Raw genomic sequence first — 118,231 nt, 5'->3', positions numbered from 1 at the left:
TTATTATTATTATTATTATTATTATTATTATTATTATTATTATTATTATTATTATTATTATTATTATTATTATTATTATTATTATTATTATTATTATTATTATTATTATTATTATTATTATTATTATAATAATAAGAGTATATAAATAATAAATTTAATTAAATATATAATTATATAATAAGCTAATAATTTATTAAATAATAAAAATATTTTCTTCTTTTATTATTTACTAATTAATTTATATTTATAAATATTATAGAAATTAGAAAGATAGAAATATTTAAAAAATATTTAAAATATATTAGGGAAATATTTAAGACATATTAAGGAAATATTTAAGATATATTAAGGAAATATTTAAGATATTTATAAGAAATATTTAAGAAAATTTTAGGAAATTTTAAGGAAATCTTAAGGAAATTTTAAGGAAATTTTAAAGAAATTTTAAGGAAATTTTAAAGAAATCTTAAGGAAATTTTAAGGAAATCTTAAGGAAATCTTAAGGCAATTTTTAAGAAATTTTTAGGAAATTTTAAAGCAATTTTTAGGAAATTTTAAGGTAATTTTTAAGAAATCTTAAAGCAATTTTTAGGAAATTTTAAAGTAATTTTTAAGAAATTTTTAGGAAATATTTACGATTAATATATTATTTACTTAGTATTTATAGCTTTAATTTCTATTTATATATTTATTACGAATATTTATTTATAATACTACGGCATTTTTAATTTATATAGTACTATTTTAAAGAGGTAAGTAAAATACTTCTATTTTAATAAACTCTTTACTTATAGACTTCCCTAGACTAATTATTCCCTATTATCCCTTAACTCTTAATTATACTTTTTATTTATTTATATTTTTAATAAAGATTTAAATAAAAATAGCGGGGTTTATTTAAAAATCCGTTTTATTATTATTAAAATTATTAGCGGGGGTAAGCTAGACCGGCTTACCCTTAACTACCTTACTATTCCGGCCTATTTACTTAGGGGTTTTAAAAATTTCTAAAAATAATTAATATTAAGTATAACGATATATAAATATTAATAAAGTAACTTACTAAAAATATCCTCGTTTAGTACGAAGTTAGGGTAATAATACTTATAAAATACTAAGTAAGTTAGTTTATATACGTCGGGAGGAGGGTAAACTATAAAATCTAATTAAGAGGAGCGTTAATTAAGGAATAAGTTATACTTATTATAGCTAATAACGTCCTACGATATATAGACCTTATAGCTCTCCTTGGGGCTAAGCTTAACGTTTATCTTTATCTAAATAACGTCCTATTAAAAATAGTTAATTTTATAAACTAAAAATATTTTAAAAATATTTTTACTTATAGTACCGTCTTTTTTAAGAAAAATAGTAAATAACGTCTTATTATTTATAATAGCCTTAGGCTTTTAGGGGGTATCTAGGGGCATATCTTAGCCCTTTATAAGTAATATTATTTTAATATAGTATCTTATAAAAAACTATTAATAAGGCTAAAAATATTAATATAAAATAAGAAATAACTTATAAATAACCTTAAAGTTAATAATAGTAAAAAGGGATCTTTTATAAAAAATCGTAGAGTTAATACGATAACCCTTTTTAAAATACTTCTTAAGTATACTAAGAAACGACTAGTAATAGTTATTAAGGTAAAAGCTATTAGCCTCTAAGTAACGGTAATAAAGTTCTCTTAATAATAAAATTACTTAACCTTATTATTATAAAAATAAATAAATAAATCGCATATTTAATTATAATAATAAGGATAAAACTTATACTATCGGTTTTAAATATAAAGAGATTCTAAAGCCGGCCCTACTTATTATTAATATAGGACTTAAAACTATTACTATTATAATAGTAAAAAGGTATTATAAAATTAATTTAAAAATGTTTTTAATTAATTATTAATAAATTTCGAGTACGATAGTAAGTTTCGTAATAAAAATTTTTAATAAAAGTTGCGATAAAAAGTAAAAATTTAGAAAAAGGGATACGACTTAGTTAAGGTAAAAAAAAGGTATAGGTCGGAATTATTTTTTATAAAACGGATTATAATTAGGTAGTAATACTCTAATTAGCTATAATTTATTTTTAAAATATTTCTAAAATATTTCTAGCCCGAGTACCCTAAAAAAAAAACTAATAAAGTCTAATTAGTTAAATTTAGCCGGGATCTATTAATAACTAAGTACTTACTACTATATACGGGACTCCTACCTTAACTAGGGGGGGTTATTATTAGTTTATGTGTAGACTCGTTATATCTCCCGCTATACTACCTAGTGCCCCGTTCGGACGAGAGAGCCGAGTAGCTGGGCCGTATTGAGGGGGGTGTCTCGCAGCCCGCGCGCACCGCTGCCAGGGCCGACCTTGTCCAGAGCTGGCCCCACGTGGCCGGCATATGGAACTCTACAATCGTTTTATCAATCAGCTCAAATACTCCATATTCATTTTTGCAAATAAGATATGGCTTGTATGTCAGCAGTCGCGGAGCGTTGCTCTCTAATTCCGTGGCAATTATATTGGTCCGGAGAGACCCAAAGTCGCGCAATTTATTACTCAACTTGTCCTGCCAAGTTGTTGAAGAGTAGACAATGTCGGAGGATGTTTTCTGTCAGCGAGATTGATTAAACCTCATATCTTGTACTTACTGTCGCGCGCCTCAGTCGAGGTACCTTCGCGGGATCGGCTCTCAAGGTAAGCTACTCCGTAAGGTATCTCGAGCTCGCATGTATATTTAGCCTTGACCTGAATGAGCGCCTGCGAGATCTAATGCGGATAGATGAGTAAGATCCAGTCATGTGACGGATTGGCCTTGGAAGCGGGGCCAAGTTCTACCTCACATTGGTTTGCAGCCTGACGATAACCTAATTAATTCCAGTATGCCTTTGAAGAACATGGGCTGTTACTTCATGACATATCCGCTAACGGAACGTACACTTGACTGTGACTCGAACATGTCTACGGACACGACGTTTCTATGCTCTATTTGCAAGCAGGTAGTTCAGCCAACATCGAGCCACTCCACCTACAGTCCTTTGATCACGCCACCAGGCCAAACTCTCGACGCCTTTCGAAAGGCAGTATTACGAGACTGCTTCATCTGCTCAAAGTTATGGAACTTAAGTGAGCTGCACAGGATAGGGTGGGAGTCCTTAGATCCCCAATTATGGTGGCCATTGAGGTTCAGAGTCGAGAAAGAATATTATAAGGGCCAACTCCACCAGATCAGAGTGATGGTCATATACCGAGACCCCACGCAGATCCACAGTGAACATGTTACAGTCTCACGATTTAGGTTGATTCCTTCATCTGGTATGGTCGCCCACTCGTCAATGCCCAAGTTTAGCCCTCTACGTTAGGCACACAGCACCAGCTAACATTATTGATAGAGAGCGAACACTCGGAGCTCTTCTCGTTCGACAACATTGACAAAAGCACTGGCTCCCCAGAAACTCTAGACTTAGCTCGTTCTTGGTTCCAAGCGTGTCTCCAAGGTCATGATCAATGCAAGCGCCTACCTACCTCGGCCGTCAACTGGCTGCCAACTCGGCTTGTCGACATAGGTTCCAAGGGAGAGACAAGCTGGAGACTTGTTATCACCTCAGAAGATCCAGAAGTGAAGCGCTGTCAACCGCCCCCTCATTATATGACCTTGAGCTACCGATGGGGCACCGAAGCTCAAAAGGTGCTTTTGTCATCGCACAACCTGGAATTTCTGCGTCGTGGGAGTCTCATTGTGCAACTACCACAAACATTTCAGGACTTGGTTGTAGTCGCACATCGTCTCGACATTCGGTATGTCTGGATAGACTGTCTATGCATCATACAGGACTCGCGGAGTGATTGGGAAAAGGAAGCGCTTACGATGGGAGATGTATACACCAATGCAGCTGGCAACATTGCAGCATCTGCGTCGAGTAGCCCTGCTGGTGGGTTATTCCGATCTCGTGTCACAAAGGACATCCGGCCGGGCATCGTAAAGTCAAACCTCGCTTCCCAAGAACCCGAGGAGTTCTACATATTTGATAAAGGATATTGGGACCGCCACCTTCTGTATGGTGCTCTGCACAACAGGGGATGGGTGTTCCAGGAGCGGTTCTTATCACCGCGACAAATCTACTTCACAAGAAGCCAGGTTATGTGGGAATGCTTAGAGGAACACAAATGCGAGGGATTTCCACGAGGAATTCCACTTCATGAATCCTCGAAAAGCATCAAACGCCTCCTTTCACCACAAAGGAATGACAATGAGACCAAAGTTGAAGGCCTCATGCCACTTGATGCTTTGGATCTCTGGCTTGATATCGTCGCTACCTACTCCAGGTGCGAATTCAGCGTGAAAGAGGACAAGCTTTACGCCCTAGGGGGCATTGCCAAGCTCTTCCAGGAAGTTACAGGTGACACCTATCTTGCTGGCTTGTGGCGCTCACGTCTTCTGCATCAGCTAGATTGGTTTACATTGATGCCACAGCCGAGGGTTATGAGCAAATACAGAGCCCCATCTTGGTCATGGGCATCTGTTGATGGGCCAGTACAGCCTACAAACCCTTCTCAACGACATCACTTTCTAGCAGAGGTAATGGACGCAAGTGTGACAACGACAAGCGTGGGAAACGACTTGGTCAATGTAATCGGTGGTAGCATAACACTTCGAGCCAAGGTGTATGACACAACTTATGAGCGAGAACATTCACCTATAAACAACGGATTTACTCATTTCGACTCTACGGACAAAGCTTTCCCTCCATTTGCGACATGGCCTTACCTTGATGCACTTCAAGACAGTCTGGTAAAGAGCGGTCAGACATCATTACTGCCCTTAACAAACGAGGAAGTCAATTGGAAGGATCTTGATAGGGACCAGTCTGGTCATAACAATGACGTTACTTGTCTTATCCTGGAGAAAGTTGGCGCTTCCAAAAACACGTATCGTAAGATCGGATGGATGAAACTTCAGGGAGAAAGGGCTCATGGTAAAAAACACCAGGATGTCATAGACGCTATTATTTCAGCCCATGAAAGTGATCGAGGGTGGACAGAGATCATTTTGGTTTGAAGGGTGAACTGAAGCAGAAAATTCCTGGAGCTTTTTCGAAAATACCTGCGCCGCTTTCTACTGAAGGATATTTATTAATGCAAAGCAGAGGCAGCCCATGCCGCGATTTTACATGATGAACCTGAAGCAACAAGGTGGCATAACATCCAGTATGAAACTGTGACACGACATGTTCCTAGTCGTTGGCCGTTCTCTCCATAACTCAGTGTCCCACAACCAGGATGTGCTCGCCTGACGGCATCTAACATAAGTAATGTGTTGTTCTCATGTACGAGGTCAAAAGGCCATTATAGATGCATCGTTGCCGTCTCTGAACACATTGCATCGAGATCACACCATTATCCGTTTGCTTCGCTTGTAAGTCTTACTTTGAAGGCAAATTTCGACCCCAATAATAAATATTATCTCTGGATTTCAGAAATTAGATGTGTGAAATCAGATATTTCCATCGCGTGGGGCTTGTTTCGACAAAGTTCGATGCCATTTCTTTTTTCGTTGCCGTAATCCCAGGTTCTCGTGCTCTGCGAATGATTATGGTATACAAATGGATGCGATGATGATTGTCGTCATATCAGAATTCGAGACATGATTCAACACGCATACCGAAATCGAAAATCTATGGTCTTGTTCTCTGCAAATACCATGTTCCACTTCATCGCAGCTCTGATCTGAAAACGTGGTATTTGAAGCCGTCGAAAAACGGAGCTTAGGGGCCAATATCATACGATGCCTTGTAAGAATCTGCAAGCATACTTTTGATCTAAAGTCTATTTTCAGCTTTGCTTTGACGATGAAGTACCGATTCAACATTGCAGATGCAGTTGAGAGTGCCTTGTCTCACTATACTACCTAGGTTTATGATCAACCATAGAAGACATTAGTCCTTAAGAAAACATACATGTAATGTGGAGGTTCGATGTCGTATTGAAAATTGATTCTACATAACAGAGTCCCCGTAGCACTCTCCTATCTCGCATCTTTATCACTCGGGATAAAAGAGGCGTAGTGTTCTATCGGATTCGCGCAAGCAAATACAAAACCAGGGAAGCCTACACCGTAGCCGCGTCATGGACACGTTCATAGCATACTCAAACAGCTATAGCAATGAAAAGTGATTGAAACTAAAATAGCTTTCAGCCAAGTCATGCCCTGTCACTATTAGTGACAAACAGAAAGCGATGGACTCACCAGCATATAACGGCTGGTTCAGTAATCCTCAAGACCTATCCCATGCCCGGTGAAGCGTGTATCCCCAGCATATATCATCCATTGACGAGTCGATTTTTAATGTAAAGTGCATAACTCATAATCAACTATTTACACTGAAAAGGCAAGAAATGCATGCATTGAAAGTTAATTGACTTGAGGTCAGTTCCTGTTAAATGCTGTGGGTCAAGGACTCACCTCTGTTTCAACTCAACCTTCTTTCATTCTATAAAGTACCTACTTTAATTACTTTGAAACCTCAAGGACAGCTACATATCTTTTTAATTGCACAGGGCAAAAAATCATAAAATTGGTAGATACTGAGGTTCAAGTTCCAGTTTACTGTTGTTTCTTCCATCCACCACTTAATCTGTGGAACACTGACGGGACTGGAGCCTCTCTGCCGAAACCAAGTCAGGAACTATGACCAACTCCTGGCTTAGCCGTACCCCTGACTTGTCAGAAACAATCCGTGATCCGCCGGCCTAGACCGCGGGAAAAAGACGATCAGAGTTCCTTAGTTATTGTAGATACCCCAGTCGGGCGAAAATAAGCTTACTGCCAAAGCAGATTTGAACGCCGTTGCGAGTTAACGCCCCGACATGGAGTTCCGGAAGGAATGACTCGGCCCAGGGGTCAGTCACGAATCGCCGTTCCTTGTTCCGTTGGTTGATCGAAGCTTCCTGGGGACACCCTTCAGACATGAACTTACTCCGAATTGGACATTCGGCATCTTGGCCATTGGAGAGCATTCAATTATTGATCCCGGGATTCGGCAACTGAGTAAGGTACACATGTCTCTGAAGCCTGCCATCGACCCGAGGCCAAGCTCGACCACCCCCGCCTTCTATTTTCTTACAGCGATCGAATCGGTTCTTCCCCCCTTCACCCTCGATTTCCAGCTGATATATCACCCGATGATTAATCATTTCAATTCCTCTTCCTCGCATTCCGTGACAGATGGTTGGGCTGAGCACACCGGTAGGCTGGGAGCAGCCCCGGATAGTGACGGAATGGAGACCGACAACAGTAACTGCCAACTGATCACCCGACATACCTGCGTCAGGAGACTTGCCGTCAATCATTCAGTCCGATTAGCAAATTCTGGTCATTTCGTCACAGATCTAGACTTCTAGGGTATTCGAGTAGCCCGCAAGTCAGATTTTCCCGTTCGGGAACATTGTGTACCGAACCCCTGGTGAGCTTATTAGTCGGCCGTGCCGGGCTATCCTGTGTCGTGGCACTGCATCGACTGCAACACTTAGGCAAACGTCCGAACTGTCAAAAGGGCAACCCTTGAATCCGAAGTATTGGTGGTGGTCTGAGACGGAGCGTGTACCAGACCCTCCTCTGTGCACAGGCACACGGCACCGTGGCCGGAATGGGGGGCACGACAGGGAATCGCTCTCGCGTTCTGTTTCTCGTTGACCGTTGGTCGCACACACAGATTTATGGCGATCTTAATGAGTGTTTAATAGATCGTCGAGATCATGTTTGCCTCGGACTGATCTACTGCATAGTATACCACATGCACATCGTCGACCCTGGCGACGAGAAGTATGAGCAAGATGGCATCCATGAATTTCCAACACCATTGTCCGCACGGAATAGTCGCTCGGTATGGAATTGAAATTGCTCGTATTAGTTGCCAGTGAGAAGTGACATATAGAGATGTGAAAGATTTCCCAATCGGGCCGGCGATATTCCCCTCTGTTGTCGAGAGGTCGGAAGACCATTCTGTGCTCGGCAAGGGGCTCATCGTCTGATGTTCTCCAACGCCTCATACTAGCGTCATCGGCTACTGTACGAGAGTTCCCGGACTTATCTGAAGAAGCCGAGAAGAAGTAGGTACGGCCATTAAAGGAGCCCGATAGTGGATTTCACAAGTGGGGGCTCTCTCGTCATGACGCGACCAAGCCAGATTAGGATTGAGGGGTGCAGATTTGACGGATTAGTAGCCATTTGACGTGATGGACCGTCAAGCAACCTCGTAGTCCTTGGAATTGCCATTAAAAGCAATTCATTGTTCCAGCATCATATTCCTAGGCGACGCCGCGTCCAAGATATGACCCTGAGTGAAGAGCGAATTCACATTCATCTTTCCAAGATGATGGATGGAGAGACTGGAGTACATGTAAGGTAAGGTAGTCATGGCGAGTGGTTTAGGATGTGAACCTGAGATATGAACGCTTGAAAGTAAATTGCTAGTCTATGCTGTATTATTTGAACGCCAAAAAAACGCCTTAGCTTGGGATATCTTCCAGATCTTCTACACAACGCTCGCCAACATGCCACACCATTTATACAATTACAACTCTACAGGCTGCGACCCTTTATTTGTTGACTTGGATCAATCCGGGACCTGCCAGGGTTGCCTTGGGAATGTCGTCAGGGTTGGTGAACTTGCCCTCGTACGTAAGTGCAGCAATAGACAGGCCAAACATGCTGTTCTTATCGAAGGGAAATTCGGCCTGGAAGGCGATTCTCGCGCCGTCCCACTGTGGGTTCATGACTGGGACGCTCAGGGGAACGTTGAGTCCACTCAGGTAGGTCACGAACAAAGGTGCCTTGTCCTTGCCGAGGAAACGGCCTGCCGTGACGATCTCCCGCAAGTCGACTTCGAAGTTGAGCATCTGGTTCTTAGCCTCAATTTCTCCTCCTGCCATCTGCATAACATTCAGTGGCGCAAAGACGGGGATGTCGATCTGGTTCATCTTGAACGGGCAAGAGTCTTTGACAACGAAAGACTGGAGCGCAGAGAAGGCGAATGGCGCGATAGAGGTCGTAAGGAAAGGCTGCGACGACGGCGGGCGCGAGAGAATGCTGCGATAGAATCCATTTTGCTCGCCCTCTTGGCCGATGACGGCACTAACGGCTCGGACGGGTCCGGCGTCGCCATTCTTTGCCAGCAGCTGGTTTGCATCTTGCAGAGTGCCGAGCACCACAGAGGTAAAGGTTTCGGCGAGGGCCACGGCTGATTTCAAGTCGTTTGTCGGGAACTGATACTTGCAAGGCGGAGGTGAAAAAGCCTTGAAGTGGTCCAAGACACCCTTAGCGTCGAGCGCATGGAGCTTTTCTTGCTGTCATAGCTGTCAGTGCCAGTTCCACGAATCCCGATGACAACCTTCTTTTGCTTCTTCGCTGACCAAAGGTAAGAGAAACTCACAGCAACAACAACCTTAAGCGCGTCGACCATCTTATCCTTCTCGGTTGTTTCCCAGCCAGGTCCTCCATTGGTGACGTTTTCCAGCATGGATGAGAAGAAGGCGACCTCGAATTGTTCGTTGAACTGAATGAGCTGGAAAGCTGTCAAACTGCTCGGCTCCAACTTGGGCGGTGGTGCAGAGTTGGGGAGCGATCCTCGCGCCTCTTCCTCCACAACTTTGATCTGCTCCGGGCTGATCGGGAGTTCGGCACTGAAGGCCCGGCGTTCGAGTGGGGCCGCTGCCGAGAAGCCGGCGAGCATCACCGCGGCGGTCGCGAGAGTTGTTGTGAGCTGCATCTTGACGTTTTCTGTTTGTGTACCACCGAGTTCAAGTTTGTGCAGAGAAATATCCTTCAGTATCGGAAAAGGTGTGTTAAATACCCAATAATTTACACGAAGAAAAAGAGGTGAACGATAGACAGGGGAAGCGAATTGAAGTAGGCGGGTTAAAACGAAACAGGTCAACTTGGCATGAGATTCGAGAGCTACAGTGACATGGTTGGAGCGACCGGGACGAACTATTATACTCTCGAGGAGTTTGTTTCGATACATGATCTTGAAACCTGTTTGTTGCTTGGCGCACGTGGACTTGCAACTCTCTTAGGTGGGTAGAGGAGAAGAGCACCGCACATACTCTTCCACGACATAGGTACATACATCGCGACACACCATCCACACACTTACACACAGGCACACCAGACTTTTTGGAGAAGAATACCCAAGCGCTCTTACGGAAAGATCCTGGGCCGACAGAAATGGACCACACCAAGGCACCCACAGGAATCGCAGGTAGGGCTGGTTTCGGAACGAAGTTGCACCGCTCAACTTGCTCAAACTGGCACGTTACAGGGGGGTGGCTGGATGACGTCTCTGGGAACGGACAGACTGTTGGGTCTTCGATTTCGAAGGATCGTCTACCAAGACAGGGAATCAACAAGGACGATGCCAGCTCTAAGGCGAGCCTTTAACGCCCTGTCAGCCAAGCCGAGTCCTCAAACAAGACATCATTTTTCTTTCTCGTCTGTCTCTCGCAATCTCTCACTTGTCTTTCCCCGCGGTCCACCACCAGTCAGTGGCTTTCACTCTCGATTGAACGAACCTGACACGTGCTCGAGCTTTTCTCTCTTCTAGGCGCTGTATTCGAATTTTGCCGTCCCCGTCCGACAGGTATCCATACGTCAAACGTTGTCTCCCTCCAAGCCTCCCAATGTGTTTCTCTTCGCTACCCTATTCAGGTAACATGGACCAACCTTAGCGGTATGTCACTGCCGAAGCGAAACCCCAGTCCCCGTATGGAGTCACACCAAACATCGATTAAGGTAAACGTCGAACGTATCTGTGTCTGAATCAGGCCCAGCTCGTGCCTCTCCTTGCCATTTTGAAGCTCTGGTCCCGTTCAAAGTCGGAGGCCTTAACCATTTTCCGCTTAGCAGCAGCCATAGCCGCAGCAGATCGTAACGGGGCCTCCCCATGCGCTCCCGAGCCGTCAGAAGCGGCGGCGGCAGTAACGGTAGCATCGGGAGCGTTACCACGGCTCGCACCCGAGCCACCACCACCAACAAGACTGGGCCCCCATCCGCCTTCGCCTATCTGTCTATTAGTCCAGATTGGTGGTGGTTCCTGATGAAAAGGCCCCGGCGTCATCGCTTGGTCCCTCTTCTCCACAAAATGCGCGACGCCCGTCCGCGAGCGCCTCATCCCTTTGTTGCCGAACTCCGCCAAGGCCTCCCCTTCAAAGTCGAGCTGCGCGTGCGCCCATACGAGCGACTCATTGTAGTTCTCCTGCGCGTACGTGTGGAAGGCCTGACAATAGGCCCGTAATGGTCGATGTTCCCGATTGCCGAACTCCAGGAACCCACGCGTGGCATGCAGCATCTCTTCGAGGCTGCGATGAGGCACATGAACCCATGTCGTTGTTTCTGGCCTCTTGGGTGCCGTATAATTCTTGTGAGACTTCACTGACGATGATACCGTCGGAGTTGAATTTTCTCTCTTGGCGGAAGCTCGAGCGGAGGCCTTGGCAGCTCGATGAAGGACTTTCTCTACGATCTCATACGCTACACCATCTGGCGAAAAATCATAATGCGCGACGGCGGCAATCGCCTTCAAGCCGAGGTCTCTCTGCGCAAGCGGCTGCTCCTCGATGCGTCGAATGCCAGCGTCAAAGAAGGAGACGACATTCGCAGGCAGTTTATCTGCCTGAACGGCAACGGCGTCGAGAGATTGGGTTCGGTGGAGGTCGTCCAGTCGCAGACGAGCGAGACTGATGTTACCGCTGGCCTGACTTTCAATTTGATGTCGCAAGTCGGCAAAGACCTCATGGTTTCGGGGGTCGACCAGCCGTCTGCCAAACGCGGATAGTGGTGGTAGCTCGTCGGGCTTGTTCTCCCTGCTGTTGTTGCTGCGGCTGCCCAGGCCAAGGTCTCCGTGCTCTGTCTCCAGGTCCCAATCGATGAATCGTGAGACCGGTTCCATGGCGGAATGGACTTGAAGCTCAATATGATCAAAAGGTTGGACGAAGTCTGCGGCGTCTCCGCTTCGCATTCGCCTCGGATGTTAGCCTTATTCCACTCGATAGTCTCAACTTCAACTTGGTTCGAAAGGAGCCGCATGTCTTCCCGTAATAGAAGAAAGTTCATTTCATGAAGTGAGAAAGCAACACAACAATGGGTGAAGTATGCAAAGAGAGTGTTTAGTTTGGCACGGCCATGGCAAACTTACCAGTTGGTGCATGTCTTCTCATTGTCTCTGCATTCTTGGCAGAGAATGTATGAATCCAGTTTCACCTTTCCCTTCTTACAGCTCTCACATCGCCAGTAGACATAGAGGAACTTTGACGTCTCATCGTCGCAAGAGTCGCAATATTGCCAAGTAGGTATCGTCTTGAGACATGAGACGCGGGAGGTGATGAGTACCTTGAGCCTTGAGTCGTTCGCCAAGATGGCCAGCTCGTTCTCGAGAAACAGGTCAACAGCCGGACTACACCTGTCAAAGTCGTCGACAACAAGGAACGCGCGATCGAGCATGCCAAGTCGCGACTGCAACGCCTCTCGCATAAGCTTAATCCGGAAGATGTCGCGATGACCGTGCTTCCTAGCGTCGAGGTAAAGTCGATACTTTGCGACGTACGCTTCGTCCTCGTCGACCTGTGTGTGGTTGACGCACAGTTGGTGGAATATGCTCGTCAGAACATCTTCCACAAAGGCGGTACCGCCCGAGGCCACGTCCGTCCGCACAAAGACTGAGGCGACGGCTTCCCTCTCCCCATGGTACTGTTCTCTCAACCTCTTGGTCGCCAGCGCGGACAAGGTCGTCTGAAATGGCACGAATTGTAAGTAAGCAAGTAGGTAATCAGCGCATGAATTCTATCAGTGTGATGCATCACCAACCAGCGTCTTGGCATCCGAACAACCCTTGGGACGATCTGGAGGCCCATGACCTTCATGCAAACTGCAAACTGCGACCTGCAAAACAAAGGAAGGAGATGCAAAGGAAAATGCCAGGGAAAACGTAAAACAAGAAACAACTTGTACGCACCTTGCCTGACCCTGGTCTACCAACACAGCGCAGCATCCACTTGTTGTCATCCCGTTGCCAGCATTGAAAGATGTCGTTCATGAACACCCAGTCCCACAGTGGCTGCCAGATATCCGCGCCCGGTTCGTGCGACTCGCTCAATGCGGGGTGCATTTCTGACCTGCTCTCGAACAGTTCACTCACCGCGGGATGGTGCACTTCTTCTGCTTCAACGGCGTCCATGTTTTAGGGTCTCCGTTTCGGTACTAGTATTGAAAGGCTCAGGGTCGAAACGGCGCAACGGCTGTATCTTGGCCCCAGCAGAGCAGCAGAGTTCAAATCTTCAACGGAGCCGGCGGGCTTCCGACATTCAAGAAACGTTGGTTAAGTTTCTTTCGTTCACCGTGCCACCGGACGCTACGGATAGGGCTCCTCAACGGGAAAGAAATATCGGATCAGCGTGAGTCGCGAAAAGGCCACCCGTTCAAGAAACTCAATTAGTTCCACCTCTAGAAAATCGCCGTGCTCGAAGATGCACGTGGTGAGCAGAACCATCGACTTCATCACACCCACTTCCGGGTCTGCAAGCGCCTTGTGTCACCAAAAAAACGGGTGCAGAGATTTGACGGTTGCCTAGCAGGGCCTTACCAGCAGGCGTACAATCTTACCGTTTCTGGCGGTTCGTAAAATCGAGTGTGTTGATACTACCGGGGCTGTAGAGGGGAAAATCAAGCTACTCATGCAGCTGCAGGGGCTGCGCCTCACAGAGTTGCTGGAATCTCACGCAAAATCATCTTCCCTTACTTACCAAACTAATCAAACCAATATGCTTAAGTGCTGACTTACATCTCAGCCGTGAATCCTACGGGACCCAGACAAGCCACATGTCTTATTGACTGAACTTATCGCGTGATAAGCAGCCCAGCCCTAGAAGCAGGTCCCACTCATGCTACAACGACGGGCCGCAGCCACAAGCCGTTGGCACATCCCTTGGAGCTATTCTTTTCTATCGACATTGACGCATCGTGAGCTCATTTTCAGATACAGAGGGTTGACGGTGTACTTCGAAGTTCTTTGAAGCGACTTACACATAATTTGATGTAGATAGGAGAATACCTGGCCTCGTCGATGTGCACTGGTCAAATAGTTGTGACTTCATGGCTGTTGAGTGCCTCAAGTTGGGAATGGTGTTGCCTAGTCTCGCGTAGCCTTGGAGGACTGGTCAATGACGGGCTCTACGTCTGGTATTCCACATTCGAAGAAGCAATGGTTACATCGGGCCGCACTATATGCAGCCTCGATGCAGCCCAGCAGTCTGGTCCCCAGGCTCTGGATTTACGATTGCCTAGCAGGGTCATGGTGGCCGAATGTCTAATCTCAGATGGGAAATGGCGCCCGCAGGTGCAGACCTTTGCTTTTTGCCTCACTGATGGAACCTGATTAATAAGAGGATTGCAGCCATCGCTCGCCATTGTTGAATTTTGTGTTCAAGAGCTTTTTGCAAGTCAAATCTACCACCGTTTGGTTGAAATCAAGTCAAAATGCTGTTCAAAGTCCCTTTATTGCTGCTGAGCCACTGCTTAAGTGCCGTGGTTGCTCGCCCGTCTGAGGCTCCGAAGAGTTTGCCACGACGACAGGATGAGCCTGTTCCACCACAATCGATATGTGGCGAGATTATTGAGGCTGTCAATGATGGTAAGTATCGTTTATGCAGAGTTGATTTCTCCTTGGTGTTGATCAAAACGCAGGATATCGGATCTTCTATGCCTCGGACGTATATCTTTGCTTGACTAGCGTTCCTTTCAACGATGCCGTGGCACTTCGCTTTATCGAATATTACAACACGACTATGCAGTTTCAAAGTACATTGGCATACCTCAAGAACCCTCCCGAAGGTTATCAACAACCCGCGTTTGACCTTAACCAAGGGTTGGAATATTTGAAGGCGAACGTAACCTCAGGTGTCTATAAGAACCAGTACCAGTTTGAGGCCGACCTACAGCTTTTGGTCTACTCAGTTCATGATGCTCATGTGGATCTTGCTGCTGGAATTCTCTCGGCCTTCTCCTTTTCCAGCCCCTGGTCACTCGTCACTGCATCAATCGATGGCAAGGAAACCCCGAAGGTGTACTTTGAATGTGAGTGGCTCTGGCCCGGAATCTTGTGTAAGTATTACTAACTTTGAACTCAAGCTCAGGTCCGCGATTATCGAGACAATGGAACCAAGATTTCCGCCATCTCTCACATTAACGACGAACCCATTGTCGACTTCCTAACTCGCTACGCTGCTCTGAACTCAGTCGGCATGCTTGAACCCCACGCCGACTGGAACCAGATTATGGGCAATCCTGTACAGGATATCATAGGGGCGTTGAACATTTTTGCCGGAAGCGGCACCTTCTACCCAGGGGACTCGCTGAATTTCACCTACGAAGATCCTAATCTGAACGAAGTCGCTGTGGAAGAGACCTACTGGGTTGCAATCTACAACAACCCAGATTTCACTGGTCCTCTGACAACCGGCGGTGACTTCTACAACTACTTCGTTCTCGGATTGTTGCCAGCATCCTATAGTGAAGTTCCGCTTCCGCCAGCTTTTGGAGGCGGTGAACCGTTAAGCGGCACCCTCAACCCAGTGCCGCAGCAACAACGCCGAAGCTTCTATAACGAGAGTCAGGGAGCATTCCCGCCTAACCCGGATGTCGTGCAGAATAACTTGGACGCGACTGGAAACGGTGGTGTCGTGACCGGATACTTCTACGAGGACATCTCTACCGCCGTGCTCAGTATTCCGCACTTTGACCAATACGGATGGGACATTGGCAACTTCAGCTTGGCTGTCGACACCTTTCTCGAGGGTGCCCAGAACAGAAGCCTTTCTAAACTGGTGATTGATCTCACGAACAACTATGGTGGCACAACTGGCCTTGCACTTCTCTTGCTACGGGATTTGTTCCCTGGCATCGACCCCTTCGCCGGAAGTCGGAGACGCAGCTTTGACATGGCAAATGTTCTGGGCACTGCGACAACGAACTACTGGGAGGGACTTCCAACGAGCAACTCGACAGAGTTCAAAACAAAGGTCGAGCTGGTGGCAGATGAGTGGGTTATCACATCTCGCTTGAACGCAGAGACCAACGAGAACTTTACCTCATGGCAGGAGTATGAAGGCCCGCGGAGATACAATGACGACGAGTTCAGCTTGGTGGTACGTTGTCTCAATGACAAGAGAATGCACAAGTATCATGGAAAGCTCTCAGCTAACATAAACACAAGGAACGCTACGATCTGTCCAATCCGTACTTCCACCAAGCCGCTTTTGATGGTTGGCTGATGACCCGCTACATTGACAACAAAGATGTTGGTCAGTCGCCGCCATTCGACCCTGAAAACATCGTTATTGTAAGTCAAGACACCTTCCACCCAAAACCGTTTGGTTCGTAATATTACAAAACGTCTGGGCTAACACATCTCGTAGCTCACCGATGGTGCCTGTTCATCCGCTTGCGCTCTCTTCCTCGAGATCGCTACCACTCAAGGCAAAGCCCGCACCATCGCTGTAGGCGGTGCCCCCAAGCCCGGCCCAATGCAAGCGGCGGGCGGCACTCGTGGAGCCCGCATCTATTCGGGCGACTTCCTCGATGCCGACTTCGCCTTTGCACGGGAGAAAGACGCGACTGCTGCGGCCAGACTACCGGATGTTCGTGAGTCGGGCATGTACGTCAGTTATGCGGCCTTCAACCTTCGAGATCAGCTTCGCGCGGACGACGTCTCGACTCCGCTCCAGTTCCGTTACTCTGCGGCTGACTGTCGTTTGTACTACACTCTCGATAATGTCAATAACATGACTGCTCTCTGGCGAGATGTTGCCCGCGCAGCCTTCGAAGATAACACCATGTGCGTTGAAGGCTCGACAGGGTATACGGCCCGCAACGGCGCGGTCCCAAAAGCGCCGCCCAAGGCCACTCCCGTCCCGCTGTCCACACTTAAGGCGGCGATCGAGTTCACTGTTGACTACGACCCGGAGACTCCTAACGGACTCCCGGCGGGGCAGGGCAACATTGGAAAGAAGGTGACGCCTCAAGCTTGCGACGCCAATCCTAATTTGAGATGCCCCTTGGGCGGGATACCGTGGCTAAATGTCCAGGTTTCCTGTGGAAATAACCTGCAAGGCAATATCCCGTGTGCCTGTCTCCCACCGTGCCTGCTTGCAGAGAACAAATGCGGCGATCTCAATTCGCAGTGCATTTCGTTCACTGTCCCCGCTCCGCCGACGAACAAGGCGACGTATGGAGTATCGAAGAAGAGTGCTGCCAGTACATTCACGGGTGGGACGGTGACCCAGGGTTACTGTGTGCCCAAAGTTGGAACTCCGTCGCTGGGATGCCCATTGCAATGACCGGTGGACTCGTGAAGTATGATGGTGTCAAACTTATGGGCGCAACAAAATTCTACACTCGTAGACATTCTTGTAGATAATTCTAACGAATGACATTTTTCGAGCAAATGTCCCCAATCACTCCCTGGTATCATGCCTTCGTCTTGTTGCGATTAACTTCCGGAATCCGATACTCGCTCGCCCGTTCCCTCCTAACATTCTCCCAAAAGTCATAGCCACCATCTTTCCTCCTTGTTCTTCTCTCTTCCCGTTCCACCTTGTTGATGCGTCTCTTCTCCCTCTTTTTTTGTGGTACAATCTTCTTGATGCTGGATGCCACAAGCACAACGACTTTCTTACCACCCTTGTATCCCGTCCGAACAAATCCTTGTACACGACTACTGAATGCGGCAATAAGCGCCGCTGCAATGATGAACACGGACAGGGGCAGCGAAACGGCACCGATAAAGCCAATAGTTGGAAGTTGAGCGTCCCATTCGACCGTGTTCATGCCGAATAAGCTCGTAAAGAAGGACAACGGAAGGAAGATGACGGTAAATGTGGTGAAAATCATGACCGAAAGATTCTGCGAAGAGGCTAGCTCCGTCTGAAGGCGTGACCAACGGACTTCATCCACTTGGGCCTTACGCTGGACCATCTCCAAGAGTTTTTCGTACTGTGATGTGTTAGCCAACAGTTAAGATTCAGCATTGCAGGTTGAAATGTCAATCACTCACGTCATTCCTCGTCGTGTCGACTCTCTTCAGCATCTCTAGGGTCTGGCTCTTGTACTCATCAAGCTTGGCCAAAGCTTCTTCGAGGTACATCTGTCCGTTCTTTGTGATATTTCTAAGGTCTTCTCCCTCAAAGATCGCCTTCATATTTCGGACGACACCGTCCTGGGTCTCGAACAGCCTTTCGAGGGACTTGAGTTCATCCTCCAGATCGCGAAGTTCCATCAGTGCTGACGTGTTTTCGCGGTTCTCCCGCTCGGCTTCTTCGAGCTCACGCTTGTGGCGCTTCTTGATGGACTCCGGCCGATTGCTATCTGAGTCGGATTCGAAGCCCACGTCTTTGAATGTCTGCATGCGGAAGTGCTTCAGGGAAGAAGTCATGCGCTCGGTCTATACTCGTTAGTCTCAGGGCTTGGAAACTCAGAAGGATGCCGGAGGTGACCTACGAGCATGCTGATTGCTTCTTCAAATATTCTGAAAATCTCGAGGTCAGGATGAGAAGCCCGATCGAGCAGAACAGTGATTGCATGAAGTACGATGAATGCTGCAAGATCCAGTGCATTCTCACAACGGCCAGTGAGATCTCCATTGAGCTCATTGTATACGCTGTTCCTGAGGTCTGCCTGCTGGAATAGGGGGCCCTCTTTTGGCTTTGATTCCCTTCTGTTGAAGAATGTGGTTAAGGTTTCTAAGGCATTTATCAGTTCTGAATTCTTTCAATCGAACCGAACTGGGAGAACCCACTCGTATCAATAGCCCACAGCCAAAGCTCATCGACCATGAGAACCTTGCCATCCTTGATAACCTCATCGAGATCCTGGTTCTCATCATCTGTATCAACCTCATCCTCTAGCAGTCCCGTGCTCGAAGGCGTGAGCTTGTTCATCGGGCTCCATGTCGACCCTGTGGTTTGTCGTCTCTGAAGTCCCAGCTGTTCCAAGTCAACTCCAGCGGACGCGCGATCTTTGGTAAGCTTATAAAGCATCTGATCGTCATCGCGAGCCCATGTGTCTCTCAAGGAGGGGTATGCAAACTGATCAAGAGTCCGGCGGTAGTTGAGTGGCGGGTCATATTCTATGTACTCCCAGATCATTCGAAGCTCCGCGGAGTCTAGCTGTGCAATTTCTCGCGGGACCGGACGAGACCTACCATGCTGCATGCGCTGCTTGATGAAGTTGCGTCGGCGGACGATGTCGATATACGTGTCGAAGTGAAGGAACGGAAGGTACATGTACAGATACGCTGACGAAGGCCCAGCTGGACTGACACGGCCAGAAAGGTTAGGGGACGGATGAGGTGAGGGAGCTTTCGACATAATTAGCTTACGTTACACCGACTCATTTAATTTGAAAGCTCACCTGAGTTGAGGGGAATGATGTTGCAGGCCGGTTTCACGAACGATGCTTGCGATTGAGAGTGTCTTCCGATGACATGCTTCGATGCCCAGTTATCATGGTTGAAGAGTTTCACGAAACTTGGGTCGTTAGGGTTGGCTAGGACACTGAAAACATCCTGTATTGCGGTTTTAGCTCGGCCGAGGGAGGAATTGCGGTCCCGATCTTACCTTGACCCAAGAGGGATTGGTGAATGGAGTGTGAATCCACATAAACTTTCTACCGGTCGGGTCAGGCCTTGAAAACCCAGCCGTCAGATCCTCCAAGGCAGAAGCCCTCGAGTACCGGTCTTGTCGTCTGGAAAGTGGCTCTGAATAGCTCTTCTCTACACCTATTGATGCAAAAGGCTCGGGATCTGGCGCCTTCGGCGACAGCTCAAGTTCTGTTGGATCTGACCTCGTGCTGTCGGCGTTGCTACCTCGACTGGATGGCCGATTGAACCCCGGCGGAGACAAGGCCGGGACCTTGAGGCTTTGCATTCGCCGTAGAGTATCCACAGGCATCGAATTAGAGCCTCCAGCCATTGATGGACGAGTGACGACGATGCCGGGCGAGCCCTGACTTTCGGAGTCGGAGCTCTTGGGCCGACTCCCAGCGTCCGAGCCAGCTCGCCATATCTTTTGCCCCAGCTCTTGGAAGCCAGCCATAATTCCCAGGCCATGAGAACTATGTTGTGAGTCTGCCTGGCTTGGATGGGGCGGATTGGGATCGGACCGCGGCCGGAGTGTGCTTCTTCTCAGCCGTTCTTCCAGGCATCGTTCAGGACCTTTGTCCAGAAACTCTTGGAGATGAAGCTTTGTGAAGTAAAGACGAATGGCGGACTCCATGTCTGCATCTGGGTCTTCATAGAAGCCAATTATCTCGACCTTAACATGTCTCTTGAGGTTCAGCGGAGTGTGAATGTACTGGGAGCTCAGTTCTGTAGCTTTTTGAACCGCTACAGAGAGTTCATGTAGGTAAGTGTTCATCGTTTCTGTGTTCCCCTCACCAAAAGAGGCGCAATTGGCATGTTCGCTGTCCAACGAGAAGACCCGCTCCTGCCTAACGCCAAGTAATGATGACTTTATGGAGGCAATGGGGGCGCCGAATCGAACTTCCTTCGCTAAGCCTCTACTCGTAGACCCAGAGCCTGAAAGCTGGGAGTCGATGGTCTCATAGAAGGACCATATCCTGAGCTCGCTTGCGATTGTCGAGAATTCCTCGTCCATCTTGAGAAGAGGCTTGTGGCCTAGTCTCAAATTGTTGGAGATTGAGCGTGGAAGTGGTCGTTGGAGGCGAAGAAGGTGGCGAATACTGTCCTCCAAGTTGTTCATTGACAGGTAACTTGAGCCCTTGTGCGGAGTTGCTATACCGGCATCAGCATCTAGACGTATCCCGATGTCTTCAAATAGGACGTCGAACTTACCGAAAAAGGTAACTCCATGACAGTTATACATAAATGGTTTGAAATACTCGCTCTTGGTTGCTTTCAAAAGAGCCAGCTTGACAACTAAGCCGCCAACACTATGCGCGATGAAGAACAACGGACGAGACCGTTGCTGAAGCTATGTTATCCCGTGGATCTCAAGAAGAAATGTTGTCAAACACTCACGTTGCCATATCTCGTGTTCCAAACTTGTTCAATCAAATCGTTCGCAAGCTCTTCAAGGGTAACCCCCTCAATTAACTCGCGATGACGGTAGAGAAGCACGCGAGCCTCGCTAACCTCCTTCCGAATCCCCTGCCTCACCCACAGATGGGTCGCCTTGGGAAGATGTCGGTTGATCGTCGGTGACAGAATACTCGCTCCCGCGAGCTCTTTCAACGCAGTCGGCGGCACATCAGCGGCCCGTCCGAAGTATCCCTCCGGCAGTGGGTCGCGGGCCCATGTCTCGACTGGGTCGGCTCCGGGACACGGCACACAGACGATGTCGACCAAAGTCTCGTTGTACCCACGTCCATTGACATCGCCGTCGATGTGCGCGAAGCCTGGTCTGGGTTCCCAATGTGATGAAGTACTAGGTCGTGGAGGCGACTCGGTTCTGTCAACTTGCGTGTCTTCCGATGGCTGGCCAGGCGGCAACGTCTGAGGCGGGTCGGTGCGCTCGGGGCTGTCGTTCTGAGCGGCGGCTACTTCGTCGAGGACCGCGTTCTCAGTCTCGCGCGTCCAGTCCTTGTACTCTGACATTGTGCTTCATCACTCTGATCTACCGAGGAAATGACATGGAGATTTCTTGCGAAAAGCGACCTGGGACACTGTCGCTTAAGGAACAATGAGATCCTTGCCAAGCTCATTCTGTTTGTCTTCAATTCTCGACAGCGCAGTCATCATATCGGACGCCTGTTTGCTTATGCAGCCACCAAGGCGACCGAACCCCTGTGAGTCTGCGTGACCAGGCTGCATCATTATTGCTGACGGTGGCAGGCTGGCTTGTTCACCAGCCTCAATTTCCCCTAGTCCCGAAAACAAGCTGCGGACCGAGCCTCAGAGGACCTTCACCTCAGATTGGAGATTGCGCGGTGTGTGCGGGTAGCGTGCAGAAGGATCAGCCTACGCTAACTCCTCGTGGTCAGCTACGACCATCACCTGGACAATGGAGGCCACAGGCAACGGCGGCTATACTTAGACAGGCATCGGGGCCTCAGCCCTGAGGTGCGACTGTGTGTGAACGCTCGATTATTGTGAGAATGCAACATAAAGAGATGGAGAATGCTAAGACGTCTCACAAGAGCCTCATACTCATAAAGTCTGTATGGTCGACTATCCCACAAGGTTTGTGACACACTCAGAGGTTGCGTGTCTGGGAGTTGGATGAGTCGAATGCCAACTCAGGACTTGGCGGCTTCGCCCGCTAAAATCGCCCTGAAGTGAGGTGTGCCGCGTACCCGAAGTGAATCGCGCGACCATCAACATTGAGGACGGTGAGCGCTCGCAGTCATCTGCTCTAAGCGGGACATTCTGAGATGAAGCAGGAGAACGTGGGAACTCGACGGCTTATCTCGTCAGTCGACCAGGCCTTGCTGCATGTACCTAACGATTGCAGTCAAATATTGACGGTACGGAAGTTCCGTGAGAGCACAGCAACTCGCTGGCGATCGGGATTCAACCGACTCGCGTCAGTTTCTGTCGATATTCTTGTAGGGCAGCATCTAGCTTAGCTCAAGGTGGCCGCAAATTGAACAGCGCAAAATTGAGAAGAGTGGGATTTTCCCTCGAGAACCTGAAGCATTCATGATCTTCGAGTTCCCATCCTCGGTCTCGAAATGGCGGAGGTGAGAATTGCGGCGTTCTCACTGCATTTCCGGAAATCGAAGGGCGTCTTTAGGTACGTACTCCCCAGTCCCACTCCCGAAACTCTCGTCGCGGGGTTCTCAGCGATGGAACGCGGGGCATCGGCCATTCCGCCGAGCTCACAACGACACAACTCATCCAGGTCTAATGATAAGTAGTGATCGTTCTCTGCATGTCAAAAGCTTGATCTAAAGAACTCGTTTGCTCTGCTGATCTTCCAACTATTTTTCAGCTTCAGTGAATCATCCACCTCACGTAATCATCAAAATGTCGTCCTGGGCGGAAAGCAAGTCACAAAATCGCAGTCTACAGATTCTCCAAGCCGCGACTGAGGGCAAATATGGAGTTCTCTCCGTGGTCATGTAAGTATTATCAGCTTCCAGAACACGTATTATGAGAGTATGGTACTAATATTTTATATTTCAGCTACAACATTGAGCATCTCACTGCCGTTGTTCGCGCAGCGGAGGCCAAGAAATCGCCTATGCTGATTCTTTTGTTCCCCCTTACTGTCAAGCAGCTCCCGACTCTCCCATGGGCCGTCGCCGCTGCCATCAAATCAGCAAAGGTCCCACTTGCCCTGCACCTCGACCACGCCCAAGACGAACAGCAAATCCGCGACATCGCAGGAACGCTGCCATTCGACTCAATCATGGTCGACATGAGCCACTACGATCATGAGGAGAATCTCGCCAAGACCAAGGTTTTGACAAGAGTCTGCCACGACCACAACATTGCTGTCGAGGCGGAAAGTGGACGCATCAACGGTGGAGAAGACGGCATCGCAGACACCGGCGACTTGGAAGGTAAGGCTCGGAGCCTGTGCAGCATGAAACTCATCCGCTGACTTGAATAGCTCTTTTCACGAGCCCTGAAGAGGTTGAAGATTTCATCGATGCCGAGATTGATCTCTTGGCACCCAGCATCGGCAACATTCACGGAGACTACGGCCCCAAGGGCCCTCAACTCGATTACCAGCGATTGACAAATGTCAATAAGCAAATCAACAACCGAGTCCTCATGGCTTTGCATGGCACCAATGACTTCAGCCCAGAGATTATGAGAAAGTGCATCGACAACGGCGCCATCAAGTTGAATGTCAATAAGCTGCTTCTGGAGTTTTGGAACGTACATCTAAGAGAGAACGCCAACAAGCCACTGACGCAATTGATGGAGGACGGGATGAACATCTTGCAGAAGGAGACGGAGAGGTGGATCGATATTTGCGGCAGCGCTGGGAAGGCGTGATAGACTTGATCTCGTTGCTATTTCAAAAACTAGCTGGTCACCACAACAGCAGACATGGAAGTCCAATACAAAGCACGTGATGCTTAAACACACCTACCTTAGCCGGGCGCATTCACCTACTTGGGGCGGATGCGCCCAATGAGCATATTGATTGATGCACTCAGAGGCTGAGCCTGCAGTATCACTGAAGCAGTCTAGCGTTTTTCCAGATCCCCGAGGTCCAAACAGGTCCAAACAGGTCCATAGGGGACTAACGAGGACCAAAGGGAACCGGACCAACCAGGACCAAAGGGAACCGGACCAACGAGGACCAACAAACCTGATGCCCAACCAAGCCGTGAAGAGTTCCTCCGTCGAAATGCTGCCTGTGGAGGAACAATCAACCAAGCCCGCCTTCCTTGCCAACATAATTGAAGAGGCCATGTTCTTTCTTGATCGCCTACTTATGAACGAGATAAGGCAACAGGTTTGTCCGCGACCAATACACTGTTTAGCCACTGCTTTGTTCAGGCAACACGAAAGACAACTTCGAGGCACCGGGTCTTGACTTCGAGGATACTAAAAATGGAGGCGGATCGACACAACATCCTGGCAGCGACCCCCGAAGCCCCGCGCTTACGCCGCGAAAGATTGAGCCGCTTCTTTGGCGACAAAGACGGACCCATCACTATTAGCGTGGAACCCCTTGATACCAGCGAGAGAAGACAACGAGCTCAAGCTGACATTGATGGAATTTTTGCAGGCCTTGCATACCTCGACAAGCGGCGGGATAGCCTGGACACTGCCGATACCAATCCGCAATCAGAACAACCACTCAGAGAGAATTCTATTCTTAATGATATTGGCCACCAATTCGCAGGCCAATTCACGGCTTCCGCTTCGACAGGCCAAGTTCAACATCCACAACGCTCAACCGAGAATATTCGACAGGCATGGACGGACCTCCAAAGCTTACAGAAAGGATTGAAGGCCCAGTACGAAAGACTTGGAGCGATAGCTTCTAAATCATCCTCCGAAATCGTCCAGAAGCTTCCAGGGATTTACGGCAACTCCAGAGGATTAGGCAAGATGGGCATTCTGGCACACCGAGATGCTCTGGATTTAATTATCCCTGACACTCTTGCCGAGATCATTGCTTTCGCCTCATTTTCCTATGTGATCTCGGAAATCTTGTTGCAACGAGACCGGATCGTTGTGACCAATCCCCTTTCCGATCTTCAGCGATGGGGACATTGCATCCCGAATATCAACAATCGGGAGGCTTTCGTATCCGTAGCGCTGGAAATGTGGCCTTCAGATCATCCAAGAACAACGACAGCCGATGCGGAGAATGGCCACAGTGGTTCTAACCAGCCGTACTTTGGGTCGCCAGACACCACGGATACTATGGACGAAGCCTATCACTTTCAGGAAACTTCATACTTTTTCGAAGCTTTTAGCGGGTTCGAAGAGATACTCGCATCAGGCCCCTATGGCGCTCCCTCAGCTCCTGAGCCATCTGGTGTCGACCCAAGAGAGGTTGGATACTTTTCTACCAATTTCTCACCGGATGACGTTCCTCTGGAAACTTTCTCGGCCATCAACGGACCCCCCATGCCCACGTCATGGGCATCTGCTGAACACGGCGCTGACCTCGGCCCCGATATTGACATAGAAGGGCTCAACACCGCCTTTCCAAATATCACCAGAGAGAGCAACTACGTGGATTGCAACATGCAATACACTTCCATGATCTCAGCTGTACTAGCATTCTCTCAAGATATCGGAGACTTCTTCTATCGACTGTCAGGCTGTGGCAAGACCGTGCACGGTGCCAGGCGAGGCTCCGCGTACGCCAGTGAGAGATCAAAAGTCGAAAGGAGACTACGCAAAGAGATGCTTGATCCGATGAAGAAGTCCGGCACAGGAGACGAGGTTTGTTTGGCTTGGTTGTCAGTGGCCAAGGAGTTCGTTGTCCTAGGGAGCCTGGGGACTGTTGAAGATGTGCAGGAATATTTGGTCACCGTCTCTCGGGTAAGATCTGCTCTTGCTATTGGAAGTTTTCCCCAGATACAATTCTGACATATACATATAGGAGGTCAATGAGGCCGGCCGTGAGAATGAGAGGTTTCGTCAGTGGATCCACGATTTCTCCAGCGTCCGTCTCTCAAGCACGAATGCCCCCAACCAATCGCACGAGGAGATAAGGCAAGGGCGGGCGAGGTCGGAGACGCATGAAAGGTAAGGTTCTAGTCCCATTTGTCCGCAGTTTGAGGCTGCGTAACTGATAGATCGGAAACTGGATATAGCCAGGCCCTTTCGAGACAGGTGCATAGATGCCAAGTTCCAACCTGCACTAAAACCTTCGCGACGCTCTCTGGGCTTAGGAAGCACGATAAAGGATGCCATCAAGAGAACGTCCCGAAAGTAGCATGCCTATATCCTGGATGCGAGTACGAGCACATCCGGCCAGACATAGTCAGGGGTCATTGGAGAAGAATGCACAAGACGGAGAAGTTACACCCGGGTTTGGAACCCAGACGACGGGGTCCAACAATTAGAACAGCCCCTCGCCTTTGATCGAGATGGTAGAAGTTCAACGAGTGCTATAGGCTGTAAGGCTCGGGAATGGTCAGCTTATTCATCTGGGAAAGGAAATTTTGGTAAATTGACATCTGCTGGGAAGGATGGTCGACTTTGAAGCTGAGTTTAGCTGGTAAGACTGGTAGGGAAGAGTCAATAAAGGAAACACTAGATAGCTGATATATGCATGCATTTAGATGAACGGTCTTCAAGGGGTTGTTCGGGGTCTGAAATCCAAAGTTCATGGTTGTTTCATTGTACAGAGACCTGATGCATGCGACTTAGTACAGAAGTACTGGTGGATCTTACTATGCCAAGATTGTGCCCTCGACAATGGTTACATGTAAAGTACAAGGGAAAAGATATTTCGTTGAACCTGACTTGCATATTTGCCTCTCCCAGAGCTTCCCAGAACTTGAATTACGGGTGGGGCCTACTTGGTGTTGACAAAGTCCCAGCTGGTGACGGGGGCGTTCTGACCGGCGATAGTAGCCGTGGGACGGTCATAGAAGTACTGAACTGATGTTTCTCCAGCATCGCTGAGAATGCGAACGACAAAGTGGACGATGAGCTCTTTTCCAGCGTAGAAGCCCTTCACAATGAACGGAACTTTCAAGTCGAGCTCGGTGCCAGTCTTGGAGATGAAAGTTGCGCCCTCAACGCCAATCTTGGGGGTCGAAACACCTCCGCCGGTGACTCCGCTGTACCAGACCGTGGACTTGCCCGTGTAGTCTTCCTCAACCCAGAAGTTGAAGGCCCAGGAGGCGGCAGAGATCATGTTGCCGGCAACAACTTTGAAGGCCTTGCGAACGTGGGGAGAAGTGAAGACGCGCTTCTCGAGTGATGCCTCAATCCCATCGACGCTACGGACGGCGACGCTGTTGGTGACCTCAACGCTGACTGGGGCTTCGACACCCTCGGCCAGGAAGTTAACATCTGTAAAAAGGTCTCGAGATTAGCTTTGATTCCTTGACATATCTTTCCTGGAATCAGAAGACACTATTTGTGGAGAATGACTCGGAAGAGTATCTCACCTCGGGCCTCGATAGCGACACCAGTGTTGTCAATAGGGCTGGCGAATGCAGCGGAGGTAAGGGTGCTAGCTGCGAGAAGACTAGCATAGAAGAACTTCATAATGGGTGCCATTTTTAAGACTGAGCGCTCGTTGATAGGTTTTTGGTTGTGGAAGAGGGAGCTGAAAAGAATGTGTGATGAGCTTGATAGCTAAAGTCATCCATAGGAAGTTGGCCATCTTTTTATAATTCCAAAGCGAGCTCAGTTGCTGTCAAGCTTTGCACTGAGGTCAGAGGCATCCATTACCTTCAGCCGTGAAGCTATCTTCATCTCATTGAGTTGACACTATCCCGGGCACCCCGTTAGTGACTTGGACGCTGAATATTCCGTGAAATCAGCTGAACAGCCCCATCAAGAACCGCTCAGCTCATCCGATCTCTCCGCTGTCAGAGGCGCAATGTCTCCATGCTGGCTCGTTCCCCCTCAAAGTTCAGTTGACACCACCACCACGTCCAATGTCGAAAAGCTTCGCGATGAGAACACTCAAATAAGCCTTCGATAGAAGCTAGCTGAAGGGTGATAGAAAGCTTGTCATGAGAGCATGCTTCGAAGTGAATCAATCCAGCGGTAAAGAAACGACGGTTGAGAAATCACCTACAGGCGTAAAAGGTTTCATAGAAGCCGAAGGACCTAGGAGCACTAACCTTCAAAGTACTAGCAACCAGTAGATTTAGGTTGGCTACATGTAAGTTAGCGGATTCGTCATTCGGGCCTGTTACGAGAACCGCCGAAATGCTGCACACGTGAAGTACCAGAGGTCTCCTGACTCCTCTACAATATTGAGACTTAGTAAGCGGTCAGCTCGCGCATGCATTGTTCATAAGAAGTATAGATGCCTTAGAATAATACAACAAGGACCAGCAAAAACTGCGTCACCGAATGATCAAACATGGTACACAAAGACAGAAGCCAATAATGTCGGCTTGACGTGTATCGCTAGTCGTAGCTACTTTGGAGCTCATATAGTAAAGTAGGGTTCTAAGCTGCAAGGGACTGCTGACTAATCCCGCATAAATGGGATCTTGTTGCGAGCGCATCAGAGTGCCGAACCTCACGTTGGGTGTCTTAACTTGGGATACGAGTCCGAAGGAATCGTATCTTTGTGCTTCCGTTCATCCTCGCTCTACCCCTGCCACCTGATCATTGAGATTACTGGTCTGAGGGACAATCGAAAATTTCCGCAATTGATTTCGTATACGAGTATTCAAAAAACCTACACGAGCACGGAACTTCTGTTGAAAGCTCGACATCAAATGTCTACGAACGTGGTCGAACCGTGAGCTAGCTGCTAAGCCATCGAAACTTTGGTAACTAGCCCCTTTGGCTGCGGGCTCAAATCCACCCCAAAAACACGAGTCTGTTTCATTCTATGTCACCCCCGGTGATCTGAATTGAAGTCCCGGTTGTGTGAGAAGCTCCCAGTGGAGCTATCAAAAAGGGGAAAGGATTTGGTCCCAATGGTGCAGTCAAGACGATGGAGTAACGTGATCTATTGATGTAATAGCAGGGCCCAAAGTATCGCATTCTGCTTTTCAATTTCTATTCACTCAAAATCGTCTTACTAACAGATGGAAACTCATCAAGCCGCCATCTGAGGTTCGATTTCGTGCCAGTTGAGGCAAGGGCTATGAAGTTGTCCGCCCTGAGTACTCGGCAGGCTTTCTCACCTTAGGATCAATCCTGGCAGCACAGGGTTTAATCGAAATCATCTATGCATGCACTGTGAAAGTCCTTGAACCTCAATTACAAGTGCGCATAATGTGGGATTGGCACGACCGTGACACAAACACCGGACCGAAAAAAGAGCAGTTCCGCAACCTCATTTCGAGATTTGCCTCTAATAAGTGCTGTAGCACAGAAACTCGCCGGTTCACGGACTCAGCGTCATCTTTTGTTCATTGGAGCATTGCCTTGGCGTGCCCAATGTCAATAGGTACTAACTTTATCTACTTCAATTACGAAACTCACTGAAAGCTAAGAGCTTCGAGGCTGCAATAATTGAAGCGAGAACAATTTCTTCGTCGCCGAGTTATCATTACTTGAACAGGACATGAAATTGAAGCCTGGCAAATGATGGCGCTAGCGGTAGGTACAGATGCAATTTTAGCTTTCTCTGAGTCCAATCAAGTTCAGGGCAAAATTGAGCCGTGCTCAGCCGCCAGCTGACATGGGCCCTCTCCTATGGACTGCCTTGAGCGCTGGTCAGTTCAAAAAGCAATGCATAGCGGACCCAACACCATACCACCGAGCAAAAGTTATTCCTTGCGGCCAGTGTGGATTGAACACACGACCTTCAGATTAAGTGATTGAAGTTGACTTCAGTCTGACGCTCTCCCAACTGAGCTATGTCCGCCGCTGGATGTTGTTGACGATGAAGGAGGCAGTAGCAGCCATGAATCGTGATTTAGGGTTCCAGGCCCTGCGGGTCCAGGTCAGATGTATCCCGGCACGGCAGCCGAAGACCTCATGCACCCGGGACAACCCAGGCCGCCTACAGTAAGCCAGCCGGTTGGGTCTTGAATTAGCTGAGGTACACAAAGGCTGATGAGTACTAAGTTCAACTCACTTGAAGAACTCAGGATTGGCTTTTACCAAGGCGAATATATAGTTCTTCTTCCAGACTTGATGGATCGCGGTCATGTCATCATGTCAAGAACCGAGACGAAATGCCGGATGCCAATGCAACATATGAGAATCCGTTCTTTTCAACGGCTTTTAATTTCTCATACTACGGGGATCGTCTTCTCTCGTTGGTCCAAAACATAGCCGAAAGCTTCATCCAATATCCTCAAACCTTCCTCGATCTCATCCGCGTCCACAGTCACAGGAGGTGCCAGCCGGAAAACACCGCCCATACCCGGCAGATTAACAACGTTACACGACAGTCCCAAGAACATCGCCCTATCGGACACGGCCTGACCAAGATCTGATCCAGGTGCCTTCGTCTTAGCATCAGAAATGATCTCGATACCCTGAAGCAGGCCGCGTCCGCGGACATCGCCGATGCACCAGTACTTCTCTTGAAGCTTCAAGAGACCAGCCCGAAGCTGTTCTCCGCGATCAGTAGCGCGCTGGCAAATGTTGTCTCGCTCCACAATCTCGAGGACCTTATTGCCAACTGCTGCTGTAAGGGGGTCGTTGAGATGCGTCGTCAGCCAGAGGAAGCCGGCGTCTTTGCACCCTTGCGCGACCGCGGCTGTCGTACTGACAGATGCCAGAGGTAGGCCGCATCCCAGAGTCTTGGACAGGCAAAGAATGTCCGGGACGGTATTGTCGTGCTCAAACGCGAACATTTGGCCAGTACGGCCTACACCTGTCTGCGCCTCGTCGAGAATAAGCAACATGCCACGCTTCTTGCACTCCTCGCCTAGACGCTTGAGGTAGCCCTTGGGCAGGTCAAGGATGCCGCCGGTGGAGAGGATGGGCTCCATAATGAATGCAGCCAGAGAGCCGACGCTCTGCCTATCAATCATAGACCAACCGAAGTCCATCTCCTTCTCCCAGTCGTAGGCGCCGTCGGCAGTGCGGAAGATGGAACGGTAGGCGTAAGGTGCGGGGAATGCGAGCTGGCCCGGCATTGCAGGACCGCCGTTCTTTCGGCCGGCGGAATATGTTGCGGAACCGGAACCTGATGTGAGGCCGTGATAACTTGCGGACATGGCGACGATTTCGAATTTGCCGGTGTGGAGCTTTGCCATCTTGATGGCGGCTTCTGTTGTTTCTGAACCAGTGTTGAGGAAGAAGGACTTTAGGCGGATCTTAGTCAATATGATCCAAACAAACTGAGAACCATGATAGGGGCATTACCTTTTCCAAGGGAAAGGGCAGCAGCTTGCCCAATCTCTCGGCGAGATCAGCAACTGGTTGAGTGATCATGTTACTGAGCAGGTGGTCGAGCTCAGCGACATATTTCTGAACGACCTCCACGATTTCCGGATGTGAGTGGCCCAGCAGAGAGCTCATTTGACCAGACGTGAAGTCCAAGATTTGGCGACCTTCAGCATCGTATAGCTTCGTGCCCTTAGCTTTCGTGATGATAACGGGAGAGTAAGGGACGCCCGTTGACATCAGATACTTGTCGGTCTTCGCCCAGAAGGCGGTTGTGCTCTCGGTAGCCATGATAAATGATTGATAGATGGATAACAATGCTCGTTAGAATGGAAAGAGACCACCGACAATGGTTCACCACATTTGCGTCTAGATCTTGTAGGACCGTGGGTATTTATCTGGGATGATAACAACATGTGTGAGTTTACCGCGGGTAGCGGGGCTGAGGGGCATCTCAACTTGCCCGAGGGCGATATCTTTCCCGCGGAGCATTTTAACAGTCCCGCCTGTTCTTGAGCACAAGCCTCTCAATTTTGTCCAGTTTTCCGAGGAAGGTGGCTACTGTTAGACTCTCAATGATTATTACATGTATTGAAGCGGAAACTGCGACAGTGTGCATCTCAGGCTGGCAAGCCTAAACATCAGCCTGCCTATTCTTCATCCATGTTTCAAGCTCGCCAATTCTATCAAGTAGCCCAATGTGTTCCACATAAGTGTCCGGACGAACGTAGACGTATCCGGGGTTGTCAAACCCATACAACTTATGCAAGCTCCCGTTTTCGTCAAAATATCCCACATCTTCTTGACTGGAGATGATGTGGATATCAACAGGTCCGCATTCAGGTGCAGAAGCGTTCAGCTCCTTCTCGGATGCGAAGTTCTCACCCAAGCCAGTAAATAAAAGGAGTTGATAGTCCAAAGAACGAAAGATATCATGCAGCTTCCCCTGCCCGTCCGGGCCTATCAAGGTACCGTTTGGCGCTCTATCCCCTCCGCGCACTGGACCGATGAAGCCGCTGCCAGTAGCCACAATGTCGCTCTTTCTATAGCGGATGTGGAGTTGGGATGAGAATCTGTAAGCCATCTTCCAGCGATCAGAGTCTTTGAATATGAAAGGTTGGACAATCGGCCCGAGGTAGTTGCGAAGGAAGGTGGCAACAAAGTTCTGCGATGTCATGACCGTAAATATGCGGTCGGTCCTAGCGAGAACTGTCTTTCCGACTGGTGACCTCTCGTTGTTATACGTATCGAGAAATTCGGGGTTCCTTCTGCATTTCAGGACTTCCGCTAGTTTCCAGCCTAGGTTGATCGAATCCTGTATGCCAGTATTCATGCCCTGGCCGCCAGCGGGGCTATGAACGTGAGCTGAATCACCTGCCAAGAACAGACGTCCATCCCGATAACTGTTGACGCCACGGTTGGACAAGTGAAATTTGCTGAGCCATATCGGATCGAAGAGCTCTCCTTGGCCTGGTGCCATCTTGTTGAGCTGGTCTTGGAAGTCCTGGAGTGTCGGGTCTCTTTCCGTCTTTCCCAGCCAGCTGCTCCCGGCGAGACGAATAACATCGTCATCAAGCGGGATGACAATAAGTGAGCCCTGACCCAGCATGAACATCGCTTTGCCTGCTTGAGGTTGCTTCCACTTGACGCGACAGTCGCATAGGAGGAACTCCTGCGGATACTCTGCGCCCTTGAACTGAAACCTTTTGCCAGCTTCCCGAACGGTGCTGTTTGATCCGTCTGCGCCGACGACATATTTGCAACGGAGACGTCCGACTTGCGATCCCTTCTTGAGTGCCACCGAAACTCCGGTCTCATCCTGGGTAATTGATTGTGCCGTAATTCCACGTTCAGGGAAGACCTCGGAAACCTCCTCCAGGCGTTTGCTCAAGAAGCGCTCCGTCTCAGCTTGTGACGCCAACAAGGGGCGAGGAAAGTCTGTTCCGTACTCGCGCGCAATTCCATCGGAGCTGCCGAAGGTGATGTCAAGGACGGGTTTCTGGTTGATCCACGTCGCTATGCCGGTCGGTTGCCGTGCCCGTGAAATGAGTTCCTGGACGTCTCCAAAGCGATAGAGTAACTCCTGTGTCCGAGGCTGCACCACGAGCGCTCTTGATTTATCCGATACCTCCACCCTCGATTCCACGATCCGGAAACTGACGTTTCTCGCGGCTAACTCAATGGCTAACGTTAGGCCTGTAGGACCTGCCCCAACGATGAGGACGTCGACTTCTGACATACTGAAGTACTCGGGTTCAGATGAGCAATGAGATCAATCAGTGCATGTCACGCACCATTACGATGTACGTTGAATGCAAGACAGGTTCTATAGAATGAAAACAGCTTACCTGGATTCATTGCTCAGACCGTGATGACGTTATGGATGACGCAGGTCTCAGTCTGTGGCTTTCAACTAAGGCTCTCAATTTGGCTTACTGTGAACACTCGGACAGCAGCAGCGCGGTTTTGAAACGGCCCTAGTACATTCATCTGGTGAAAACTCCAACAGTCATTTGATCTATTCAATCTTACTGGACTCCGTATTTCCATTTTTTAACAGTAGTTTTGATTCGCTTGCTAAAGTTTTGTCGTGTCTGAATGAGTTGATACTCTCTCCAAGAGTCCCATCCATAACTTAGGCAAGTAACAAAAGGTGGTTGCCAGTTGGAACACTTGCAGCACTTCTAAAATCCGGATGGGAAGTTTTAACAGACTTTTCTGCTCAATCGTAGGCGTGCTTGAGACCAGCCTCTTCAATCAACAATAGCGGAAGATAAGGACGCAAAGTAGAACATTCGGTTACAGATCAATAATCTATTCATTCACCAAAGTCCATCATCAGTCCCGTCTTATGTGAAACTAAATAGAACAACCTTGGGGGGGGCGGGGTAATCAGAATCAGAATCTCAATGGCTTTGGGCACCAATATTCACGCCAAGCCAGGGCGATTACGGCAGGCAACGTTCGTTGGACATGCAAGTCGCTGCATCTAGGTCAATAACAATGCATCATCAGTCCATCTGGCCTCCAGCTAGAAGCAATGAGATGACAGCTGAAGTCTGGATTGGTCTGTTGGCTGTCGATGCTGCAAGCTGTTGCCGCTCAGTTTCTGATTTGTTCAGCTACTGCCGGAGGCCGTCAATCTACTCCACACACACTTGCAAGTTGCCTTGCCCAACAGACGAGCCAACAACGGCAAAAGCGAGCTACAAGAAGAGAGGTTTTCCCCGTCCGAAGGATGTCGGAAATTGTTCAGACTCAACCGTTTCTAGTTCAGTCCTACATCATCTCAGTATGTCTGAGGCGAATTTCCATCGGATCGACCCTCATGGGGACGTCGTCATTCTGCTTCGCAATCCCGGGGCTTCGTTTGCTGTATGGGACGCTGACCTGTCATCCTCAAGAAAGAGGGCGACGGAACCGTAAGCATAATGCTATGTCGATTTCGTCCTTCTGCTCGGATGATGCTGACATACAAGCAGCCCTGTAGCACAAGACATCTGCGGTTCTTCTCCCAATTACGACGAAATTCCTGCACCCGAATCAGTTCCAGAACCACCAATGGAGGAAGCCCCAGCGGAAGATTATGCCCTTGATCCTTGGGATTTAGGCATAAGAAAGAAAAAGAAGAAAAAGAAGACAATCTTATTCAACTTCGATGATGCTGAAACCGTCGAAGCAGCAAAGCCATACGAAGAGCTGATACCAGAACCGGAGGTATATCCCGAGCCAGTACCAGAGCAGGAGGCATATATTGAGCCAGAACCAGAGCAGGAGGCATATCTCGAGCCAGAGCCAGATCCAGAGGCATATGGAAGGCTACACCCAGAGCCGGAGACATATGAAGAAACGAAGCCAGAGACACCCGAAGAGCTAGAGGTGAGATATCTTGTATCGTCGAGACACCTCGCTCTAGCATCCCGGTACTTCTCGACTAAGCTCTCTGGCCCGTGGATTGAAGCTTCGGTCAGGGTCATTGATGGCTGTTATCACATGGAGGCAACAGATTGGGATCCCGAAGCGCTCCTGATTCTGATGCAAATCATCCACGGAAAGACGAGAAGTGTGCCCCGTCAGGTAGATCTCGAGATGTTGGCGAAGCTGGCGGTCCTTGTGGACTACTATGATTGTCATGAAGTCATCGAGGTTTTCTATTCTTTGTGGATCGAGCCTTTGAGAGAAGATCTCGCAAGTCATTACTGTCGAGATTCGGTTCTCTGGCTTCTCATATCGCACGTTTTTAGAGAAGACGCCATCTTCAAAGACATGACAGAATTGGCCGTGCTGCAAAGTGCTGACCCTATACAAACCATGGAACTTCCTATTCCCTCGATAGTCGTTGGTAAGTGTTCTATCTGTGCTTCACTTGCTCGCTCGCTAATTATTGCAAAGATTTGGTGGACTGGCGCAGACAAGACGCGGTCGAGTTCATCTTCGGAGTGCTTCGCAATCTCCTTGATGCGTTCCGATGCGATACAGCTGGTTGCGACTTTACATGTAGCAGCGTTCTCTTTGGAGCCCTGACTAAAGAAATGGATAGATACGAGCTACTCGACCCCAAGCCAGTCAAGCCTTACCAAGGATACTCCATCGAAGACACGGAGAAAATTGTCAGGAGTTTCCGTTCTCCAGAATGGCGTACCAGATATAAACAAAGGGAAAAGCATCCATGCACTCTCCTAAGCATGATAGAATGTTATCTCAATGCAGACTTCGACAAAAGCAAACAGGGCTTCGAGCTGTTCGAAGTAGTTTCGGCGCGAGTCAACGGGGGACTAAACCGGGGGAAGGGGAAGAATGTACCAGCGGACGAGGAACCTGCGCCCACTTTGGAAGACTAAGGTAGATAAGGGCAATCAGACACCTAGATGTTTTCACCAGGCCCAGCTCGATTGTTCGCCTGGCTACAGCATCGCACCTGTGATTTCAGTAATTTTGTCGGGGGCTCTGAGAAACGTTTTTAATCTGGAGATATTCCAATCAAAGTTAGCTTCCTCTACCTTACTGGAGCCAAACATCACGGTAATCCTACAATTTGTAATGACCCCCGAGGTATCTATAATCCAGCGCAAGTGAGAGTTTACTACCTTGATTTCTCTATATGCTAGGCACTATCAGCTGGTCAACATCCGGACCCCATCCCTCAGACCTCGAGAACGTGACTGTATTTTCTCCCTCCTTTAGGTTGACGTGAATGGCGCTGCTCCCAGTAGTAGAGAGATGAGAAGTCGAAAGGAAAGCAACTGCCTGCTCTTCTCCATTGACAGATACTGCAGCATGTCGAGAGGCGGTATCGCCGTTCTTGTGGTTGACGACGAGGGTGACCCGATCAGCTGTAGCCACGGTGAAGTTGAAGGTAGCAGTTCCATCTTCGTCGCCGCCCAGATACCCTGCGGCCGAAGAGCCACTGCACTGCGAACAGTCGACGATGCGAGCACCGTTCGAAAGCGCGGCAGTCTCGCCCTCGATCTCGGATGTGATTGTACTCTCGGACCAGGTGCCTGCAGCAGTGTCGAGGTTCCAGGAATCATGCCAGTTGAGAGTCACGGTAGTACCGTCAAATTGAAGAGGCAGCCAGATGTAGGTGCTCGCTGCCAAGTTGGTCGAGTGCCATCTGTCACCCATGTAGATGGCCTTGTCGGTGCCAAGGGGGAGGACGAAGCTGACTTGGCTGTTGTAAGTCTTTGAGCCGACGGGTGCAAACTCCGTCCAGTTAGACCAAGGTCCGGAAAGAGACGTAGCGTAGCTGTAGACCTGCGAAGATGTCAGCAAGTTTCACTCAAACCTTAGTGAAGGGAGTCTTACGTTGTCGTTGGGGTTCCATCCCGTAAGGTGAGAGCCGAAGATGAAGTACGTGCCATCGCGCTTGACAAGCGCGGGTGACTCGGCGAAGTACTGCCAGCCAAATGTCACTTCAGCAACATCGAGGTAGTCATCTGTGAGTTTGATGATGCGAGTACCATACTCCCGCTGTCTGATGGTTAGACCAACTCTTCTAGCAGTAAAAGACAGACTTAAGACTTACGTCCTCGCTCAACAAGTAGGCGCTTCCATCATCGTCCTTGAAAATGCCAATATCGCGACTCTGGAAATCGAAGGGGCGGAAGCTGCGGATATACTCATACTGGCCACAGACGCTATCGCCCGTCGCAACACCGACTTTGGCATCCTTGTAGTCGGAAGAGTCGATGTGGAGGTGGAGAACGTATTTTCCAGTGGCATCGTTCTTGGTGACCTTAGGTCGCTCAATGATGCGGTTGGGACCCAGGTCACCGGCTTCCTCGGTTCGAGTCAAGAGGCGCCCCTGGAAGCTCCACTCAATCAAGTTCGTGGAAGAGTAGCAGTTGACTGCTTGGAACGCAGCACCGTCTGTCTTTTCCTCGCCAATCATGTAGTAAACACCATTTTCCTCACTGCTCCATGTTAGCTGTCTCATACTCTCAAAGCATTGCCATATTTCAACAAGCGTGAGGGCTGCGTTCAACTTACATGATACCTGCGCCATGAGCTTGGACATGCTCTCCAGTATTCGTCTGTGGTTAGGCGAGTCAGAATAAGCTTCTTCGAGCGACTGGGGTCCACTCACGGCGGTCCATGTTGCCCCTGGAACAATACTCAGGGCAGCGTTTACGCCGCCCACGGTGAGGGCGGCGGCCAAAGCAAGTGGTGAGGCACGCATCGCGACTCTGAGTCTCAATGAAGCTACTTGCTGGAGTATGAAGACTCGAGATGCGAACTTGAAGTTCGAGCATCGTGCCAAAGTTGCGCGGCATTCACGATGTTTGTATACACGCTCAAGGTCCAATGCCAATGTCTTGGCAACTTACATGTCAGAACAGATTACGTAGTTGCCCAGCCATTGGGAATTTCTCTGGTTGTTGCGCATATAGAAACACTGGTTCGGGTCAGTATGAAGCGAATGAGCAGAATCTCCAGGTTATACAGCGTCACATTCGACAGGTTGAATTCGGTTAGTCTTCCAATCAAACGACCACTGTGGGGATCTCGGAGCCGAGCATAGCGTCTTTCCCCAGCTTCTTCATCACACTGTAACGGTGATTGTCGATGGGAACCTCCACAGTGACCCCGCATCCAAGGCGGGAAAACCTGCTGATCATCAGGTTCAAGCGATTGCTCAACGCGGTGATCGACAGGGCCAAGACCACGGGCATCGGTTGAGGGGAACGCCGCGACCAGTCCGCGTGATGCAGTTCATTGTATTGATATTTCAATAGTCGAATGCCAAGTAAACTCAGCTTCTTATGGCTGAATGGCTGAATGGCTGGAGGCTGGGGAACCACTGGCTGTGCATCTTTTCTTGCCCCACGAGATGCATCGTCTACAATAGTGTTCAACTTGCCCAATGCAGGTTGATTGAAGTCGTTGAGATGGTAACGGGGTTCTCCGTCGACTCAATGTTAGGAAATGTCTCTGAAACCGAAGCCGTAACTCAAGCCCCATCACCTGTTAACCTCTCACAGCCTCTAATCAACATGATCGCCTTTGGCTGACTGCAAGGCTCAAAACGACTTCAACAAGCTGCAATTAGCTATTAGATCAGGGGATCTTCTATGCAACCTTACAATCTGGCAGCTTCGAACAATTGACCATCACAACGTGCATACTTCAGTCACAGGCCCCACTGAGGTTCAGCATAAGTTGTAATCATCGTCGGTAGATAACTTCGCTTCGACTTATTACAACATCGACTTGAGGTCCTTGAGATTCCATAAAGATGCTAAATGATAGTGAGAGAGATGGAGAATTGAAGAGAGAAACGTATAAAACCAAAAAGCGTATTCTTGGAACACAAGATCCAGGCGGCCAGGCCAGTGAGCACTTGAAGCATAACTTACGGCACGCTACGTCCTTTGAAGTCGAAATGAGCATGTGAGTTCCATTCAGTTCAAAGCAACCATTAGGACTCGCTATCATTGGATATCATGCGATTGACTCGCAAGATAATCCAACTTATTCCGTCTACTTCGATCGGCGTGAACATGAGTGCCGACTTCGAGGGTAGAAACGCATCATTCCATCACAGAAGTCACTCCTCACCAGGAGTGGGGATATGTCCCGACCTCTCGTGCTCGCAGTCAAAAAAATATCGAATCTTGGGGCAACCGGATAACATGAGTTTGTGCTTGCATGAACGGGAAGGGGGTCACAAGGACTGAACGAGAAGCGTGCGATGAAAGCTCGTCTGTAAGTGTCCGATGATTCAAAACAACCAGAGGATTACCGATCTCAGAGTCCAGTCAGAGTGAGGCTGCAACAGGCCGGCGAAGTGGCTTCTCAATCTTGATCTTCCTCGGCATGCAGGTACTAGGGGTTTTAGACTGAGCTGGCCATCCGAACAGTCGCTCGCTGGGCTATGACGACTCTCCCAGGTACCCGGAAACGTTGATCGACGATGACGAGGTTCCATCACATTCGATACGATGAAGCTCTAGACCAGCCGATGTAAATAAGGTCCTCTAGTATCTTGCCAGGGGTGAGATAGCCCTAGGCCACCAATCAAAACCCCGATCGAACGTGATCTCCTGACTTGATGATGCTTGAATCTTCCAGAGACGGGGAACTTTCGACTGAAAATCTAGATGGTGCAATTGAAAGTTCAAGACGACAGCCTTCACATGTTGCTCCGGGCCTCGTAAAATCCTCCGAGGTTCTTTCCCAGCGAGGTGGAACCCTGATATCATTACCATATTTTTGACAATCTCATCCTGGTTTACATGTCAATCATTCGGCATCTCATCCGAAGTAAGACACACAGACGCGTCACTTATGCCAAACTCGCCCAAGGCCACCACTAAGTCACCGTCGATTTCCTGGCCTTGGCGCCTTGCGGCTGCTCCCTTTGCGTATTCGGATTGTTTGGTCGTCCGATGTTGTATGGGTAAAGACCGTACAGACCATCCCTGCTCTCCTACTAAATTTACAACGGCCAACGGGCCCTTTAAAGTCTAAATCCGTGCCCCACGGCCTAAAGCGGATGCTTAATGCGAGAGCATGAATGGACGTCATCCACTGGCGTTCCAGGGACTGATCAAAATAGGCTTCGAGGTGCATGTGGGCCGTTGGGTGTTGATTGAACTCTGAGGTAATGTCCATCGTGACATGGTATGACGGGATCGCATTCGCAGAACCAAGGAGAAGTCAGAAAGGGGCTTTCATCATTACCAGAATCTTTATAAAACGAGTGTAAACTCCCCTCCACAGCTTGAGCGTTGATCAGCATCAAATACTGTCTACCACATTCACAACAAACAAAACCCAGAAGACACTACTCAAACCACAGCTTCAATTCCGAATCAGCACGCGCAATCAAGCCAACCACTCACGATTACAGACTATTCAATATCTCAGAGTCGAGCCAAACCTATCAACTTAGCCAAGCTCAAAGCGCCTTCCACAGCAAGACTCTAACAGTCTCACACAACTTTCAACATGCGTTTCTCAACAGTATTCACCCTCCTCGCCGCCACACTCGTCGTCGCCGCACCAGCGCCAGCCTACCTACAAGCCGACGGCGGTAAGGACAAAGGAGGCAAGAAGGAGGGAGGTGCTATTGCTTCCTGCGAGGTACAAACCGCCGCGGACCACGTCAAGTGTATAGACGCCTGCGGAGCCGCCAAAAGGTCCCTGCTGAGAAGAGCAGACCAGGGCCTCGGAGACAAGGGCGACAAAGGCAAGGGCGGCAAGGATAAGGGTTGTATCATGGATTGGTAAGTTCACAGAACGGCTTGGACCAGTTCCACGAGGGCTTTGACTAATGTTTTTGCAGCACCTCCAAGGCCGTGGCAGGCTACACTGGTTGTGCGGGTGTTGGTCCTGGACCTGCTCCTACCAAGCCCAACTGAGGAACAAGGGGGAGTTGGTAGCATTGGTTATTGATTTCCTGATGTTTTTTGTGAGCGTTCTTCACAGCGTTTTGATAGCGTTGGAATTTGGCTTCGTGTTACAGCAAAGAAGACCATTAAAGCCGCACGTATGTGATGACGATATGACAGAGGTTGTACAATAGCTCAAATTGAGGTAAACTGCAGTATTTGTCAAATTGTCTCCAACCAAATTTGAAGTATCGTCTACCTGGTAAAACTATGTGTAAGTAGTCAAGGAGCTAGTTTAGTATCTGATGCCCGTAGACCGTTTCTAGCCCACCGAGTTGGCAACGGTTATTGCTTTGGCATACAGAGGCGGTTGCCCAAGCGCTGTTCTACCAACCATCCATCCAATGTCACTGCATCACATCTCACGGCCGATGAAAGTCACCCTCTACTCAACTCAAGCGCCCATCGATGATCGCAATGTACTTGCAGCTTCAAAGGTTGTCATCGTTGATTCCAAAAGACCCTCGGTGGATATAGACCCAGGTTGGCAGGTTCCTATTCAAGCCAAATCTTCTCACCATCCTTAGCCTGGAGCTCATCCTCCAACATCATCCCACCACTCCCACAAGCCTGCCGCAAACAAGCCCAACTCTTTCTCTTCACCTGCCGAAACACAACAGCGCCAATCCGCTTATACCGTCCTTCCCCAACCCTCTCCACAAGAATCCCCGTCCCGGAGTAGTTGACTTCGGCAATATCCTCGTCTTCGACATATCCATCATCCAGGAACCAATGTCCCCATTTATTCTGCAGCAACTTTGACGCAGCGAGCAAGAGCATCTCGTAAGACATGCTGTTCTCTGTGGGCTGGATGTCGGGATAGGCCTCGATGAGCGCGTCGCTCTGGTTCAGTCCCGGGAACGTGAATGTCCAGTGGCCTGCCCCAGATGCCTCGAGTGTCCCCCGGCACGAATGCGCCTGAATACGTAGGGAAGCAGATAGAAGCTCCGAGGGCTTATCCATAGCAAATCCCCTCTTCGTTCCCGGCTGCGTCGCCACCTTCGGCGTCCCGTCCTTCCCAACCTCTTCTTCCGCGATATCCTCAACAATGGGAGTAATCGTAGTAACACCACTCACCCTAGCCTTCTCGGACACCCTCTCCGAAGCCCGATTCAGCTTCCTCGTCATATTCACAACCTCTTCCCGCCACACCGTCGAATGCTCCCCCTCAAACCTCCCAAAAAGCGGCTTCTTGATTTGAAACCTCGCGTTCCCACCCCCATGATCACAAGCAGTGTAAAATCTAGGCAACCTCGGCACCCTACCCGCAACCTCCACCTCCCCCTTCAATGAAGTCCACGACCAACTCGGATTCCCAACCGCCTGACCCCCAGGAACCACGACCTTCTCCTTCTCACCGTACCTCCCCGCGGTAGAACAGTCAACGACCCGCCACGCAAGCTGTTCAGCGAGATTAATCCCCCACAACCCTGCAGCGTACTCCTCGCCCAGCGCGTCCCGCAGGAGTTTCGCAATACCCCACAGCGCGGCGAGTTTATCCTTGCCGTAGGTGAGGTCGCAGCTCGTGTAGGCCGCCACTGCGCTCTTCCAGAACTCTTCGAGTGAGTCTTCGGCTGTGCCGGCGAGGGGTCGAACAGAGAGGGCGGAGGATTGCAGGCGTTCGCGCCAGTGTCTGTCGGTGGCGGATTTGGTGTCGAGGGGTGGTGGCAGGCCCTGGGGGAGGGATTCGGTGGCGGTGAGGGTTGCGCAGTCCCAGAAGAGTTGGGTTGAAGTGAATTGAAGCAAGCGGGGGGAGAGCATGCGTTCTGCTTAGCGTGTTAGTATACCGGCTGGAGATGATGACGAGGGCGAAGATAGGAGATGGAGATACTGACCTTGAAATACCCAGCCGCGAGTGTACAGATGACTCCCCAAGAGATCTCGGTCCCATAAATCCGCAGGCAAAATCCTCCACACCCTATCCCCAAACGTCACGGGTGGTTGCTGGCTCTCGTACCTTACAGGCACCACTTCCGCCGCCCTCTCCCTAAATAACCCACGAGTATGATCCTTTGAGTCTGCCGCCGCGAGGTTACACCATGAGTTGCGGTAGACTTTATGCATAAGCGGCGCCTCATGGTTCCAGTCTTCGCCGTGCTGCTGTCCCTGGATGATACAAAGCGAGTCAATCCAGATATACCTCATCCCCAGCGTGCGAACAACGCGCACCGCGTCGGCAAAGTTCGCGTTGCTGGCCTCGAGTTCTGCCCAGGGGATGCCGTTAGTGGTGTACTCGTCGACATTCGTTTCTGTGAGGCGGATGAAGGATCCTGTGCCCCAGCAGTGGGATAGGGTCATGTAGGGGCCGGTGATGGGTTCTTTTGTGGTATCGATCACGCGGATGTGAGAAGGTAGGGTTGCGTCGTTGGTATTGGTATTTGGTGGACCGGCGTCGAGAACACGGGTTGGAGTGAAGGACTTGATGCTATGGCTTCGGATGCATTTTGGGTGGTTGGCGATGCACTCTTGCATCCAGTCTATCATCTGGGCTTTAGATGCATCCGAGTCTGTTCGGTTTCCGAGTTCGTGCTGCTCGGGAATATCCCCCAAGTCTACGAGGGGGTGAGTAAGTGCATGAACTCCTGAATGCAAATGTGGAATCTGCGATGAGAGCGACCAACCTTCTTCGGGGAAGAGATAAAATGTGACTTCTGGCAGATCATCGCTCTTCACATCCCCACAAGCGCGGCCTGGCACCGGTCGAAATGTGACAGAGACATGGCTCTTTGTCTCACGGATCTGAGCGACCTGCCGCATGTTCCATCGAAAGAGGGATTTGGTCTTGAGGTCATGGTCAAACCAAGGATTGATCTCACCGAGGCCTTCAGCCAGTCTCTTGCAAAAGACGCATTGAGATCGCAGTGAGCCCTTGAATGAGTCGGAGTCTTGGTGGTGATAGTCCCATAGTTTCCCAGACTCAAGGACTGTAGTCCGGCAAAATTTACAGATGATCATTGTTGGTGCAGATTGAAATGTGGACTCTCATTTCTGACTCTCATTTCATCAGATGTAAATCTATGAGGCTGAGATTGAGAATGAGCTGTCCCGATGCTTGAGTGAGATTTTGGGCTGAGATGAGCAGGCAGCCATCATCTTGAAAGTGGTGGGGTCATTGACCAGCACGCAGACAGGGGTCATGATTGGATGCTGGATGCTGTGAGTGAGTACGCGGATCAAACCAGAGATGAAATTAGTAGGGCTTGAAGTGAGAATTGACGATGAGATGAGTGTAATTGAAGTGACTGTGTTCCGGGTGCAACACGCGTCCGGATAAGTTTCATTATTACTGGCTTGGCTCATATTAGTGAGTAGAGGCCTAACTGGTTTACCTCAACACCAGCCCAAAAGCTCCAGAGGCAGATCCCTCCTGCAGCACCCTCTGTCGAGTCACAAACCAGATCTAAGAGACTGGACACTCGTTGAAAGTTTCCCAGCTCTAGTTCGCTCTCGCATGGTGTTGCGAACTTGCGATGAAGAGGGTTCCCCTGTCTTTTGGTGCGGCAACAACTCAGTTGGGCGGGCAAGATACCGCGGTCGGCTAAGCTCTGAACTCAATCCCCAGCTCGAGCCCCTTTTACCCGTAATGTTCGAAAAGGCGATTTTCAAATACCATAAACATCAGGCGCAGACAGCCTCATTTCTGTTGTTTTCCCCTACTGAACTCTCTCTCATCCGGGGACGGCACCCGATGAGGGCCAGACCAGAGTCTATACGTCGAGAGTTGGGTCGATCCGTTATTCCTCGGCCAGCGGCGTCATCATGTCCCCGTCTCTCACATTACCCTCGCTCGGCGTTTGTTTTCTCGCGTTGCGTACCGAGTCCGATTAAGCAGTGAGTGCCAGAAGCGAGAGAATGGAGACAATAGCCCCAATTGAGCCGGGCCCCTTGTAGCTCGACGCAGCAGATGTGCCATTGGCCGATGACGACGACCTCGTCTGGTTGCAGGAGACGAAGCCGTTGCGCGATGCAGCGCCGGTGTGGGTCATGGCGCCGACATAGACACAGCTGCCCCGGTACGCCGGGTCGAACACCACACGGTCGGCTCCGGGCGCCCCTGCATAATGCAGCAATGTCAGTGCGTGTTCTCATGTTCGATGACGTGCCAAGAGCGGCGAAGGTGGCAGTTGAAATGCCAAGAAACCGGTTCCTGGGGAATGATGAGATGTTAGGGGATCCAAATGCGACTTACGTCCGCTGTAGTTTCCAGAAGTTATGATGGGGAACTCCTGGTAGGGGCCCGATGTGGCGAAGACGAGGCTCTCGCGGTTGTTGAAGCGGTGGGGGTACTGGCTGGTGCCGATTTGCTGGTTAGCGGCATAGAGACGGCAGCCTTCTGCAGTGGCGTCCTGGATTTGTCTCTTAGAGTACTTGTTGCTGCCGCAGGTGACGGTGCCGACGTCAGCTGTGCCCTGGCGCTTCTCGAGGGCCTGTTCGGGCTCGGGATTGGCGATGGGGCTCGCGGCGGCGGAGACGGCGCAGAGGGCGAGGGTGAGGGCGGATTTGAAGGAGACCATTTTGGATGGCGTCGTTTGGTGGACTGGAATGGTGTGTGAGACGAGATTGATGTCGATGTGTCCGAGGACGCTGGGTGATGTGGTGTTTATGCGGGCCTACAACGTCTTTTCGAGACGTGACGAGAAATGGATGAGGACAAGGTGTGGCGTGAATCAAGTCAATAATCAAGGAGATGATGGGCCTGCCCGCGATTAAAAGTTGCGAATGCTTTATTGAGTTGACTGAAAGAATAAGGCGAGCGAAGAAAGGACAACAAAGCTGCCGAGAAACTTGGCCGGCGCGAGGAACCCGATTCCCGTGTGCCAAGTGTGGAAAATGCAAATTAAATCCAGTCAATTTCAGCTCACATCGTCCCTTCCTGCTCCGGGGCCAGGCCAGGCTAGGCGGTTCCTTCCCAACTCCCAAACGCTCCCAAACAGCTCAAAACTTTATTGGTCTTTAGATTCTTTAGGTGTTTCCACGGCGTTTTCAGGTGAGCCGGGTCCAGAGACGGTGCTGGAACGAAAGGGAAAAGTCACGTGATATCAGAGTTGGCACCAATCAAAGCTTGACAAAAAACATAAGCTTAATCTCGTGCCTGTTTTCCAGAGGCCGCCGTCTCCACTTGTTTGGGGGCGATTGGCTGGATGCTTTGGGTTCTTCGCAGCGCCAGGTCCTGGGCTGGAGGCCGGGAGGAGCCGATCAACCGAGACGAGATGCAGTTAGGTCCAATGGAAATAAATGCACACAATTCAGCTGGACGTGCTACACTTTGAACGCTTTATCAAACACTTTTTAGACATAGCCACATGCATTTAAAGGTATCGAGAAAGATTGCATGGCTTGCGCGTCTCGTCTTGTCCTTGCCCACCGTGCCTTCTGTGGCTGCCCGGCCGGCTCCTGCCTCTCTTCTCCGTGCACGGTGCATACCAGCCGAGAGCGGGGCTTCCTTCCTTGTTTACTCGCTTACCTAAGGTTCTCACAGGCTCTGGCAGGTACGACTGTGAGTACGTACCGTATGCGCGACTCCCCGCTGACGACGTCAGTGAAGCTGCGTTGCCTCCACGTGGGCCGAGATTGGCCAAATTGGCCTCGTCCAGGCTTCCCACCTTCCCGTTGTGACATCGCCATAAAACGGCTATCAACACTAGCACCTCCACCACCGCCACACCTTCTGTCAACCTGTCAACATCGCAACCCTTCCACCTCTTGTTCAAATACCTCTAGAAAGCCATTTCTCTTTACTCGTCCTCATCCTTTCTCACATATACCCAAAATGAGTAACGTATTGCCGAAAACCGATGCGCCCAAGGCGGGCGTGAACGACGCCATTGCTGCGTTGCCCGCCTACAAGTCCCTCAGCTCGTTCCTCAAGACCGAAGGGGCAACCGACAAGCAGGCACTCGAAAACACCGTTGACGAGTTCAAGGACTTGGCGAAGAAGTCCGAATCTCAGATCGAAGATTTTCTCTGGGACACATACAACGCCATCTTTGCCGTTGCGAAGCAGACCCCTCCAGAGAAACAAACCCCGCTCCTCGATTTCCTGCAACGCCTGCGCGAGACCACTGTCACAGCCTCGGATGGTCAGCCCCTGAAATTGAACAACCAAGTCGTCTGGAAGGATCTCCCCACCTTTGGATGGGTTGCCCGTGATCTGTGGAACTTTGGTGAGTACATCCACCACTTGCAGTAGCGGGTGTGCCATATGAATACCACTGTGCTATGTCAGACGAGAAAAGCCCTCACTAACGCACTTAGACACCTCCGACGCCTCCGCATCAGCAGAAGAAAAGTCAAGCTGGACAAACCTCTCCGCCTTCGCCGCCCAGCTCACCGCCCGCGCCGACCTTACCAACTCCCAAGACCCCTTTGATTTCTCCCTCTACGCCCTCTGGGCCCTGCGTGAGGCCTTCGAGGAAGACTTTGCTGCAGCGAGTGTAGAACGTAATTCTATTGCCACTAGGCTGGCTTACCAATGGCTGTCGTACGCCCCGGACGCGCTGCATGATTTGAGTCTCAAGGGACGCGACTTTGACGGCAAGTCTGGCAAGCCGGGGAGCAAGTTTGCGGATCGCGAGTGGAAGGGAATGAACGAGGCGAGGTATGGTGTCTGGGCCGATAGCATTACGTCGATATCGCAGACGGCTTCTGATGAGGAGGTGCGCGCCCTCGCTAAGGAGGCTGCCGCAAAGCTGAAGACTAAATAGGGGCGAACGGATCATGAACATGTCTTGGAGACAAATGGACTGAAACCGGGGAGAGAATGATACACACGAAAATAGGTATATATGTTCTGGTAATGAGAGCCCTTGCTCATCTATGGAGATGAATGCACAGATTTACACTGCAAGCCCCTTTTCGATAATTCTAGTTGGAACACAACGCTTGGCTCCTCTGCTGCAACCCACCATCTTTGCGCAAGAGGCCGATGAAGACAGTAATCATTCAACCTTCTTGAAGCTTCCACATCGCAGCAAACGTGCCTCCGTCCTCGAGCAACTTCTTGGGACTATCAAATTCGACAACCTTCCCATCCTGGAGCGTAACAACCTTATCAAAGTCCACGACAGCCCGTAGTCGATGCGCGATAACGATGATTGTCCAGCCTTGGAACTCGCTGCCGATGAGATCTTGCACGATCTGTTCTGTGGCTTGATCGAGACTTTGGTAAATGTTAGCGTGCTTGACGCCTCGGAGTGAAGAAAGAGAGCAAAGACTCACCTGCTTGTCGCTTCATCCAGCAGCAAGACACGACTGTCCCTCAAGATGGCCCTGGTCATGCAAAATAGCTGCTTCTGTCCTGCACTCAGCCAGTCAGTGTTCAGATCGGCCTCGAGACCTCCTTTGTCTTCGAATAGAGCCTTCAGCCCCGTCTTCTCCAAAGCATTCCAGATATTGGCATCGTCTTTGCAAGAGTTAAACGGGTCTAGGTTGAGACGAACAGGCCCGGGTAGGAAGAGCGGATCCTGTGGCAGCGCGACGAGAGTCTCTCGAAGTCGTGTGACGGGTACGCTGCGGATATCTACACCGTCTACCTCAATCACACCAGTAGATGGCTCGTGAAGTCGAAGCAGGAGCGCGAGAAGAGTAGACTTCCCGCTACCCGTTCGTCCGCAGATGGCTACCTTCTCGCCAGGCTCTATGGTGAGATTGACGTCGCTGAGAACCTGATGGTCATCGTACGCTGCGGACACGTCCCGCATGTCGATCCGCCCCCTGGAAGGCCACTCTTTCTTCACCGCAGGATCCTCGTCATGATCTTCGTTCTCCTCGGATGGAGTCTCCGCCTCGAACTCCCTGATCCTCGCCACAGCACCCAAACTAGTCTCCAGCTGCGCCCAATAGTTCAACAACAGCGTCAACAGCTGTCCAAACGTCATGACGCTCACAAGCGCGACACCGAGCAACCCCGCATCGATCCGGTCCCTTAACACAACAGCAGACGCCACCAACAACACCGCCAACGCCGCAACGACGAGGTTCAGTACTAGTAGAAGCCATTTTTGCAGACTCCCCATGGCGTAGAAGGCGCGCTGGGAGAGATCTAGCCGTTGTAGGTTCTGCGATTGCACGCGGGAGGTCCAGTGGGGTCCGAGGGCGCGGATGGTGATGAGGCCGGTGGCGGACGCGATGAAGTGCGAGAAGAGCGGGGATTTGGTCTCGAGGTCGAGCAGGCGGATTTGACGGGATGTTTGGAGATAGACTCGTTGGAGAAGGTAGAGAAAGAGGATGAGAATGGGGATGGAGAGGGACAGGGTTGGTGTGGCGAGGGTTGTTAGGGTTATGTCTGCTATTGCGAGGGTGAGGTCTGTTTATGGTGTTAGTTACCGGACTTGAGGAGATGGGAGGAACGAAAGTTGACTGCTTACTGTCAAAGGTTAGCATGAAGGCGAGAGGGAGGGGGAGGTCGACGAGATTCATGTCTTGGCTGAATCTGGATGGAGCATCAAGGTCAGCTGAGGGTCTAGATGGTACTGGAGGGAGAGTACAGGTAGGCTTACCGGTTAATAATAATGCCTGTATCGGTCTTGATGAAGAAAGACAGGGGCGCTCTGGCAACAGTTCAGACGTCAGATATCTTCATTCCAGTCAAAGAGGCAAAACAGAACAAATCTTACGAGAGAGCGGCTTTGAGAACGCTAAAGTGAAGCCCCTTAGCCGAGTGAGGAACAATGATAACGAGGAAGTAGCTTGAGAGCGGAACACAACTCTGTCAGTAACTCAAGTCCTGCCTCTATATAGGTAGGTGGGAATAGGTAGGAGGGATTTGACGAGGTATGGGACTCACTAGCACTCGATGGCGAGAGCCATTTCCGTTAAGGTGCCCCAGAGGATGTAGACGCCAACCCACAAACCTAGGTTATCTTGTCCTCCTTTCTCGTTGGCAGCGACCCAGAATTTGACCCAGAGACCTAGGATTGAATTAATAATCTTCGAGAAAGCTCCAAGGCGAGACTGATAGCCGAGCGAAATGGAAGCTGGATGCGATCTTACGTTGCATGATTCTGCAGATTGTCTGAAAAACGACCATCACCACAAAAAGCCCAAAGGGTGTGATTCCCATTGACTTGATGTAATACAAGAGCGAACTCGTGTTCGCTGCGCCACGAGTCTTTATTTTGAGAGAGTCATCTGGCTTGCGAGCCGCGGCAGCCTTGTCATTCTTGTTGGCATGCTCTTGGGTTTCTGCTTCTGCTTCTTCCGAATCGCTATTCTCGTGGTCACTCTTCTGGGTGACCTTAAGAGTACTGACGTAGCCTCCGGTCTTGTAGAGGTCTTCGTATAAGCCCATCTCCGAGATGATTCCGTCGCTGCTGAGGGAAATAATGTTGTGCGCAGCACGAAGCCATGAGGCTGTGGTCATCATTGACTATGTCAGTGTTTGTTCGTTCATACATCTTGATGGCAAAATATCAGGGGCACTGGAGCAGATATGAGGGTTATTCACCATTGTGCGTCGCAAAGATCACAGCCCTACCCTCCCCACGCAAGATTCCATCAGTGCCAAACAGGGCGCTGAAGCATTTCGAGGCCGTCTTGGAGTCGAGGCCTTTCAGGTTATCGTCCATGATGATGATTTGCTTTCCGCTGTAAACGGCTCTGGCAAGTGCCTATCGAAAATCGTCAATATCATGTTGTACCTGATCTCGAAAAAGGCTTGAGTGAGTATACGTACAATCCGATGCTTTTGACCACCACTGAGAGCCGAGCCTGAGCTTCCAACTATGGTCTCGTCACCCTGCGGGAGTAGATCGAGATCCTCTTCCAATTGGCATGCTCGAATAACCGTGCTGTAAAAGTCAGTCGTGTCGTGCGTGGCAACGCTACCGATGATGTTTTCCTTGATGCTCTGGTTCAGGATCCAGGGGTCTTGGTCGCAGTATGCCACGTCCGTTGAGCTTGCATACTCCACCGACCCTGAGGTACGGTAGGTCTCCCCCACGAGGGACTTGAGCAATGTAGATTTGCCGGAGCCGACGGGCCCGACGACAATTGTGAGACTCCCTCGGCGGATCTCGAGGTTTAGTGACTTGAGAATGGCTTGGTCTTTGTGCCAGCCGAAGGAACCGTTCGAGACTTTGATCAGGGGTCGGACCTCGCTGTCGGTTTGCGACGGCTCGCTGTTTCCGTTGCTTCCCTGCGCCGCGGTGTCTGGAGAGGTGTTTGACTTGAAGAGGCGATAATCCACCCGCTTCTCTTTGACGAGGTACTCCTGGATTCTGTCTATGCATCCGATGGCGGCTCCGAGGTTGTTTGGGATCATGACTAGCTCGGAGACGGGGTTGATCAGGATACCGAGGAGGCTGAGTGATGTAAAAGCCTGGACTACGTTGAGCGGCTGACCGCCGGATAACTTTGAGATGATGCCAAAGGCGGCGAAGGTAATAGACGGAGTCATGATTGATGGAAATTGACCTGGTACATATAGTTTTAGACATGCCGCCGCCCAGGGGTAACGGATTGCCTAACTGACCGATGAGAACGTTGAGAATCTGCACTCTTCTGAACCTCTTGGACTCATCCAGCTCAAAGTCTCGGAGACCTTGAATCTGGTCCTGGACTGTACTAGTCAGGCCGCTCATCTTGACGCCCTTAATTGAGCCGATGACTTCTGTGGTGATGCCAACACGCTTCTGGATCGCCTGCATCCACCTCCTCTGCCGCGGCGGGATCAACTGGCCCGTTCTGATGCCGGCCGACACACTAACTGTCAAATCTGTTAGACAAACAAACGGTCCAAGATATCAGAGCTGTCGGAAAATGATTGACTTACGAAGCGCAATGATGATGGGAGCAACGCTCACAGCCCCAAGCTGCTCGCTCATTATCCACATGGCGAACCCGAGCTGGATGAGATTCGGGACGATGGCGACGCACCACTGAGACGCCACCGTGATCCGCTCAACCTCGGTGCTCATCAACGCGACTGCCGCTTGGGAATTACCTGTCTCCGCGCGGAGGGTGAGCATGTTCTGGTAGATTATCGCAATGAGGGCGCCGCGGATGCGGGTAATGAGGCGATGGGTGAGTTGGCCGGACCATCTAGTAGAGATCTGTAAGTATGCGAGAGGCGTGTGGTTAGTCCTATGTTCTCAGCTGGCCAAAGTTCGGAATAGTGGCACGTACGGCTAGGCCGAGGTATGTGATGGCAAAGGCAGCGACGAGGGTTTGGCCGTAGGTAATGGGCTCGTCATTGCGATTTTGGATGTACCCAATTGTGGTTTGCACGAGAAGGGGCTGTGCTAGACCAAAAGCCACCATACCGATGCGCGGGATATGGATGAAGAGGAGCTCGGCTCGGAAGGCCTTGAGGACCGCTATGACTAAGGCGTGATTCTTGTCCTGATCGACTATGGGATCATCAATTAGTACCAGGTGTCACTCAAAAAGCAGCACAATTATCAGGAGGAGATGAGGAGATTTACGTACCATTCTTCCACGCTGAGGAAAGCCGCTCAAGCACCGCTTCTCCATCAAGGTCTCCATCAAGAGGATCAAGGTCTTCTGCTAAGAGATTCCTCTTCCACCCTAACCGCAGCAGAGGGTTGACCCATGTCGCGAAGCTCTTGCCAAAGATACCCGATGTCTCCTCTCGGGAGACCCGACGAGCAGGTATGGCGAGGATGACTGGCTTTGACACAGATTCGGCCGCGAGTAAGAGTACCTTGAGGATGACTTGGACTGTCAAGAGCAGCGCGATATATCCCTCGTTATTCTGTGGTGATAGATGCCAAGCCGTTCTCACGCGAGCTGCGTCGAGAAATATGGTTATTAGTAGGAAAAGCTGGAGGAGGGCTGATGGAGCGAGTGATTTGCGGTGCTCTTGATCCGATAGCAATGTGAAGAGAATGCTCGTCGTAACCGACAAGATCCAAGAAGCAAGATTGACACTAAATTGACTCTGACGGTCTCTTTCAAGGGCGGCTCTCATTAATAAGATGATTTGGATTGCCATGAGAGCCTGCCATAGGACCTATTGCCGTAAATTAGCCTCGTCGACTCTACCAACTCAGATCTATCGGAACATGCCTGTTTGAGCGTGAGAAGACCTGACCCTTGGCCCATCCACGCGTCGCTCTGCTGCCCAGCATATCTGACGATGCCAGAAGTCAAAACAACAGCGATTGGTACGATGGCGATTGAGGCGGGTGCAATCAAAAGTAAAAGGAAGCTTAAAGCGATGTGGCTAACCAGGTTAGCCACTGGGCGGATGTGTCCATGTGAGACCACTGCTCTAGCCTGGAGCTGGTGTCGACGATGAAGCCCCGAAACCAATGCGATTGAGCAAGGAATGATGGAGAAGATGATTTCCTCAAGGAGAGGACTGAGGTCATAGCCTTGATAGCACAGCACGGAGCTCCACGGTGAATCATCGGAACAGGCAAATGCGTCGTTCGGGATGACCTGTTGGCTGTGTCTAAGCTCCATGGTCGTTGCGGATGGTGTGAATATCAGAGAGTTCATCGCAGGCTCAAGCGACAGAATCGCCGGTCGCTGAGTATTCTTATGAAGCGATTGCGGCTCGATTTGCTTCGACGTTTACCGCCTCGCTGATAGTCCACCACATTCGACAGTAAGATGTCGCGCCCAAGAATGACTGACCACCGCGAGACCGCGACGACCCGACAAAAGTCCCCTTTGGCGAAGGATTCGCAGCAGGGCAGTCTCGAACTTGTAAGACTGGGACAGAGACCCCGGACAATCGGGAGTAGCCGGTCTTAACGTTCCCCAAGCATGTTTCTCGGCGCTTTAGGCTGACGGTTCACCTGCCTGAAGGAGCCTAATTGGCACTCGTATAGTGATCCTCCCCCGAAAAGATTTCCCTGTCAGCAGACGATAACATCGGGAAGAGACGGACTTCCAGATGGCGTCAGGCTCACATATGTCACTCGATGGATTGCTTCCCTGATGAGAGGATTTAGAGTGCTGGTGTCTCTGGGACGAGGAATTTCAATCTTGAACGACTTTGCTGGAGTCGACACGGATAAACACGCTGAAAGGGCGAGGAACAATCGATGAGGTGTATGGTCCTTGAGGGGTAAGCCACCCACCCCTGGCTGATTGTTGCTGTGCCGCAACCACACAGCAAAACGGAATGAGTTGACTTGACGAGCCTACGAGACTTCTTCGGGTCGTGAGAGCAAACTGTATGAACATAAAATAGCCCAAGACTGCAGTTCAAGGGTCCAAGTAGAAGGTAATGATCCGTGTCTATCAAACTCAAGTCCCACATGTGATGTCAATTGCTAAGATTCTGAACGTTTTTGCTGAACCGCTCGATGTCCACGAAAATCCCCCGCTTTCACGAGCGTTCAGTATCATGGTCTCCGCCGTTGACCCAAGCTCAGCGCCAGGGAGCAGGTAACTACAGCACCTAAGTAAACGTCTGCAAATCAAGAGGCACGCTACTCTCCGAGATGGCCGTCAACTTGTTCTCTGTCTGTATAATGGTACCCGGATGGAACACATTAAACACGGCAGCAACAAGGAACATCAGCGCCGCATCGAAGACGTAAATGTACACCTCGCTTGCCATCAGCGCTCCGTTGCTACCAGTTACGTACTCGGCAACCCTGAACACCGAACGGATCATGATCAGAAGACTTGCGCCATACAAAATCCAGAGGAACGGTCTCCAGCGCAAGGAGGCAGAGTTGCAGGGATCAGTGGTGTTTTGGTTGATGCGATAGTGGAAGAGACAGGTGACGACGATAAAGCCTCCGAAGAAGAGGATTTGAACTGCGAGGCCGGCGATAATGATGTTCTCCCCAAGGTCGACGTCGGATAGGGATTTTGCTCTAGACAGGATTGCACCGCCTATTCAAGGTATGTATTAGCCCGACTACCCGCGGGTCTGAAGTCTCTTATTAAAGAGATGGAGAGGAACACACCTGCGCCCTGCGTCACGAAAGAAATCACGTCGCCTAAGACGAAGAGTTTGGTCAACCACTTTGTTCTGATCAAAGCCAGGTGCTCGGCCTCAAGGAAGCGAATGAGACGGCCCAGGACCATGTAGATAGACGCAGCAAGGAGCGCGGGCCCGAGAAGGAGCGTCAGGCTCTGGATCGTGTACGAGGTCGTCGACCAGTTCGGGGTTTCTGTTGCGGATAATGCACGGCCTATGTAGCCCACGATTTCAACTGTGAAATTGGAATATCAATAAGTGAAAGGTATTTCTATCGCAAGATGCGCCCATGGAGCCATGGATCTGTGTCGATAAGCGTCACTTACAGCAGCAGCCAATCAAGAAGGGAACAAAGTACCAGGCCCGCAGTTTGATCATCTGAAAAAGGTGCAGCGCGGATGAAATGCCGAAGAGGGCGATGAAGATGCATGCTGCCGGAAGAGAAGGGTCGTAGTGGTAGAAGACGAACTCGCCGGGGCTGTTATCTGTTGGTGAGTCCATGGTTGGGTGACCTCGAAGATGAAGTATAGACTTTTTTTCAGACAATGAAGCACTCTTCTATGGTGTCTTTGACGAGAAACCGAAGTTGTTGCAATAATAGGTATTTTCCTGGATAAAGTAATGGAAATTTGGCATGATGTTCCACCTCATGGTTATATAAACATCGCGTTGCTAGTAGCATATCCTTCCTTGGCTTCGATGACCTATCAACGATTTTTCTGATATCGATATCTCTTCCCGCAGGCTCTTCGTAAACATCATTGAGGCTATGCTTGCTGTTCTGTCGATATTAATATCTCATGTCTTGAAGTTGTCAATCTCTTGGCTTAAGTCTTGGCTGATGTTCGAATGACTGGTGGCCCTTGCGTCGAATACGTGTAAGTTTAGCACTGACTAGGTTTTGTCGCGGGTGTTGATTCACCCACTGTCTAAGCTTAGAAAGTCCGCGGCTCTTAGAAATCAAATCTCCGCAACCCAGTCTGCACACTAAGGATAGATAAATATGTATGAGCGGTCGATCGGCTTCGGATTCGGGCGCCCCAGTCCATTATCTCTGCAGTCTCGAGTCGATAATCGAAAGAAACCGGCCCAGTTAGTTGTGTCCCTCGCCTCTGCCCAATATGCCGCGAATTGGACACAAAAAGTCCCGTAACGGTTGTTCCAACTGTAAACAGAGAAAGGTCAAGGTGCGTCGGGCCATGGTCTTGTCTCCGCTTTGTTCCACCTCTTCCCACCAAGAAGACAACCCAAGGCTAACATAGCTTCAGTGCGATGAGAATCGACCTTGTGGCGCATGCGTCAGACTACAGATCGAGTGTAGCCTGGCGCCATCTTCAATTCAAGATGGCTCGCAAATCCGCGCCTCTGCTCTAGATGGCCACGGAGACGACTCGTCGACCATCTCATCCAAGAGCACCCCACCAGGAGGAGCCTCATCGAAAACACCCCCGCCCTCTTTAGGGGCAGACTTCCCCGTCGGACCCGTGACCGAAAACGCCTACCCCTGGATGATGGATCTCGGCTTGATGAACCACTTCACCTCAGTAACCTCCGCAACCTTACCCGGTGCCAACCTTCACACCTGGCGCGATAAGGTTCCGGCAGTGGCAGCGGACTCGCCCTACCTCATGCATCAGATCCTCGCAGTCTCCGCCTTTCACCTCGCAACCATGGAACCACTTGGATCTTTCTTCACGCGAGCTCATATGCAGCAACAACAACAGCGTCAGGAGAAACTATCTTTGGCGTTACAGCACCAACACCATGCAATTCGTGGAGTTCAGGCTGAGATTTCGCACGTCACGCCTGCGAACTGCGACGCTCTCTTCGCTGCTTCGTCATTACTCTTTATTGGCGCCTTCGCTGCCTCTGGTCCAACGCTTCATAGTCCCTTCCGGCAACTAGAAGTTGATGACATCTTGGAGGTCTTTACCCTCATCCGCGGTGTCAGCAGTGTCATGGCCTCGGCTAGGGAGAATGTGCGACATGGCATATTGAAGGACTTCATGCAATGCAATCCGTATCTAGGCGGCAACGAGTTACTAACATTGCTGCAAGAGAACATCTCGCGAATCGAGTGTGGATTGGATCAGCAAAACGTTAGTCCGGAGATTAAGAATGTCATCAGCGAGACAATCTCGGGCTTCCGGGATAGCATTGAACGGGCATCTTCTATCACTCCCGAGTTGAACGTTGCCGTGTCTTGGCCCATGGTTTTGCGTGAAAACTTCATGGCCTTACTTGTTGTCAGAGACCCTGCGTCTTTAGTCATTCTTGCGCATTATTGTACCGTCCTTCATGCAGCGGGATCTCAATTTTGGTTCATGAAAGCGTGGGGACGTCACCTGCTTGCCGCAATAACTAGATCTCTTCCGCCAAGTTGGCGCAATGAGATAAAGTGGCCAGAAGACTATGTTAACCCAAGGCTAGCTAGTCAAAACGGAGATATCCCTCTGACGAGTGTTAAATGAGGCGGAGAACCGAATCAACCCGTGGTCATTCTTCGATTTAGGTATATCAGCTGATTTCATTTCCTACCATGACCTTGATAGCCATCTATATTCTCAAATAGAAGCTTTACGTACCTTGTTCCTCGTACCCCGCTGGTTGCCTAAATCAAGACACGGTATGATTACAAATGTCGAAAATGGATAGTACTAGACTTAAGAGACCAAGAGACATAGGAATCATCGTGCGCAATCTGGCGTGAGAGGCAATTCATGGAGACTTACAAATTGCTCCGTTGCCAAGAATCAGTATCAATCCGAACCCGAAACAAAAGGCGGTTTACCTTACATCAAGATGTCATCTACGACAGCAGTCTTCTTTGCGCATGGCTTCCATTACGGCCACACGGACAGTTCAAAGTTCCCGAGACCACAGTAATTTGATCATCTTGCTTGGAGTCCAGCCTTTTCGCTCTCAATAATACCATGTCTGCTGTAGTTCCTTGAGGCTGTGCTGCTGAAGACAGCCATTCACTCCTGATGGAGCACCTTGGCGCTCGTTACGACCATATGATGAGAAAATGAGTTGGATTTCATGATGTTGATACCCAGGGGAAGGGGTGACGAATTTGTATAAAGCCAGAGAGCTAATCTCGATCATTCTTCAAAACCGTCATCACATCAGACATCTTGACTTGAAGACATCACATTTTAATTATCCACATTGAACCTATCTCTACCTTATCACTTCATCATGTTGACAAAGCACCTCGCCTCTTGTCTCGCTCTGCTGCCACTCCTCAGTGGACAGTCAGCTGCCGCCCCTGCGCCCTCCAAGTGCACCTTAGCAACCACCGAGACGTGGGAAGTACTCAAACCCTTGGTCGGCGGTCCTCGCCAGGAGCACGCCGCCGTGGCTCTCGGCGATAGTATCTACGTTGTTGCCGGCATCGAACCCGACGCAAGCCAGCCGACTGGTGTCTCCACAATTGACTCTGTGGAGGTGTACAACGTTCCCAAAGACGAGTGGTCCTTCGTCGCGCCCCTCCCGATCCCTATGAACCACGCCAATGCCGCTGCGGCCAACGGCAAGATCTACATTCTCGGCGGACTCTCCGGCGGTGCGGCCTTCCGCGCGCTTCCAAACTGCTACGAGTATGATCCTGCGACCAACACGTGGACTGAGCTCCCTCCCATGCCCAATGGCACGGAGAGGGGCAGTTCCATCCTTGGTGTCACTGGCGATAGGATTATTGTTGCCGGCGGCATCAGTCTGCTCGAGCTCGGAGAAGATGGGCTCCAAGAGACTGTCGATACTGTCTCGTCTTACAATCTTATCACAAAGGAATGGGAGCCATTACCTAGTCTACCTGAAGGCCGCGAGCACGCCGGGGGTGGCGTCATCGGAAACAACTTTTACGTCGTCGGCGGCCGTTTCCGTAGCCAGACGGCAGTCCGCGACACAGTTTACGTCCTCGATCTCAAGACGCTCAAGTGGAGCGAGCGAGCGCGAATGCCTACCCCTCGAGGTGGTGTCTCAGTGGCTATTGTCAGGCAACGAATCTACACCTTTGGGGGCGAAGGAAATCTGGATCCGGAGGCTGGTTTCGTGTTTAACGAAACGGAGGTGTACGACACGCGCACCAACTCCTGGGAGAAGCTTCAGCCGATGAACACCCCTCGTCACGGCATGGCGGCTGTTGCGTACAATGGAAGTGTCTACACGCCCGGTGGTGGCATTCGCGACTTTGGCATCGTTGATAACATGGAGGTTCTTCACCCCAACACACTTAGCTGGTAGAGGAGATAAAGTCGGAGTAAGCGTGTTGACCAGGTTTAGCCTCCCTTCAGGGGTATTAGTAAGTAGATCTCGCTTCGTCGGAGACTCGCCGGGGGAAGTTGGCAGTTTCTTAGCTAGCTATCAATCGCATTCCTCTTTTCTCAAAACTCCGCCGGTTGTCCATGAAGACCAAAAGATGCCCAATTCTATTTCGTCTAGTGGTTCAGGCACAGAGGGTGTGAGGCCCCTGCAAACAAGCTTTCCAACCAGGGGTCAATCCGAACCCGAGATAACTTTAAATGACCCCTGTAATCCGACGGACTAGGTGCGGACTTCCTTTGACGCTCACAGCATCCGTATCGAGATCAGTTGCAATGATATATGAATTAATACTTGGCACTTGAGGCTGGTTGACGATCTTCAATCTTCTGTTAAGACTTTCACTCAAGCATTACCTTTTTACGTTCCCTGCAGGGTTATCTGACTTGAAACCAAGTTATAACGCACAACTTCCGCCGCACACCTCCCTTCGATTCTGCCAGTGAAGATGCAAGCTTGGCAATACAGCTCCATCAAGGAGACACTAGAAAACTCCCTCACTCTCAACGAAAACGCGATCCCACCAGATGCATCATCGCTCTCCAAAGACCATGTCCTCATCGAAGTCATCTCAGCGGGCATCAACCCCGTTGAGTACAAGCTGCCCGAGATCCCAGTCTTTGGCAAGTTCATGCTCCAGCCGGAGACACCAGTCCAGGCTCAGACTTTTGTGGCCGAATCCGTTCCAAAAACGGTGCCGACGGATTCTCCGAGGGTCAGGTTGTCTTCGGGGCCTTGAGCATCGGGACCAAGCTCCCGCGGTTTGGTAGTCTGGGTCAGCTCCTCGTCGCTCCCTCCCCCAACATTGCGCCGCTCCCTATGGGCGTCGACCACGACGATGCAGCTGCTATAGGCACCGCTGGGTTGACGGCGTTTCAATCTCTTCCAAAAGAGTCGTTGAAGCCAGGGTCTAAAGTCTTTATCAACGGTGGAAGTGGCGGTGTTGGTTCCTTCACTATCCAGTTCGCAAAGGCTGCCGGTGCCTATGTGGTCGCATCTTGTTCGACGGCAAAGGTCGATCTTTGCAAACGTCTCGGGGCTGATGAAGTTATCGACTACCGCAAACTCAACGTTGTTACCGAACTCAAAAGAAAGGGGAGTGTTTTCGATATCGCTGTAGACAATGTTGGCAGCACAGAGGGCTTGTACGAAAGCTGCTCGCATTTCCTCAAGTCAGAGGGAGTGTTCGTGCAGGTTGGTATGTCAAAGTCGATGGTAGGTATGTTGCGGAGAAGCCTGTTGCCAGGTTTCTTCAGTAGTGGTAAGAGGAAGTTTCAATCCGTGAGGGTAACGCCGAGCCAAGAGGATCTGAGCTCAATTAGCAGGTTGATAGTAGAGGGAAAAGTACGAGTGTTGATTGATGAAAAATTTGAGTGGCGCGACGCACCAAGAGCATATGCGAAGCTTAGGGAAGGACGTACAACGGGAAAGATTATCGTTCATGTCAACAAGACTTGAGAAGCAAGTTCTGTCATTGTTGGTTATTATCTAGGATCTGCCTCAAACAATCGCATAATCACACTTAAGCTTGGGAATTCCGGAATGCTGTCTCCATTGTACTTGATCACTCTTATAATACCTTATCGTTACGTACAGCGTTTATGACATGGGGAACATCTCATGGTACGGATGTCCGCCATGAGACACTCGCCATGAATATTCTTGGATTCTTTCCTCTCGCAAGGGTCGAAAGCAGGCGAAAGCCTCTAAGGATCAACCGATCAAAGAACGAAAGTTCAGCAGTAATAATAGTCTGGCATGGGAATTGGGTATAAGAATTTTCCATTGAAGCAACGCAGTCTATATAATATCCATCCGCCCATATTAAATGTAGATGCAATTTTCGCTCAGCCCAAAGCGGAAACTATCGCAATTCTCTCATCCACACCTCCATAGAACCTGTCTAATTAGAGTCTAACTCCAAACGAGAAGCTAAGACAAGTTGCTCTCGATACAGACCTCACTACGTGTAATCTCACTGGTACTCGATGCAGATGGCATCGCTCTTGATGTCCATAACCTCAGCAATGGTGATGTTCTCGGCAATACCAGCCATCCACATGACATGGTTGAGCGTGGTCTCATTGCCATTGTCATTGAAGTAGGGCAGGAATGCGTTGACACCGAGGGAGGAGGGCTGCACGCTAGACCAGAAGAATCCCTGAGCGACGTTATTACCGCCAATATCAGTCAGACGGGACTCGTTCTGAGCCTGCCACTGCCACCAGAGACGGTCCAGGTTGGTGTGGTGGAGGAAAAAGAGCGGGTCGCCGGGTGAGAGCGAGGGGTCGTCCATCTGAGGGATGCCATTAGTCTCATGGCAGAAAAGGTGCGCATTGTGAGAATGGAGCAGTTGCTTACAGTACCGCCGATGGCGTAGTGGCCACCAGTGTGAGGGGAGGCACCCAAGCAGTTGTTCAGGTTCACATAGTCCTCCAGAGCCATGCATGCATCGATAATCTTCTGAGCGACCTGATCGTACTCCTTCTGCTTGAAGTCACGGCTCAGGCAGACAGGGGCAACACGGTTGAGCTCGGTGTCGAGAGTCAGTCTGACATTGGTGTAGGGTCCATCAACAACGCAGCCGTTCGCGTCAAGGGAAGCGGAGCCAAAGCCGGCCGTGGCGCTGGCGTTCAGGATGCTCGCGTTCTCCAAGGGCAGGACGGCTTGCTCAGCCTGTTCGTCCCAGTATCTGTATGTGGCCCACTCGTTAGTAACAGTATCACCCAGGTATGGTTATGATGCATCTATGTCAAGCCCATAGAAGAGCCTTTAATGCAAAAGGGATGAAGTGGCTTGTAATGAGTCACTTACGGCATGGGGCCAGTGTAGCCGCACTCATCGCGGAGGAGCTTCTCCTGGACTGTCATGTACCAACGGTGCCAAGGGAAGAAGGCGCCCTAAACAACAAATTCTGCATTAGCCTTCGTTTTTGATCGTGTACTCGCCTAATTCACTCGACGCTTAATGGGCCTTAACACTTACGACAGAGTGAACAAACTGAGCCTGAGAGACGTGGGCAGCCTGGAGTTCTTCCCAGCGAGTCGTGGAGCCAGCATACCCGGTCTTGGCAGGAGCCTGGGCAGGGTCCATCAAGCAAAGGGTCGCGCTAATGTACGAGGTCTTCTCATCGTCAGTCAGGGCGGACCTGTTGGATTCGTGTTAGCGAACTTCCTCTCCATAGCCTCGTTCTCTCAGGTGAAGAGGGCGGCACCAACCAAGATTTGCGGACGGAAGGATTAGTGCAGGCTGCTAGAACCCCCTGAGAGGCAGCCAGAATGGTGATGGCTGTGGACAAGAGGGAGGGCATCTTTGCTAGTGGGCGAATATCTTCTAACTTTAAAGAGATAAAAAAGAGTGACTGTAGAGAATGACTTGTAGTAAAAGAGCGAGTGATAATTACTTAGTGGCAATCGTAGTAAAGACTGTGAACTTGCCCGGAAAAGAGACATCCACTTCTTGGGACAGATGAACATCTATTTATCTAGACCAGATTCTACCTAGTATACAGACTTTATGGAGGCATTCAGTTTACCTGGATCATTTCTGGCCAAGAATAAGCTGCCCGGCAGTCAGCCTCCATTCGAACTTGCTGTGGTTGCGTACCTGAGCATGGCGCAATACGCCAAGTCGGTTAAGGCCGACCGAGACCCCCGTGCTGCATAAGGTAGAGCATCCATTACCCCCACCGAGGCACATCTCCTTACCCGCGCTTCTAGCTGCATTCCACTAGGGGACAGAGATAAGGCCTTCTGGGGATGTTATTCCATCACTTAGAATGCTACATTACACGAGTCGCTGTCCTGATCTAAAGTCTAGGACGCGTAGTCCGATGCTGAGTATAGACTAGTGCGGCTTAGGTTTAGATCGATATGGCAAGCACAAGGTTGTGGGCCCAATGTTCCTGGTGAAATCAACATGTGGTTCGTCATGTTGGTTGAGAAAGTGTGGACTGCTACTAGAGCAACCTTGTCTACTTTACACATTGGAACCCTCATGCAGTTCTGATGTAGGTAGGTAGGTGACCTGGTGGTTGGTCAACATGCCGCAATAACCATAAGATGTCAAACTGACCGCGGCTAACGTCCGGGCATACCATTAAAAATAAGAACGTACTCCGCCACCGTGGCGGAGATTGCGTTCTCGGAGTGGGTTCAAGATGTTGCAATCTGTGGCACTTGCCGCACTCCGTCCGCTGGTCAATTCTCTGTTGTGATAACTACCTCACCCCTGAACAACTTAATCTAATCTTCACGGTCAGCTTTGTCATCCCTCCGATATCTGTTCTTCGAGCACGTAGAGCGAGTCATATCCTACTCCGTTTCGACTCTTGGCTTTTAAGCTTTTCTTCGTGGAGGCGGTGCCTGAGATCCTCTCCCGCGGCCACGGGTACATCCGAAGGCATGCAAGCACACCTTTTGTAGTGGGCCATGATCGGGCCGTACTCTAACTAAGTATATCCGTGGTCTCCACGAAGAACATGCAGGGGCATCGATGTTCCTACAAAGTACGGATATCGCTGGACACAATGTTTTTTTCGGGGATATCAGTAATCAAGATCTAGCATTTTCCAATCCAGGGCAATGATCAGGCTCCGTCTTAGATAGGAGCGTTTCTCCAAAGGGAAGTTGCCACACGAACATCGCTATTACTCTTACTTTACAACTCAATAATCACTGGAGGCCTTTTCAAGACCTACTTACCTCGTCCATGCTGTGAACGGCATCCCCGCGGATACGCGCATTTCATGACAAACACGGACCCATATCCGCCCCGCTCCGCCCCTGCCAGGCTCACCCCTTCCGCCCCCTTTCCTCCTCCTTACTACATACTATGCTGACCTATGCTTTTGTAAGATTTTAATAGGTTAACAGTCCCGAGCCATTCTTGATAGCAGAGTTAAAGCGTACGCGAGGTGCTTTAGGAAAGTTTAGACCTCACCATTGCTTACCTTACGTGCAAGAAAAAATATCACATTTCCATTTCGGCAACCTGTTTCATGAAGCACAACTACATAGCTAGCAGTAAATTCATAGTTCATCCGACATCAGCTCCACTCTAGCGGGGAATTTTTTTTGAGAAAAAAAGAAACGAGCATTGGCAACATTGACGATTGAACAATGGCCGCGATGTAACCCTAACAGACCGCGTCACCAACTGGTCCGAAGTTGCAAGACTAGCGCACCAAGCCGGGCGATATACCGAAGTCAGCTATAGGCCGCCAATGCTATCGTCACCTAGGATGACGTATTCCTCATTATTATCAATATGTCTTCCAGGGCCTCATTGCCGGCCTCGCTACTCTGAGGTTGTGTCAAAGACTCGCAGCCGCAAAGATCAGTGATCTATCGCGATTCTTGTACCAGGTAAAGGCATTGGGGACGGAGAGACCGAGCTAAAGGAGCGTACCAACATGCAGTCCATCAGACGCGATTCGGAAGCTGCTGTCTAAGTTTTTAATTACCATTGCTGCTTTAGAATTGACAAGGTTTACAGGTTCCAAGGTAGGCATGGAGACTACCGTCTGGAGATCTGACTACAACTGACCGCGCGGTTGCCAGTCGCCAAGGATCGAAGCGGCATGTCTTCGGCGAACGGCCGAGATTTGCGCCTAAATCTTTCTCCTGTTTCCCCACGAGGAAAAAGGCCGGCTATAATGGAGTACGGATGCAAGCTTCTGAAATAACCCCCTGTAGCGGCCGGTTGCCGGATGCCGGTCCGTGCTTGAAGCTTCTGTCAAACCGAGACCGACTGTAGGTAGTTCTTCCGGTGGCATTGCTGACAGCCAGCGGAGATGAAGCTTAAATCCACCCGATGTAGGAACTTAGAGTGTGCTTCTTTACACTCGCATCGACTAACGGATGCATTTATCATCCATTCTCGACCGTTTGAAGGCGGGAAAAGCCTCGCTTCTTTTGATCTTGGCGGTTGATATGGCGCATAAAGACTTTGCCGCAACCACTCACAAGCCCAATCTGGACGACCCCTCTGAGTCAGCAACGTAGGGGTGTATGGGGTGAAGAATTTCAGACCGATCGCATTTCAACCGTCATAAAACCCGACAGCGGCAAGTGAAAACCACAAAGATTCTCTGGTCTTGAAGCAAAGATTATGGTAGTTGTGTGGCAACAGAGGAATACCATTTCTTGACGCCATCTTTGTTGTTTAGCACCTTGTTGACTTCAGGCTAATTTCTAAATTTTATTACGAGCGCCGACTCCAGTTTACTGTCCAGAGATCTCTACCGGCGTGATCAATACCCCATTTTGAAGTTCACATCGGATAGAGGAGTTTATTTTTCAAATATTAAGAGAAAGCCACTTATAATCACTGGTATTTAAGTATTCTCAGTTATGACAATCGATTGCTACTACATCAATAGAAGCCAGCAGCTCTGGCAACGACCTCCTTAAGCTTTATTCGATCCTGCTCTCCTAGCCCACAAAGCTTCTCGTGCTCTCTCGTCACCATAGCATCCAAGCCGATACTGATAGTCATCGTCTGAATCTTCCATTTACTTTCAGGCTTCCATGAAGAATACGAAATACATGCATGCCCAACTCCAAATGGTCTTCCAACGCATCGGCCTCCCAAGTATACGGCACCAGCCTTGGCTTGGCTGCGTCTGGCATTGGAAAATCTGGTTGCGTTCCGCAACGGTGAGGCGAAATCCGACCGCGCTTAGACAAGTAAATACAGCTGATCCGATAAGAACACCGAGGGAGCTGACGATAGCTACGGACAAGACATACAAGCTTACAGCGACAACAAATGACTTGGCGTGCGCCAAGCCTATTCCATACAGAGGACCACTTGTCAAATTTACGGCTGTTTCGCGATCAGAAACGCTAGAACCTTCCCAAGTAATAGGGGTAGTTACCACACGTGTGATCAAGAAGGCCAGCAGCAAGTGCTTGGCTACTTAAGTAGATGTCTAACTCAAACCCAGTAACCCAGAACACACCTTGGGCGTATTATGTGAACACTGCGGCACCTAACCAAAGGCCTTACAATAGGTCAAGCAAGCTACAGTAGTAAAAACTTTTCTTCTCGTAACTACCTAGAGAAACAGAGATGATTGACTCAGGCGTACAACATTTGAGTACTTGGGGCCACCGCCCATTGGCTCACTGAGTAAACAATAAGGATACCTAGGGATCGTTTGTCTATCAAGGCTCCTGGTGTCTGTTGAAGAAAGTCATATGCCGTTCACTTGCAAGGTATCCATGTAGTTTCCTAGTGTTTTCACGTACTGGCATTTCTTAGTCTGTGTTCGGGTTGCATAGGTATCCGATTACGTAGCACCATCCGCAGCGTGGAAGATCTGTGAAGGACCATAATATGAATCTATTGTCAATGGCATACACAAAAATTCCAATTAATTATTCTTTTGCATGTTTCAATACCCATCAGAAATCCCATCGGCTTCCTCCCGTGCCCTGCGCTTCCTGTCCGCCGCCCACCACCACTGATGGGACTCGTCGTGATCCGATGTATCACATTCACGATCAGCCCAAGGTTTGGGGCTAAGGATGTAGTGAATGTTCTTGACCTCCTCGTCCCTCCAAATAGCATCGTGCACGCCGTTCCATCTCAGCGTCTTCAGTGCGTTGTAAACGTAGGGCAACCCCACCCATCGTCCACGAAACAGATTGGCGAGGAGGTCCTGGTCAGGGAATACCCACTCTGCAGGTGCGGTCTTGACACAGTCTACTATCGCCTCGTACTGACCTTTGGAGGGGATCACGACGAGAAGACCGCTGTTTAGAAGCCCAAGTGGCTGCTGAGTAAGATCCTTGCCGTTGGTCTGGGCTGCATCAGGGTCGGCGTGGTGAGACGTAAACGGACAATTGGCCGGGACCCAGCTGGCCGGGTAGTGAGGCTTCTGGAGGGGGTTGCAGGTGCACGCGTGACCGGCAGCGAAGACCTTTGTGCCGGTAGTGATGGTGGTGCCGGCGGGATTCAGTGGCAGCAGCATCAACTCGTCCATGTTCTTGCGCACGAGCATGTCGCAGTCTAGGAGGACGACTCGGCTGTACGCGGTGAGAGAGAAGACGGTCAGTTTGATCCATGTGTCTTCAAAACGTGGCTCGCTTGAGTAGTCTCTTGTGTTCGAGGGGCTTAGCCGTGGAACCCGTTGGAGGGGGATCCCTCTGGCAGCAATGGCGGCGCGGCCCTCCTCGGGAAAGCAGTCTGTGTGAAGAGCGATGAAGGGGTAATTTGTATCCGAGGCCAGGAGGGAATGATGTAAGGTCAGAAGCCCGGGGAGGTAACTCATATTTGTGATGAGACTAGCCCAAACTTAAGAAATGTCAACGTTGGTGAGGCTTAATACTTGGGAAGACAACATTACCTTTATCTGATTGTACTGTCCGTTTGGATTGTGGCATTTTAATGGCCGTTTTCTTGCGGTGAACGTGCTTGTGAGATTCCTGGCAATAGTGGTGAATAGTATGCTCGGGCATCGTCTGCAGTATATGTACTCAGGGCGGTCGTCCCTTGGTTCATGAGCCACTTCCTGGATGGTGGAACAAATGCTGTACTCGGCCCATGCCGATGAAAAGTTGGCCACATGTGTTGTGGAACAGAAACACAGGACCACTCTCAGCATCGAAGCATCAACCTGATCTTATTATGAGTTCCGCATGCTGAGACGTACATGTAGTTTGAGATCCAATTTCCTCTTTCGATTGGACTTGCGTATCCAAGCCCGCGCCTTTCCGCGAAACCAAATCATACGTCACTCGGGCGTTAAGCGATTCGATGATGTAGAATATGGAAGCACATGCATGGGCTTATCGGCGGAGCGTGTCTTTCTCTTCCTCTGGAAGGGGTCACAAATCTTGAAGGAACCTGTCGCTCTGCCTCCGCAGCAATTCTTGGCTCGACCAACTACGTGTGGCCATCATGATCTGCTTCCTGGTTTATTCTGGCTCAACAGTCAGTCATGGGTCATTCCATGGAAATGCGAAGCCGGTGATGATCAGGAAGGAGCTCAAGCTGACTGAGAACATTCCAGTAGCTTCTACCAGCAAGGCCAACACCGGCAATTGGACACCAAAGCTGGGTCAGCTGTGTCACGTCCACCAGCAAAAGTGATTAGTGCCCGCCTTTGAAAGGGTCTTGGAGCAGCCCTGTACCGTTAGATTGGACTCAAGTCATTGAATGCCCGAACTTTCCTCTTTTCTCCCCATCAATGGGGCCGTGGTTGTGGATTTTCGTTCTAATCCGCGATTTCCGTCGAGACGGGATTGGGCGCTTTAACAAAATCTCTGGTCGTCCTCCAGTTTGATATCCACCGCTCTCACGTTTCCGGCGTTTCCTCTTCTGCCTAAAGTATGCTGCAGCCAGTACTACGGTGGGCTTGCCGTTGTATTCAGTCCGTGTGAGGTCCGGCCGGAGTAAGATTGGGTCGCTTGGTGATCATGTTACGAATGTAGCCAAAAGAACAATCATGTCGGATTCTTCACCAAGGGTATTGTTATTGGTGAGGTGGTTGGCATCATGATCGTCTCAATCTTTCTGCCACTCTCCCATTAAGCTTCGGCCAGATTTTCCGCCTCCCTTTACTTGCCACAGATTCATGAACCAAGGATCTTGTGTGCCGGTAACTGGAATTGAACCAGCGACATTTGGGCTTCAGAGACCTTACTAGGTGCATACATTGATATGCAGTATTTGGGAAGCAGCCATTGTTAGGGGCATTTCCGCAAAAGTGCGCGTAAACTCAGCATCATGCAAGAATCAGAAGCCCACAGCTTATATCATAAGGCTTGTAAGGCTTAAAGTAAAATTTCGAGCCTAAATACTGATCTGAATTTTCGACGGCCGGTTTTCGACGGCCGATCAAGAGTTCCAGGTGCACTTACGAATCTGTAGACAGGCATAAGTTTAATATCCTGTCCCTATTTGCGACGTGGTGAAAGTATGAGGTTCAAATCGCAGATCTAAGCGCACACTCTTCCCAGTACATCCAAACACCCCGCCACAGCGACATCTAAGCTCCAAAATATCATTGAGGAGCACACAGTGCGATTTATCGGCTCGTTATCTGGTCATTTACAAAGTTGCCGGCCGCGTCACACTTCACGCGGTGTGTCTTCGCTCGTCTGTGATGGTATTGATGGCGTGCGGAGTGAGGGCAGGGATTTTCTGAATTTTAAGGTGCCGACTGCTTAGGAGCGTACGTGTACTGCGAAGAATTGAGTTAACGAGGATCATTGGTGAACCATGGGTTGGAGAGGGGTAATTTGCCTATCTTAACTTCTATGGATTTCTCAAACAGCTCATCCCTCAAGGCTTCGATCTCGAACAGCGCAGACCAGTCTCGCAACCACAACTGCCCTGAAAGCTTGCTAGAAAATTAGTTTCCTTTCTAAAAATTCTAGTTTAGCAAGTATCGCTCGTTAGAAATGTCGCATGTTAGCCTCACTTCTATTGCTTAACTCTATCTAGTAAGGAACAACACAAAAGCTCTAGCTTAACTCAATATCGGCGCTAATATAAATCTTAACCGGATGTTTAACTGTTCTTTGAGTCGATACTTTCCACGCTCGAATGAGAGCGAGTCATGCCACAACTGGAAGCTATCTTTTCCCAAACTGAAAGAAAGTTCTGCGTAACAAATTTAAGCAGCATTAAGCCCACTTGAAGACATCGTGTTGATCCTTTATCTCTGCAAGTCACCTTAGCACTCCGCTGCCTTACATTCTTATCCTACGACCAGGTAAAAGCCAGTTGCACAACATGTACTTCGTCATTATCGTCCTCTTGGAGACCCTTGCAGCCTCTGTAGCCGCACATCCCATCGTCGTCTCCTCCGATCTCTCCTACGCCTCGGCGCCATCATTCAGAAATGGCATGCATACGAACAATATCAAAATCAAAGTAGGGGAAGAAGGTAAAGTTGAAGAAGCCTCAAGACCTTTCCAACTGATTCTGATATGTTGGTCACAGATCAGCCCGACCTTCAAACTAGGGATGAGGCTGTGGTTGATGTCCTCGGCTTAGACACCGAAGATGCCGGGTTGCCCATCCAGCACTATGACAAGGAGATCACTCACGTCTCTCCCAACAATGATCTCTCAATCGTCCCAAGAGCAAACAAGAAGCCGACGAAAGCTGAATTAAAGGCCGACGACAAGAAGTTTCATAGAGATCAACTACGACCAGACGACGCAAAATACATTAACAATCTCGACAGAGCCAATGCCAAACAATGTGGTACAGGTTGCCAGGACTCCTTAAACTCTCACCGCTCCCAGCAGAGCAAGGAGCTAAAAGAAAAACAGCGAAATGCGCCAAATCTCCCAGGCTCAAGGGCATCACGAGGCGAAGTCAATAGTAAAGAGAATGACTATCAGCACGATTTGAATCACCTGCGTATGGACAGAGGCGACATAGGTCAAAACGGCAAGAATTCCCTGAACTCGTGGCATTCAGTCGAATCCGCCAATTCGAAGGCATCGAAGGCATCGAAGGCATCGAAGGCATCTAAGGCATCGAAAGGAGGCAATCATGGCTGAGTAGCTTAAAATGGTTTGAACCAACAACACGTATACGGATTGTAACAGGCTGGAAGTTCGAACTGTCAATGTTTCATTCAATTCTCAGGGAAATTCATGATCAAGAGATTCATTGAGATAGTTTTTGTAGCGAATGAAGTGTTGTCGTAATCCTCTGTGATCGATCCGCCTTCAGCCGGGCCAGATGCTAGTGACGCGCCGAACTACATTTGCAACGCTCCAAGATCTTTATGCAGGGCAGGATTTCCGAAAGTATGAGCTACATTCATCTATAACTCTGTTCCACAGCGCATAGCTTTCACTCACACAAGAAACGTTTTTAGCTACCTAGGCTTTGTTCATAGTTGCCTGATTCTAGCATGGCTCAGTTGGTGCGATTGCTAAATGGGCATCACGCATAAGTAGATTGTCAAGGAGCCTGAGCTGCCAAGGCGTTTCCTGGGGCAAAGTCAGACCGTTGCTCATGCTGCTTACGCTGAAAACATCCAGGTCTCATCTAACCACTCGAAGTCAGCAACTCAAAGGTGAGCAGCCGGATGCAAGAATAGAGTGCCTCGCCACTGTCTCTAGTGTCTTCCTGCGTGGGTGCGGCGACCGCCGAAAATGTACAAAGAAATTATCACGCAATGGTTATTCTGGCGTATGAGTACAGTCTGTGCCCGGTTTGCTCGTCCACTTCTCATCAGCAAAGCTTGTGTTGGTTCTACTTGACCTACAATCAGTTGATAACCTGACTCAATATTTAAAGAGGTTAAGTGGACGGCGGCTCTTAAAGCCCCTCTTAGGGGGATGAGAAAATCAATCCCTGTCAATTGCTTTGAAAGAGCGCGCACGCGCCGCTCCGAGGCCCCATCTCATGTTACCAAAGTGCCTTTCGGACCACATTTCATCATCACTCGCGCCCTTCATGTCAACCCGCCGGCTATAGAACCGGTTAGAATAGCCAAGAAGAAGAGACATCGCAATTACTCACCAGTTCTATAGAGCTATCATAGGCGCTTATCCAGACGTTGAAATCGTCTCATACAGTTTCATTCTCAGATCGCCTTCGGAACAGAAAGGCCTCATACATAGATACAGACACAGACACAACGATGGCATCGACAGCAGCAGCCAGAACATACCTGGCCTTCCAGCACAACGCAAAACTCATCACTCTCAAGACCATCGTCACCGCCATCCGCCCCTTTGCAGACCTCGAAGAAGCCAATCGCGGACTCTTTAAAGATGGAAGCGACCAAGATCACGTAGTCGTGACGGAACAAACAATCTTCCATCCCCAAGGCGGCGGCCAGCCCTCCGACATCGGCTCCATGACCGCCACCGCAGGCTCCTCCTTCGCCGTCAACTCTGTACGCATGGACGCCGTACGCGACGGCCAAGTCCTACATTTCGGACGTTTCAACGGAGACGCGGTATTTAAAGAGGGCGACGAGGTAGAGCAAGCCATCGACGTCGAGAAGAGACTGCTGTACTCCCGCCTCCACACAGCAGGACACGTCCTCGGCGCAGCGGTACGGCACCTCCTCGAGAAGGAAGTCGAGGGCTTCGACGAGCTCAAGGCGTCGCATTTCCCGGACTCGGCATCATGCGAGTTCCAGGGCCTCATTGATGGGAAATGGAAGGAGCCGATCCAGGGCAAGGTGGATGAGTTCTTGGCGGCCAAGATGCCGGTCAAGGTCGATTTCTGGGACGAGGACGATTTCCGGGCGCGGGGGCTCGAGAGGCTGATTCCGGACCGGAGTCTTGCGCCGCCCGGGGAGAAGTTTCGCGTTGTGGAGATTGTGGGCGCCGAGGTGTATCCTTGCGGTGGTACGCATGTCGACACGACGGATTTGTGCGGGGAAACTGTCGTGAAGAAGATTTCGAGGAGTAAAGGGAAGTCAAAGGTCAGCTACGCGGTGAAATAAAAAGGTGAAAGACGATTTAGACGGCTTGGGTACACGAATGATGAGCGTTCCAGGTGTATCATAATAGAGAAGGACGCACTTCGTCTCGTTAGAAGGTCTCGTGGCTTGTGTGGACCACTATTTAGAACACACATAATCCGTGATACTTAAAATTATCTCTATTTCAAAGGTTGCTTGATAATTAGTATCAGATCACGCTAAGAACATGTTTGACCATAGCTATCGCCTTCTCTTCTTCCAACCGCCGAGCAACCAATTGCAGGCTGATGGGCATGCCATGTACTGTCGCGGCATCGTCTGCGTAGGAAACATTAGCCATGTTGGTCCTTGATTATAGAAATACAAACGTGACTTACATTCGGCGTGGATAGTCTCACAGTCTTTGCTGAGTGGCTTTTCTGTGGAGTCGAGAGGCGTATCTAAGCTTTGGTCTGCTGTCAAGCCAGTCGGGAAGGAAACGCAAGAGTAGTCGAGGACATTGTAAACACCCGTGTATCCAACTGTAAGTTCATGGGTCAGAACAATTCCTCAAGACAAGACATAGAGGTAGTTATGATCTTTAAACTCACCATGCTTGAAGCCTCCGCTCTTCACACTCGCAAATGGCGTTGTGGGGCACAGAATCGCATCGATCCCAGCCGCGGTCCACCGGTCGAGATATCGCTTCTGGAACGCGGTACGCTCGAGGTGAAGCTGCCACATGTCGTACGTCCCGAGCTCCTTCGCGGTCCCGTACGCCGCCATCTCGGGCCTGAGTGGCTCACCGGACTTCTCAAGCTCCTTCTGAATGGAGATACCGCCGTCAGCGACAAACATGCGCTCCAGCAGAGTCAGCCCCTGCCTGTGGTCAACGGGCTCCCAGTCAACAATTTCGATTTCGCTACCAGCGGCCTTCAGCTTCTCGACAGTCGCCTTGAGCGCGCGTGTGACGGGCGGGGTGGGCTTGACCATGCCGTCGTTCCACATAACTGCAATCTTCAGCTTCGAAGGAAGTTCCACCTCGCGCCACGGAATCGGGACGCAGCGCGGGTCGTGGAGCCAGGTCTTTTGGTTGACGACGGTTTTGCTGTAGAGTTCGAGATCGGTGATGGTTCGGGTCATGGGGCCGTTGACAGATTGGACGGCTTCCTGGCCGCCCATGCCGGAGCGGCAACCTAAGGTGGGGAAGCGGCCGAAGGATGGTCGGAGGGTGAAGATGCCGGTGCAAGCGGCGGGAATGCGGAGAGAACCGCCTTCACGAATGAGAGAATCAGCGTCCGGCCTTCGTTCAAGCAACAGCCAGAGTTGGAGTGATCTAAGACTCACCGATATCTGTTCCGACACCAAGCGGACTGCCCTTGAATGAAATAAGCGCAGACTCTCCACCGGAGCTCCCACCACTAGTAAGATTCCTGTTTCTCGGGTTCACCGTCCGGCCAAAGACATTATTGACCGATTCCGCAATCATCATCGCCGTCGGCACGTTGGTTTTGACGTAAAAGACGGCGCCGGCCTCCTCCAGCAGCGTGGCGAGGGCAGCGTCGTACTCAGCGGGGTTGTCAATGTGAGAAACGAAGCCTACGGTGGCATCAAGCCCCTTGAGATTGAAGTTGTCTTTGAGGGAGATGGGCAAGCCGTGGAAGGGCCCGATGGGCTTTCCAGTGCGCTCGAGGTACTCATCTCTGGCTTTTGCTGTTGCGAGTGCGCGGTCGAAACACGTTTCAGAGAGGCAGTTTGTCTAGTTTACTTGTGAGTGAAGAGCCCACCTGCAAGTGAAGAGAGTCAGGCGGAGGAGAGGAGAGGGGTACTCACCAACTGATGAGCGGCAACGGCCCTCTTGCAGAAAGCGTTTGTGACCTCTACCGACTTGAGTTCTCCGGATGCGAGCTTGAGGATCAGATCGGCGGCGTCACTGTTCGTGATGGCGAGCTCTTTCTCTGTGAACCAGCCCGAAGTCTCGGGCCACGATGTGACGTCGTCCTGGGAATCCGGAGGAAGTAGGTTCTTGGGAACAAGCCATTCTGAGGGGAGTGCTGCCGCGAGTGACTCTCGTTTTTTGGCGGCTGCCAATTCCCATGTCTCGGTCTTAATGCTTCCCATAGTAAAATACCTATTGGCTGAGATAGTTTCGTATGAGGATGTCTCTTTGGTTCGCGTACGATAAGATAACCAGGTGGTCAGGGAAAACGATAGCCTCTTCACAAGTTGAGTTTAGACAGATCAAGCTCGGCTCCGGAACTGTTAAATAAGACCAGCAACGGCTACTGGTGGCCTAAGTACTACTTACATTCGTAGTCTAGGAGCGATATGGCGCGAACGAACCGCCCAGCGCCGCCGGTCATCGGTGATTTGATTCGGGGTGCATCGCCCGAGATCTGAGGAGAGTGACCAAAGTGACGGGTCACAGTGTCAGTTCGGATCCGCGGGGACTGTGGTGTTGCGAGGGGGCTGTTGTCTCGACAGATAAGACAGCCGGGGAACATTCATGTTGAGACGGCGTGCGGAGACTTCGACCACCAACTCAATTCACCTTGATAAGCTTGACCACAGGCTGTCAAGCCTGTACAAAGTCAACTTGTTTCGATGAGCTCTACTGCGTAGAAGCGGGTACTTTTCCAGTACGGCCCCATGGGTAAAGACATCCTTCGAAGCACGTTCACGGAGGGGCAATGCTAGAGTGTGGACTGCCCCCTAGTCTTGGAAAGGACGCTAAGTCGTCCTCCCCGCGCGTGCCAGCTCTCTACAATCAATCAAAGAAACCGCCAACAGTGGTGACCTTAGTTGAGCTAACGCCCCGTGTAACGCGGGAGGGCGATTCGGGTGCTGCTCATTATGGTCCATGACGCAGACAGCCAGTGTCTTCAAATTGAACCTAATGAGCTAGCTCCGCTGTCGCACCGGAATAAACGCCGCCATGTGACCGTGAGGATCGCTGCCGGGTTTCTTTTCCCGCAGCACTGGTAAAACCTACGGATAGTACATGTACGATCGTAGATGCTCAAGGCGTTTTCGAATAAGACGGTGGAGTTCAATTCTAGAACTTCACTTCATCAAGTATTCAAAAGTCAATTGAGAACGCGCTCTAGCAAAGTGGGACGCGTCTGAAAGAGCCTTAGCCCTACGTAAAATTCGCTCAAATCGATACCGCCGAGCCTTTCCATCAACGCATTCAATTTCACGGCCGCCATCGCAAACGCTCGCCACCACGACGTGAAGCACTACGCAACACCACATCGTCGCGTCTGAACTATCGCGACCACATCCAGAGCGTATCCGGCGTGTTTTGAAGAGGCTGAACTATAGCCTCCTAGCTTTTGGCTAAACCTCTCGGACAACCATCGGACGACGTCTCCGGGGAGAGCTGTGAGCTTATCGTTCCATTCTGGTTCGTTGCGGGGTGCCTGTGATCTCCAGCATTTGATAACGGCACCTTGGTTGCTCACAGTGCAACAGGGACATCGAATCACAACGCTTTGCGACAAGAGCCGACCAACACAGGGAGCCGACAATAGCTCAACTGAGTCGGGTAAACACCGATTGCCTACACAGCGAAAGCCATTGAGATAAGAAACCATACTCAAACAGGATGTCAAAGAACGCCTAAACGGTTCCTGTGACGCTTATTATCCCCCGGTCTCGATTACCGTACGGGGGAAAAACAACACCAGCCCTATCGCAAGACCCCTGCTCTTTATTCCTGTGACCATATTTCTTATCTCTTGGGAGATATCGGCCCGCGATAAGTGTCAAGCTTAGGTCTTTGGCAGCTTGGGAACTGCTGGCAAGGGGGTGCAAACAGTCTACGGTTGCAATTCCCATAAGAACTTCACGTCGGTCAGCGTTCGGGTGCATCTATCACGGTGAACGGTGTGCTTGAGCTGCTCGACTTGTCACCGCATCCCTTCAATTGGCAATCCATCAGTTGATTCGCTGATTTTACAGAGGCTTGGTTCTTTGCAGTATCACTTGCCGAACCCATTGCCCAACATGGCTTTCGAGAAAGTCCGCCAATATCTGAATGTGCAGTATCAACCAGGGGAGAAGAAGCTCGTTTCCAAGATTGACTTCTTCATCTTGACGTTTTGTTGCTTGAGTTACCTGGTCAACTACGTGAGTCAATGCCTCTTCCCAGATTTCTGCTGGTGTTCGTGATGAGCACAAAGTTTCTGATAGGTCCTTTTAGCTTGACCGTACCAATCTGAACAATGCGTACGTTTCCGGTATGAAGGAGGAGCTGGGCTTCGTGGGGAATCAACTCAACGAAATCAATACATGCTTCACAGTCGGGTAAGTTTAGAGCTTTTCATCAGATTGCACTTCTCACTGCTCCTTGACAACAACTGACAAACCGTCCAGCTACGTTATCGGACAGATCCCATCCAACCTGTCCCTCCACTACGTCAAACCGCGCATCTGGTTTCCCCTCATGATGATCATCTGGGGTGGCCTGACAATGTGCACCGCCAGCGTTCACAGCCCGCAATCCATCATGGCCATCCGCTTCTTCCAAGGCATAGCAGAGGCCTCGACCTTTGTCGGAACGCACTACATCCTCGGCGCGTGGTACACGGAGCGCGAGCTCGGCAAGCGCAGCGGCATCTTCACGGCCTCCGGCCTCGCGGGCACCTTCTTCGGCGGCTTCATTCAGACCGGCATACACAGCAGCATGAACGGTCTGCACGGCCTCTCCGGCTGGCGCTGGCTCTTCATCATTGACGGACTGATGACTGTACCTGTCGCGATCTACGGCTTCGTATGCTTCCCCGATACGCCCCACACGACGACGGCGTTCTACTTCACGGAAGAGGAAAAGGTCCTGGCGCGGTCTCGCGTGCCCGAGATCCAGGAGCGCTCGCCGCTGACGTTCCGCTTCGCGAAGAAGGTGCTCACGTCGTGGTACTGGTGGGGTTTCGTCATGCTTTGGATCATTGCCGGCGAGACAGAGTCCTTTAGCACAAATTCCCTGTTGGGTCTGTACATGAAAAGCCACCCCACGCATAAGTACACCGTCGCTCAGCTCAACAACTATCCCACCGGCGTACCCGCCGTCGGCATCGTCTCGACGCTCTTCTGGGCGACTTTGACGGATTTCCTAGGCGGGAAGCGGTATCTCGTCGCGTACTTCATCGGCATCACTGGTGTGGCGACGTCTGCGATGGTTCTGGTTGCAGCCAGGGACCCGACGAGCGCGGCGTCGACATCGGTCGTGTTTGGCGCGTACTACTGGGCTGGTGCTGTGTATGCTTGCCAGGCAACGTTCTTCGCATGGTGCAATGATGCGATGAGGTACGAGGAGGGCATCTTCCGTGGTGTCGTTCTCGCGGGTATGAATCTGGGCAGTAACGCCGTCAACGCGTGGTGGAGTATCATCTTCTACGGCGCTTCAATGGCACCGTGGTTTACCGTAAGTAACCCTTTTGTTTTTTCTGCCCGGTGAGGGTTCGAGAACCAGACTGTTGGGAATGAAACGTGTGCTGATATTTGGGACTGCAGAGGGGCATGTGGGCCATGATCGCCAGCTCGATTGCCTTGATTGTCTGGACCAGTGGGCTCACCCTGCTCACGCATAGGGAAGAAAAGCGGCGTGTGCTCAATGCTGAGGTGGGGGAGACTGGATCCATCACCAAGGGACCTATTGCGAAGGATGACGATGAGCAAGTCTGAGAGTACTAAAGCGTGCGGAAAATGGTTGAGATATTGTATTCACTGGCTACAGAAGATGACGCTATAGTGAAAATCAAGAGTTCCTTATTGAGCCCTTCGTTGAAAACTGGATTCATGATGATTTTTCGCGGTTGATGGAAATGTCTTGATGAGCAGCTAAGATTGGTCGACCGTGATTTTAAGTCCAGGCCATTGCTTTACACAGCGCAAAATGACCATGACTTCGCTTGAGGTAGGTTCCCTGTGTCTTGAGTCTATTCGAAGGCAAGCCGTGTGGAGGTCAAAAGCAGAAATGCTGCTGAACACCGAAGTAAACGGAATCCGGGGAGGATAGGGATGTATTTCGAATCGGGACAGACCGCGAGCAACGGAATAAGGGCCGCACCTGATCGGAAATAATCCAAACTGCCCCCACGTCGCACGGCACTTTCAGAGAGACCCCTTTCATCCAGAGCGAGACCGACGCGGACCCTGACAGGTATTCTTGGAATTGCCGAGGCCGGGAGCTGACGGGTCCACTTTACAAGCTTGCGGCTGCCGAGGCCGGAACTAAAAGAACGGGCCCGCCCCACCAAGTGCCGAGGTGACGGATTTGAGATGTAACTCTTTTTCCCAAACCAAAGGTAGCGTCTGCTCGTAAAGCAGCTCAATCTCGCTGTTTCGCGCTCATTATGATAAGACGGAATTGACGTTGTTCTTATCATAGCTTGGTCCCATCATCATCCAGGTTGTTCTCGACACCTCAACGGGCCTTTTGACTTCCATATGGGAAATCAACGTTTTCAATATTAAAGTGGATCCTGTACCGGCGACACCGACCCGCGATCGGCACCGAAACCCGATTCATAGTCCAAGGCCCATCATCGAAACTTGCGTCATACCCACAGCCGTCAATGCGTTTATCCCTCTGCTGTTTGCTTCGCGCCACCAACCAGACCGCTCAAGACCACTTACTAAGGATTGCAGGCTCGTTATCGGGACCCACGATGACCGACTTGACGGGTCTCCGGCAACCTCGGCGACTTGCGAGCGCTCAGGGGAATGACGATGTGCTCCGCCGAATTGTTTGACGGAGGCTTTCTCTAGCTTCTAGACTGATCTGCAGCCCCGTCTTCGATGCATATATAAGTTCATCTGCCGTCTTGGCTTTCTGAGGTGTCATTCTGTACTGTAGATCTTACATCATTAGACCCTAGACCCTTACTTTAATCGTCAACTATCACATTTCCAACACATCAATGACTTCACTACCATCAAACTACAGCGACCGCCCGGTTGCTGTGCTGGGAGGCGGCGTACTCGGCCGTCGCATTGGTAAGTTCGGTTCACTCCTGAGCACACTTCTTGAATGATATCCTGACACACCAAATCAGCCTGCACATGGGCATCCGGCGGCTACAACGTCCAGGTCCGCGAGCCCGACTCCAAGCAACACCAGCCCTGCCTGGACTACGTTAAGCAAACTGTCGACACATACCCAGCATCAGGCCGCAAGCGCGCCGGAACCGTCCAAGTCTTCACTGATCTCGAAACCGCCGTCGCAAATGCCTGGCTCGTAATCGAAGCCGTCCCCGAACGGATCCAAATCAAGACGGACACCTTTGCCGACTTGGAGGCTCACGCCCCCGCAGACGCCATCCTCGCCAGCAACTCTTCGTCGTACAGATCTTCAGAAATGCTCGGCAAAGTGAGGGATGAGACCAAGACACGCATCATGAACACACATTACTACATGCCCCCACACAACATGGTTGTCGAGCTGATGACGGATGGCTTCACGAACCCGGAGATCTTCCCCTTCATGACGGAGAGGCAGAAGGAGGTTGGAACGAGACCGTTTACTGCGCGCAAGGAGTCTACTGGCTTTGTTTTCAACCGGCTATGGGCTGCGATTAAGAGAGAAACATTGTCAATTCTCGCTGAGGGCGTGTCGAGTCCCGAGGAGATTGATACGCTATTCTACGAACTCAGCAAACACGGCAAGGGTCCTTGCACGATGATGGACGGTAAGTTTGCATTCATACGCAAGTTTTCCGCAGATCAAGCAGCTAACGAAATCACAGAGGTCGGTCTCGACACCGTCGCCTTCATCGAAGACCACTACGTCAAGGAGCGCGGCCTGTCTCCCGAGAACACAGTCAACTTCCTGCAACGCGAGTACGTCTCCAAGGGCCGTCTCGGCAACAAGTCAGCAAAGGGTGGTCTTTACCCCCATCTCCCCAAGATCGTCGCCCTCGACCTCGGCTTGGCGAACGAAAACGACGCTTCAGCCTCCGGACAAGTCCTCCAGCTCTCGTCGGAGGGCAAACTAGAGCGCGTCCTGGTCGACCGGCAACACGTCCCCGACGGCATCGACATTGACGCCAACGACACTCAGCGCATGATCTGGACGTGCATGGGTACACCAGGCAAGCAAGACGGCGCCGTCCTATCCTCGAACATCGATGGTACAGACGTCAAGTCCCTCTTCGAGCCTGGTACCATCAACACGCCCAAGCAACTCGTTATCGAACCGGCCTCCAAAAAGATTTACTTCTGCGACCGCGAGGGTATGAAAGTCTACCGCTCCAACCTCGACGGAAGCGACCTCGAGACACTCGTCATTGGTGGCAACGACGCTTCGGATCTGAAGACCTGGTGCGTCGGTATCTCCGTCGCGCCGAAGCTGGGCAAGTTCTACTGGACCCAAAAGGGCGCGCCAAAGTCCGGACAGGGCCGCATCTTCTGCGCGAACATTGAGATGCCGGCGGGCAAGACGGCTGAGACGAGAGACGATATCGAGTGTTTCCTTAGCGACTTGCCAGAGCCGATTGACTTGGAAGTTGACGAGGAGACACATACTATTTTCTGGACTGACCGTGGAGAGATTCCCAAGGGCAACACGCTCAACCGGGCGAATATCGATCCTATGACGGGATTGTTGTTGCTGTCTGAGGGGTCCAAGAAGTATGAGATCTTGGTGAGACATCTCAATGAGGCGATCGGTGTCAAGCTAGACCAGGAGAACGGACATGTTTACTTCAGCGATCTTGGCGGCAGCATTTATCGCTGCAATGTGGATGGATCTGAGAAGAAGAAGATCTTCTCTGACGATAATCGCACTATCTCCGGTATTGCTGTTCTTCGAATTTAGACTTGGTCATTTCAGGGCAAAGGATAGACGATGGTTTAGATGGCGTTTTGGGTCATGGGAGTTGTTCTGGCGAGAGTTGTGTATAGAAGCTATAGATCGATATCCCGGCTTGGGCGGTTGTCTTGTCAATTGAAGTTAATTAACGTAACTACGGCCTTTGCTGCGCCTTTTCATCCTTGCTTCCCGTCACCAGCTTCATATTCCATTCTCTCACCATCCATCAAGATTCAGCAGTGCTCCCATAATCTCATTTTCGTTTGTAGAAAACAACACTCACACCACACATATCCCATCCCAACTTCTCGACTTGACCTTCTGCATCCCTCTGAAATGAGATAAGGTATGAGGTCCAGTCACTTCTGTCGAGACCACGTCTCAAACATTGGTCAGCGCTCTCCGGAAGATAACACCATACGTCCGCATGATAATGCCACAAGTGGTACTCCTGGTCCGCGAGACCATTGACTCTCATTCGAAGACCAGTTGATGAGGTTTCCGGGCCAGCTTTGATGTTGAGAGTGGCGATGTCCAGGTTCTCCATTACATACTCCCCAGTGAAGTCGTCCAAGGGCGGAGTAGGCGTACCCATCTTTCTATGTTCCTCGAGAGGCAACTGAAACAGCCTCTTGAACGTGGTTTTGTATAGAATGGATGCCTGATGCGCAGTGAAGACAAAATCCACGGTTGGCTTCAGGCTGTACATCGCCTGGAGGATATCCTGGGCAATCCAGTCGGTAGCGTCAGAGAGGCCAGTACCGTTGGATAGGACGACAATAGCAGACTGAGTCTTTGGGATAAGATACAAGGAACACGTATACCCGGGAACGTCGCCTTGATGGCCGTAGACGAGTAAGGATTCAGAATTGGTCCCGAGAACTGGTGAGAGCAGGCTTCGATTAGGGGAGATTAATCCCAGCTTCGAGGGGGTTTGGTGATAGCACCACCCGGTGCAGTAGTCGCCATCTTCAACAGAGCTCGGATTGGCCATATTGGCGCGATCAAAGATTGGTGATCTGTGACGAATGGGGTTGGCGGTGCTTTTCTCATCAAAGGATGCCAACAGGCTGGAACACCACTTGAGCAGATCATTCACGGAGCTGCGGAGTCCTCCAGAGCCACCGTTCATAGAATCCGCAGATAGCTCGGTGGGTGCTATTTTGCATAGCGAGCCGTCTGTCAGACACATGTATGGCGTAGCAATGTTGTCGTCGGTCTTGTGGACGCTGCGAAAGGCCGTTGTCCGCTTCATCTCTAGTGGGTCGAACAGCTCTTCCTTGAGAAAGTGTCCCCAGGTCTGGGATCCAGAAATCCGTTCAATTATTGCACCGGCCAATTCGAATAGGGCGTTGTTGTAGTGGAAGTCTGTCCGAAATCCGAACTTTTTGGGCAGGGCGTTGACGACATTGACAACCTCGCTTTTCGGAAGGAGGATACGCCCGTCCATGCCCTGAATTATTTCGTCTAGACCATGAAGGCCAGTCCGATGAGAGCAGATATCTCGAAGCGTCATGCCATTGAGCATTGCATCTTGATCATATCGACCATACCCTGGAAGAACTTGGGCCACTGTTGTGTCCCAACTCAGCTCCTGACGTTGGACGAGAATGTCTATAGCGGCAGAAACGAAGGCTTTCGAAAGGGATGCAATGCAGTACAGAGTATCGCTGTTTGGTGTTTGGCCAGTCTCATTGTTGATAATGCCCCGATTGTGTCTAAAGACTTCTTTCCCATGATGGATGACGCCCATCGACAAAGCAGGCTGATGTGTGATTTCCAGTATTTCCTCCACTACGCCAAGACGTGACCGGATCACTTCCTCGATTTTCGCGGTCATGGTTGCGGGAACTCGCTGAGGGTAGCTACTGGTAGAGCCCTGCAGGGGACGAAAGAGGCGGCCGAAAAGGTCACACATAAGAAGTCTTGTTAACGAAAGATCAGGAGAGGGTGAGAATTTGGACGGGGTCGGGATTGCCACTCAGAACCTTGCGTTTGGTGCGGTCGAAAATCATTGTCTGCGTGAGAAGGAGGGGAATGTCCCAATGATGGGTAGGTAGGTATTGCCTCTTACAGGGATATTTGTTGTGAATTGTAAGACAGGCAGGTGGCACCAGATAATCAGGCTGCGTGGCTGCCTGTGCATACCTTGGCTTCAGAGGAAGGAATGATTGCTGTGTGTTCATAAAAGTACCTATACTTGACCCCAATGGAAGGAGCATGCAGTTCGGGTACGTCAGCCATCCAATCAGACGAAATTATTCCAAGGCTTGGATCACAGTTTCTGACAACCAGCTGGCTGCAGTTATGATATCTCAGTCCTGATGCACATTCAAGGCAGGCTGCGAATATTCCATCCCCTCAAATTGTCCCAAATGCCCGAAGGCACACGTATCCACAGTGTGACATTACTGCCGTAAAAGGTGTGCGGGGCTCCAGTCAATGAAAGAAGACTGTCAGTTACGCTTCACCAATCAGAGACTGTGTGGTTGATTGAGATCAATTGCAGGAACCTAGAACAGCCATACAAGATAGCTGTGGTCTGTTTCACCCGCGCCCGATGAAATTATATGATGACCTTCTCGATGTAGCTTTGTGTCAGATTCGCCGAGCGGTGTGGTGACACAACACCCACAACCAACAGGCTACGTGTTCCAACATATTCCCGTGCATACGGAAGGATGGCAAAAGCAGGATGCATCAACGCATACCATCGGCAAACAGCTCGGAGCGTGATGTTGGCCAGATACTGGAAGAGAGCTCTCAATGCATTCTGATCTATTTATGAGCATGATACCACACAGAGGGATACTTAAGCCTCGGGGCCTGTTTTCGAGGCTGTGAAACTCTCAAGCGCCAATGTTTCGCGGTCTTGCATCAAAACTTCGCCCCTAAAACTTTGTCAGCTTGAATATTTCAACATCATCACGCAACATGGTATCTAGCAACCCAAATGAAGATCAGAGATCTCAGCCGTGGAAGAAATGGGTAAAGGATGAGCTCGAAGCTCGTCGGAAGGCTGCGGAGATAGCCGCCAAGAAGGAGAGTAATGCTGCGAAGCCGAAGCAGCCCAATCCTGATGAGGACGACGACGATGATGAAGACGACGACGATGACTTCGTCAACAAGGCCGGCTGATTCAAGTGAGTTTTAACACCTTACCCTGCATCCCATCAATGATTAATCAAATTAGATACTCAGCACCATACGAAGCTTGGTTCGAGGACGTGTCGCATATTGATAGGAATGAAATTTATCCGTGACATTCTTTCATGGAGAAACACTCTTTACTCTAATACATGTGTTGTCCAAGAAGATTGTTATGACTTGATAGCAGCGGAAAGGGGGAAGATATAAAAACTCTCATTAATATCATAAAGTCTTCTGGAAATTGCACAGTGAATTCGTTTCAATCAAATGAGTGTGGAGCTTTCTATTATTACCCAAAGTTGAAAGTCTCAAGCTTCCTAGAGTTCAGAAAATATAATTGCTCTGATTTCCATGCTCTCTCGCCCATGCGATCCCTCAGGGGCGTCTTCCCAGTCGAAAGAGCAATGAGGTGTACCTGCGAAGCGTGCTTGTTAGAAAATATCGAACCACGTGCATGCTAGGTAAGACCGCAAGACTCGATACCAGAAGCAGAACTTGACTCATGGAAAAGAAGAATTCTAGAAGGTACTCACACATGGCCGTTTCGTTACCCTCCCTTTCTCCCTCAGAGTCAAACATTTTGATGAGAAGCACGTCGTCCGCTTCCATCTTGCTGGCGAACCACCACTCGTGGTTAGGGTTGTGGTAAATTTGCAATGTCTCGCCTTCCCAAACGGATGAGACAAGATCAGCTGGTGTATAGTCTCCAGGTCTGGTCGATCTGTAGTCGCACAAGCCCAAAGGACGGATTTGACATGGGAAGCGGAGAGCTCGCCATATGCTGTGATAGGGTCTGTCAGATCTAAAGACGCGGGCTGGTCTAGATCAGCTTACTTGACTACTTGCACGCGCTGAGCCAATAGCTGGTCTGCGTCATTAGGAAAGTTCTTCCTCACTCTCTTGCGAACGCTATTGGGGCTTTGATCTACGAAGAGTCATGTCGTTAAAGTCAGATCATTCGAGCAGGTTTGGGAGACAGTCTAGGGTGACTTACCGACATGACAGTCAATGGATGGCCCTAGAATCTGTTGGTTCTTGAGGAGGGTAGTGTCCGTGTTGCGACCTGGTTTCGAGCGTCTAATCTATATTGCGTTACACTTGATATCTTGGATGAACGACAGACTGAGCATACCGTCGTATCGAATATGAGCACTCTGTGAGCATTATATCTTCGCATGAGAAATTCCTTGGCTTCGGCATAGTAACGAGACTCAATCTCGTCTAAGTCCTGGAGTTCATCAGAGGATAATGAACTGGGAAAAGTGGCGAGCTCGAAACCCTGAATATCCGTGCTAAATTCACCCCGTCGATTAATGATATCAGTAATCTTGACGACCTGTGGATCGATAACAATGTTTGTCTTCTGCGCGTCCGAGTCTTGGACATACTTCGGGCGGACCGTTATTTGATACGGCTTTTCTGTTCCATAGAGTTCAAGCCGCTTCAGGTATCCGATCTTCCCTAGTGTTTTATGGTCTTCCTGTGTATCCATTTCACGGAAATAGATAGGTGCTCCTGCGGAACAAACTGCGAACGAATTTTGAGAGACTGGGCGGTTGCTGCCGAATTCTGTCTTCGAAAAGATACCATTCTTAAGTAGGAGGGAGAAGCGAAGGGTCTTCAGAAAGTTCCAGCGTGCACTTCGGAATGAAATGTATTGGGAGTCCAAATGACCCTGTACATTGAGGCTTAGCGAGGCTACCATCGGGTCTAAGGGACTCTGCAGCAGGTGTGGCAGCAACTTGACTTTATGCGGGTGTGTTGCTGAAAGAGGAAGGAGGGTGTCAATGACTTTTGAATTGCAGAGGAAATCAAGCCGTGTATCAGTGACATGGGATGGGTTGAGTTCATGTAGGCTCTGGGCTTCGCCGGAATCCTATGACGTCCCCCCTCCCCCGGTTTTCACGGTGCATGCAGCTGAGAAAACGCGTTTCCACTGCTTGACTCGTAGATCAACATGGATTCTGTGCATAATTTTCTACTTTCTCGAGAAAAGAAGAAGAGTAACGTATTCAGACGACGATGAAGGTAAATCGGCGACACTTTATATAGCGACATCATCTGTCAAGCAAATCTTGCAACAGTGATGTATGAATTTTCGATAAATACGTAATTGTGCCGAGTTTTTCTTTCTTTTCGTGCTTAAGTTTAAAGGGGTGGAGGCGCAGGGCGCGATATCATCTATCCCTAACTACCTTAAAGTACGTTAGATATATGGCACTAAATCATTGAGTAGATCCTCGGTCAATGTGACTTCGGAATGTCCCGTTTCCTGGAAATACAGTTCCTCTGCCCTTATACGGTTCTCTCCGGCCTTGAGATCTCCAAGTTCATCTTGAACCAGCGCAAGCTTAAACAGAGACCAGGCTAATCTCTTATTGTCGGGTTCCGAAAGTCGCTCCTCGAACAGTACGACTGCCTGTTGCAATAACGATCTAGTGAGTGATGTCAGTCAAGCCTGCCTTGTTTGAGGCTTCAAATAGATTAGAGCAAACCTAGCAAACTCCAAGTTTTCCTTTCCCCCCAATTTATGATAGCAATGAGCTAGCATGTGTTGTGAAATACCCGTATCTGGGTGGTCGCCATGTTTCTCAGCTCTGGTTCCCCAAGCTGTAAAGAATAGATCACAGGCATCTTTAAGATTGCCCTCCAATAGCCTAAGATGTGCGAAGTTATGTTGCGCCAATGCCAATCTCGGAATGGATTCTTCAGACATAGAGCCGTATTCGATGGCTTTCTCAAAGCACGAAACTGAACCCGCAATGTCCCCTTGCTGTGCTTTTGTATAGGCCATCGTTTGGTATGTTAGACAGAGGGAGTGGGACATAGGAAGACCGCGTTCTTCCAAACTCATCTTTAAGCTTAAGGCCTGGTTGTTGTACCTTGAAGCCTCCTCAAAATTGCCGAGGCGGTTATGGGCTGCCGCCACATTGTTATAGGCATTTGAAAGTAGTGCTAGGGGCTCCGAAGGCTCAGAGTCCTCCGTTTCGGAAACGTAGCGCATGCTGAAGATGAGTGCGTACTCGAATTCGCGGAGGCCCTCCCTGAGTCTCCCACTGTCGGAGATGATGGAAGCATGGAAGGAGAATATCTGTGCTTTGGTGAACAGAGAAACTTTGCCTGTTCCGCACAGCATCCTTGCTGCGTCGGTGAGGTCTCGTCCGACCTCGAGTAGCCCACGGGCCCAAGAGTAGATGCCGCCATCTAGATACAAGCTAGCAAGGTTCTCGATATCTTGAATGTCGCAGTTGTAACGATTTATGGTCGTCTTAAAAGCTAGTACATGTGCTATCAATGATGGGCAATTTGGATTTGTGTCGTCTAGTTCAGCGCCAAAGACTGACTGGCGAGGAAAATACTCTCGAAGTTGGCCGGTAACCCACTGTGCCCTTTCTTTCAGGTGTTCTGGGGGCATACGCAGGATGACCTGTCTCTTGACCTGCGGATGCATCTCGTAGAAATCGCCATCATCTTTTGATTTGTTTATGAGGGAGTATCGAGTCAAATGATTGAATTGTGCGCCATCGCTGTTGTAAGTTAGACGGCTCCTTGAGTTATTTCAAGGGTTCTGTGCCTTAATCCAGGTGCTGACTTACCTAGCCAAAAGTTCTTTTGTTTTCTTCACCATGAAACCAGGCATTCGATTGACATCGAGTAACGATAAATTCTCGAGTACCTTCTTCGTCGGATCGTCGAGGTTCTTGAAGGCGAGGTTGAGAAAAGTTGCCAGATTGCGAGATGTCGACATGTCCCAGTCATCCACCGATCTGCTATTCATAAATTGGTCCAAAAACTCTTCTGCACTAAGGCTCTCGGTCACCATGAAGGAAAGCATTTGATGTAATGCCAGGGGCAGCCTGCCTGACTCTGCAAGAATCGTCGCCGCCTCTCTTGGTCCAACACTCCTTCCGTGATTCCTCATAAACTGATTAATGTACTGAAGTCCATCATCTTCAGATAGACTGGAAACTTCAAGGTTGTGGCGGACATAGTCGGAAATCTGCCATTGTTTATCTTGGCTTGTCACAAGAACGGAGCCCTCGTCTCCCGATGGCCAGTACTGCTGGAGAAACTCAGGGGTTGGCCCCATGTCCGCACCGTCTAACACAAGAAGCCACTGTTTTCCTGCCCCGAAAAGACTAGATATTAGCGCCAGTATTGAAAATGAAAGTACGGGATATTTGGAACCTGTTGCGCGAGTACCTTCGTTCTCCAGCCAGTTTTTGACGCTTAGTACGTCTGCCTCTAAGCCCGCAGGCTCATAACCGAGTTTTCTCGCAATCTTCATGAATCCATTGCATATGTTGACCAAATCTTCACATTGTATCCAGAAACAAGCCTTGTATGAAGATTTATGCTGATGGGCGTAGGCTAATGCGAGCTGCGATTTGCCCATCCCACCAAGGCCCCATAAAACGACAGAACGCAGACCAGGAGTTTGGTCATGGTCTGATTCAGTAAGAGGACCAAGGTAGGTATGTAGTGCTTTCAACTCTGCCGATCGCCCAGTGAATGTGATGCCGCTGGGGGGGAGTGTATGCCTGAAGCTGCTAGATCGAACATACGCAAGCCGGCTGAGAGACTCTTGGGGTGGATCTCGGTTCATTTGTTCGACGGCTGATTTGATCTGATTCAGATCCTCTTGTATAATATTTTGACGTTGTTGCTCCGAGGTGATTCGGTATGCTTTTGTAGCTTTTTCTGCCGCTGACTTGAGAGCATTCATGGAATCTGAGAGCCCATAAAGGTTACGAAGAAAAAGAACCCTCCGGTAAAACCCTGTCAAATGATGTCGAGTCAGATACGTGCCAGTTTTTCGCTTCATTGTGCTACTAACGCTTGGCGACAGATCGTCTTGGAGAGAACATTTGGAGAAACTGCCCACTACAATCGAGGTAGTGTTTGTAGAAATTCAACACAACCCCTTCAAGCTCTGGATTATCTGCCATTATCGACTTGAGATTTTCTCGGCATGGCAGAATCGAAATTAAGCCATCGTAGTACCCGAGAACGGTGTCCAAATATTGCTTTCTCAAGCTCACGGCCTAGATGATACCACTTTAGCAATGTCGTTCATTCAGACGCAATGAAAACCAAGGGATAACTAACATCAAGAAGTAGAATCATGGCCCCCCACATGCATGAAGGAATGCCTAGACTAGGGGCAACGTACTCAACAGCTGCTACTATAGGGCTAAGCCGCTTGACCACGGTTTGGAGAAACTTCCATGATCCTTCGAATTGGAGAGCTCCCCGATCCTCTTTGAGTGTTTCTAGCTGGTCTTGAAAAACAGCGAGAGATCTACATTCCCGCAAACGGCAGAGTTCTTCCTCGTAGAGCTGCTTTTGCAGTAGCTTCAATGGCCCTTCCCAGTCCTGGCGTTGATTGATTTGAGTCATTGTATGCGAACAAGGCTGAGCAACAATTTATTGTGCGAAATCGGTGTCCAAAAGTTGAAGGGAGAATTGGTATTTCCTGCGTATAAATCCGAATGGAAACACTGCATGGCTTGGTGCGGGGTTCGTTTGCGTACTGGTTTGCAGAGGAACTCGATCTGGATAAATGGCTGCCAAATAGCGTGAGAAGAAGAGAATCCAATGCAACAGTGAGTAGCATTCTCTCAAATTAGTTGCTTAACTTGATAAGAGGAAAGCCATGACTGCAATTGCTTAGGAGGCCCCTTTGATTAAATCCTATCAGATAGCTTTAGGTTCCGTGATACAACACGTTACGTCCGTGGTCGTAAACTTTGCAGGAGCGAAAGTCGAAAAGGCATCGGAAAATCTGGAGGCGCTGATTTTATTGACACAGTGAAATTATTCTTATGCACCGTCTTTCTAATACTGTAGTAGATCTTCTGACTTTTGCCTTGTGCCCGACCTCAGCAATCAAGTAGAGATTCAAAGATAAACACCAATTCGACAAGTCCCGCGCATGCAGTGAGATGGTACGACAGCTCCGCCTGACTACGAGGATGGAAGCGGAACGGCACAAGTCCAAGCTACCATGCGGGCTTCCGGTTAATTTGGTATGTGAGCATGGACTGATCGATACAGGCATGTGAACGCTGATGGCTGGTTGGTTAAGGTAGTTATTGAATATGTGGCTGATCACACGACGCCCGATGTGCCAGAGGATACGTCTCGACGAAAAAGGATAGATGATAAGTCACACAACTTGAAAGCTGACACACTGCCTTCCCTTACTGATTGTGGTGGCCAATGACGTCTCACGTAATTTGCTGACACGGTGACATCAGGCAACGGCATAACCTCACACAGCTTTTGGAACTCCGACGTGACGGGGTTCTCGATGGCGGACCACTATGTGAGGGGAAAAGAGCCTGGGAAACCCTGGTGGTAGCCATGAGCAAAGACGGACAACTCATAATATGGATAGTGCTCTAAACTGGCAAATCCCTAGGAGCGGGTGGTATATATACTGGAAATCAGCCCCTGCTCTAGCCCTATCTCATATTCACTATGGTCCTCTTTGCGTTCTGCGGTCACTTTTATACGAACCTTCCAAATATCTGATATGGCTTCCAAATTTGTGGTTCAATGGATCACATCCGATGTCTACTCCTTCGCACTCCCTGTGGCTGATGACCCATTCCGTCATCATGCTGGGGCTAACTCTCACAACCATCATACAATGCACCCATGGGGTGATGAGATTTCTGTCGGTACCAAAGAGTTCGATGCATTATATGCCGAAGGAAACAACAAGTACCTTTACCATCTCTGGTATTCTGATCAGCTGACGCCTTTCATGGCGACTGAAGTCTTGAAAATCCAGACACTCTCAGCCGAGCTCTTGGCTAAACTCGGCTATGTGTTACAAAAGATGCTCAACTCCAATATGAGGACTGCTCTCGGCACGCCAGAAGGGAAGTTCGTTGTTGCCAGTATTCAGTCTATTTTGGACGACGCTACTAAGGTGTGCAAGGACCCTATCTTCATCAGACTCAGTGCGACATCAGCCAAGGACAGCTTCGCAAACGGAGCTCCTACTGCCAAGCCGGATCCTCTTCCGCCCACCGCTGAAGTTGTTCTCGGCCGTCTTCTCACAAGTGGTAGGGTTGCTGGCCGACTGCTGGCTCTTGCGGACGGAGTCTGGAGCGAAGACCCAGGTGAGGCCTTGGTAGTCGAGCGATGGTCACCGGAAATCAGGCTTGAACATGAGCTCCGTGTCTTCTGCTACAAGGGGAAAGTCACTGCTGTCAGTCAAGATATTTGGTGGGAAAAGAAAGGATGGCGTGAGCGCTACTCGGATGGCCTCGTGGAAGCCGTGGTTGATGTATGGAATAACGTCAAAGGCCACATTCCCTTTGACACCTGCACCATGGATGTTTTGGTGACCCCGCCGAGTCAGGATAGTATTAGGTGGGATGCCAAGGTCATCGAGTTCAACGGCTTTGGGCCTCATCTCAATACTGGCAGCGACTTGTTCCACTGGACAACCGACGCTAGTATTTTGGAGGGCGAGAGCGATGAGATCACGGTTCGATTTGTCGATGATTGGGAAAACTCCGAAAGCGACACAGATACCTTAGCTGTAGGAGATCTCACTCTTTCGGATACAACGACGGTGGAAGACAACGAACCAGATTGGATGATGCTGGAGAAGGAGATTCAGGAAAAGTACGCAGACGACGGCAAGAATGAGGCTAGGCTCGAGCTTCTGGAGAAGAACAAGCTCCCTCTTGGTGGACGCTGGTGTAGTGCTTATTGATTTCTATTTCCTTCCATGCATGCGGAAGGCCAGGTTTCCTGTTATCATATTGAAGACCCAACAACGTCTGTCACCCTAGTCCACCCACCCTTAAATCAAATATTTCATGCAAAGTGAGTGACATAAATGTCGACTCTACATGATGGAGGGGGTGGGTAAGCAAGGAGTGAGCAGTAGACCCATGTCACTCACACGTACCGGTACCACAGCACTGAACCAACGCCCAGTTCTGCTACAGGGGGCCTTGGTGCGCCGTACAAGGCTAAGCACAAGGGGTTTCTTGTTGGCATTGTCTATGTATATGACCTTGAAAAATACACCCGAGCCCCTCCTCTGTACCAGCTGCGTATTTTGTTCAATCTTTAACTGACGGCACTCCATCCGGGCCCGGTGGATACGTACAAAAGCGTTTTAAGGGATCCGACAAACGATCCACTCACATTGAAGTTTTCCAACATTTGCATCAAGTTCCTATGTCTCCGACCTTAATCAACGGAAACCCGTTACCGCAAATATTGTATGGTACGGCAAGAAGACGACACAAACCATGTCCTGATATTGGGACCGCACTCAGCGTGGGATATCGAGGCATCGATACTGCAGCTGGCACTATACATCATGACGAGACACTTGATGGTCAGGCCACATCGGCTTTCCTTCTTGCACAGACAAATGAGCAAGATTCGGTCGGACGAGGTGATCTTTTCCTTCAATCAAAGTACATTCCAACCCCGAAGTCTGCTCATCTGAGGAGTACAGGCCAGGAGCAGCCAAACACTGAGGCACCTGCTATCCTCGCTTTGGAAAGCGTCATGGGAAGCTCGACTCGACTGAAAGTAGATAGCATTGACTGTTACTTCGTCAACGCCTCGAGGACCCCCACTAGAACAATCATGGAAATCTGGCTCGCTCTGGAGCAAGTTGTGGACCGTGGGGGCATCCGATATCTCGGCCTTTCGAACGTCAAGCCGCAAAAACTGCGCTCAGTACTCAAGAACTCGCGTATAAAACCAGCATTTGTGCAGAACTGGTTTCGCAAAGAGACAGGATACGATCATGATGTGGCCGTCATCTGCAAGGAGGAAGGCATTGTCTATCAATTATTTGGCATCTTTGACGCTAGCAATTCATGGCTGTTGGACAGCCTGCCGGTGCAGTACAGGGCCCAGAGAAAGCACATCAGCGCCCACGAAGCTCTACTACAGCAGATGGTCGAAGAAACAACAGCATCCGGCTGGAATATCTGTGTTCTCGATGGCACTACCGACAAGGATCACATGGCTGGAAACCTCGCCGCTGTTGAACAAGCAGACAACCGGAGTGCAGATAAGAATGGAATACTTCTTGAGCTTATCGGGTGGAAATGACGGCCGAAGATCTGACCAGAAGAGAGGACTGAACCGCAAGACTTTTTCACGCACTTCGCGTACAGCGCACCGGCATCAGCTTCAAATGCTCCATGATATTGTTCGTAGTCATGCCGGTCAATTTTGACGGTCTTGTTCTGTCAACCACTGAACCTTTATTTTGCCCACTTCAATGCAATTTTTCCTTTCCCATGATCCAGGAGAAACTGTGCCGCGACGCGAGCGAAGTTTGTGGCTCCTATCATCAGCGGAAACAGTTGGCTGAAATCAGCACACTGGTGAACACCCGAAATGTTGTTCCAATCCAAAGTCTCTTCCACCGCCGCAATAAACAGTCCAAGCGCAAGCATGCTTCCAAAAAGCTGCCCTGTAGAGATAGTAACATCTACCCGCTGATTCTGGCGAGTCGAATTAGGCGTTGGGTCGTTCACGCCGCCAAAGATACGTTGATTCATGTTGATGTTGTTGTCGAGACTATTGGAAACCCAGCTTATGAGTATTATCGCCTGGGCGACTAGCAAGAGTGTTGACACTAGAAGACCCAAGATGAAGCCTGCGCTGAGGAAGAACCGAAACCACCCAAATAAAGCCACAGACGTGAAGAAGAACGCCCTTTCCTGGCATACGGTGCGCTCGAGCTTCCCAATGCCGATGAACAAAAACCATATGCCGTATGAAGAAATGATAGCGTTGAGAAGCATATCGCCTGCGGTTCGAACACGACGTCGTGGAGGTTCTCCGACACCATTTTTCGACAGGACGGTGGAGAAGGCCGATCGATTCTGCAAGGAGGAAATGCAGGCACCAGCAAAACAAAAAAGCAGGGCAATGTAACCTTCAATTGTTTTGAGCCCCTCGCTCGGTCTACTGGTAATGAACATGAAGCCGCATGTCATGGCCAGCTGGTACGTGCTGTTGGCGTCCTGCATCCCTTCGACAGCAGGCTCATAGAAATTCTGAGCCAGTATCGATGTACACCATTGGAGGTAAACGCCGATCCTTACGCCCAAGCCATAGATGTCGCTATTTCCTTCGAAACCGCTTTCGCAGGTCATGTTGTCAGCCGTGTGAAATGCCTTCCAAAGGCCAGTTTGGGGCGGGTGTCGGGATGGAGCTAAAGGGGATATTCAGTGTCACGTTGCTTGCCGCAAAAGAGCGCTGCGTCTGGGCCAAGCACTTATTTATCAGAAGGCAGGCCAGCCGGCCTCGCATATGTGATGCAGGCTGACCACCCGGTTCCGATGAGGGTGACACACCCTCCTGCACTAAGATGGAGCGCAAATCCTTAGAGAGGCAGTATTTCATGCGCCACGTTGCCTTGCCAGCGTATCCCATCATCGAAGTAGTTATATTGGAGAACGCATTTCAAATTCAAGACAGCAACTATATGACGCTTTTGTTTCTAGAAGTGCATATTATCATGCCTCGCACTTCGCTGCTTTAGATCTCATCGCTTTTCTTATATCGAAGTTCTTCGAAGTCTCGATTAAGTCTTGTTTCCAGTTTCTCCGGCCAAACATGATAGCCATTGGTAGCCATGTAGTTCTACACAACATCTCCTATGGAGAATAATGATGAGTTCAATTAGCAGCAACTACTGATATATAGCCACTTCTTTAGCCAAGGTAGTCTCATTAGTTGTTGTGATGAAAATAGACCTTAAGGAACATCAACCTTTTGCAATAATCATTCAAATCCTTTTTAAACCCTCCTACGGTTTTTGTTTTCTTTCACTACCATACGAAAATTCATATCTTGAAGTCAGGCCATTAGCCTCCTTACACACCCCGGAACTCTTGAAACAACCATGCACTGAGACGACGAGGCAACCAGATTTCTCACTGCACTGATGCCTCATTCAGACATCTAACACGCAACCCGGCCTTTTTATCAAGCACCGAGGGCTAATGTCTCTTCTCTAAGAGCGGAAAACCTGGCCCATCAAAGACTAGTATTGAACTTCCATGAAGTCTACCTTGGCTATATAATGCTCCAAGAGTTGTAAAATTCCATCAAGGCGTTGGTTTCTGGTGGAACTGTACGGCAAGCAACGTCGTGAGGACTGTTGGGGGCCATCCAACTCTGGACTTATGCGAACAGTAGCTGGTTGTGTGCTACCTTAGTATGTACTTCTTGGTTGCACACTTGTGTTTGCCCGCTTCACATCCCGGGCGGAAATCGACACCTGATGCAGCCCTGAATGGGAGAGGTTAGCGTCTATCGCATGCGATAACTGCGCCACTGGGCAATGTCGTACGTGCTATGACCATGGCCTCACTCATTGGTATGATCATTCAATATTGTTAATCTGTATCTTCAATCTTCGATCTTAAGTCTCTCCAATTACTGTCACATTCCTTTGGCTACATATGTCTACAATCCAAGCAATGCATTGAGATCAACAACACTAATGCTAACCTGGTTGGTGCTGCTAGGAGGCAATCTTCCACCGCCAATAATAGCCAACTTGCTACCATCATCAAGTACCGCCAGAGCACGAGAGTAAGCATTGGGTTGAGGAACAGCATACTCGACCCAAGCGCTAGCATCACCCAGAGCCCGGTTGACGAAGATGTTCGACTGGCTGCCGCCGCTAAGCACGATGGTACCGTTGACGCCACCGACAGGGGACCAGACAACGTAGGGGGAGCTAACGGGGCGGGTGCCGGAGGTGGAGATAAGCGAGATGCTGGGGGCGGCGAGGATGTTGAGCGGGTCGGCCGTGAGGCGGTAGTGTACGCGGCAGCCATCGGTGCCGCAGACCTCGTAGGCGAAGATGAAGTCGTCGTTGGGCAGCTTAGCGATGACGGGCATGCCAGGGCGTGCCTCGTAGGCGTTGTCATCGTGGACATCGTCGACGATGGCGCTCCAGGTCTTGAGGTCGGTGGTGGTCTGGTGGGACAGCTTCTGGCCGTACTTCGTGTCGCGCTGGTCGGCGTAGTAGATGATGAGCTCGCCGTTGTGGAGCCTGCGTGAGGAGGAAGTGGTTAGCAATTACCCTCAGATGAACGTTTCGTGAAGCTAGACTCAGACTTACAAGAAGTGAGGCTCCCAGACGGGGGTCAGGCCGTTGTTGGGCAGGGCCTCGCCTCCGCTGGCAACACTGCTGAGGAACTCCCAGTTGGCACCGCCATCAGTGCTGACGTAGACATCGATCTTGGTCAAGCTCAGATCCGTCGGGATGCTGTTACCAGCGAGCAAGATAGTGCCGGCGGGATAACCAGCGAACGCCTCCGGAAGCTCGTAGAGGAAGGGCTGGTAGCGCAGACCCCAGCCATTGACGGTGTCCTGAACACGGCCGATCTCAGCCCAGGTGGCTCCACCGTCTTGAGAGCGGTAGACGGGGAAATAGACGATGGGAGGCTCGGGGGAGTAGTTCTCCCAGGTGGCGATCAGGTCGCCCGAGTCCAGCTGGATGGTGCGAGCGTACAGGACGCGGGGGTCAACCCAGCCAGCGTTTGACGGCGGGGAGAAGATGACATTGTTCGAGATGGTTCCGGTAGCTTGACGGGCCTCGACTGGGGTTGGGACGGGGCTCGCGACAGCCTGGTAGGAGAGCAGACTGGCAATACCAGCAACGGCGGCTCCGAGGAACTTCATGATGTGATTTTCCGAACACTAATCTCGTGGAAAATTTGAGAGATGACGAGGCCGACGGCGAGAGAGTCAGGTGCCTTGAAGGAGGACGAGAGACGGCATTGCTCGAGCAGCGGGGTATGTTATATACGCCGCCCACATTGACCTTCGAGTGAGGGGATACGATGTCAACGCCAAGACAATGTCAACCTGATCATCATCAATAGCTTCGCAAGCTCGGAGGAAAGCTTTCCTTGATTTCGTGACTCGTAAACGAGTGATGATAATCCACCCCCAAGACGGTAGGGTGGCCGCGTTGGGGTTAGCTGACAGCACATGCAGGTCCGACACCGTGATCATTGGCGCGTATGGTGTGTTTTGTTTTCGCAGACAGCAATGTGACCTCATAGAAAGGCCGTCACATCGGTCAAAAGCTCGCCGAGGGCAGTGTTACATTCCCCGCGTCTTAGTTCATTGCCGTTGAGATCTGGGGATTTGTGTGGGGATATCCCAGCCATGTTTATGGGTGATTGCCGAAGCTTAAAGACGCGCGCCAATGAGGTTGACTGTTCTTCGGATCCGGCCGGGGATCAGCAAAATTGGAAGACTTCACAAGTATGGAGTACACGTGCAACTGACAGTTTGGGTTCTTGAACTGCAACTTCCAAGGCCTAAGGTTTTATGAAGGATTTGGTAGAAATTCGTTTAAACGTGTCTCTTTGGGTCCAATTGGCAATCAGACCCGCAAATGGCGTAACCTCACGATGCCGCCCTTGGGATCATGCGATGCCCGTCACACCACAGGAGTAGGTAGGTCCGCACCGGGGTAACGAGACTCTTGAGCCGAGGTATCGGGACAACGCAGTGCAGTTGGTTTCTGGCAGCTTTCCTTCCATCAGGCACCAAACATCGTCAACACATCGATCTTCAACATCCCTGTGGAAGTCGCATACCTTATGTACCTTAAGTGATGTTGGATCTAACAGCGCATTGCAGATCTTTCGGGCTTACCCGGTCGAATAATCGATGTTTCCAGTCTTTGTTGCCCTCAAACTATTGTCTTGGCTTGATCCGCAACTTTACGAATGCGCTAGGTGAAGATCACTGACATTGAAAGCCTGGGCCATGACTGACTCGACTTTCGAATTCTGTCTGATTAATTAGGACTGTCGATGTCGTTCCCAGCATCTAGAAAAGTCTCGCCTGTATTTTGATGTCAATGGCGCGGAAGTACCAATCCAACGCAAATGTCAACCTTGGAATAGATGCTTTCATGCAGCTAAACTACCTATGAGACAAGTAGGACGCCGAATTCAGCTTATCGTTCACTCATTCGACACAGGTATCATAGAGTCACTCGACAGATACAGTCGCTGTCTCTGTGTACGATATACGTGCAGAGGTTTCTTGATTGTAACATTTATGGGACGTAGTCCACACCGAGTGCTTGGTACCCCTTTCTCACAGGCCAAGCGTGATGGCTCTTCCACTCTTCCAGCACTCCAACCAATGCCGCTCTCTCCCACTGGTCGTTGAAATAGTCCCCGTATAACATGATCCCTATCCCTGCAGTGGTCAAGTTTGGCGGTGCTCTTAGATGATGCATAGCTAGACCACATAGCTCTAATGTCATTTCTCGGACTTGATGTTCGGCCTCTCGATGTGCTCGCCGGTTGGAGACTTGTCCACTGGAAGCCCAAAGTTGTCAGCATAATCCTCAAATAGCATGAAGGGTTCATAGAAGCGTAGTGTAAAGTAGCTATCTATTTTGAGAGGCAGGGAAGCGTCTGCATACTGTAGACTAGGATCTTCGGCTAGGAGAATCATCCTTGCCAAGATAAAATGCTGTAGCGCAGTAACTTCCACATCGGAACCGTACCAGACCAAGGGGAATATTTCGCCTTGAGACCTATCCGCTGGCCTCTGCATTATGGGTATAAACTGCCGCGTACATTCGACTGCAAGGATGCTCTCTTCAACCCTCAGTCTCTCTGGACGGTATACGTCAGTCATCGTAATGGAGTAAAGCTCGGCCCCAGACGTTTTGCGGTCTCTCAGAAAAGCACAAGTGAAAGACTTACCCCACTCCCCTTCGATCCTGTCTCCCATCTTCCACTTGGCCACCTCCGACATAAACCATATCAACCGATTAGCAAACGACACTTCACGGCCCTGGTCCGGCCTTGCCGTGATCTGGGGCGATCGCCCCAGCGTGAGCGCAAAGTAAATCTCCTGCCTCACCGCCACCCAGTACACGGCGCTCAAAAGTCCAGACCATCGCGATGACGGAGCGGCCCTCAAAATTGCCTTTGTGATATCGATAAAGTTGACATTGCTATTCGCATTGCCATAACTTGTCCCATTCCCGTCCCCGTTCGCGGTCCCAAAATCTGAACTCGGCGCGCTTTGGGATTCTTCGGGATCCATCTCCTCAAACTGGCGAAGAATGAGCGCTGCGGCAGCCAGATTCTCGCGGTATTCCTCGTCCTGCGTGCTTGAGACCTCGTGCAGTGCGGGTATGCAGCGGAGCATATACTCGAAGGCACTCTGCGGCGTGAGGTCAGGGAGAAGCTGGCGCTGGTAGACGACGACACCGCCACCCCCTGGCTCTGATCGGAATTTGGGATGTCGACATAAATGGCGCGCCGCGACGGCGAATATGGCGTCGCGGAGGGGTTGGCACGAGCGTGCGCGTCTCACAACGACGAGCTGGAAGTGCCTCTCTTCGTCGCAGAGGTCGAACTACACGCGAGAAAAGGTTAACGATTGTACTTTCTTAGGTACCGTTGCAACTGTGTGGCACGTAACCCATTGAGATAGCTCTTCTACGAAGTACCGCAGTAGGCAAGCTTCTTGGATGCCCTCGGGTAGTGGAGCATTTGGTATATTCCCCACGAGATCATGGTCTTGGGTCGTGGTGTGGTAACTTCCGGCGGAAGGAGAAAAGTGGTCGACGCTTTGAGGTACGGCATGAGGACTGTGAATTGATATATCGTCTTCTCTCAATCGCACTCTCCCAGTTGACAAAGCTGTGTTTGACCAGGGAGAGGCCCCTGATGCTCCTGACCCAGCTGGCGAAGCAGGAAAAAAGTGTCCACCATCTTGCGGCGCAGGCTCGGTTCTTCGACGTTTAGTAGGCGTCGGTATTGGTGGTAGAGTGTCTTCGACCCCCCTATCATGGTTCACGAGCACCGGTGCCTCGGAAAGATTTCGACTAGTTTCGTGTAAGATGGCACTCGCAGCAACCCGAGTATCTGGCAATGATGGCTCATGACTGGCAGGAGAGTCGTTGCTGCTGTCCTTCTCCTGAGTCGGCGTAGGAGTGCTGTTCGGGGCTCGACTGTCGAATCGGACTTATACGCCAGTCAGAATGTCGAGATCGATGGCATCGCCCCAGGGTAACTCTCTTCTAGGTAGCTAAGACTTACAAGCTCGAGGCCGACTGTTCACCCAGCGCTGCTCCCGAGAGAAGGCCCCGTCATAGTTGGCAGTAGAGCCCTGGCGGAAGGAAGGTCGTCGCTCAGGACGGAAGCACTCGACGTTGCGCTTCTCGCATCTACTACAACGGGGTTGCTGGTCATCGCCTAAAGTGTCGAATCATTGTCAGATACCCAGAGAGACTTCAGATGAGTGGCCCAAGGTTGTGAACTAGGATCGTTTCCGACCGAGAGTGATAAACCCAATCTCAATCCCAGCAACACAGCTTCAGATAATAAAACTCTACGCAACTTACACTTCTCATGTCGCTCTGTTTTACCCCAGATAAGTTGACGTCAGACCAGTGGAACCCTGAACAAGGTCACGAGGGTATGGAGACACGCGCACGCGCGCGCCCGGGCACATACCTTTGCATCTTGCACATGGCTTCGTGGCGCTTGGCATCTCCCGCGGGGATGAGCGCGGGGCACTGCTGACGCAGATTGACCACGGCTACAGCTTGCTGGTCCTCTTCAGGTTGATCTGACAAAGTGACACCTGCTTGTCGTCGCCGGCCGGTGGGATGGGTATATTATGTCGTTTACCTCTTCGAACTCGGAAGGGCAAGTCTCGCCTGGCTCGTGGTCCGTGATCCAGGAGCTGTGGAGAGTCGAAATCGTCGGCGGCGGCTAGGATAGGCGGACGAAGAGGAAGATGGTGGAAGAAAGAAGCGGAGCATCGGCGACGCTTGCTGGAAGAAGTAATCTCAGAAGTGTGGAGAAACTTGGCTTCGCCGATGCATCCGTCCGGTCCCGTGAAACGTGGTCGGCGCAAACAAACAACTCTACTAGTCCACAAAGATGAGCGTGCATCAAGCGCCCTCGGTCTTCGGACAGTACACAAGACAAATAACCAAACCAAAAACATGCGGTGTAACTCTTCATAGAAAATAGGACCAACCGGTCTTATGTGTTTAATCTACCCCGCACCCCCAAGCCCTCTTCCCCCACAAAGTTGCCGCCAACTCTGGAAAGGCGATCTAAATCTGGGGAAGAGAGTAGTGGATTACCGTTTCTAGTAGGAGGCGCCGATGGAGATGCCGAGTTTCGAAGGTGTTGGAGGGCTCTACGAGACTCTTGTCCGCCGGCGTTGGGATGGCGTTCGGTGTCTTGGGACGAGTCGTTCAGAAAGTGTCCATTTGGCTTGCTGGAGACTTTCCGGAAGAAACCAAGAAGAGCAAGAGCCGCCGATGATAAAAGAGGCCGTATTCACCCAAACCTCCTCGTGGTTGAAAGCTGAGCTGTATTGCTGTGGTCTCTCTACCTTTTATCCATACATGTACCTCGACGGATTGCGAGATTTGAAAGTCAATTGACTCTCTCGAGCCCCCAAAACACATCCTTTCCCAAAATTTTCGCAATCAAAACAACATGGCCGGAGAAAAGCTCAACGTTGCCGTCGCCGGACTCGGGCGCATGGGTATGTCTCGCCCCTCATTCTACCGAGGGGTAGCTCTCAAAGCTACCTCAGCGAAGGAGCAAGCTCTACCGCTCAACTTAGGCAACTTCAACATGGACTGACCATCACTGAGCTATCTAGGCCTGCGACACGCTAGACACTTTGCGACCTTGACACCAAAGGCCGACCTCATCGCCGTCAGCTCGCCGGTGCAAGCTGAACTCGATGCCGCCGTCGCAGAGTTTGGTCCTCTGCGGACGTACCTCGACTACGACGAGATGCTGCGCAAGGAGTCAACTTTGCAAGCCGTGATCGTCGCCAGCGCCACCACAGTACACGCCGAACAGGCTATCAAGGCCATCGAGAAGGGTCTACACGTTCTGTGCGAGAAGCCTCTCAGCACAAGCGTCGATATTGTACGTTAATACTTGACATTCACTCCATGCTGCCCCTTGGAAATAGCAGAGTTGAGAGGCTAACTTCAGTCTCTCAGTCACAATCCGTCGTCACAGCGTACGAAAAGTCCCTCATCAAGAATCCCAGTCAGAAGGTTATCTGCGGCTTCTCACGTCGATTCGACGCATCTTACCGAGATGCCTTCACACGAGTGGCTCGCGGCGACATCGGTGCGCCATCGGTCTTCCGCTCACAGACGTGCGATAAGCTCGACCCCTCCGGCTTCTTCGTCGACTACGCCGAGTTCAGCGGTGGCATCTTCGTCGACTGCTCTATCCACGATATTGACCTGGCGCTTTGGTTCTTTGGAGAAGACAGCGTTGTGAAGAGTGTGTCTGCTATCGGCATCACAGCTGTGCAAGAGGGTTTGAGGAAGCACAATGATAGAGATAACGCTGTTGCTGTTGTCGAGTTCTACGTAAGTTCGCCCATTGTCCCTAGGCACTCTGGTAAATCCAAGCTAACCACATGCAACTACAGGGTGGAAAGATTGCCCAGCTCTTCTGCTCCCGCATGATGGCCGCGGGCCAAGAAGACACTACCGAAATCTTCGGTACAAGCGGCAAGGTCGCCGTCAACACACAGCCCCAGCTGAACCTCGTCAACCTCTACGAGCCCACAGGTATCCGTCGCGAGATTCCTCCCGACTACTATGGCCGCTTCCGCGAGGCCTTCATCACCGAGGCCAACGAGTTCACTGCGTGCTGTTTGAACAACACCGAGCCGCCCATGAAGCTCGCCGGTGCTGTCAACGCCGTCAAGATTGGTTGCGCGCTGCAGGAGAGTTTGATCACTGGGAAGAAGATTGATTTCGATGAGTCAGGCAAGCGCATTGATAGTGCTAAGCTGTAGAGATCGAGATGGAGTGAAATGAGCATAGAATCGCGCGTCTTATGTAGTGGATGGGAACGTAGGCGCGTTGATGTTTGGTGACGACATTAGAGCTACTTTACTTTGATGAATTGACGATGTTTCAAAATCTTGCATGTTCATAGTCGCGTGGGGGGCATGTGTGCTCGAATTAGACACGTTTGATAGTAAAAACAACGTGGTTCTTCGTCATTATCTCGCCCTTGTCATGATATCGGGTGGGTTCCGGGATCACCGGGCCAGTGAGTTAATAATTGACTCGGCTTCGATCTATTTCTTTGGTCTTCACGCGCGTTCTAATCGCAGTATCGCAATCCACAATCAAATGCGCCCTGGTTAATGAATGACGTAGTTTCAGATTCCCTTGTCAGTCAGCACATAAATGTCCATTAGCGAGAGCCTGAGCTCTCAGCTGGTTGGCGTTTGGCCGAATGATCCATCTTCAAAGCCCCAGTCGACCCCATCATCGCCCACGTCTACCAATTGTAACTCGAACAGATTATATACCCATGATTCCACGTTGGAAGGCCTACGAAATCTAAAGCAGCAAGTCGGGAAATTACTTATTCGGGAGCGAGCGGGATCGGAGTAGGGATAGTCCTTGGCACCCTCGTGCCTGAAATTCCCTGATTCGTTGTTGGTGGTGTCTGACACCGCCGCATTGGACAGAAACCCGCGGGATTCTCCAACAGGGCAACTCACTCCTAGCAAAACTCACATTTGGTTGATCTTTGTCGGAATTTGACCAAGGCGCCTCGTAGAATCTTCTCATCGCATTCAGAGCCCATAGAAACGCTGGGGGATGAACCCTTCCTTAAGAGGTCCCATTTGGTATGCGTGTTGTCGGAAATCGAATCCCGCGGGTTATGTAGTCCGCAAGGGTGATCACCTATTCCAATGGCTTAAAGCAGAGCGATGAACTCCAAGGATTTAACCCCGGGGGGCAAGAGGCTCCGGTTTACGGGCGCGGGATTGTATCCCGACTGACCCCGGCCCTAGCACAACATATTCGGCAAGATGGGGCCCATGTCGTCATAGCAGGTTGATTAAGAACAACCAAAGGCTTCAATCCAGTTTCCTCAAGTTGACAACAAGTCCACAACATTGGTTGGGTGCTCAGCGGACCATCATTGATCCCCCTTGGCAAAGTCTCATCAACTCAGCGCCCGACTCCCCGACTCCCGCCAACCAAGCACCCCTGTCCAGGCTCCTTTGATGTCTCAGAAAGTCAGAATATAGCACTATACTAAGAATGGACATTAGCGTCGCGGGGCGGCTGAGGGGGGCGGGCAAGGCCTCATCGCCGACGGGTTCCTGAAAAGGAAACCCTTCGGCCAAAAGACCGCTATCATGACGCCCAGCCGCAGCCCGCAGGCAGTCTAAGCCTAGGTCTAACCAATGAGATATTCGCTGTCTTTGATGATGGTCTTGGTCCTGACTCTCAGCCCACTGTCTGCCTTCTTTGCTCACCACTTTCAGACCGAAGCCTCGAGTGCGTGCGAGTCACCCACACCACCCACCGTTACCCTCCTCTCCATGCCCTTCGCCGAAAAAGGCTTCGAAGGTTTGCACAACATGGAGGGAGACTCCACACTTCCCCGTGGGGGAGAGATGCAACCTGAGGGCCGTGTGTTCCACTCTGCCAGTGGAGAGCGTTAATGCTGCCCGCAGTCTGTCGTCGCCGGGAAATTGACAGATAGTCCTGGCACGAACCCTCGACGCCCTCAGTCACTCACACAACATTGCAGGAGCCCCCCTAGTCTGTAAACGGATGGGGTTCCCCAGAAATCCGGTTCTTGTCGTGTCCTAGTCTAATGCTGCGCGACCCGTTGGTAGTCCATCTACCTAGTCCTCAACACCAAGCCCCCCAGAAACGTATTTAGTATATAAGAGCCTCTTCGTCTCAGCTGACTTCTGATCTTCATCCCATTCTGACCCCATCATCCATTGTCAAATACTACCCTCCGCGGCTGTGATTGCCTCATCCCCGTGGTCTCATCCTCATTCCTCCCTAGAGCACACATCAATACCCATTAGATCGCAACCATGGCGAACAGCTCAGACTCCCTGAAAAAGGCCAAAAGCCTCGACAACCCCGAACACGTTGAGGACTTCATCGACAATGTCGAAATCAATCTCAACCCCGCCGAGGACGTATCCTACGGCCGCAGTGGCTTCCGTGGCCTCGCCGATTCTCCGTACGTTGGCGGCGCCGCCCTCCTGGCGTCTCTGGGTGGCTTCTCCTTTGGCTACGATCAGGGCGTTATCTCCATCATCAACGTCATGAAGCAGTTCCACGACGTGTTCCCACAAGCCGCAACACCCTTTGGCAAGGGATTCATGACGGGCATGCTCGAGTTTGGTGCGTTCCTCGGGTGTTTGTTCATGCCTACGCTGGCCGACAAAATTTCCCGTAAGAGGGCGCTAGCGGCCGTTGTGGTCATCTTCAACATTGGTGCTATTATGCAGACCGCTGCGCCGAATTACGGAGTTTTGGTCACTGGCCGGACTATCGGTGGCATTGGCGTCGGAACACTTGCAATGGTGAGTTGAAGTCTCCCTCTTGAATCCGTCTTCTCTCATGGTGAGAATGAACACGGGCTAATGAATCTCGATGACAGGGTTCTCCAATTTACATTTCCGAAATTGCACCGCCTAACCTTCGAGGTACTCTTCTCGTGCTCGAATCTGTCTCCATCGTCCTCGGGGTCGTCGTCTCCTTCTTCATTACCTACGGAACCCGTCATATGACCGGTGAGATCGCCTTCCGTCTCCCTCTCGGTCTCCAGATGGTCTGCGCGACCGGCCTCGGCATCGGCATCCTCTTCTACCCCTATTCTCCTCGTTGGCTCGCCCTCGTCAACAGGCCCCAGGAAGCTCTCGACTCCCTCGTCCGCCTCCGCCGACTGCCCGCCGACGACCACCGCGTTCAGACTGAGCACCGTGGCATCATCAGTGAGGTCGAAGTGCAGAAGATCATGCAGGAGAAGTACCACCCCGGAAAACGTGGCCTGAGACTCGAACTCGCTGGTTGGCTGGACCTTTTCTCCCCGCGTCTCTGGCGTCGTACGGCGGTCGCCGTCGGCGTGGCCGTATTCCAACAATTAAGCGGAATAAACGCGTTTATTTACTACGCCCCGACCTTGTTCCAGTCCCTCGGACAGTCGGAGGAGATGGCGCTCGTCATGTCCGGTGTATTCAACGTCCTACAGCTCGTCGCCGTGTGCGTGTGCTTCTTCGTTATCGACAAAGTGGGACGCAGACCGCTGGCAATCTTCGGTGGTCTGGGCGGTGGCACCTCATGGGGCATCATGGCAATCCTCACAGGTGTATATTCCAAGAACTGGAGCGCCAATACCGCTGCGGGCTGGGCCGCCGTCGCTATGGCCTTCCTCTTCGTTCTCCTCTATGGAGTTTCCTACTCCCCCCTGGGCTGGGCCCTCCCGGCGGAAGTCTATCCCAACTCACACCGCTCCAAAGGTGTCGCCCTGGCTACCGCAACCGTGTGGCTTTTCAACTTCATCGTCGGCGTCGCGACCCCGCCCATGATGGACAAGCTCGGGTTCGGCACCTATGTCTTCTTCGGAGCCTGGTGCTTCCTCTCCTCCGTCTGGGCCTTCTTCCTCGTCCCGGAGACCAAGGGCAGGACGCTAGAGCAGATGGACGAGGTTTTCAAGGATACTTCTGCGCAGGAGGAGAAGGACATCATCAGGCAGCAGATTCTCGCTCAGCGTGCGCAACCGCAAGGCGGTGCTGGTGTGGGGGGAGCCAAGTACTCTGTTTGATCAAGCATAGCAACATCTAGTTAAGGTACGGGAGGCGTTTCTCATGGCATCACTCTAGGCAGGCTTTTGTTTTGATCACGTTTGTACATTTACTAGTACGATTACGGGCTATGGGATATGAATATCAAGATACCACTTCAAACTCACAAGCGTTCTCCCCTGAAGTGATTTACACTGATCAGAACGGTCTTTGTATTACCTATGGCACTATTGTGAGTGGCCAGCGAAAGGGCAGGCTATGGCAACACTGAGCCATTTGACCCTTGTGTGGTCTCAGTAGGATGCGGGTTCCTGGCCGAAATTGGCACGTTCATACATGTCAGGAACACATTAACTGACTTGAATCGCGGCACAACCTGAAATTCTTCCTTTCAGCCACAGGAACTTGAAGGAACAGGCCAAGGACAGAGAAGACACGACACTCACAATCCGGCAGATATCCGACTGCACAAATCCTGGAGACGCCGCTTACATTTCACCCCTCGTCATTGGGTTGCTCCTGAAACGCCACACTTTCTAGCCAGACTTCGCTTTCGCTGGAGGACAGAGACGAAATTACCTATTTTGGTAGGCGTCGGCGATGGTCTTGGACTGATCGACGACCGGCCCGCCCTTTTCCCCTCATCACCCCAATCTCCTCCACACATCCATCATGCATCCCCGTACGCGGGGGAAGGGGCGGCTGCACCGAGTAATGGCCGAAGGAACTCCAATGACTTACACGCTGACAGACAGACCAGACTGGCCCCTCAAGAGGGACCAACTGAATCATTTCCCCAGATAACCCGCTCATTCATCCCGTCGGTCTTCTTCGGACGGCGTGAAAGAAGGTAGCCCCATGATGCGGGGGAGAGTCTTGAGGGGAGCTGTGGCCCTCGCACCTTATGCGCCACCGAGAGTTGTACTCGCGTCTCAATCTCTCTTTTCGTCAGGAGAGGAAATATCTACGCGAGGTCAGTTGCCTTGATACGTCGCAAAGGCATCTCGACATGTTTCCTGGCGGGTTCACGACGGAATTCATATTCCTCTCGCCGTGAGCAGTAGATGGTATTGGGTCCATGGAGGATAAATAGCATGGCATCTGCAGAGATGGAGTCCAGATGCTTGATCGCACCATCAAGAAAGAAGTCAACGTCGCCAGACCTTCGCCCTCGAAACACCCACAATCTGACGCATTCGCAACACATCAGCAGCTATGGAACCTCTCAGAATCGCAGTGGCAGGATTAGGACGAATGGTCAGAAATTCTTATTCGTCACAATAACACGAAGAAAAGAGCCCCGGCTGACAACAAACACAGGGTCGTCGCCATGTTCAGAACCTCATCTACCGCGTTCCGAGAGCCTCTGTAGTGGCAGTTTGTAGTACCGAAGCCCACGAGCTGGAGTGGGCGCGCTCCTTTGAGGAATACAAGGAGTTCAACGTCACAGTGTACGGCTCGTATGAGGAGATGCTCTCCCACCCGGGGCTTCAAGCTGTGTGGATCTCCACCAGCACCGATGTCCACGCAAGCCAAACATTAGCAGCTATTGAGAAGGGTCTCCACGTGCTGTGTGAGAAGCCCTTGAGTACGAAGATGGATGAGGTACGATCAGCATTCATCCCATTGCGACCTGACAGACATAATTCCCGGTCCTTGGGCTAATCTCTTTCCGTCATATTAGATCGCAGCCTGCGTCGACGCCGCCAAAGCCCGTCCAGACCTCAAAGTCATGGCCGGCTTCTCCCGCCGCTTCGACGCCTCCTACCGCGACGCCGCCACCAAGATCTTCGACAACAAGGCCGTCGGCAGCCCCTTCATCGTTCGCTCCAACACGTGCGACCTCCTCGACAACACCGGCTTCTTCGTGCGCTACGCCCCGCGCAACGGCGGCATCTTTGTCGACTGCGCCATCCACGACATTGACCTCTCGCTGTGGTACCTCTCTGACCCGATTCCAAAGTCGTGCTGGGCGACGGGCACGCTGCAGCACCACCCGGAGCTCGCGCAGATGAACGACGTCGATAACGGCGTCGGCGTCGTTGAGTTTTGGGGCGGCAAGATTGCCTACTTTTACTGCTCGCGCACGCAGGCCCACGGTCACGACGTGTGTACCGAGATTACGGGCACTGAGGGGAAAGTCTCGGTGAATGTTGTGCCGAGGGCCAATAATGTCGTTGTCGCGGATAAGCTTGGTATCCGAAACGAGGTGCAGCCTGAGTACTGGCAGCGCTTTGAAGACGCTTTTGCGCTGGAGGCGAATGAGTTCACTGAGTCGGTTCTCAGGAACAAGCCAGTTCCGCTACCTCTTGAGAAGGGTGTCAAGGTTATGGAGATTGGCCGCGCTTTGCAGGACGCTCTTCTCACAGGAGAGGTCCAGAGGTTTAATGAAAAGGGAGAGCGTATCTAGAGGACAGAGGGGGGTCCCATGATTAGGTAGATTGGAACAATTGCAATACATGTTCTAGTTAAATAGAAAGTTCGAATACTCAGGTACTGGCTTCGAGTCCCAGGAATAACTTAGAGGCAAGCGCGCTCGCTCGAAAGGCGTTTTTCAGTGGGGATTGAGATCAAGCCAACGGTTGACAAACACTTTCAAAGCTCAGTGGACCGGGAGATACCCTACCTTTTGCAGTGCGGGAATGATACGTATTTTCCGGCCTCGGCCAACTCCCGCTCGCCGATCACCCAAACTCCACTTCACCGGGCTCCGGTGCTGAGGCGGTCCACTTTTCCGGTCAGCGTCGCCCGCCCCCCCCCCAACTCAGGGTCATCCCCAACTGTATTACCAGTAGCGAAGCATCCTTATTTCGAATTCATCTGTCTGTTTTCTCCCTCCTCTGAGACCGTATTCAGGAGGTTTCCTCGAGTAGCATCTTCATGTAGCACGAATCCAAATGCTACCATGTTAGGACCGACCTGCAGGTTGTGACGCCCGATGAGTTTGGGCCCTCTACAAGATCATGATGCGTCAGCAACGGCTCTCTCCTATATTCAACCGGATCCTTCGTCAGCCGCCAACACACCATTTTGTTAGATTGAGCTTTGCCGAGAACGTATTTCCGTTGGTGTCGGCCGCAAGGAGGAGCACCTTCCGGTACCTCACATTTACGAGCTGCACTGGTCCTCCTGATGACCACATCGATACTTCAATCTGCTTTAAGTCCCTGCTGTGGTTGTAGAAATACTTCTTTCTATATGTCTTTTGCAATGATAGTACAACTTCGAAACAAACTATACAAATATCCAGCTAGTACATAAGGTACCCATTAATCTCTAGCTAACTGGTAGAAAGTTTACTTTGCTGCCTTCAATCTGACAATTGTCTTCATCGTCCCACAAGCATTCAATATCAGTATTTCCAGCGGAATACAATGCATCCTCTACCCACCATCATCCTCGCCCTCGCAACCGTGGCGGCTGCTCAGAAAGTAGGCAACCTAGTCCAAGAACAACACCCAAAACTCTCCTGGCAAAACTGCAGCAAATCCCCCAACGGAACCAATTTCTGCTCCACCATCGACGCAGAAGTCGTTCTCGACGCAGAATGGCGCTGGATCCGCAACGCAAACAGCATCAGCAACTGCTACACCGGCAACCAATGGGACCTCGCGCAGTGCAACACGACCGCCTCCTGCACATTAACCTGCGCCCTCGAGGGAGCAGACGCGCAGAGCTATAGAGACGGGTACGGCATCACCACTGGGGGCAACACACTGTCGCAAAAGTTTGTGACGCAATATGCCTTTTCTTCCAACGTCAACTCGCGCATCTTTCTGTTGGAGCCGGGTGGGACGGACCGGTATCAGACTTTTGTGCTGATGGGGAGTGAACTCGCTTTTGATGTTGAGTTGTCGTCTGTTGAGTGTGCTATCAACAGTGCGTTGTACTTTGTGGCTATGGAGCCTGATGGTGGCATGGCGAGGTATCCTACTAATGAGGCGGGGGCGAAGTATGGGACTGGATATTGTGATGCGAGTTGTCCGAGGAGTAATCGGTTCGTCGGGGGAAAGGTGAGTATCTACGTTATCATGTTTATTTGGCATCTATCATTTTGTGTCTCGACTGACTGGGCTCACTGATGCAGGCAAACGTCGAGGGTTGGGTGCCCTCAGAGACAGACCAGGTCCGTGGAACAGGGAATAACGGCGCTTGCTGTGCTGAATTTGACGTCTGGTAAGGATCTCGGTACGCTTTATCAGAAGAAAGGACTAACAGCATGTCTCGAAACTTCTAGGAACTCCAATGCTCACTCATACTCCATGATCTCGAAACCTTGCGTCGACACTGGCTATGAGGTCTGCCAAACTACGGACTGTGATGCTGCCAACACAGGGGGTTCGGGTCAAGTTCTATGCGACAAGTTCGGATGCGACTACAATCCATACAGACTTGACGAGATGGAGTTCTACGGCAAGTTCAAGACCGTGGATACAAGTAGGAAATTCACGTAAGAAACTTTCCCGATGGCGTCGACCATACTGTCTTTTCCAGAACCGCACAAGATCCATGAGTGACTGCTGATACGAATGATACGAACAGTGTAGTGACACAGTTCTCTGAAAAGAATGTCAGGCAATTCTTCGTCCAAGATGGAAAGAGAATCGAAACACCCGCGGCATCTTATCCCGGATTTCCAAACACCAGTGGCCTAAGTCCCGACTACTGCAAAGCTCTGCCCACGAACTTCCAAGATCCCGAGTATTTTGCTCAAGTCGGCGGCTACTCGCGTCACAATGAGGCCCTACGACGCCCCATGGTTCTGACAATGTCCATCTCGAATGATGTGAGTCCATCACCAGTCACAAGAGCCCTCGCCCTTCTTGAAGGGGAGCTAATTTTGTCAACCAGCACTGGGCCAATAACCTTTGGCTCGATTCTACGTTCCCGCCGGACCGTGCGGGTCTTCTAGGAGCGGAGCGAGGACCTTGTCCTTCATGGGGTAACGGACCGGAACCTCAAGAGGTTGAGAGATATTATCCTAACGCGTGAGTCTATGGAGGGTTCGGTACGAGAGACTTTTTCGGTAGCTAATATTTCGATAGTAAAGTTGCGTGGTCCAACATTCGGTATGGACCTATTGGGACAACAGTGTAACTTCAGTCGAAAAATGTCGAAAGGGAATGTGAGTTCGACAATGCAGTGGATGAAGATCTAGACTCTAGTCAAAGGACAGAATCTAGTCTCTTCATTAACATCTTCAACACGCAGTTGACACCACGGTATCGATGGCGTATCTGCATAGTATGCGCTCATTTCCTTCTGCATATAGGTATCTATTCTGAAAAGACATCGTTGAATGTACGAGTGACATGTTCGCTACGTGCTTCTACGCCAGAAACATCATTGACACTGCCGCAACTCCTTCCCGTCAACCCAATTCCCATGCAACCCAGCCCTCAACCTCATAGGCACCTTCACCACCGCCGCAGGCACCGTAAACCTCTTGGTATCAATAACATGCAACTCACTCGACATGGTCCCATAATTATTCACGAGCCCAATCAAGAACCCATCCCCCTCCTCCGCATCCTCCCCCCTCGGCACAAACACAGGCTCCTGCACCATGTGCCGCGACCCAGGATAATACACCTCCAACTTCCCACTCTCGTGATCAAGATGCCCCAGCGAATTATACAGCGGATGCCCCCCGCCCAGCACGGGCATGATGGCAGGGAAATCGGTGCCCAGCGAGGGATCCATCATGTCGAAGAAGCTGTGCCGGTGCGGCTTGGACAGCACGCGCTCGTCGATGCGCGGGAACTCCATGTCGTGGCGGAGGATGGGCGTCGGCGCGGGGAGGTCGAGGGCCGAGTCTGAGTTGGCGCGCGGGTCGAATTCGAAGCGGACGTACTCGGCGCGGATGTCGTGCGGGTCTGGGGCGCTGCCCTCGGCGTCGGGCCACCAGAAGAAGACGTTCTTGTCTGTGAGGGGCAGGTCGAAGACGATGTTGCCTGAGGGGGTCTCGTAGGCGTTTGTGGTGTGGCCTGGAAAGGCGTTTGGAGCGCGGAACCACTTTGAAGTAGAGAGAGATGTGGTTAGCTTTTAAACTCAGAGCATGGCGAGGAAAGCGGTATGGTTTTCACCTTTACGTCGGTTCCTTTGGCGCCGCGTCTGGGTAGGACGCCTAGATAGAGGGGCACGTTGGGATCCCATTGCCAGTGCTCCCCGCCCGCCTTCAACCGATCAATATCACATATCTGTGGAATCATCGGGAATAACACCTGAAAACGAAAGTCAGCAAACAAACACATTCGAAGTCTTCTGCTTTTCCAGTAGCCCATACCCAATTATCCGTCACGGCACAATCATGAATCATGCCAACAACAGGCGCAACAAGCCAAACAGTCTCGAGAAACTTGCCGTCAGGGGCGATACTGAAATAACAAACATCGGGCGTTCCGTCACCCTTTGCCTCGTACCCGAAACACACAAGCTCGCCCGTAGCGGGATCCAGCTTGGGGTGCGCCGTAAAAGTACAGCTCGGCAGCTGGCCGTCAAAGTCGCAGAGCCCCTTTGTCTCGAGTGTGATCGGGTCCATGAGATATGGCGGCGCGTCCTCCTTGATGGCGAGGAGAGACTTGTTGAAGTAAAAGATGTTTGTGTTGGCTGTGGTGCGTACTTTGAATTCGACTGCGTCCGTGTATTTGTTTCGATATGCGCCTGTAATCATTGCCGGGAAGCAACGTGTCAGAGTCGTATGAAGTCGTAAAATCTTTGTAGAGAGAGGGACGAATGTGATTAACTAACCTGCGAGAGCTCGATTTGCCTCTCGTTCTCGGACAAACTTTTCTGTTCGCACGTATTTCTGTTGAAAATCGACGTTGCCGTTGTGAAAACAGAACGCTGATACGTTTCCATCGCCATTAAACCACTAACATCGAATCAGACGATATTCCCAGTTGTCAAAAAAAACATGACATGTTTCACGGCAAATCAGAAAGTAATTGCAAAGAAAGAAATTGATGCATCGCGACGCAAATACATACAGGGTCATTCTCAATGAACGGCGGAAACTGAGGATCCGGCATCACTCGGAAGAACGTGCCGTCCAGCTCGGCGGGAACGGTGCCGACGACCTCCAGATTCCGAACCTCGCCCTCGAAGCGGCAGGGTTTCATGAAGGCCGAGAACTGGGGCCGATCCGGGAAGGATTTGGCGGGTGGGTCTGCGAGCGAGGCGCGGAAGTGGCCCGCCATTGTGTGATCTGAGCTGTGGTTCTTCGGGTGCGGTTGCGGATTTACGGTGTTGGTGGTGGTGGCGCGTGCAGGAGCGTGGATGTGGGTGGGACAAGAAGAACGTTTTAAGGAATATACAAAGTTGGGCAGGATACTAGAAACCTCGAGACGAGGGATGAGAACCTGCTTTGCTACGATGCGGAGAGGAGATATTTAAACCTTTATTCTATTCCATCATTTGAGACGATGACCACGAGGGATTGGTATCAAGTTTCGTATCACCCGCAAGCGGCAAATGTGGGATGGCCAATATCCCCGCCATGTGAGCCCGGGAGCCCCACTTTACCCCGGGCTGCACCCCGACGACTACTATTTTTCATCCCGACAGGCTTCCCGCTGTCGTGGAATACCTAATGATAGCGAACTGATGATCATTCAGTAACATGCCAGGCGTCGAATTCTCAATTGCCGTGTTTAAACTGGATACCAGTTGGCTGATGCGGGCTTGGCTATGCCAAATGCCAAGGCTGCTATTGGTCCAACCCGTCCAGCCGCCCTATCTCCCCGGGCCGCCAGCTCAAAGTCCGCGGCTGGAGAGAGTTTGTAAGCGGAGACGGCATATCAAACAAGCGCGAGGTTACCGTGAACGATGATTTAAGATGCCGTCACGTCCTGTATAGAGACATAGTTCTTGGTCCGAACACCTCGGGAAAACCCAAGCGTATGGGTTGGCTGATGTTATGTTACGTTCTAAAGCGGTCAATAAACTCACTATGCTATATTTACACAGGACAGGCAAGGTCTTGAGATTCAATCTCCATGATAGAAATCTAGTCTCCATGGGCAGCCATACACTGGATTTCCATTGAGAGATCATATTTCTAGTCGATATGTACACTTGTCAAAAAGCTTATGCAGAATCAGCTCAGATAGGTCTTGTGCCTTGTCCCTCTTTTCTATTTCATCAGTCCGATATTTCACGTAGGAGAAAAGGAACCAGAACTTCAATTGAATCTCAAGACGCAGCTGTCCTTTTAATAACAATGCCTACTTTCAACTTCTATTTGCTAATTATCATTTGATGTCTCATTATCTTACATAGACATCTGGCATTTGTAAAAAAGACATCTGCGACACAAGTTTGAATGGCATTTATCTAACTTGAGAAAGACGATGATTAAGTCTCTCCCAGCATAGGTAAAGAATATCCAGGCTTCAATTTCCTTCATCATGTCCGCATGCGAAAGTTCATTATTTGCACTCTCCAATGGAAAATAAACAAACAATTATGAACATCACTTTCAAGTTCCAATAGTAATAGCATCCAAACCTTGTCAACTTTTCACTCTTAATCCAGCTGTCATATGTCAACTACTAGCTTTAAGGTGAAAGTGGTCAATGACTCCATCGAAATGTAGAATTTGAATAATACCTTGGTAACAAAGTAATGATGCCTCGTCAGGTCGACAACACGGAAATCGTCCTTGACCATACTAACAATAGCCATACCCACAACAGAGGTGTTTACATTCCAAGTCTTGAATCCATAAAGCTTGATCCCAATTCGTAAGCAAAGCCGATACCCCCAAACCTAGCACCTCGGAAGCAATTTACCTTACTTGCCTCTTTCGTCACCTGACTTTCCCAATCCACACTGCTCAAGGGCCCAAGGCTGAAGGGTGCTCAGCTACCACTTCGCTTGCTCCTCGTACCTCGTATTAACACACCCAATCACCTCAGTCGGACTAGCCCCATACCTCCCGTACCATGGCTCTATCACCTCCTGTACAGTCATTATTTTAATATCTATACAACACCAACCGTCTGCCTACTGCAACAGTGCAACCACCCTACGGTCCATACCCACACCATCCCGTCTCAAAAGACGATGCCCCCTTTCATCTTAAAAATCACTGGCTTCCCCGTTCCGTCGGCACCGGCACTCCGCAAGTACGCAACTTGCAGCGAACCTACCTTACCTTCTTCCCCTTTTGTGCCTTATCTACTTTAGGACGAACGGGACACTATAGCCAAAACGGGTTTAAGACAAGATACCAAAAAAGCGCCAGACGCAACGCGCAAGCCTTAAATCACTAGCCGCTCGGGAATTACGCCAGATTTTTTTCTTTTCGGTCTCGAGCTCCCTCACCCCCACATTCCGACCCAAGTCTTCGTCACCACCTAAACCCCTGTGCCCATCCCGCCGCCGACGACGACGGAGCAAGGGTACATGCTGCCAGTGCCAGCAGCCAATTCTTGATCTCTGGCTTCTCCCCTTTTCCCTCTGTTGTGATTTGCCTCTCACCATCACATTTCAGTGTTTCTCTTTCTCCTCTTAGTATCCGCTTCATTGATCATCGAAACCTCACGGTCCACCCAGCGGTCCATGTCCGAACCTTTGCTCTCCAGCTGTGTGGTTCACCCGTCCCAATCATCGGACAACTCAAAAAGTCCGACAAGCTCGTGCAATTTTCGAATTTCAATCATTCGAACCCGAACCATTATGTCCAAATAAGGTCACCACCACGAGGTTCCCCCCCTTTTTTCTTCCACTTCTCTCTCGGTCTTGTTATCACGTGGCTGAGCGGAATTGCGTCGTCACTATACCCTCTAATCTGAACCTCTTTCTATTTGATCATACCATACTGTACGGAGTACACACACGTACAAGCGCGCGTGCGCGGGCGCTTGTTCCGGCGGGATACCTACCACAACCCTCCATCTCCGCGCAGTAGGTTGCAAAGGGAAACCTCGGGTATCCGGATAGATGCATCAACACCTTCCCAAAGTTCAGAAACAAGACATGGGAGCCGAACCCGATTTTCCGACTCTACTATTTCTTCTACTTCCAAGTTCCAACTGCTGCAATCCATCCACAACTGCAGTCTGCATCACATCCTCCCCTAGTGCATTCAAAACTCCCCCAAGAACAGTAAGAAAATCCCCGTCTCCAGTGTACTCCCTACTCAACCAACAGGAGAAGGTCAAGTATCCGTAGGCACCGGGAGGAAACCCCACCTCCGTGCAGTTGCACTGCCGGATTGCCAAGATGCCAACCCGGCGGCCGGCTTCCCATCAAGCCCTTTCAACCTCTGTCGATTTTTCCCTCTCAGTTCCTCCAGCCCTGCCGCCTATCCGTCTTTACTTGCCTACTACGTGCCTAGAACCGTACTACGTGCCTTACCTCCCCGGGCAGCCGATGATGGATGCCGTGCCATTCACCAAACGCCCGTTCCGTTGATTGAACGTCGTCCTCCCCCTCGTCTGATGCCAATCTCCGTTTACTTCATGAAGACTAAACCCATGTCGTCCCTTTTCCCGTTGGCCACCTCTAAAATACAGAGACTCTAACCCCTTCCCCGCCCGTTCGACTAACTGTAGCGAGAATAAACCCCCCTCCTAGCCTTCCCGTCAAATATATCCTTGCCATAACCACATGCACCAGGAAAAT

General features: G+C 50.6%; 42 protein-coding genes across 42 annotated transcripts; 21 read left to right on the top strand and 21 right to left on the bottom strand.

Moving 5' to 3' along the window:
- Positions 1-3,874: 3,874 nt before the first annotated feature.
- CCOS01_07197 (uncharacterized protein) lies at positions 3,875-4,533 on the top strand (the record flags this gene model as incomplete). The annotated part of the gene is made up of 2 exons (XM_060455364.1): positions 3,875-4,406; positions 4,481-4,533. 2 exons carry the CDS (start codon positions 3,875-3,877, stop codon positions 4,531-4,533), a joined length of 585 nt encoding a protein of 194 aa, XP_060315064.1.
- A 4,071-nt stretch (positions 4,534-8,604) lies between these two features.
- Positions 8,605-9,773, bottom strand: CCOS01_07196 (late sexual development protein; the record flags this gene model as incomplete). Its single annotated transcript, XM_060455363.1, has 2 exons — positions 8,605-9,351; positions 9,438-9,773. 2 exons carry the CDS (start codon positions 9,771-9,773, stop codon positions 8,605-8,607), a joined length of 1,083 nt encoding a protein of 360 aa, XP_060315063.1.
- A 1,050-nt stretch (positions 9,774-10,823) lies between these two features.
- CCOS01_07195 (uncharacterized protein) lies at positions 10,824-13,235 on the bottom strand (the record flags this gene model as incomplete). The annotated part of the gene is made up of 3 exons (XM_060455362.1): positions 10,824-12,012; positions 12,198-12,790; positions 13,014-13,235. 3 exons carry the CDS (start codon positions 13,233-13,235, stop codon positions 10,824-10,826), a joined length of 2,004 nt encoding a protein of 667 aa, XP_060315062.1.
- An 885-nt stretch (positions 13,236-14,120) lies between these two features.
- Positions 14,121-14,432, top strand: CCOS01_07194 (uncharacterized protein; the record flags this gene model as incomplete). The annotated part of the gene is made up of 1 exon (XM_060455361.1): positions 14,121-14,432. One exon carries the CDS (start codon positions 14,121-14,123, stop codon positions 14,430-14,432), a length of 312 nt encoding a protein of 103 aa, XP_060315061.1.
- Positions 14,433-14,533: 101 nt separating this feature from the next.
- CCOS01_07193 (peptidase S41 family protein) lies at positions 14,534-17,391 on the top strand (the record flags this gene model as incomplete). Its single annotated transcript, XM_060455360.1, has 5 exons — positions 14,534-14,687; positions 14,741-15,130; positions 15,185-16,200; positions 16,269-16,394; positions 16,471-17,391. The coding sequence occupies 5 exons, from the start codon at positions 14,534-14,536 to the stop codon at positions 17,389-17,391; spliced, it is 2,607 nt and encodes an 868-aa protein (XP_060315060.1).
- Positions 17,392-17,521: 130 nt separating this feature from the next.
- CCOS01_07192 (uncharacterized protein) lies at positions 17,522-21,665 on the bottom strand (the record flags this gene model as incomplete). Its single annotated transcript, XM_060455359.1, has 8 exons — positions 17,522-18,046; positions 18,108-18,494; positions 18,551-18,792; positions 18,849-19,409; positions 19,463-19,616; positions 19,669-20,843; positions 20,904-21,042; positions 21,090-21,665. 8 exons carry the CDS (start codon positions 21,663-21,665, stop codon positions 17,522-17,524), a joined length of 3,759 nt encoding a protein of 1,252 aa, XP_060315059.1.
- A 1,371-nt stretch (positions 21,666-23,036) lies between these two features.
- CCOS01_07191 (fructose-bisphosphate aldolase class-II) lies at positions 23,037-24,017 on the top strand (the record flags this gene model as incomplete). Its single annotated transcript, XM_060455358.1, has 3 exons — positions 23,037-23,131; positions 23,196-23,575; positions 23,626-24,017. 3 exons carry the CDS (start codon positions 23,037-23,039, stop codon positions 24,015-24,017), a joined length of 867 nt encoding a protein of 288 aa, XP_060315058.1.
- Positions 24,018-24,581: 564 nt separating this feature from the next.
- On the top strand, positions 24,582-26,241 carry CCOS01_07190 (uncharacterized protein; the record flags this gene model as incomplete). Its single annotated transcript, XM_060455357.1, has 2 exons — positions 24,582-26,030; positions 26,092-26,241. The coding sequence occupies 2 exons, from the start codon at positions 24,582-24,584 to the stop codon at positions 26,239-26,241; spliced, it is 1,599 nt and encodes a 532-aa protein (XP_060315057.1).
- Positions 26,242-27,012: 771 nt separating this feature from the next.
- Positions 27,013-27,725, bottom strand: CCOS01_07189 (uncharacterized protein; the record flags this gene model as incomplete). The annotated part of the gene is made up of 2 exons (XM_060455356.1): positions 27,013-27,515; positions 27,614-27,725. 2 exons carry the CDS (start codon positions 27,723-27,725, stop codon positions 27,013-27,015), a joined length of 615 nt encoding a protein of 204 aa, XP_060315056.1.
- Positions 27,726-30,376: 2,651 nt separating this feature from the next.
- Positions 30,377-31,772, bottom strand: CCOS01_07188 (aminotransferase class-III; the record flags this gene model as incomplete). The annotated part of the gene is made up of 2 exons (XM_060455355.1): positions 30,377-31,399; positions 31,461-31,772. The coding sequence occupies 2 exons, from the start codon at positions 31,770-31,772 to the stop codon at positions 30,377-30,379; spliced, it is 1,335 nt and encodes a 444-aa protein (XP_060315055.1).
- Positions 31,773-32,115: 343 nt separating this feature from the next.
- On the bottom strand, positions 32,116-33,720 carry CCOS01_07187 (FAD binding domain-containing protein; the record flags this gene model as incomplete). The annotated part of the gene is made up of 1 exon (XM_060455354.1): positions 32,116-33,720. One exon carries the CDS (start codon positions 33,718-33,720, stop codon positions 32,116-32,118), a length of 1,605 nt encoding a protein of 534 aa, XP_060315054.1.
- A 1,055-nt stretch (positions 33,721-34,775) lies between these two features.
- On the top strand, positions 34,776-36,322 carry CCOS01_07186 (uncharacterized protein; the record flags this gene model as incomplete). The annotated part of the gene is made up of 3 exons (XM_060455353.1): positions 34,776-34,903; positions 34,964-35,823; positions 35,874-36,322. 3 exons carry the CDS (start codon positions 34,776-34,778, stop codon positions 36,320-36,322), a joined length of 1,437 nt encoding a protein of 478 aa, XP_060315053.1.
- Positions 36,323-36,578: 256 nt separating this feature from the next.
- Positions 36,579-38,160, bottom strand: CCOS01_07185 (glycosyl hydrolase family 43 protein; the record flags this gene model as incomplete). The annotated part of the gene is made up of 5 exons (XM_060455352.1): positions 36,579-37,235; positions 37,287-37,451; positions 37,507-37,894; positions 37,971-38,014; positions 38,068-38,160. The coding sequence occupies 5 exons, from the start codon at positions 38,158-38,160 to the stop codon at positions 36,579-36,581; spliced, it is 1,347 nt and encodes a 448-aa protein (XP_060315052.1).
- Positions 38,161-40,931: 2,771 nt separating this feature from the next.
- Positions 40,932-41,344, top strand: CCOS01_07184 (uncharacterized protein; the record flags this gene model as incomplete). The annotated part of the gene is made up of 2 exons (XM_060455351.1): positions 40,932-41,209; positions 41,269-41,344. 2 exons carry the CDS (start codon positions 40,932-40,934, stop codon positions 41,342-41,344), a joined length of 354 nt encoding a protein of 117 aa, XP_060315051.1.
- A 525-nt stretch (positions 41,345-41,869) lies between these two features.
- CCOS01_07183 (heterokaryon incompatibility protein) lies at positions 41,870-44,329 on the bottom strand (the record flags this gene model as incomplete). The annotated part of the gene is made up of 3 exons (XM_060455350.1): positions 41,870-43,140; positions 43,210-43,926; positions 43,996-44,329. The coding sequence occupies 3 exons, from the start codon at positions 44,327-44,329 to the stop codon at positions 41,870-41,872; spliced, it is 2,322 nt and encodes a 773-aa protein (XP_060315050.1).
- An 869-nt stretch (positions 44,330-45,198) lies between these two features.
- Positions 45,199-45,888, bottom strand: CCOS01_07182 (guanyl-specific ribonuclease N1; the record flags this gene model as incomplete). Its single annotated transcript, XM_060455349.1, has 2 exons — positions 45,199-45,428; positions 45,564-45,888. The coding sequence occupies 2 exons, from the start codon at positions 45,886-45,888 to the stop codon at positions 45,199-45,201; spliced, it is 555 nt and encodes a 184-aa protein (XP_060315049.1).
- A 1,256-nt stretch (positions 45,889-47,144) lies between these two features.
- CCOS01_07181 (uncharacterized protein) lies at positions 47,145-48,078 on the top strand (the record flags this gene model as incomplete). Its single annotated transcript, XM_060455348.1, has 2 exons — positions 47,145-47,538; positions 47,630-48,078. The coding sequence occupies 2 exons, from the start codon at positions 47,145-47,147 to the stop codon at positions 48,076-48,078; spliced, it is 843 nt and encodes a 280-aa protein (XP_060315048.1).
- Positions 48,079-48,316: 238 nt separating this feature from the next.
- On the bottom strand, positions 48,317-53,836 carry CCOS01_07180 (ABC transporter; the record flags this gene model as incomplete). The annotated part of the gene is made up of 14 exons (XM_060455347.1): positions 48,317-48,533; positions 48,593-49,679; positions 49,741-49,805; positions 49,873-49,923; positions 49,990-50,061; positions 50,160-50,283; positions 50,366-50,725; positions 50,820-50,982; positions 51,048-51,787; positions 51,846-52,079; positions 52,146-52,425; positions 52,499-52,722; positions 52,802-53,112; positions 53,346-53,836. 14 exons carry the CDS (start codon positions 53,834-53,836, stop codon positions 48,317-48,319), a joined length of 4,419 nt encoding a protein of 1,472 aa, XP_060315047.1.
- A 910-nt stretch (positions 53,837-54,746) lies between these two features.
- Positions 54,747-55,778, bottom strand: CCOS01_07179 (uncharacterized protein; the record flags this gene model as incomplete). Its single annotated transcript, XM_060455346.1, has 3 exons — positions 54,747-55,189; positions 55,264-55,512; positions 55,604-55,778. 3 exons carry the CDS (start codon positions 55,776-55,778, stop codon positions 54,747-54,749), a joined length of 867 nt encoding a protein of 288 aa, XP_060315046.1.
- Positions 55,779-56,398: 620 nt separating this feature from the next.
- CCOS01_07178 (C6 zinc finger domain-containing protein) lies at positions 56,399-57,748 on the top strand (the record flags this gene model as incomplete). Its single annotated transcript, XM_060455345.1, has 2 exons — positions 56,399-56,464; positions 56,546-57,748. 2 exons carry the CDS (start codon positions 56,399-56,401, stop codon positions 57,746-57,748), a joined length of 1,269 nt encoding a protein of 422 aa, XP_060315045.1.
- A 730-nt stretch (positions 57,749-58,478) lies between these two features.
- Positions 58,479-60,342, top strand: CCOS01_07177 (uncharacterized protein; the record flags this gene model as incomplete). The annotated part of the gene is made up of 3 exons (XM_060455344.1): positions 58,479-58,753; positions 58,946-59,521; positions 60,072-60,342. 3 exons carry the CDS (start codon positions 58,479-58,481, stop codon positions 60,340-60,342), a joined length of 1,122 nt encoding a protein of 373 aa, XP_060315044.1.
- Positions 60,343-60,422: 80 nt separating this feature from the next.
- CCOS01_07176 (zinc-binding dehydrogenase) lies at positions 60,423-61,061 on the top strand (the record flags this gene model as incomplete). Its single annotated transcript, XM_060455343.1, has 1 exon — positions 60,423-61,061. One exon carries the CDS (start codon positions 60,423-60,425, stop codon positions 61,059-61,061), a length of 639 nt encoding a protein of 212 aa, XP_060315043.1.
- A 517-nt stretch (positions 61,062-61,578) lies between these two features.
- Positions 61,579-62,913, bottom strand: CCOS01_07175 (uncharacterized protein; the record flags this gene model as incomplete). Its single annotated transcript, XM_060455342.1, has 5 exons — positions 61,579-61,899; positions 61,965-62,295; positions 62,418-62,503; positions 62,589-62,751; positions 62,822-62,913. 5 exons carry the CDS (start codon positions 62,911-62,913, stop codon positions 61,579-61,581), a joined length of 993 nt encoding a protein of 330 aa, XP_060315042.1.
- A 4,089-nt stretch (positions 62,914-67,002) lies between these two features.
- CCOS01_07174 (uncharacterized protein) lies at positions 67,003-68,068 on the bottom strand (the record flags this gene model as incomplete). The annotated part of the gene is made up of 2 exons (XM_060455341.1): positions 67,003-67,796; positions 67,957-68,068. The coding sequence occupies 2 exons, from the start codon at positions 68,066-68,068 to the stop codon at positions 67,003-67,005; spliced, it is 906 nt and encodes a 301-aa protein (XP_060315041.1).
- A 2,281-nt stretch (positions 68,069-70,349) lies between these two features.
- Positions 70,350-71,128, top strand: CCOS01_07173 (uncharacterized protein; the record flags this gene model as incomplete). Its single annotated transcript, XM_060455340.1, has 2 exons — positions 70,350-70,503; positions 70,560-71,128. The coding sequence occupies 2 exons, from the start codon at positions 70,350-70,352 to the stop codon at positions 71,126-71,128; spliced, it is 723 nt and encodes a 240-aa protein (XP_060315040.1).
- Positions 71,129-72,222: 1,094 nt separating this feature from the next.
- On the top strand, positions 72,223-73,038 carry CCOS01_07172 (alanyl-tRNA synthetase; the record flags this gene model as incomplete). Its single annotated transcript, XM_060455339.1, has 1 exon — positions 72,223-73,038. The coding sequence occupies one exon, from the start codon at positions 72,223-72,225 to the stop codon at positions 73,036-73,038; it is 816 nt and encodes a 271-aa protein (XP_060315039.1).
- A 187-nt stretch (positions 73,039-73,225) lies between these two features.
- CCOS01_07171 (amidase) lies at positions 73,226-75,117 on the bottom strand (the record flags this gene model as incomplete). The annotated part of the gene is made up of 5 exons (XM_060455338.1): positions 73,226-73,335; positions 73,395-73,538; positions 73,608-74,270; positions 74,344-74,755; positions 74,830-75,117. 5 exons carry the CDS (start codon positions 75,115-75,117, stop codon positions 73,226-73,228), a joined length of 1,617 nt encoding a protein of 538 aa, XP_060315038.1.
- A 1,887-nt stretch (positions 75,118-77,004) lies between these two features.
- CCOS01_07170 (major facilitator superfamily transporter) lies at positions 77,005-78,681 on the top strand (the record flags this gene model as incomplete). The annotated part of the gene is made up of 4 exons (XM_060455337.1): positions 77,005-77,127; positions 77,201-77,304; positions 77,374-78,421; positions 78,511-78,681. 4 exons carry the CDS (start codon positions 77,005-77,007, stop codon positions 78,679-78,681), a joined length of 1,446 nt encoding a protein of 481 aa, XP_060315037.1.
- Positions 78,682-79,919: 1,238 nt separating this feature from the next.
- Positions 79,920-81,814, top strand: CCOS01_07169 (3-hydroxyacyl-CoA dehydrogenase; the record flags this gene model as incomplete). Its single annotated transcript, XM_060455336.1, has 3 exons — positions 79,920-79,995; positions 80,055-80,687; positions 80,745-81,814. The coding sequence occupies 3 exons, from the start codon at positions 79,920-79,922 to the stop codon at positions 81,812-81,814; spliced, it is 1,779 nt and encodes a 592-aa protein (XP_060315036.1).
- Positions 81,815-82,061: 247 nt separating this feature from the next.
- CCOS01_07168 (uncharacterized protein) lies at positions 82,062-83,648 on the bottom strand (the record flags this gene model as incomplete). Its single annotated transcript, XM_060455335.1, has 1 exon — positions 82,062-83,648. The coding sequence occupies one exon, from the start codon at positions 83,646-83,648 to the stop codon at positions 82,062-82,064; it is 1,587 nt and encodes a 528-aa protein (XP_060315035.1).
- Positions 83,649-85,247: 1,599 nt separating this feature from the next.
- Positions 85,248-86,450, bottom strand: CCOS01_07167 (methyltransferase CmcJ; the record flags this gene model as incomplete). The annotated part of the gene is made up of 5 exons (XM_060455334.1): positions 85,248-85,385; positions 85,454-85,739; positions 85,793-85,883; positions 85,953-86,040; positions 86,091-86,450. The coding sequence occupies 5 exons, from the start codon at positions 86,448-86,450 to the stop codon at positions 85,248-85,250; spliced, it is 963 nt and encodes a 320-aa protein (XP_060315034.1).
- Positions 86,451-87,164: 714 nt separating this feature from the next.
- CCOS01_07166 (tetratricopeptide repeat domain-containing protein) lies at positions 87,165-89,826 on the bottom strand (the record flags this gene model as incomplete). The annotated part of the gene is made up of 6 exons (XM_060455333.1): positions 87,165-87,393; positions 87,841-88,162; positions 88,376-88,485; positions 88,555-89,083; positions 89,162-89,737; positions 89,796-89,826. 6 exons carry the CDS (start codon positions 89,824-89,826, stop codon positions 87,165-87,167), a joined length of 1,797 nt encoding a protein of 598 aa, XP_060315033.1.
- A 1,670-nt stretch (positions 89,827-91,496) lies between these two features.
- CCOS01_07165 (uncharacterized protein) lies at positions 91,497-92,693 on the top strand (the record flags this gene model as incomplete). Its single annotated transcript, XM_060455332.1, has 1 exon — positions 91,497-92,693. The coding sequence occupies one exon, from the start codon at positions 91,497-91,499 to the stop codon at positions 92,691-92,693; it is 1,197 nt and encodes a 398-aa protein (XP_060315032.1).
- Positions 92,694-93,586: 893 nt separating this feature from the next.
- Positions 93,587-94,060, top strand: CCOS01_07164 (uncharacterized protein; the record flags this gene model as incomplete). The annotated part of the gene is made up of 1 exon (XM_060455331.1): positions 93,587-94,060. One exon carries the CDS (start codon positions 93,587-93,589, stop codon positions 94,058-94,060), a length of 474 nt encoding a protein of 157 aa, XP_060315031.1.
- Positions 94,061-94,215: 155 nt separating this feature from the next.
- CCOS01_07163 (uncharacterized protein) lies at positions 94,216-95,115 on the bottom strand (the record flags this gene model as incomplete). The annotated part of the gene is made up of 1 exon (XM_060455330.1): positions 94,216-95,115. The coding sequence occupies one exon, from the start codon at positions 95,113-95,115 to the stop codon at positions 94,216-94,218; it is 900 nt and encodes a 299-aa protein (XP_060315030.1).
- Positions 95,116-96,433: 1,318 nt separating this feature from the next.
- CCOS01_07162 (glycoside hydrolase family 93) lies at positions 96,434-97,660 on the bottom strand (the record flags this gene model as incomplete). Its single annotated transcript, XM_060455329.1, has 2 exons — positions 96,434-97,028; positions 97,098-97,660. The coding sequence occupies 2 exons, from the start codon at positions 97,658-97,660 to the stop codon at positions 96,434-96,436; spliced, it is 1,158 nt and encodes a 385-aa protein (XP_060315029.1).
- A 1,605-nt stretch (positions 97,661-99,265) lies between these two features.
- On the bottom strand, positions 99,266-100,448 carry CCOS01_07161 (uncharacterized protein; the record flags this gene model as incomplete). Its single annotated transcript, XM_060455328.1, has 3 exons — positions 99,266-99,627; positions 99,718-100,378; positions 100,440-100,448. The coding sequence occupies 3 exons, from the start codon at positions 100,446-100,448 to the stop codon at positions 99,266-99,268; spliced, it is 1,032 nt and encodes a 343-aa protein (XP_060315028.1).
- A 2,035-nt stretch (positions 100,449-102,483) lies between these two features.
- Positions 102,484-103,819, top strand: CCOS01_07160 (uncharacterized protein; the record flags this gene model as incomplete). Its single annotated transcript, XM_060455327.1, has 4 exons — positions 102,484-102,532; positions 102,653-102,927; positions 103,005-103,385; positions 103,448-103,819. 4 exons carry the CDS (start codon positions 102,484-102,486, stop codon positions 103,817-103,819), a joined length of 1,077 nt encoding a protein of 358 aa, XP_060315027.1.
- A 2,064-nt stretch (positions 103,820-105,883) lies between these two features.
- CCOS01_07159 (hexose carrier protein) lies at positions 105,884-107,622 on the top strand (the record flags this gene model as incomplete). Its single annotated transcript, XM_060455326.1, has 2 exons — positions 105,884-106,381; positions 106,459-107,622. The coding sequence occupies 2 exons, from the start codon at positions 105,884-105,886 to the stop codon at positions 107,620-107,622; spliced, it is 1,662 nt and encodes a 553-aa protein (XP_060315026.1).
- A 1,195-nt stretch (positions 107,623-108,817) lies between these two features.
- Positions 108,818-110,012, top strand: CCOS01_07158 (myo-inositol 2-dehydrogenase; the record flags this gene model as incomplete). The annotated part of the gene is made up of 3 exons (XM_060455325.1): positions 108,818-108,859; positions 108,923-109,207; positions 109,287-110,012. 3 exons carry the CDS (start codon positions 108,818-108,820, stop codon positions 110,010-110,012), a joined length of 1,053 nt encoding a protein of 350 aa, XP_060315025.1.
- A 964-nt stretch (positions 110,013-110,976) lies between these two features.
- CCOS01_07157 (glycosyl hydrolase family 7) lies at positions 110,977-112,699 on the top strand (the record flags this gene model as incomplete). The annotated part of the gene is made up of 6 exons (XM_060455324.1): positions 110,977-111,615; positions 111,690-111,778; positions 111,840-112,052; positions 112,145-112,388; positions 112,454-112,590; positions 112,648-112,699. 6 exons carry the CDS (start codon positions 110,977-110,979, stop codon positions 112,697-112,699), a joined length of 1,374 nt encoding a protein of 457 aa, XP_060315024.1.
- Positions 112,700-112,945: 246 nt separating this feature from the next.
- Positions 112,946-114,801, bottom strand: CCOS01_07156 (9-cis-epoxycarotenoid dioxygenase 1; the record flags this gene model as incomplete). Its single annotated transcript, XM_060455323.1, has 5 exons — positions 112,946-113,617; positions 113,689-113,826; positions 113,889-114,265; positions 114,353-114,476; positions 114,592-114,801. 5 exons carry the CDS (start codon positions 114,799-114,801, stop codon positions 112,946-112,948), a joined length of 1,521 nt encoding a protein of 506 aa, XP_060315023.1.
- Positions 114,802-118,231: the final 3,430 nt, after the last annotated feature.

Source organism: Colletotrichum costaricense, assembly GCF_030867565.1.
Source record: "Colletotrichum costaricense strain IMI 309622 chromosome Unknown Scaffold_6.1, whole genome shotgun sequence".
NCBI classification, from domain to species: domain Eukaryota; kingdom Fungi; phylum Ascomycota; class Sordariomycetes; order Glomerellales; family Glomerellaceae; genus Colletotrichum; species Colletotrichum costaricense.
Note: the sequence above shows the minus strand (reverse complement) of the source record. Positions and strands in the feature narration are given on the sequence as shown.